The sequence below is a fragment of the Myotis daubentonii genome, chromosome 3 (genome assembly GCF_963259705.1).
Source record: "Myotis daubentonii chromosome 3, mMyoDau2.1, whole genome shotgun sequence".
NCBI lineage: Eukaryota > Metazoa > Chordata > Mammalia > Chiroptera > Vespertilionidae > Myotis > Myotis daubentonii.
In genome coordinates, this window is record NC_081842.1 from 217,714,473 (window position 1) to 217,854,718 (window position 140,246).

At 60.3% G+C, this 140,246-nt stretch overlaps 1 protein-coding gene across 1 annotated transcript; it reads left to right on the forward strand.

The window, feature by feature from the left end:
- Positions 1-20,075: 20,075 nt before the first annotated feature.
- On the forward strand, positions 20,076-98,489 carry AJAP1 (adherens junctions associated protein 1). The gene is made up of 6 exons (XM_059691492.1): positions 20,076-20,408; positions 60,317-61,119; positions 89,413-89,500; positions 92,080-92,322; positions 94,125-94,255; positions 97,438-98,489. Exons 1-5 carry the CDS (start codon positions 20,380-20,382, stop codon positions 94,195-94,197), a joined length of 1,236 nt encoding a protein of 411 aa, XP_059547475.1. The 5' UTR covers positions 20,076-20,379; the 3' UTR covers positions 94,198-94,255; positions 97,438-98,489.
- The last annotated feature ends 41,757 nt before the right edge of the window (positions 98,490-140,246 follow it).

Genomic DNA, 140,246 nt, shown 5'->3' on the forward strand with positions numbered 1-140,246 from the left:
TAGGGCAGAAAGGGCGGGGCGTTGCTGGGGGTAGACATGGGTTAGGCTGCCCTGGGAGGGGGAGGCTGAGTGCCCTGCAGGGGTGGGGACCCTCCCAGTGGGCTGGCCTCCGGGGTCCACTTGGACTTGGGTTGTCCCCCAGATGATGGTCCAAACTCCCTGTGCCTCCCTCTGGGCCACCAGGGCGTTGCGGGACAGGGCTGCTGCCAAGGGGCTCTGGGTCTAGGAACAGAGCAACCCCAACCCTGCCCCCCCAGGTCCAGGGTCAGAAACCAGAGCAAGGGCAGCCCGGGCGGGGCTCCCGTGCCTCAGTGAGGCCCCCCGCCCCCCGCCCCGCACACCTGCTATGCAGGGAGCCGAGGGGGGCGGTTTTGATTGGCTCGTTTTAGTGCACTCATTGCTCATTATTTTTACAGGGAACAATTTCTATCCATTTTCCTTGTCACTCAGGGTGCTAGCTACTCGCTGAGCCTCTCAGGCCGTTATAAATACATTAGCCGCCACGTTCAGGCGCGCTTTCGGGTAAAAATAATCTCTCCCATTTGCATTGTGGGGCACAGATGCGAGCTGCCTCGGGGAGCTGGTCAGGCTCAGCATCTCTCTCCTGCAGGGTTGGGGGTGGGGGGGGCAGGGGCTGCGTGGTCCTGAGGGTCAGGAGGCAGGGCCTCAGGAAGCCAGGAGGTGCGAGCCCCGCTCTCAGTCCCCTCTGTGGTCACGGGGTTCACAAAGGCATCAGCGGTTCGTGGTGTCGAGCCCCTGAGATGGGATGGGGTTCTGGCGCAGCCGACAGCACGGGGCCCACAGGCCGGCGGCACCTGCGTTAGACGCTCCTGGGACTTCCCGACAGGCCACCCTCTCGGGCCGCCGCGCCGAGTGGGGGCTCCTGGGGGTGGGGCCGGGGTTCCAGCATCTTCTGGTGGGGTCACCCAAGGTCTTTGCCTTTCACTGTGGGTTGTTTGTGTGTTTATGTTTTTGTCTTTTGAGAGAGAGAGGAAGAGGGAGAGAGAAACATTGATGTGAGAGAGAAACATGGACCGGTCAACTCCCACCCTCTCCCTGATCCGGGATGGAACCCGTGACCCCTCAATACATGAATGACTCGCCAACCAATGGAGCCCCTGGCCAGGGCCGCCTTTCGCCGCGTTTAAAGTCGCGCCTGGGTTAGAGAGAACAGCAGGCAGGCCTCGGGTGCCCGTATCAGAGCGACACAGCTGCCGGCATGTTCTGAGGTTCGGAAACCTGTGTGCGCGACGCTTGGATGGCGGACAGGCACCCAAACTGGGACACGTCGCGGCGAAATGGGGACACGGAAACTCAAGCTATCATTTCCCAAGTATTTTTTGAGTGAAAAGTGGGTTTTAACATATTGGTAGACTCACTGGAATTTTTCTGAAGAATAAGAATTCAATAGAATCATAGCATTTAAAAATTTCCACCCAGCCAGTATGGCTTGGTGGCTGAGCATCGACCTGTGAGCCAGGAGCTCACGGTTCGATTCCCGGTCAGGGCACATGCCCGGGTTGCGGGCTCAATGCCCAGTGCGGGGTGTGCAGGAGGCAGCCGATCTATGATTCTCTCTCATCATTGAAGTCTCTATCTCTTCCTCCCTCTCCCTCCCTCGCTGAAATCAATAAAACTATATATTTTTAAGTTTTCCCATACAATTGCTTGCACCTTCCTCAAAGTTGCACTTTTTTGTTAATGCATTTGAAATTGTTCACACCTTACACTGACTTCTCAGACCGTAACATTTTTAAAGTGATTCTTTTTATTTATTTATTGCTTTCAGAGACGAAGGAAGAGGGAGAGAGAGATAAAAACATCAGTGATGAGAGAGAACCACTGATCAGCTGCCTCCTGCACGACCCCCACTGGGGATTGAGCCTTCAACCCGGGCATGTGCCCTGACCGGGAATCGAACCTGGGACCCTTCAGTAGACAGGCTGACGCTCTATTCACTGAGCCAAACTGGCTAGGACGACCTTACCATTTTTAATTGAGACAATTCTCTCGGCAGGTGCAGGGGAGCCTGGCACGCTCAGCGCAAACCCTGCTCGACAGGGGACGCGCCCCCCGTTCCTCCCCACAGCGGAATGGGGGCCTCTTCCGCCCCCCAAGTGCATTTGCAGAGGCTGAGCGGCCGCCTCCATTCTGAGATGCTTTCTTGGACAAAGGCTCCTACACGACAAAATTCATCAAATAAGCTGTCTGCTTTGAAGTCATTTCTATATGTGATTTTCTTGAATGTCACTCCAAATTTAGCTGCAGCGACGTTGTAGATCTCTTAATTCTATTCCATGCCCCTTTAGGATATAAATGTGTTTAATTGAAAGCAGGGCTTCGTGAAAAGATGCGTTGCCTCGTGGCGGTATTCCAGAGCGCGGCGATGCAACTGCTAAGTCGGACCCCGTGCCCTCGGGGCGCCCACTGCTCTGCTGGTTCCCTCCCTCCCTGGCTTGTCCCGGGACAGTGTCACGCCTGTCCTCTGTTCGCAAGCTTTGTGGTCAATAGTGAGCATTTTCTAACAGCCCCAGAGCGGACGTGTTTGGGCATTGTGGCTCTCGTCACAGAGTCATTCCGTGCACTAACGACATCAGAGGGTGTGTTTACGGAGCCTCGGAGCCTTTGTGGGACGCGCAGGCGGACTGACAAAGATGCTTCCGGAAGGCGCACACATTCCAGAACCTCCCTCCTGGTGAGCAGCCGGGAGAGCCCGTGTTCCCACACGGAAAGGGTTTTCTCAGTTCAGCACCCGCCCGTGGCGGAATGAACGTCGCGACTGCGCTGCGTGCATGTCAGTGTTCGTACACGTTGACAACAGTTTGCATATTTGATTGTTGGGTCGTCTCAGTTGTTGGATGCAACTTTGAATGTGCGTCCCCACAACCCGTGTCTGATTCACGTCGGCTCCGCTGGTGGCCTCCCGCAGGAACGCCGGTCCAATGTGTGTGCGCACCACCACGGCGGGAAGGCGGGTGCTGTTATCTTCTTCGGCGTTGAGCTTTGAACTGGATTCTCACAGGACTCGCAACAGTCCCGGATGCTTTATTTTTAGCACGTACATTGCAGTCACACACGTCCGGCCGTTCTTGCAACTCCCGGCTTCCTCCCTGCTGTGTCCACGGGAAGCTGCCCTCCTCCTCCTCCTGCTCAGGGCCCGACTGGGTAACGGCTCGCTGCGTGCTTCTCACACGCGCACAGGAGCCCCTGGGATCCGAGGGGCTTGCGCCGAGCTCGGAAGCGTGGCCTTGACTCTAAGCGAAGAATCCTGCCTTTCGGAGGGACGGACGGGCAGGGCCTGAGCCGCTCCGGCAAGCCCTGGCCTGTGGGCACAGCCTCCTGCCAACGACAACTGACGGTGGACAGCGTTGCTGGCCAGGGTCCCCCAGGGCCCCTGGGCGATGCCCGTGAACAGGCCTGTGGGGGAGCTACCGCGGCCACGGAATCTCGGTGGCCAGGGCGCGCGGCACTTGCTTCTGTATTGAGTGCACTTGTGTTATTGTAGCTCATTGCTCCAGGGGCCTCATTACAACATTCAAAGAAGCAGGAGGGAGCAGCGAGGCCAGCACTGGGCTGCATATTTTCTGCTCAATAAGGAGGGTCTTTCGGAGCCGAGCCCGGCCGCTCCCCCTGACGCTCCCGCAGGGCTGCCCACCAGGGGCCAGCGGAAGTGGGACAGTTCCGGCTGGGCTCCCTCCGGCCCTGCCACCGGCTGAGCACAGAGGGCGGCAGAGGCCGGGCAGAGGGCGGACCAGCTGGAGCTGGACTGGGATTGGAAAGCCGAGTCCCCTCCCCGGGCGCCGCCCACGGGGGTTGCCCTCACCCACCCGACAGGGATCAATGCCCCCCTGAGCCACGCACCCAGACGTGCGTTGAGAACATTCAGGGCAATTTGTCCACATGATGAACAGGAAGCCTTTCCAGACAGATCCATGGCGATTAGTGACGGCGCTTTAACTCCAGGCGCCGGCGGCAGGAAGCGGCCCTCCGGCTGAGCCGCGGCCCCCACGCTCCGTGGCTGTGGGTCTGTGAGGGGGCTGACACCCCCGGGGCGTCTCCTGGGAGCCTGTGCTCGCTCACTGAGGATGCTGTGATCAGCACCTGGGATGCTGGACACGTGTGTCTGGGCCTGCTCCGGGGCCGGAGGAGCCTCAGGCCGGCCTGACCCCTGGGTTTGTGGTCAAGCTGCTTCCGGCTTTTCCTACAACGGGCTCCCGCTTCCCAGAGCCATGTCTGTAGCCGGGCAGTGGCCAGCCTTTCCCTGGGTGAAGGTTTACGCAAAGGCACGTTCCCGGGCACCGGGCACCCGTCACCAGGCAACCAGGTGTGTATTCAGAGGTGTGATAAGCCCTCAGCTGTGGCCACAGGGGCAGAAGAGACCTGAGAGATAACGATCAATCAGAGAGCAGAGATCTCGCCAGAGTCAGGGGTTCTTAATTCGGCCAATCTGCCAGATTCCCGAATGAGACCCACCTGTGCCAGATGGGAGTGGGCGGAGGGAGCCAGGCCAGGGGAGGAACCGAGACACCGTGGCGAGCAGCTGGCAAACACCGGCTCTCTGAGCCAAGGCTGAGCTGGGCAGTGGCAGAGGCAAGGGCAGGGGTTGGTGGGGGGCAGGCCCAGCGGGCTTCACCAACACGGAGAGGCTGGCACTGTGGGTGCCAAGGACGCGGAGGAGATGTGGGACCTACCCCCTGAAGGCAGAGACTGACAGACACACCCAGCAATTCCGCTCTGCCCCGGAACCTTCCAGGCAGCTGAGCAGCTCGCCCGCCTGGTGAGTCTGGGGTGGTGGGCGAGGGGAGGCGGCCTGGGCAGGGCACCTTCACCCCCACCTTTCCTGCGGGGCAGGCGGGCGGCAGCCATTTCCTCCAGGTGAGAGGACCCACCTGAGCGCCCTGCCCTCTGTGGGGATGGGAGGTGAGCAAGCCCCAGAGGTGCTGGGGGACAGGCCGGCCCTGCTCATCGCCCACGTGGGCATGGAAAGAACTCCCCCAAAGCAGCTCTGAACCCCCAAGCAGGTGGTCCAGTGCAGGAAGCAGCTGGGGTGCGGGGTGTGGGGTGCAGGCTGTGGGGTGCAGGCTGTGGGGAGGGGGAGACTGGCCTAGGGACACGCCGGGTCCCGGATGCACCTGCACCCGACGCTGAGCGGGGAGCCTCCCGGTCTACGCAGCAGCCAGCTCCTCTGCGTTCTGAAGCCGGGAAGGGCTTCGTATTGCACCACTTTAGCTTACAATCGCGTCGCTGTGGAGCTGTGGGCGCGGGAGGAAAGCCAGCAGTTCACGCTTCCTGGGGTACAGGACATTGACGCTGACGGTGACTCGCAGAGTGAAGGGCCTGGCTTTCAGGGGAGCTGGAGCCTGGCAACGAGCCCCCCCATAACCTCCGTTTGGGGGTGTGGCGGATCAGGCTGCCACATTGGTAAATGCCTGGGGCAGAGACAGGGCGGGCGGAGGTGGGGCTCCCAGGAGGGTGCGGGCATCTCACAGGGAGCCGGGGGGGGGGGGGGGGGGGGGGCTGTGGGTCTTGGTCGTCTCGCACCATAACTGCTGCAGGCGGAGCTCAAGCAGCAGACACTCACTGCTCACTGCTCTGCAGGCGGGACCGGCAGACCAAGGTGCGCGCTTGGTGCCTGGTGAGGCCTCGTCCTGCCTGCAGGCCTGGGGGACGCTTCTCCTCCCTGGTGCCCACCCTCGGAGCGCAGAGCCACGCCCCCTTCCAGGATGCAGCTCTCACCGGGAATCTGTACCCGAGATGGGGTACCTGGGACCCTAGGAGGGCTCAGGCCTTGGGGTGCCTCCCTTCTTACAGCCTCCTAGCAGGAAGAGAGCAAAGCAATAGGGGCTCCCCAGCATCCAGCCAGTATCGGAGGGCTTGGGGGTGCCCCCTCTCGTCCCATCAGCCTCCTCTCAGGTCCCAGGAAGTACTCGTTGTTGCTCAGTCACCGTGCGGCTGAGCGGGAGGGGAGCGGGGACGGGGGTGCATGAGTGTCAGTTCCGGGGGAGCAACTGTTCCCGCCACTTCCTGAGGCCGAGTCCGCAGGCCGTCCCCCCGGCCGAGCCCCGGCTCTGCAGCCGCTCACCCCGCTCCGGAAGGGCCTGCTTTGCCTCCGAGTGAGTCAGACATTCGGGTCATCCAGCTCCGCTTTTCATTTGTTGTTAAAAGTCTCCAAAGCCCCCGATGGCGTCACCTCCCCCGGGCACGGGCAGGCCGCTTGTGAGCATGCGCCTGAGTCTTCGTGTGGATGAGGGAGGCAGGGCTCCCGAGACCCGCCTGCAAGCAGCCCTGCCCCCTCCCTCCCCCACCCCCTACCTTTCCTCCTGCCTGAGCTGACTTCCGGTCCTCAGCAACTGGCACCCGCACGCCGGCATGAGCTGGCACCAAGCAGCATCCTCGAATACACTGTGCTCCAGAGCAAACTCCTCACCGTGTTGAACCTCAATCAGAGAAACCGTCTGCTCACCGGGGCCGCCCTGGCAATGCTGTCCTTTAACTTGTCAGGGGGCCGTAGGGTGACATAGGCAACACGGGGGGCCTTTCCCCCGGACAAAGAGGGTCTAAGGAGCCTGCCCAGCCTTCGTTGGAGTGACCAGCTGTCCACCTGCCCACCCGCCCGGTACACAGCTGTCAGAGCCCTGGGCGGCCAGGCCGGGCGTGGCTTCTCTGTGCTGTTGTCTCTGGGTGACCCCAGAATCGCCCAACAAAAGGGGAAAAGCTTCCCCACGAAGTGTGGGTGTCGCTTTTGCTCATCAACACCAAGGACACGCTGAGGCTGGTGGGGCTGGCAGAGCCAGGGAAGGCTTCCCAGGTGGTCGGTACCTGGGGCTGCAGGGACCAGGTCCTGGGCTGGTCCATCAGTTCTTCCCTGGAGGCCGTGGTGGTCCAGTGCGGGGAGCAGAAGATGCTGAGGATGAAGATGCGGACGAGGATGAAGGAAGAAGACAGAAGATTGGTCCTTGCTGACCCTCGCTCGGACCCTGATCCACGGCTTCCTCGGGGCCGGAGCCACACCTGGCGGAGGGAGCGGCCCTCCTGGAAATCGGGCTCTGGGAGGCCTGCCCCTCCCCGAGTGAGTCAGACATTCGGGTTATCCCAGAGGACGGTGTAAACTCTGAGCCCGGCCCGGTCGCCACCCCCTCCACCATAGAAGCTCGGCTACGGAGGAGGAGAGGAGGACTGGGGCAGAGGTCTCCCGTGCGTAACTGCAGCCACGTTCCCCAGAGGATGGAACACAGCGAGCCCTTCAGAGGCTCTCACAGCTGCAGAGGTGAGATGCAGGGCCAGCGTGGAGTGTGCGGGACGGGCTGACCTGTGCGGGGTGGTCATGATCCGGACGGCACCTGGAAGCTCGGATATCGCTGCCCTGAACACGTGTCGCCTACCAGGGCTTCCGTGTTTAACACACTCGGGAGCGGGGAGTGCCGTGGGGCGAGGCGTGGCCTCTCTGGGGTCCTCCCCGCATTATAGTGAAGGAAGCTTTGTGCGTCGGACAGGCCTGGGCTGATCCCCGAGACACCCCTTCCCTGCCGAGTGGTCTTGGACAATCTCCTTGAACTCTGCATACGTGTGTGTGCTCAGGCCTGGCATCAGCAGCCATGCTGGGCATCACAGTCTTGAAATAGCTCCGCACCAGCCAGGGACAGCCCCGCGCCTCCCCGGCTGCTTCAGGTCCAAGCCCAGAGCCCTGCCCCGCCTGGCCCGGCCCACCCTGGTGATGTCTCACACACTGGGTCTGGGGTGGGGGTCAGGGGAGATGCCAGCTGCCGCTCTGCACTGCTGCAGGCTGAAGTGAGATCTCGGGTGTGGAATTCGTCAGGCGGCCGATGCTTACGGACCAGGGCGAATTCCAGGCCACGCTGGAGGAAGCAGCTGGCCTCCGCCCAGCATCCGGGCGCGCAGTCAGTGCCACGTCTTCCCCCCTCCGTGGTGTGTTCCGGAAGCCTCTTCACGCCCGAGGATAACAGCTTGAAGAAGACGTTGTTGGAGGAAGTGGCTTTTCTGCTCAATTACTCTCTAGATTGGCTGTGAGCAGTCAAGATGCCACCTAAGCTGCTGCTCGAGGAAGATGGGGTGTGACAGCTCCTGGCTGGAAAAGGCCATCGAGTGATCAGCTGCGTCTCGGTGTGTTCGGAATGGATTTCCTGAGCCCCAACAGAACCCTTAAAAATGGTAATGATGATGGTGATGATGACGATGATGTGATGGTGATGGTGATGATGATGGTGGCGATAATAATGATTCAGATGGTGATGATGGTGGTGCTGGTGATGGTGGTGATAATGTGATGATGTTAATTGGGATAATGATGGCGATGATGGTGGTGATAATAATGATGGTGATGGTGATGATGGTGGTGATAAAAATTGTGATAATGATGGTGATGATGGTGATAATGATGGTGATGACGATGATGATGTGATGGTGATGGTGATGGTGATGATGATGGTGGTGATAATAATGATGCAGATGGTGATGGTGGTGGTGGTGATGGTAATGGTGGTGATAATGGTGATGATGTTAATTGGGATAATGATGGCAATGATGGTGGTGGTAATAATGATGGTGATGGTGATGATGGTGGTGATAAAAATTGTGATAATGATGGTGATGATGGTGATAATAATGATGGTGATGATGATGGTGGTGATAATAATGATGCAGATGATGATGGTGATGGTGGTGATGATAATGGTAATGATGTTAATTGGGATAATGATGGCGATGATGATGGTGGTGATAATGACAGAGATGGTGATGATTGTGGTGATAATAATGATAGTGATGATGATGGTGATAATAATGATAGTGATGATGATGGTGGTGATGGTGGTGATGATGGTGTTGATGGTAATGGCGATACTGATGATGGTGTTGATATGATGGCGATGCAGTGGCAATAACTTCTTTTGCCTCTGGCTCACCACAGCTCACTCCTCTAGAGAGAAGCATAACCCCCAAAGGCACAGTATCTGACCAACTTCCTAGTTGGGGTGAGCCAGTTACCCCCCTAGTTCTTGCTGACAAGTGGTGAAGTCATCCCGACCTTGGGAGTCAAGGACCTATCAGGAGGTCAGAGGTAGAACACGCATGTAAACTCCACGTGCTTGGCAGAAACATGCTCCCTTCCTTCGAACACATTGGTATTGAACAGATATACAGTATCTTCTTGAATTGCTAATACCGACGGGTAAGTGTAGGAGAGTATGTGAGTGTCTGCAGGGTCGCCTGCCCCTCCCTGTGTGAGGCTTATACCTTTCACCCCACTGACGTCCGTCTGGCTGGGTCTTGTGCTCTGGCCAGTGAAATGTACATGAGAGTGACATGCATTCCTTCCCGCAGATTCCTGAGGGCCAGGTGAGGTCCTGCCAGGGCTCCCTGCCCCGCTATGGGACGGAGATGTCCAGGTAGCAGCAGCGCCTGCAGGTCAGGGCCGATGGCAGCTACCAGTGGCTTTGAGCAGGACGGAGCGAGCCCTCACGCTGTGTGGGATTCAGCCCTGAGCCCTGGGGCTTGTCTGTTGATACAGCACCACCCAGCCCCACTGCCCCATGCGGTCTATACATTGACTAGAGGCCTGTTGCACAAAGAGACTCGTGCAATAGGCTTTCCCTTCCTCTGGCTGCCAGCACCGGTTTTCCACCTGGGACCCAGGCCTTCGCTCTGGCTGGAGCCTTCAGTCTTCCTCCACTGCTTCTGCGCCTATGTATGCAAATTAGCCACCATCTTTGTTGGCAGTTAATTTGCATATCGTGCTGATTAGCCAATGGGAGGCGTAGCAAAGGTACGGTCAAGTACCATGTTTGTCTATTATTAGATAGGATTTGAAAGAGACACCAATAGAGATTGCCCTGGCTGGTTGGGCTCAGTGGATAGAGCATCAGCCTGGAGACCACAGGGTCCTGGGCTTGATTCCGGTCAAGGGCACGTACCTCGGTCACAGGGTCCTCCTGGCCCAGGCCCTGGTGGGGGCTCCTGCCAGAGGCAACCAATCGATGTGTTCCTCTCACATCAATGTTTCTCTCTCTGTCTTTCCCTCTCTCTTCCACTCTCTCTAAAAATCAATGGGAAAATGTCCTCTGATGAGGATTAAACACACACACACACAAAACAATAGAAACAGCTTGTCCTCCTGCCTGGAGCCCAGGGCCTCTGGACCCCCCTGAGTGCCTCCTGCAAGGGGTGCCTGTCCCAGCAGCCTCATCCCCTGGCACACCTGCTCCCCTGTCCTACTGGCCAAAGGCAGACCTTCAGAAGCCTTGTCCCTCGTACCCCCCACCCCCCGTGCGTTATTCGTACGTGTCCAAGGGTCCGACTCCTTCCTGTCCTGTTCGCCCTCCTCCTCCTCAATCCCCCACTAATCCGCCCGGAGCCCCGTCCTGAGACCCTGTGCAGACTGGCGCCCCTTCCCCTGCCTGCCCTCCCCAGGCGGGGCCTCTGCTGGCAGAGGAGGAGGGACTTTTCCCAAGTTGGTCACCTTGTCCCAGTTCTTTGTCCTGGTTCCGCACCCCCCCCCCCACGCACACAGGTGTCCCCCTCACCCTGCCTGCCCCACAGCCAAGACCAGCCCATCCATCGCTCCCCAACTCACTGTTAGCCGAGCCCCAGTGCCCTGGAGCGGAGCCACAACCCAGGACCAAAGGTCCAACTGGTCCCAGCATCATTATGTGCCGGGAGCCGGTCCATCCTTGCTGTTTCAAGGGACCTGGCATTTATGGCATACTGTTCTTAATATGTTTGCTCACCTTCTTGGCACTATGTGTTTTAACCAAGGTCACCTCTCTGAGAAAGGTTGTTTCTCCAGGTAGGGATTTTCCCCTGAAGTTGGGGGAGGGGGGAATAAAACCCCTTAACTAAGTGCCAGGCGGGTAGTTAATCACTTTAACTACGAACAATCATGCTTAAGCTACATAATCTTTACTCCCTGGAATGGAGATAAGAAACGCCCTAACCTTTGGAATAGAGATTGATAGGATTGGCATCAACTGGTATAAATACAGATGTAACAACAGCTCTACAGAACCTAGACAGAACCTAGACACAGAACCTAGACACAGAACCTAGAGACAGAAGAACTTCGCTGGAGAGAGCATGGCAAAAGATCCTGGACAGAAACTGGCCACAGAACCTAGAGACAGAACCTAGCCAGAGAACCTGGCTGAAGAACCTAGAGACAGAACCTGGCTACAGAACCTGGCAAGAGAACCTGACAGCCCTCCCGACCCCGGGATGCCAAGGGACCGTGTTCAGATGAGGTCGCGCTACAGTGCAAACGAACCCACTTTTCAGTCTAAATGGAGGGAGGACCCGTCAGCACAGAGAACCCTGAAAAGTCCTGAAATGAGCAAAACGAGCGGTTTTCTGCATCCCGGGCCGGGTCACCTCCTCAGGCCGCCTTCCCACCGGCCCGAGAGGACATGGCTGCCCAGAGCGAGCCCAGGACCGCCGCTCCCTCTTCCCAGTACACACGTGTATTTGGGCGGCCAGGGGGCACCTGGCACTCTGCCTGGCCAGCCTGGGCTGAGGGCATTGTCCCGGTCACTGGGCCCGCAGCCTGGCCCTGGCACTCGGCAGGGCTTGCAGGCCTGAGCAGCCTGGTGGGAGCAGCTCAGGTGCAGGGCCTCTCACCTGGGAGGAGCCCCACCCCCATCACCAATGCTAGTTTTACTCGGGGAGGGGGCGGTAAGGCGGGGGCCAGGGGAGGTCTTAGTGGAGCTGATTTAAAGAGACATGTACTAATTTTAAGCAGCATGTTCCCTTTCATGAACCATCACAAACTTAGCCCCTTGGTCAAATGTCATGCTTAGGACGCATTTGCGTCCCAGGGGAATGGACGATGACAGGTCAGCTTGGCTCTGGATGGGACTGAAAGAGTCCGGCCGGGTCTCTGAGGCCATCAGGGCCATGCCGGGCTGGCTTCCGCGGAAGGGCCTCCAGCGGGCAGACAGCAGGGCGAGGGGAGGGCCAGAGCGGCTGGGCTCCTGGGTCCCAGGGCAGATCCCTCCCAGTGGGGTAATAGGCTGGGCAGAGGGGCAGGGGGCCCGGGTGTCTCACAGTAGGGACATCTGAAGTGTGTGTGTGTGTGTGTGCGAGAGAGAGAGAGAGAGAGAGAGAGAGAGAGAGAGAGAGAGAGAGAGAGAGAGACTGAGACTCTGTGTGTGTGTGTGTGAGGGAGAGAGACTGTGTGTGTGTGTGTGTGTGTGTGTATGTGTGAGAGAGAGAGAGAGAGAGAGAGAGAGAGACTGTGTGTGTATGAGAGAGAGATAGAGAGAGAGAGACTGTGTGTGTGTGTGAGAGAGACTCTGTGTGTATGAGAGAGATAGAGAGAGACTGTGTGTGTGTGTGTGTGTGTGTGTGTGAGAGAGAGAGAGAGAGACTGTGTGTGTGTGTGTGTGTGTGTGTGCGCGCACGCGTGCGTGTGACAGCGTGTGTTGGGTCCCGGCTGACATGCTCACCTCCCAGTCCCAGGAGAGGAGAAAATGAACTGGCCCACATTCCAGATGCTGTGGAGGTTCAGGGAAGCCGCTCTGTTCCGAGGGAAGCATAGCCGAGGTTCCGGGATTCCGCAGCGTGAGGCAATGGCAGTGTTTTCATCAAGACAGAGGAGCACAAAGTGAAGGGGGTGTCTGTGCAGGATGGACTGGAGCTGCCGGGCTCGAGGGCAGAGAAAGGAGGGACCTTGCCCTCAGGCCAGGCTTCTGAGCCGGGGTATAGGGTACGGGGTACAGGGTACGGGGTACGGGGTACAGGAGAGGCTCCCCCACAACGTTAGGAGGCTGCGCACCCTTGGGGAGCACCTGCGGGTTCTTTCCTCTCTGCGGTCCCCTTGGGCGTCACAGCTGAAGCCAGCTTATCTCAGAAGCCTCCTCTTGACCCCTGGCTAGCCCTGCCTTCGTCACTGGGGTCTGGGGACACCTGAGTATGTGGATAGATTTCAGAGTCCTTACACTTGGATGGGGGAAATCACATCTTTATTTTTGTGAACTCTAACCCTAACCCCACCCCTACCCCTACCCCTACCCCTCCACTCACCCCTACCCTGCCGGGGTCCAGCCCCAGCAGGTCCAGGGGTTCCCCAAAGGTGTGGACGGAGTCGGCGAAGAAGGACATGGAGACAGTGTTCAGTTGATCAGCAGCCTAGCCAGGATCTCTAGCCAAGTTCTGGTTTCGATCTCCAGAGAGGTTCTGCTTAGGCTCTCCACAGAGAGGTTCTGTCCAGGTACTCCAGTCAGGTTCAGTCACCAGGTTCTAGTCAGGTTCTCTTGCCAATTTCTGTAGTCAGGTTCAGATGCTGGGGTCCATCTTCTGTCTCTAGGCTCCGTGTAGGTTCTGTCTTCTTGATTCTGTTCTAAGTTCTGAGTGTTTCTGTCTTGTTACAACTGTATTTATACCAGTTGATTCAATCCTATCAATCTCTATTACAAAGGTTAGGGCGTTTCTTATCTCCATTCCAGGGAGAAAAGATTATGTAGTTTAAGCATGATTGTTCGTAGTTAAAGGGATTAATTACCCGCCTGGCACTTAGTTGAGGGGTTTTATTCCCTCCCTAACTTCAGGGGAAAATCCCTACCTGGGGATTCAACCTTTCTCGGAGAGGTGACTTTGGTTAAAACACAGCGCCAAGAAGGTGAGCAAACATATTAAGAACCGTATGCCATATATGCCAGGTCCCTTGAAACAGCAAGGATGGACCGGCTCCCGGCAAATTCCCCCTTTTTTATTTTTTAAAAGCAAGCATTAAAAAGAAAAACCTGAAACGCTCTCTTGTATCCATTTTAAGAGTAGGATTGGCGCTTTCTGCTATTACCTGAGTCCTGATCTATCACCCCAGGGAGAGCTTGCCAATCCTGCACTTTCCCGGGGTGGAAAGGCTGCAGTGGGGTTAAGGATAAGGCTCCTTGGGCCTACCTTCTCCCATGCCTCTACATTTACCTTTCCGGCACCTTTCCTTCCTCAGAAAAGCATGGACGTATTTCTTGTATAAAATGTTCCATCTGACTGGGAGTAACCTTAACTCCTCTGCTAGCAAGCATATGTGTTAAAAGATCAATACGGAGTCTTTTTTCTTTAGACTCAGTATGGCACATCTTCTTAATCTAAAGATCAATACAGAGTCTTCTTTCTTTAGACTCAATATGGCACATCTTCTCAATCTAAGAATCAATACAGAGTCTTCTTTCTTTGGACTCAGTATGGCACATCTTCTCAATCTAAGTTCTGTACTATCCACCTTCTTACCCTACTTATCCTCTATAGGGGGGTCTGTAGCACCCTGGTGGAGTCCTATCCGTCCCGAGTGTGGGGTTCTCAATGGGGGGGGGGGCTTACCTAAGGGAATCCTGTTCCAGGGGTTCCCAAAGGTGTGGACAGAGTCGGCGAAGACTATCCACCCTCTTCCTACGGTGGAGTCCTATCCGTCCCGATAATGGGGCTTACCTAGGGGTCCCTGTTCGGGCGCCAGATGCCGGGGTCCAGCCCCAGCAGGTCCAGGGGTTCCCCAAAGGTGTGGACGGAGTCGGCGAAGAAGGAAGGGCACGGAGACAGCGTTCAGTTGATCAGCAGCCTAGCCAGGATCTCCAGCCAAGTTCTGGTCTTGATCTCCAGAGAGGCTCTGCTTCGGATCTCCAGCGAGGTTCTGTAGCCATGTTCCCTCGCTAGGTTCTCCAGCCAGGTTCTGTCCAGGCTCTCCAGTCAGGTTCAGTGTCCAGGTTCCAGTCAGGTTCTCCTGCCAATCTCTGTAGTCAGGTTCAGTCCAGGATCCCTTGCCATGTTCTCCCGCTAGGCTCTGTCTCTAGGCTCTGAGGCCAGTTTCTGTCCAGGATCTTTTGCCATGCTCTCTCCAGCGAAGCTCCCCCGTCTCTAGGCGCTGTCTTCTGAATTCTGTCTCATGAGTTCTGTCTCTTGCTGTCTTATGAGTTCTGTGTTCTGAGTTCTGAGTGTTTCTGTCTTGTTACAACTGTATTTATACCAGTTGATTCAATCCTATCAATCTCTATTACAAAGGTTAGGGCGTTTCTTATCTCCATTCCAGGGAGAAAAGATTATGTAGTTTAAGCATGATTGTTCGTAGTTAAAGGGATTAATTACCCGCCTGGCACTTAGTTGAGGGGTTTTATTCCCTCCCTAACTTCAGGGGAAAATCCCTACCTTCGGATTCAACCTTTCTCGGAGAGGTGACCTTGGTTAAAACACAGCGCCAAGAAGGTGAGCAAACATATTAAGAACCGAATACCATATATGCCAGGTCCCTTGAAACAGCAAGGATGGACCGGCTCCCGGCAAGAAGGGAGCGTGCAGGAGGCAGCCGGGCCCCTGAGCTGATGTGCCGGGAGCCGGTCCATCCTTGCTGTTTCAAGGGACCTGGCATATATGGTATTCGGTTCTTAATATGTTTGCTCACCTTCTTGGCGCTGTGTTTTAACCAAGGTCACCTCTCCGAGAAAGGTTGAATCCGAAGGTAGGGATTTTCCCCTGAAGTTAGGGAGGGAATAAAACCCCTCAACTAAGTGCCAGGCGGGTAATTAATCCCTTTAACTACGAACAATCATGCTTAAACTACATAATCTTTTCTCCCTGGAATGGAGATAAGAAACGCCCTAACCTTTGTAATAGAGATTGATAGGATTGAATCAACTGGTATAAATACAGTTGTAACAAGACAGAAACACTCAGAACTCAGAACACAGAACTCATAAGACAGCAAGAGACAGAACTCATGAGACAGAATTCAGAAGACAGCGCCTAGAGACGGGGGAGCTTCGCTGGAGAGAGCATGGCAAAAGATCCTGGACAGAAACTGGCCTCAGAGCCTAGAGACAGAGCCTAGCGGGAGAACATGGCAAGGGATCCTGGACTGAACCTGACTACAGAGATTGGCAGGAGAACCTGACTGGAACCTGGACACTGAACCTGACTGGAGAGCCTGGACAGAACCTGGCTGGAGAACCTAGCGAGGGAACATGGCTACAGAACCTCGCTGGAGATCCGAAGCAGAGCCTCTCTGGAGATCAAGACCAGAACTTGGCTGGAGATCCTGGCTAGGCTGCTGATCAACTGAACGCTGTCTCCGTGCCCTTCCTTCTTCGCCGACTCCGTCCACACCTTTGGGGAACCCCTGGACCTGCTGGGGCTGGACCCCGGCATCTGGCGCCCGAACAGGGACCCCTAGGTAAGCCCCATTATCGGGACGGATAGGACTCCACCGTAGGAAGAGGGTGGATAGTCTTCGCCGACTCTGTCCACACCTTTGGGAACCCCTGGAACAGGATTCCCTTAGGTAAGCCCCCCCCCCCCATTGAGAACCCCACACTCGGGACGGATAGGACTCCACCAGGGTGCTACAGACCCCCCTATAGAGGATAAGTAGGGTAAGAAGGTGGATAGTACAGAACTTAGATTGAGAAGATGTGCCATACTGAGTCCAAAGAAAGAAGACTCTGTATTGATTCTTAGATTGAGAAGATGTGCCATATTGAGTCTAAAGAAAGAAGACTCTGTATTGATCTTTAGATTAAGAAGATGTGCCATACTGAGTCTAAAGAAAAAAGACTCCGTATTGATCTTTTAACACATATGCTTGCTAGCAGAGGAGTTAAGGTTACTCCCAGTCAGATGGAACATTTTATACAAGAAATACGTCCATGCTTTTCTGAGGAAGGAAAGGTGCCGGAAAGGTAAATGTAGAGGCATGGGAGAAGGTAGGCCCAAGGAGCCTTATCCTTAACCCCACTGCAGCCTTTCCACCCCGGGAAAGTGCAGGATTGGCAAGCTCTCCCTGGGGTGATAGATCAGGACTCAGGTAATAGCAGAAAGCGCCAATCCTACTCTTAAAATGGATACAAGAGAGCGTTTCAGGTTTTTCTTTTTAATGCTTGCTTTTAAAAAATAAAAAAGGGGGAATTTGCCGGGAGCCGGTCCATCCTTGCTGTTTCAAGGGACCTGGCATATATGGCATACGGTTCTTAATATGTTTGCTCACCTTCTTGGCGCTGTGTTTTAACCAAAGTCACCTCTCCGAGAAAGGTTGAATCCCCAGGTAGGGATTTTCCCCTGAAGTTAGGGAGGGAATAAAACCCCTCAACTAAGTGCCAGGCGGGTAATTAATCCCTTTAACTACGAACAATCATGCTTAAACTACATAATCTTTTCTCCCTGGAATGGAGATAAGAAACGCCCTAACCTTTGTAATAGAGATTGATAGGATTGAATCAACTGGTATAAATACAGTTGTAACAAGACAGAAACACTCAGAACTTAGAACAGAATCAAGAAGACAGAACCTACACGGAGCCTAGAGACAGAAGATGGACCCCAGCATCTGAACCTGACTACAGAAATTGGCAAGAGAACCTGACTAGAACCTGGTGACTGAACCTGACTGGAGTACCTGGACAGAACCTCTCTGTGGAGAGCCTAAGCAGAACCTCTCTGGAGATCGAAACCAGAACTTGGCTAGAGATCCTGGCTAGGCTGCTGATCAACTGAACACTGTCTCCATGTCCTTCTTCGCCGACTCCGTCCACACCTTTGGGGACCCCTGGACCCGCTGGGGTTGGACTCCGGCACTACCCCAACCCCTAACCCTACCCCTAACTCTAAACCTACCCCTAACCCTAACTCTACCCCTGCCCCTACCCTCTCCCTACCCCTAACCCTGCCCCTGCCCCTACCCCTAGCCCTTCCATTATAAATGTAGGCAACAGACAGCAGCGGTGACCATACCTGGGACTGCCAGCCGCCCTCTTGTCACACTGTCAGGGTACAACTGGTGTGGCTGAGTGATTGCTTAGTGTAGTAATGAAGAGAGCATACGTTGCTATATCACAATTTTTAATGAGAATTTTCATAATGCCTTTCAGTATCCGGGCTCCCTACTCCCGTGGCTGTTATGAATGCACTGAAGTGAGGAGGGGTCTGCGGGTCGCAGGGCTGACACAGGGCCATGGAGCAGAGGGGTCAGCAGCCCCAGCCCACCAGCCCTGCAGCAGCCTCTAGGGTCATCCAGGCCTGGGAGGGCCTCCCTGGAGCTGCACTCCCACGTGGTCCCGCTAGGTGGCGGCCGAGCGGGCTCCCTCTCTCCTGGGCCCAGTTGTGCCCTGACCTCCTGTCTTCCTTCCTGGGATCCGGCCCCCACCCTCAGGGAGGCTCAGCCTGGGCTTCTGGGAGCCACAAGCCTGACACTATGTGAGGCCGTCTCACCGCGGCCCCACGGGATGTCTGTGTGGAAGGGAATAGAGAACAGGTTCTCTCCAAGAGGAAACTGAGGTCAGAGGTGAGAACAGCACACAGGGGCGCCTGGCCTGCCCGCCTGGAGACCTGGGCTCTGGCCACCACGCTCCCGGCCTCCTGCCCTCCTCGGGCTAGGAGAGGACACTCCTTCGGCCTCAGAGTCCTGCAGGCCGGGGGGTAGGGGTGGTGGTGGTGGGGGGGGTGAAGGGCCTGCCAGGGCATCCCTGGGCCCAGCCTGGGCACCAGCTGCTCCTCCCAGGCGGCGCAGGCTGGGTGATTCCAGGCACCTGCTGGGGTCAGGCCCCGTTAGTTAACCTCCCCTTCCCCTTCGTGACCCCATCTGCTGCATAAGAATGGCCCTGGCAGGGTTTCCAGCCCCGGCTGGCACGGCTGGGGCGCGGGGCTCTGGGGTGGAAGCAGGGCTCTGTCTGTCTGAGGTTGCCCAGGGCGTCAGCAGGTCGGCCCTCATGGTGAATCTGTCACTTCTCCCAGAAAAGGGGTCTCCCATCAGCGGTCTCCAAATGCAGCCGAACCAGGGGGCGCAGGGAGGTTGGGAATAGGGGAAGGGCCAGGCCAGGGAGCGGACCTGCCAGCGGAGGGTGGCAGAGTCCTGGAGGCCAAGTCCTGGACTCTCGGAGTCAGGGCCTGGCCCAGAGGCCGCCAGGGCGCAGGGGTTGCCCACACTGGGCCTGGACTGCTGATGCTTCCGGATTTGGGCTGGTCTGGGGCGAGGTGCTCGCTCAGCTCTGAGCAGGAACACCATGACTTCCCCTTAGAGCCCGATGCAGGGGCCCAGGCAGACGTGGGGGTGGGGGGTGGGGGTGGGGGTCCGGGTGGCCCCGGCAGCGGGAAGAGAAGGAATCCCAGTAGCGGACCCTCCCGCCCCCCACGGGCAACCGCGTGGCCCCTGCGCGCTCTCCATCGGAGGAAACTTTTCGCGCAGCCCCCTCCGCCCCAAATTGGCTCTCCGGGTCCGCTGGGCTCACTCTTAACCGGGTCGGAACCGCGAACTGTTTCGCATGCCATCCAGTTACCGTGGCAACACCATCCGGCGGCGCCCGGCGGCGGTCCAATCGGAGCCCACGGCCTCTCCGGGCCTTTCCCAAGGTGAGACCCGGACGGACGCGCCGAGGACGGGGAAGGGGCAGCCGGGGCCCCGCTCGGTGACGCCCCGGCCGGCACAGCCCTGCGCGGCGAGCCGGGCCCCCGCGAGGCGGGACGGAGAGCGACAGCCTGGGCGGACAGGGGACTCGGGCTCCGGTTCCAGGGGCGGGGAAGCGGGTGACGTGAGCCGGGCCAGGCGGGCGGAGTTGGGACCCGCTCCGGGAGGCGGGGGCGAGCGCGCGGAGAGGCGGACGCGCGGAGGGAGGCGGCTCTGCGGCGGGCGCGGTGGGCACGGGCGGCGGGGCCCGGGATCCCCGCCCGCCTCCTCGGCGCCGCGCCGCCGCTGCGCGCCCCCACGCCCCGCGCTCCACCGCGCCCTCGCCCCACGCGCCTCGGTGCCCGCCTCCTGCCCGCCTCCCGCGCCGCGGCCGCCGTCTGCAGAGCGAGTGCTCAGACGGAGCCCCCGCCAACTTGAGCTGTGCCGACCGCCACGCTACCCTGACCCGGCGGGGCGCGGACAGGACCCGCGCGCCTCCGCATCCCGCTTCGCCCCGGTCCCCGGACCGAGCCGACCCCTCGGCGCGGGGCTCCGACTGGAGGCGAGAGACACGCACTGTTCGCGGCGGCGCTGCCCGGCCTCCCTCCTGCCGCCCCGGAGGGCGAAGCCGCGGCTCCTCCGACCACCGACCACCGCCGCGCGGCCGGAGAGCCCGAGTGCGCCCCTCCCCGGCCGGTCGCCCCGTCCCCGCGGGCCTCGCCGCCGTCTTCCCGGGGCTTCCCCAGAGGGGGTCCGGTCCGCGCCCCGGTCGAGGATGTGCGCCCCCGCGGGCCGCCCAGCCTGAGCCATGCGCCCCCGCGGCGGCGGCGCGCCGGCCGGCATGGAGCCCCGCGCGGCCGCGCTCTGACTCGCTGCGCCCCGCGGCCGGCGGGCGGCGGGAGGCGGCGGACCGAGAGCAGATACCGGCGCCGCGGGACGGAAGCGAGCGGGATCGGAGCCGCGCGGATGGCCGGGGCGAGCGAGGTCTGAGCTCCGCTCGCTGAGACGTGACCATGTGGATTCAACAGCTTTTAGGACTCAGGTGAGCGACCGGCCGGCGCAGGTGCCGGGCCGCCGGGCCGGGCGGAAGGGCGCTTTCTCAGGCTGCAAATAAAGGGGCCCTCCCCCGCCCCCCGCGAGTGGCCTCGGGGTGGCCGGGAGCCGGGTCGGGGCCCCAGTCCGGAGCTCGGAGCCCAGCGCTCCGCAGGGAGCGGCCCGCTCTCCCGGGCTCCGAGCGTCCGTGTCCGGGCAGGGGCGCGGGCGGCTGGCGGCGTCAGCCACGCAGTGTCCTGGCCGCCCCTGCGCTGCCTCCCCCGGGGCCCGGAGCGAGGCGCCGACCGCTGGGCGCGGCGAGCCGAGGACCCGGGCCGGGGCCCGGGGCGGCCGGGAAAGGCAGAGCCGCTCGCCCTGGGCGAGAGCTCGGCAGGCGGAGTTTGAGGAAAGCAAAACAAAACCGCCTCTCAGCCAGTCCTCCCCCTCCTCGGGCTCCTGGGCTGAGCGGGGCCTCCGGGGCTTCCAGCTGCCTCTCCAGCTGTTTGCCGGTGACCTCGGGCGCGACGGGTGCGCACAGCTGGCGGGCAGCTGGGGCAGGCAACGCGGGGGACCTGGGGGAGCGCGGGCGAGCGGTCCTCCCCGCCCCCATCCACAGACTGAGACGCCCCGGGGCGCGCCCTGGGGCTGCTCTGTGTCTGGGACTCCGGGGTGAGCTGGGAGGGACTTGAAGCCTGGAGCCCGTGGTAGGGGCGGGGGTGCCCAGAAAGACCCCTTTCCGCAAACTTTGCCCGCCTGCGTGGGCGCTCGGGCTCCAGCCTCTGCCTCTGGCGGCGTAGGCCCCCGCTGGGCACAGTGGTTCCCTGGCGGGGAAGGGACCCCCCAGCCGTCACCCTCTGGCTGGGGGCTCGGTGGAGCTGGTGCGTTTGGGTCCCAGGTCGCCGCCGAGACCTCGGAGGACAGAGGTGGAGGCGGAGGGCGCCGGCGTGCGGTTCCCAGTCCGTCCACTGGGATGCACTGCGCTCCCGCGCTGGGGAGGGAGGCGCGCTGAGCCCAGCCGGCTGCCAGCCGCCCCCACCACCACCGGTCACAGCGGGGGGAGTGAGCCCCAGGGAGGACCGAGTGGCGTCCTGGTTTTGAGAAATGAGAAGAGAACGAAGCTCGCCAAGCGCCTTCTAGCTGCCCCTGGTAGAGGAGACGCCGCTGCATCCCGGGGTCGCGGCTGTTGACAGCTGCGAATGAAAACTGTCAAAGGTGGTCATTGGCCTTTTTCTGGAAAGCAGCGTCCCTCCTCCAGGAGCCCGGCTGGTCTCGTTTGCCGCCTGGGCGTCAAGAGGTTAATGGTGAGGCGCCCGCGTTGGTATTGGCTCGGCCTGAACCTCTGTGTGTGCTCGGACTAGATAAGGCTCTGGACGCAGACGAAATGGACCAGGAGGCTTTGTCGGTGACCCATCCAGGCACCTCGCCCTCTGCCTCTGGGTCTCAGCCAGCACCAGGGCCTGGGGAAGGATCTGGGGGTCCCCGTGGGGCCCCTGAGGACTGTGCTGGCCAGTTATTTGCACAGACATGTTTTCATCTGTGACAAGTTGCCAGGTTGAGAGCTGCGTGCATTCTGATGAGGGAGAGGAGCGTCGCTGTCCTGAAGGGAGCTGTGTGGGCTCAGGCTCTGCCGGCCGGGCCCCTCCGGCACCCCGAGCGGGCGCTTCTCCGGGAGGGGAGGGGGGTGGTTTGCTTTAGGAAACGGTTCTGTGGGTGACGTTGAAGTTTGACCTTTTGTTTTCTCCCTGCGCGGTGAGCACGGGATTTTCTGGAAGTGGGTCTGGAAGGACGAGCTGTCACCTGTTTGGGAGGCTGACAGGCGAGAGCGCTGTCATGTGGGAGCTGTCCCCTCCCCCCAGGGTCTGCGGGCTCTGCCTCCATCAGGCACGGGACGGCCTCCTGCTGGCCTCGGGGCCTGGCCTGCTGTGACCGGCCCAAGGAGCCTGAGCCCGAGCCTGGAGGCAGAGCCCACGTGGTGGCCCCTGAGCGAGGGGCCCTGGGGGCTCAGGTTCTGCGGGTTTTGAGCGGAGTCCTGCGGGGAGCCATCCTTCCAGGAGGGAGACGTTCGGGGTCTTTTCAAGCCGGTTTTGTGCCTTTTGGGGGCGGTGGTAGCAAAGCCCGCAAGGCCCTCCCATGCACAGGGACGCAGGCATCTCCTGGGGGCTGCCCCAGTGCGGCTGCCCTGGATGGAGCCCCTCCGTGAGCACCAGGGGCATGGGGGGTGAGGGGTGCTTACTCAGCAAGCAGCACCGCGAGTTAGGCTGCGGGGGCGGGGGGCGTTCTGAGCTGCAGACCTCCACACGCTGCTTTGTCAGGGGCTCCTGCACCCAAGGCTTTTGGCGGTCGTCCTCGGGAGTTCAATGGCGAGCCAAAGTCACGGCTCCTTCCCAGCCCTGCCCCTCGGAGCAGCTGTCTGTCCTCCTATGGGAGGTCCTGGCCCCTTCTCTCTGGGAGGCCCTGGGGTGTGGCCGTGATGGGGGTGGGTGCGTGACAACATGCTCTCTTGCACTCTTCCTTTGCGGGGCACTTTGCAGCTCCCTGAACACGCGGGGCCCCCGTGCGCTGGCTGTCAGCAGCCCCCCCTGGAAAGGCCCCCGACGGCTGGGGCTGTGCCTGGGCCTTGGAGGACTGACGGGCGGACGCCCCGTCAGCAGGCAGCCCTCCCGGTGACTCCTGCCTCCGGCCCCGTCCAGCTGCTGTTTCCAAGCGGGTTGCAGGGCGAGGAGGGGAGCGTCACTGCTGTGGCTCCGATTGGGACAGTGATGCTGGGATGAGTCGCCATTTTAGGAGGCAGCTCCATTCCTCCCACCACGTGGGCGCACCCCTCCCGCACACCCAGCCCCACCCAGGGGATCCACGTCCGGGCGGAGGAGGGGTGGAGGCTCCTGCCGTCTGTCCCTCCTGCTGATTTATTTGAATCACCTGCCTCCTGCCTCCTGTGCTTCGAGGACGCCATCGGTAGGGAGCAGGGCCAACAGTCCAGGACCCGGCAGCTCCAGGCCTCCCTGCCCGTCCTCTGGTCCCTGGACAGTGAGGGACTTGCTCTCCCGACGCTTCCTGCCTCCTCCTGGCCGGGGACACTTGGATGATGGTGGGAATGGCAGCGCCCAGCCCTGGCCTCAGTGCCCCCACCCACGGGCCTGGGCAAGGTGTTGGCAGAAGTGGGCTGGGTGCGTGTCCGAGTCCCGCATCTCCTCGGGCTCTTTGCGGGCAGACCACAGGGTGCCCGGAGCCTGTGGGCACAGTGCGCCCTGGGTCACCCTGAAGTGGGCAAAGGCCGGACCCCGGCCGACCCATGGGCACTGCGGGGCCCCCGGGGCCGGGCTGCTGTCTGGGGTTACGTAAGAGTCGCCTGCCTTCTGCGTACGTGCCCAGCGGCCTGCAAAGGGTGACAAGTCAGTAGAGACGAAGCTGATGTAAAGATGAGCTGGAAAAGCCAAATATATCCTTGATCTAGATTCTTCCGTTTCAAGTCTGGCTCGCGAGGGTTTCTCCTGCCGCTGCCAGTCAGACACGGGGGAGACGGGCAGGGCCTGCGGAGCCCACGGGCTGTGCAGCCGCTGGACTCGCCTCTCTGAGACCCTTCCAGGAATCCAGAGCCGGCGCGTCAGGGGCCGCCCGGCTGCGGTTACATAACTCAGACGGGCTCTCCGTTCATAGAAAGTCAGAGGCTGCGGCCGCCCATCAGAGCCCCGGGGCCCTCGGGTGGGGCCCTGGCTCCCCCAGGGTCCATCCACATCGGGGCAGGGTCACACCTGCCACCTGGGGGAGGCCTGACTGCTGGCTCTCTGCACCCCAAAAATCAGCCAGGGGCCAGGCTGCTTCAGTGCCAGCCAGAGCTGCTTCCAGAGTGCGAGGAAGGCTGAGCCCCTGCCCCACTGGGGGTGTGGGTGTGGGTGGGGGCAGAGGGCCAGGGGGGCAGGGCAGCTGTGCTGGGCTCAGGCTCTCTCTTTGGAAAGCGCCTCAAGATCTCGCCAGTGTGGCTCAGTGGATAGAGCATCGGCTTGCAGACTGAAGGGTCCCGGGTTTGATTCCGATCAAGGGCACATACCTTGGTTGCGGGCTCCACCCCGGCCAGGGCCCTGGTCAGGGTGGGTGCAGAGGCAACCAATGGATGTGTCTCTCTCACATGGATGTTTCTCTCTGTCTCTCTCTCTCTCCCTTCTACTCTGTCTAAAATCAATGGGAAAATATCCTCAGGGGAGGATTCATTTAAAAAAAGAAAAGAAAAGAAAAGAAAGGAAAGCACTTTCCTGGGGTTGTCATTGTCTCCGCTGTGGCCCTGAGCCGACCGGGGCTGCGGCTGGGCCCACGGGGGCGGGGGAGGGGCTCAGGCTGGCGGTTGCATTTCTGCTGAATGTGGGCACTGGGCAAGGTGTCCCCTCCTTCCTGCCACCCTCCCACCGGGGAAAGGCTGGTGGCAGCCACGCCGGGCCCATCCGTGCCACGGCCTCCCCGGCCCGCCGTCCCTCTGTCCGCCTGTCCTGTCCCCTCACTAGGACCTCTGCCAGTTGTCGCTCTGTCTCGGGGGCCGGCCACGGAGGGCCGTCCTGCCAGGCCGCGGCCACTCTGCCCGCCCACCGTCCCAGCCCCGATGGGCAGCCGCCTGGCGGTGTGGCTGCTGAGGGAAGCCAGGCTGGGCCTGGCGCGACCTCAGCGGCTGCTGGGCGGCGTGGTGGCAGCTCCCGGACCTCGCACCTGGCAGTGTGTCCACTGGGGGCCTGGGGACCCGCAGGGGGGCTCCTGGGTGGAGGGGAGCCCTGGTCCCTGGGCGGGACTGTGTCTCATTCTTCATCGCCTCCTGTGGGGAGTGGCAGGTGCAGAGTGGCCACGCGGGAGCTGTCTATGGGTGAGGACATGTGTCCACGTGGCCCGGGGCCGGCTCTATCCAGCCTGTCCTTGTGGTCACTCATCCCTAACTTCCCTCTGCGGCCTGGGGGAGGCAGGCCAGCCAGGGCCAGGCGGAGTGCAGGCCCTGCTCCGACTCAAGCAGATATTTCACTTCCTCGCCCCGGCTTCCCGGTGCTCTCACTTCCACCGTTAGAGACTCGTTCCTTTGGCGTGAGGATGGGGCTGTAACTGGAAGGCAGACATGTTCGGGGAAATGATGCCTTTCAACTCTTTCCGTCGTGATCGGCTCAGTAGGAGCTGGAGCACCCAAGGTTCTGGTCGGTCCATGAACCCGTGGGTGGGCAGGTGGGGGGATGGGCGGAGGTGAGCGGCAGGGAAGAGGGAAACTGCCCTGATCGCTGCTGTGCTCACTGCACTCCCGCTGTCCATTCATGTCCGTCCTTGTGCCTGAGGACGCCCCACCCTGAGCCCACGCCTCCCACTGTCCGTTCATGTCAATCCTTGTTCCTGAGGGCGCCCCACCCTGAGCCGAGGCCATGCGGACCCAGGAACGGGTGGCTTTCTGTCCCGCGTGGAGGGGAAGTGTGTGGGGGATGAAAATGCTTGTATCGGGTGGAGACCGCACTGTCCAGGAGAAATAGGACACAGGCCACATTTGCATTTAGAAAAGCTTCAGCAGGCACAGGAAAAGAAATAATAGCAACTGAAATCAACTCTAACGAGATACTTCCTTTAACCCAAATGGTAGTAATGAGGATTAAATTTATGCCCTGAGCCTGGGCTGGAGTGTGATTTATTCTCACGATAACCCGACAATGGGATGCACCCCGGGGACTCCAGCCCGTGGGCTCCCGGCCGTGTGGGACACTCCCCGTGGGCTCCTGGCCGTGCGGGACACCCCCCGTGGGCACTCGGGTGGGAGAGCGGCTGCTGGTGGAGCCCCAGCCCCACCCCGTCTGCTGCGGCTGCGCTGCTCCGTCGGCTCGGGCTCCGAGGGGCCAGCCTGGCCACAGCCCCCCTAATTCAACAGTGGGGTGCACCCAGAGCCGGGGTGTGGCCTGGGACAGAACAGTGAGTGGGTGGGGCGGCTGCTGCCTTCTTGGGCCCACGAACTTGAGAGGGAGGACGGTCCCTGCAGGGCACCTCCCACACGGGGATGTAGGAAGTGATTGGGAACCTGAGGCCGAGCGGCCGAGCCCTCTCCCCTGGAACCCAGGCGTCAGAGGCCGCAGGTGACGGAGCGGCCAGACCCGCAGGACAGGCAGGGCCACGCGGGAGGGAGAGCTGGTCCTGCGGGGAATGTCCAGGGTGGTCCTCAGCGCCCTCTGGAGCCCCCTGGGTGCAGACGTCCCGTGGCCCCCTTGAGCACACGTGCTCTCACGGACGTGAGGGCGGGGCCTTCCTCGCTCCCTTGCAGCCCCGCACCTGTCCCCCACGCTGACCGTCCAGCCACCTTGGGCCCCATGGGGGCAGGAGGGACCGTGACTCACCAGGGCCAGGTTTGAATGAAACTTTTTAGGAACATTGTTCCAGAGATAGGCGTGTGTGTGTGTGTGTGTGTGTGTGCGTGTGCGTGTGTGTGTGTGTGTGTGTGTGTTGTGGGGAGTGTGCAAAGGGGTGTGTGCAGGTGTGGGGAAGTGGGTGTGTCTGCTGGGCAGTGTGTATGTGTGTGTGATATGGGTGTGTGATGTGGTGTGTGTGGGTATGGTGGGTGTGAGTGTGGTGGGTGTGAGTGTGGTGGGTGCGGGTGTGGTGTGTGCGGGTGTGGGTGTGGGTGTGGTGGGTGTGAGTGCGGGTGTGCAGGTGTGGTGGGTGCGGGTGTGGTGGGTGCGGGTGTGGTGTGTGCGGGTGTGGGTGTGGTGGGTGTGGGTGTGGGTGCGGGTGTGGTGTGTGCGGGTGTGGGTGTGGTGGGTGTGAGTGTGGGTGCGGGTGTGGTGGGTGTGGGTGTGGGTGTGGTGTGTGCGGGTGTGGGTGTGGGTGTGCAGGTATGATGGGTGCAGGTGTGGGTGTGGGTGCGGGTGTGTGCAGGTGTGTGCAGGTGTGATGGGTGCAGGTGTGGGTGTGGTGGGTGTGGGTGTGGGTGTGCAGGTGTGATGGGTGCGGGTGTGGGTGTGGTGGGTGTGGGTGTGGTGTGTGCAGGTGTGATGGGTGCGGGTGTGGGTGTGGTGGGTGTGGGTGTGCGGATGACTGTGTGTGTCAGGGAGTTTGGGGTCAGTGGGTGTCGGGAGCTGCACCTCCAGGTGAAGAGACCAGGTATCAGAGCAAACTTCTCCTGCGGAGGAAGCCGGCTGTGCTCACGGGAGCAGGAAGCGTGCAACACGCCACAGCAGCACCCGGCGGGCAGTGCGCAGGGGGCACCTGGCCTGATGGGCTGAGGGGGGGGCGAGGTGAGGGGATTTGAGGATGAGCCCTCCCATCAACACCCCCCCTCCCAGCCTGTGCAAACGCCCGGGGGAGCTGCTGAGTGCCAGGCCCGGGGCAGGCCTCCAGGAGGGGGGCGGGATCTGCAGAGGGCCCTGGGCGGCCCCGGGGCCCCTTTCATCCTGCGGATCGGAGTGAAGAGTGTGGACGGCAGGGTAAGCCCGAGGCGTGGGAGCTCCGCCTCCGGGAGGTGGAGGACTCGGAGCTGGGAGAGCTCCCAGGGCGACCGCGGCGGAATTCGTTCAAGTGCAGACACTTCTCGAAGCAGGTTCAGCCTTCGCCTCCAACAGTCAAACTCAGGGAACGTGAGGGGGGCTGGAGGGCGGGTCACGCGGCTGCTTTTGGCCGAATCCACGGTGCAGCCTCCTCAGATGGACACACATGAGCTCTGGGGAAGGCTCTGGTGAAAGGCGGGCCAGTCACACACCAGTGGCTTCAGGGGCGGCTCTGAGGGGGGGCCCAGCGTCCCAGGCCCCTGCAGGGCATTTCCGTGCTACTTCGTGGAGCCCCTGGTTCAGGTTGGAGGCGGGGGTTCCCCGTGGGGAAGTTCTGTGGCAAGAACTAACACGCTCAAGTCGTTTATGAAGCTGATATCACCCTGACAGCAAAGCCAAACAGACAGCCCAGAAAAAGGAAACTGGAAACCAATATTGTTTGTGAAAATGGACACCCCCCCCCAAAAAAATCTACAATAATAAAAGCGTAATATGCTAATTAGATCCGACAGCCGAAACAACCTTCCGGAAGAAGCCGGGGCTTCGAGGGTGAGGCAACTGCCAGGGTTGGGAGGGCTGAGCCCCTTGCATGAATTTCGTGCATCGGGCCTCTAGTCCTTAATAAAATGTTAGCAAGTACAATTCGGCTGTAAAAATAAGTATATGCCAATGGGGTGTGGTCCATGGATGCAAGGATGGTTCAATATTTGAAAATCCATCAATGCCCTCTAGCCTATGGAAAGGCTAAAAGAAGGAAAATCATAGGATTGTATGCACTTGATAAATGCAACGCCCGTCTAGGATACGAACTCTCCGGAATATCAGAACAGAAGGGCTCTTACTCAGCTTGAGGAAGGACATCTTCAAAGGCCTTCGACTAACGTCCTACTCCATGTGGAGAAATTGGAGGCTCTCCCCTGAGGTCCGGGGTGAATCGAGGGTGTCCACTCCCCCTATTATTCAAAATAGTGCTGGAATTCTAGCCAGTGTGATACAGGAAGAAAAGAGGTAAAAGACACCAGAAAGGAAGAAATAAAACTGTCTGTATCTCAGTATTTGCTGATACAGACAGGTGATATGATTTTCTACACAGAAAATCTCATGTAATCTATACAACCCTCCCCCCCCCCCCCAAGAACTGCCTGGCTGGTGTGGCTCAGTGGTTGAGCGTCGACCTATGAACCAGGAGGATATGGTTGGGTTTGCGGTCAGGACACATGCCTGGGTTGCGGGCTTGATCCCCTGTAGGGGGTGTGCAGGAGGCAGCCGGTCCATGATTCTCTCCCTCTCTCTCTTCCTCTCTGAATCAATACAAATATATTAAAAACAAAACAAACGAACAAAAACGAATGCCCTGGCTGGTTTGGCTTAGAGGTTGGCGCATCAGCCCACCGACTGAAGGGTTTGATTCCGGTCAAGGGCATGTACCTTGGTGGCAGGCTCGATCCCCAGCCCTGGTCGGGGCGCATGCAGGAGGCACCCAATCGATGTGTCTCTCTCACATCGATGTTTCTCTCTCTCTGTCTCTCCCCCTCCCTTCCACTCGCTCTAAAAATCCTCAGGCACGGATTCACCAAAAACTCCAGCTAATGCTTTCCAGTTCTGTCAGAGATTAGCACGGGTTTTCTCTTTGGTGTGTGTGTGTGTGTGTGTGTGTGTGTGTGTGTGCGTGACCTCTTTGGGGACCTGGGGTTGGATGCAGTAGCAGTTATGGGGGATGTGAAACGGGGGAGGGTAAAACGATGACGTTCCGGAATGTGCCGGTGGCGACTCTGCCCCAGTTTTCAGGATGCAGAACACAGCGCGCGCCCGCGGAGCCGCCGATGCCGTGAGCTCCGCCAGCCGTGACAGTAACGAAGGACCGGGGCCGAGTTCCTGTCCGGGTCCGCACCCAGGTCAGCCCGGAAACAGCAGCCTTTCTGGGCCCGCCCGCCCCAGGCTCCGGTTCCAGCTCGGCAGGCGGGCTCGGGTGTGTGAAACTGAACGTTAGTGTGTGGCTTTGCTGTTCTCCTTTCGGTCTTTATGATGAAAGTGTGTGTGCGTCTCTGTGTGTGCATGTGTGTCTGCGTGTGCAGCCATATGTGCATCTCTGTGTGCATCCATGTGTGCATGTATGTGTGTCCTTGTGTGCCTGTGTGTGCATCCGTGTGTGTGTGTTGTGTGGGAGCGCCCACGTGCACACACGCTCCATAAGTGCTGTTGAATGGGGCTGGGCAGTGCGCTGGGAAGCTGTGTGTTGGATAGTCTCTGGGCGTCAGAGCCAATGAACTAGACCCGTCACTTCTCTTTCTCCTTCCTCCCCGTCCAGCTGGGAGGCCCCGGGGCCACCAGGCCCTCCCATGGCCCAGGCTCAGTGCTCAGTGACCCAGCACGTCTACTCATCCCCGTCCGTCCTCCGGAGCCTCCTGGCAGCCCTGAAGGCGGGCGTTGCTCATTTTACAAAGGAGGACATTGAGGCTCAGAGAGGTTCAGTGACTTGCCCAAGGCCACACAGCGAGCTAGTGGGAGAGCTGGGGTTTGAACCACTTTCATGGACGGCAAGGCCCATGCACACGGTTCTCACCGTCCTGTAGGGCTCCCTTCTTTTATGTAAAATTTGCTGCTCACTCCCGTAAGTTACACATTGCCCTTTTGGGGGAAAAAAAACCCCAAATAAAATAAATCAAAAACTCAAAGGCCCCAGCTGCCGTGACGTCAGAGCACCCTGTGTGTCCAGCGGCCCCGAGGTCGAAGGCCCCCCAGGCACCTGCGGTTCTAAGTCGGGGGAGGGGGGGCGTCCAAAAGGAGATTATTTTGCAGCCGAGAATGAACGCGGTGTCACACAGGGAGGAGACCATCTGTGACACAGATACTGTTATTCAATCTCGTTAATAATTAAAAATAAACACGCCGCTAATTCCGGGAGGCCCTCCCGGGAGCGCTCGCGAAATTAAACTGTGGGAGTGAATGAATGGTCACATTGAGAAAGTCGGGGCTAGGTGTCAGAATTCTGGGTAAGAGGACGGCCCACCGTGTGAGCGTGTGTGCGTGCGTGTGCGTGCGTGTGTGTCTATCGAGGTATAATGTATCTACTGTAACATTCACCTGTTCTCAGTGTCCCATTCAGTGATTTTCAGAGAATCTACCGTGTGTGTAGCCATCACTGGTCCAGATTTAGGACATCCCCCCCCCCCCCCCATCCCTCGTGTGACTAACAGTCAGTCCCATCTCTGCCTCTGCCTCCGCCTCCAGCGGCCACGCCTCTGGGGTTTGTCTCAGACTCGCGTCTTCCGGTTCCTGTAGATGGAGCCGGTGCCACCTTTGCGGTCTGGTTGGCCTCACTGTGCGGCTGCCCTTGAGGGTTCCTTCCCCCCAGGTGCCCCCTTTCTGGATCTAGCACAGCCAGCCTCCCCGCCTGCCCAGGGCCGGGGCTGGTTCTCCTTCAAGGTGTGGACGGCGATGATGCTGTGAGCATCGCGGGCGAGTCTTTGCGGGCCCGGGGCTCACGATCCCCCTGCCGCCTGGTGCCTGACCGCCACAGCCCCGGACGCCGCGGGGTTCTGAGAGCCCCGGGGTGTGGTTAGCCTGGTGGGAATGGTGGTGTGTGGGGGGGGGACCTCACAGCACCGCCAGGGGGTGGGCCCCTAGCTGCCTCCCTTTTCCAGAGGAGGCACAGAGAGGCTGAGTGACTTGCCCAAGGCCACACAGCAAACCGGCTCCAGTGTCTGTCCTCCCATCCGTTTGTCCTGCTCTTCCTGGTCTGGAAACACACGGCACTAGATGTAAAGGTTGGGACACACCTAAGGTCCCGGGAAGCCCTTCTTCCCTGCCCCCCCCCCTGCCGCCGGCCCCCCCCCCCCCCCCGTGTGTTCAGCTGGGAAGACAGGGGAGTGAGGTGGGGAGGGGAGGGGCCTCAGAGCCAGGGAGCCAGCAGACCTTGAGTGGCCGCCCTGGGCAGGCCTGGGACCTGGCTGGTCAGGCGGTCATTGCTGGGCCCCGTGGAGGGTGACCAGAGACACCGAGGCCGGAGCTCTGGGCCAGGCCCTGAGGAAACCCCGTGGGGAAGAGCCGGGAGCCTGCAGCCAGCGGCCCCGCGGCTGCCTGTCTGGTGTCACTCACAGCCACTGGGGAGAAGCTGGCCCAGGACCACAGGGGACAGCGCACCCCTTTCCTTCTGTCCCCTCCTGCACTCGCCCTCCCTCAGACCCCCTCCCCCAGGCCCAAGCCCCCTGCCTCCCCCTTAGAGAAACGCGCCCCCTCCGGCGATGCTGGTCACCTGCCCATGTGACACGGTTACACTGGGAAGAGCCCCGAGATGCAGGGATGAGTCTGCAGCCCCGAGTCCTCGTGGAACTTTCCAGGAGGAGAGGGGAGACTGCGGGGACTTTGTTCTCTCTCCGGGAATGCCAGGAGGGCCCCGCATGCCTCGTCCACGTGTGGTCCAAGCGTGTGCCATACAGCTAAAGCCTCTTACAGGGGCTGGGAGGACTGCCACTCTGTGTGCGTCTGTGTGTGTGTGAGTGTCTATGTGTCTGGGTCTGTGCAGTGTGTGTCTGTGTGTGTGGAGGTGCAGGTAGATGTTGTATATGCCTGTGTATGTGTGTCAGTGTGTGTGTGTGTATGGAGTGTGTACATGTGGGTATGTATTGGACGTGTGTGTGTCTGTGTGTGCACGTGTCATGGGGAGTGGGTGTATGTGTATGTGCGTGTGTGTGGAGGTGCATGTAGGTGTGTATTGGAGGTGTGTGTGTGTGTGTTCATCTGTGCAGGTTGTGTGTCTGTATGTGTATGGAGGTGCATGTAGGTGTGTGTGTGTGGAGGTGCATGTAGGTGTGTATGTGTGTGGAGGTGCATGTAAGTGTGTGTGTGTATGGAGGTGCATGTAGGTGTGTATGTGTGTGGAGGTGCATGTAGGTGTGTGTGTGTGTGGAGGTGCATGTAGGTGCGTATGTGTGTGGAGGTGCATGTAGGTGTGTGTGTGTATGGAGGTGCATGTAGGTGTGTGTGTGTGTGTGTGTGCGCGCGCGCACGCACATGCACGTGTCGTGGGGAGTGGGTGTTCGGCATCAGTGCCCTTGAAAATCACCAATTAATAAGTTTGTGTCCCTTCATCCATCATCTGTCAAGCAGTTCAAAAACTTTAATTAACAAACTCTCCCACAGCCCTCCAAGGTCAGGAAATGTCATTAGCCTTATTTCACAGACGGGTAAACTGAGGCAGAGCAGGGTGAAGCAATTAGTCTAAGGTAATGCCGCGTCAGCACAGGGCGCGGGGCCTCCCAGAGGAGCGTGCGCAGCCGCGGCAGCTCCGCCGTCGGCCCCTGTCCTGGGGGGGCACCCAGACAGCGCGGCGCCCTGTCCTCTGCTGTGTGGGTCCCGGGCCAGGGCCCCGCCGGCACCGTGGCCAGGCCTCTCCGGGCCCTGCCTGCCCTTCACTACCCCTCCCTCCTTTCCCGTGACAGACGGGGTCCCTGGCAGCTCCGAGAGACTCTGGGAAGGGTGGGCCTCACCCCTACCCTCCCCCCCCACCCCCCCTCCACCCCCCCGCCCCTCGGCCTTCACAGACTGTCTTGTACGGGAGTTCCCGACCCTGCTGAGCCACGAGCCGGGAGAACGTGTGTTAGGGGCCACGGCACGTTTGGGTTTTATAGGGGGGACCGGACTCAGCCCGGGGTACAGCGCAGGTTACAGAACATGGCCCTTCGGAAGGGGGACCGTTCCCGGCATTGAGCGCACGCGGCTTGTGCCGCTGACACCACGAGCCGGTCCGGAGGAAACCTGGTGTTGGTTCGAGGTCACTCCCATGCCCCGCCCCCAGCCCCTGGCGGCCACCAGCCACGTTCGTCTCCATGGACTCACCTGCTCTCCACAGCCCATGGGAATGACACCCGACAATGGTGACCCTGGGCCTGGCTTCTCTCACTCAGCGCCGGTGCTGGGGTCCAACCCCAGCAGGTCCAGGGGTCCCCAAAGGTGTGGACAGAGTCGGCGAAGAAGGAATGACACGGAGACAGCGTTCAGTTGATCAGCAGCCTAGCCAGGATCTCTAGCCAAGTTCTGGTCAGGATCTCCAGCGAAGTTCTGGTTAGGATCTCCAGCCAGGTTCTGTGTCCATGTTCTCTTGCTAGGTTCTCCAGGTTCTCCAGCCAGGTTCTGTACAGGTTCTCCAGCCAGGTTCTGTCCAGGTTCTCCAGCCAGGTTCAGTCGCCAGATTCTATAGCCTGGTTCTGTCTAGGTTCTATCCAGGTTCTTTTGCCATGTTCTCTTGCTAGGTTCTGTCTCTAGGTTCTGTGGCCAGTTTCTGTCCAGGATCTTTTGCCATGTTCTCTCCAGCGAAGTTCTTCTGTCTCTAGGTTCTGTGTAGGTTCTGTCTTCTAAGTTCTGTCTTGTTACATCTGTATTTATACCAGTTGATTCCAATCCTATCAATCTCTATTCCAAAGGTTAGGGCGTTTCTTATCTCCATTCCAGGGAGTAAAGATTATGTAGCTTAAGCATGATTGTTCGTAGTTAAAGTGATTAATTACCCGCCTGGCACTTAGTTGAGGGGTTTCATTCCCTCCCTAACTTCAGGGGAAAATCCCTACCTGGGGAAACAACCTTTCTCAGAGAGGTGACCTTGGTTAAAACACATAGTGCCAAGAAGGTGAGCAAACATATTAAGAGCAGTATGCTATATACGCCGGGTCCCTTGAAACAGCAAGGATGGACTGGCTCCCGGCACGCCGGCGCTCCAGTCCTTCTGCGTGGCTGAGTAATATTCCACCCTTACCATGTGGACACAGGCCGTGCCACCTGCCGGGGCTGGGAACAGTCCCACCGGAGCCTCTTTCGGTTCCTGTTTTGGGGTCTCTGAGGAGCACGCCTTGGTGCCAGTCCTTTCGAGATGTGGGCTTCCTGGGCCGGCATAGCCGTGCCCCTCCCCCCCCGTGTGACCTTGGTCCCCTGAGTCTCGGTTTCTGCACTGGAGGGTGGGTGTCCCCCGCGTCCGGCCAGGAGGAGGGTGGCTGCGTGAGAGGCACAGCTGGGGCCGCGGGCACCAGTGACAGCGCCCCTCCTGTCACACAGGCCTCCATGCCCGGGGCCGAGGACGGGGTGGGGGGGTGTGGGGGGGGGAGGAGGCTGCACCGAGAAGCCGCGGGTCCTGACTGTCCACTGAAGGGGGATCAGGGGCCGGTCGGGGCGGGTTAAACCGGTGCCGCGGGATGAAGCTCATTCTCCGTGGCGTCTGCCTCGGTCTCTCCGACCTCAGACCCGAGCCGCGTGGTCTACACACGCCCAGCTGACGTGGATCTTTGTGGCGGGATCCCAGCCGGGCCCGCGGGGAAACCTGGCACGTGGAGCCCGTCGCTGGTTCACTGAGCAGCATCCGGCTGGCACCGAGGCGTGATGCCCGCCTGGCCACTGGCTCCCAGGAAACCGCTGTCCCCCTGGGCATCACTGAGAGCCAAAGGCGGAGTCTCGCGGCCCCGCTCCTCTGTCTGAGGTTCCCTGTCCCAGCAACCCACTGGGCTACGTGGTCTGGAACACGTGTGCACCGGGAGCCTCGCCCGGTTAGCGCCCCTAAATCCCACTGTGGGACCCCAGTGGCCGGGACCCCTCGGGGAGCACAGACACCTGGTCAGGCAGGCCGGGCCGGGTCTCAGAGACCCTCCCAGCCAAGGGCAAGGCTGGACCTCCCTCACGGGTTAAACCCTTTACTGCCCAGCGTGCTTCACGCCGGGGTCTCCATAACCTCACTGCTGGGAGGGGGTCGCCAAAGCCACCTGCGTGCCCCGAGGCATTCTGGGAAGAAGAGCTGGAAGGTGGGCGGTGGCTTCTCCGTGAATCAGCCGCAGGTCCTGGCGCACAGGGCGGTGGCCGCACGTGCGGGACTTGGGCGCCTGCGCTGGAGGGAAGCCGCCCGTGGGCCCGGCTCCGTGCCCTGCGAGGGGCCGCCAGCCTGTGGTCACCCCTGCGCCGCCGGCTCCGTGGGCCGGGGACTCTCGCACCGCAGATCCGTGCCGAGCTGTTCCCAGGTGCCGGCTCCGTGGGCCGGGCTGCCGCCTCGCCCGGCTCTGGTGCCCGGTACCAGCCACGCCCCTCAGCTCCTCAGCTTCTAGGCTCTGGCTCGTTTCCTTTCTTCCTTTCGTTTCCTCCACCTGTTCCCAAAAAAGACCATTTGTGTGAAGGGAGTGAAAATTGAGTTTATTTACGACAAATCCAAACTTGGCAAAGATTTCCGCAAGCGGCCGCTGGCTTCGGGGAGGGTCTGGCCACACGTCTCCGAGACGGTGCAGTGCCGCTGGCCCGATGGAGGCTGAGCCTGGCCCGGCCGCTGGGCCCGATGTCCACTCTGCACCGCCCCTCCCCTCCCCCCAACCCCCCACCCAGAGACAGGGAGGCCAGCGCTGTCCGAGGGCCTGAGGTCAGCGTTCAGGTAGCCCACATGTCGGAGGATGGGCGGGGCCTCGGAGCTCCAGGCCGGGGAGCACCTGGGCGCTCACTGGGGGCCGTGCCCCTGGGGTCTGGGCCATGGGGCTGAGGGGGGGACATGGGGCTCATTGTCCCTGCTCACTGGTCATTCAGGCCTCGGGCCGATGCAGCACCACAGGGGACGAGCCGCGGAAAGGCAACCTGAGCCCCAGCCTCCAGGTGCCAGGAGGTATTTGGGGCGGAATTTGCCAGGAGCAGGGACAATCCCAACGGTGCCGCCTCCAGGAGTTAAAAACAGTCACGCGGATACGCGGACGCGCTGCTCCCCGATGGATGTGGGTAGAGGCGTGGGTCCCCCAGCCCCGGGGTGGGAGGGGCGAGGCGGAGGAGACTTCTCCAACTGGCACAGTGCAAGCTGGTGTTTGCACCCGTAAGAGTCCTGGCTTCTTGGGACCGGCCTCTGTGCCCCCGCGCCCAGGCCTGGTTCCCGGGGACAGGTCGGGGCCCTGTGGGCGGGCGTCTGCACCCAGCCCGTGCGGAGCTGGCGGAAGTCCCCAGGGTGGGTCGAGGTGGCCGTGGAGATCCTGACCCACGCCCCTGACATTCCTCCTGTCCCCGGCAGAGACCACCAGGAGCCACGCAGAGAACATTCCGGAAGCATGGGGCCCATCGTTTCCGGGGCTCCTGTGCTCTTGTCCCCACAGCCGCTGCTCCGCTGCGTGTCCCTGGCCTCCTGTCTGTGGGGCCTCTCTGAGACCCCGCACACCCCTCCTGGCTGGGAGGCACGGGGACCCTCTCGGGCCTGGAGATCCTCTGGTTGCTGTCACTGAGACGGATGCTCCAGAGAGCGGGGGTCCTCCGTCCCCGCGGGCATGGAGGGCGGGCGGAGCGTGTGGGCACCTGGGAGCGCTTTGTCCACCCAGGAGGGAGGAGGCCTGAGAGTCAGGAGGGGCCAGGGCCCTGGGAGCTGAGCCCACGGTGATGTGCGAGGACCCAGGGCACAGCAGGAAGCCGTGGGCAGGAGGCGCAGGGGGGCTGGGGTCAGTTCAAGGTGAACAGTGGCACTGTCATGGCAGGAGGTATCCGAATGGCCTGAGCCGCCCGTGCTGAGAGCGAGTTTCCCGCCCGAGTTGAGTGACAGGTGGCAGGAGGTTGTGGAGCGGACACCCCAGCAGACAGTAGGTGGGGGGAGCAGGGGTGGGGGCTGTGGTCCGTGCACCTTCCCGCGCGCTGCTGGGATTCCTGGCTTCTGTTTGTCATAAATGAGCTGTTCCCACAGCGGCGGGCCTGACGGGGCCCTGGCCAGAGGCCCTGCTGTCACCCCCCCAGAGCGGGCCCCACCCCGTTGGCCCTCCTGCTGTGCCACGCAGAGGACAGAGAGGGGCTTAGCGGGGAGGGAAGGACTTAAAACAACAACATGCCCGGCCGGCGTGGCTCAGGGGTTGAGCGTCGACCTATGAGCCAGGTCACAGTTCGATTCCCAGTCAGGGCACATGCCTGGGTTTTAGGCTCGATCCCCAGTGGGGGGCGTGCAGGAGGCAGCCGATCAATGATTCCTCTCATCACTGATGTTTCTCACTCTCTTTCCTTCTCTGAAATCAATAAAAATATATATTTTAAAAAAACATATAAAACAACAACAACTAACACCTGAGAGCAGCGCTGGCAGCACGGTGGGCGTGACGTGCGTGGGCGTGACGTGCGTGGGCGTGACACATGGTGGGCGTGAACCTCAGCGTGCAGGGCTCTGAGAGCCGGTCGGTGGATATTCGAGGGCGTGGAGATTCGCCTCGTAAGAAGAGCCCAGCTCACGCTCTGCATGCAAATGGCTTGAAACTCCAAAAAATACACAGGTGTGTGCGTGCGTGTGCGCTCAGGTCACGGGGAGCCGGTAGCTAAATATATCCGGGAAATGAGGAAAACGAGCTGCTTTTCTCTGTCCGCAGCGGGCCGGGCGCGAGCTGCTGGTTCCAATTGGAGTGCTGATTTACCCATTTTTATAAGAAATATAAATAGCGCATGGCGCGGAGAGCTTGTTATTCCCATGAGTAGTGTGTTTTCTCCCCGTCGGAGGTTTGGGCCAGCCCAGTGGTGGGTGGGCGGCCGATCCGGCCGCCGCCAGCGGAGCAGATGGAGACACCTGCTGCTAGTAGGTGCGGCCCTGCCAGCAAGTGCAGCGGCTGTGCCTTCCTCTGGCGCCGGGGGCCACGCGGAGTTACTCCTTCCTCCCCACTCTTCCCTGTGGCCTGAAACTCACTGGATTCTTAGGGGTCCTGGTGAGGGAGAAGGTGTATTTGTGAGTCGTTTATAACAGTGTCTTGTACAGAAAGTGCATCAGGTGCTGATTAATCTGGCCCAGGCCCGTGTGCCCTGGGGCCTGGCCTGTTTCAATAGATGAACGGTGTTTGGATCAGTTAGCTGTGGCTGTGTAACAAGTTGCCACGAACTCAGCGGCTTAAAACAACAGACGTTCGTTGCCTCGCACTGTCTGTGGGTTGGGAGCCCGGGCCCAGCTCAGCTGGGTACAGTACAAGCTACAATCAGAGTGTCGGCGAGGCTGCGGTCTCATCTGAGGCTAGACTGGGGAAGGGCCCGCTGCCCAGGTCACGGCTGCCCCAGCACGCGGTTCCTGGGAGGCTGCCTGGCCGAGGGCTGGGTTCCTGCTGGCTGTCAGCCCCTCACCCTGTGTCCCTCTCCAAATGGTAGCTCACACCATGGCAACTTGCTTCTCCAAAGCCAGGCACAGAGAGAGTCCCCTAACAAGGTGGATGTTAGAATCTCATGTAACACTAGAGGCCCAGTGCATGATATTCGTGCACTGGGGGGGGGGTCCCCTCAGACAGGCCCATGCCCTTTAGCAGTCCGGGAGCCCTCCTCGGGGGCTGTCCCACCAACAGCTTAGGCCCACTCCCCATGGAGGTGGGAGAGGCTTCTGCCACTGCTGCTGCGCTCACCAGCCGTCATCCTGGCTTGTGACTGAGCAATGCTACTGCATGAAGCGTCTGTCCCCTGGTGGTCAGTGCACATCACAGCGACTGGTTGTTCAGCCGTTCGGTTGATGTGTATATTACCCTTTATTATTGTATTAATTATATAGGATTACCCTGGAAGTGAGTCCCCCCCCTTGGCTGTTTTCTGTTGGTTAGAAGTGAGTCATGGTTCCCCCTGCTCGCAAGAGAGTGGCCTGTAGGAGGCGTGAACACCGGGAGGCAGGGGCCATGGTGACTGCCCACCTCTGTGGTCAGTTGCTCCATCTGGGGGGTTCCAAATCCAGCGGGACCTCGGTTCTCAGGCTTAATTTGTTCCTGAAGGCTGTTTACAACGGATCATTTTTTCCCATAGAAATAATGCCGTCCATCGCTGACACCATAGTCTGTCGTCCTTAACATGCTGTCGGTTGGCAACACGTCTCAGTCTTGGGGATGCTAATTGTGCAAGCAGCGAGCCTCTTAGAATCCATACACACACGCGTGTGCACAGACATCTACAGGGGCCCCCAAAATGTATTCACACTTTGAATAATTATTAATTCCAATGGGCTACACCTGAAAAAAGAAACATCAGTTGAGCTAGGAGCTGTGAAAGTGTGTATGTACTTTTGGGACACCCTGTATATCCATATATGCACATAGATGATGTGTTTATGTGTAAATAAGTAAAAAAAGACGTGCTATAAGGAATTGGCTCATGTGACTATTGAGGTGGCGAGTCCCAGCGTCTGTAGTTGGCAGGCTGAGACCCAGGGTAGCCAATGGCCTACGTTCCAGTCCAGGAGCCAGCGGGTGTGCACCCCAAAGAAGATTCCGGAGGCCTGAGAGACCCACGTCCCCGCCCACAGCTGTCAGGTGGGAAGGCCCCTCGTAGACCCTTTGTTCTGTTCAGACCTCCCACTGATTGGACGAGGCCCGCCCACAGCCGGGAGGGCACTGGCCTCGGTCTCTGGCTCACGTGTCCCTCTCACCCAGACGCTCTCACACACTGTCCCAGCGTCCGGGCGCCCCATGGCCCGGCCAGGTCCCCACATACATTCCCATCCCACCGTCACCAGGACCCAGGTGACCTCACTCATCTTTGTTGTTGTGGTCGATCTTCACGGGAGGGTATTGTTCCCATTGATACCTAGAGAGAGTGGGAGGGGGAGAGAAACATGGATGTGAGAGAGACACATCCATCGGTTGCCTTCCGCGTGTGCCCTGACCGGAGCCGGGGATCAAACTTGCAACCCAGGTACGTGTCCTTGACTGGGAATCAAACCTGGGACCCGTCGGTGCGTGGGCTGGTGCTCTAACCACTGAACACACCAGCCAGGGCCCTCATTCATCCTAATGACACCTTCAAAGACCTATTTCCAAATAGGGTCACATTCTTAGATGTGAATTGGGGGGGCACTATTCACCCCACTGTACCCTCCTGTGGGGGCTGGGGGCTGGGAAGGAGCTGGGTCATGGGTCAGCGGGCTTTGCCCTCCTTAGTCCCTTGAGAACGGACGCCCATCGTACAGAGCGCCCTCCTGCTGGCCCCGTCTCTGGCCACCATCCAGGCCACTGCCGTCCAGCTTGACAGGACGCTGGGCAGGGCCAGCTGCGGGCAGGGGAAGGTCGTTTCCACCCCAGGCGGGAGGACAGGCTCACCGCGGTGTGGCCACGCCGGCGCTCGGACCAGGCGGCATCCTTCCGGAGGCGTTTTATGGGGACTCGGGGCTGACGGGGCGGAGAAGTGGGCCATTTCTCTGCAGGACTACAGCGAAGTGTCTTGTAACCGATACGATATACGAGCTAAATAATAGGTCTTTGACATTAGAATTGGGGCGGATTTGGAAATATCGCACAGATAAACTTCTGAGCAAGTCCTGCTGGAAATGGTGTGTCCCAGCCCCCGCTATCGGCTTAGCCTGAGGGGGAGAGTGAGATAAATCAAAGAGACAGGTGCAGTTTTTTTGATTAAACAGCCCAACTCGTACAGAATCCCTTTGTCTGGGCCGGACAGACACCGAGTGTGGCTCCGGGCGCTTGGCTGAAACGCCCCACTGTTAACCCGTCGCGCTGAATGCCCACACTGTTCGGCGACGCGCTTCGGGGGCCGTGTTTTCAGCCGCGCGGACCGCGAGTAGAATTGCCACAGACTGCCACGGAGGGGGTCACCGGGCCACGCTGTCAGCGGCCCCGTCTGCCAGCCACAACAAGGAGAGGGGGCCAGGCATCTGGAGGGCCGGGCCAGGCGCCGGCCACACTGGCCCAGGGCGGGAGTCGGGGAGGGAGGACCAGAAGGGCCCAGGGCGGGAGTCTGGAAGGGAGGACCAGTGGGACCCAGGGCGGGAGTCGGGGAGGGAGGACCAGGAGGGCCCAGGGCGGGAGTCTGGTAGGGAGGACTCAGGAGGGGCCAGGGGCCGGGACTGGCCGCTGTTTGGGGTCTGGGAGTCTGGCCTGATGCAGGGCTGGGGTCGTCCACCCAGGCCTTTCTGCTCCCTCCCAGACGCCAGCTGGGCAGAGGGACCAGCTTAGGCGGGCCAGCAGGACAGTTCTCGCTCTGGTTCCGACTAAGCCCCCAGCTCCACGGTGGGGGGAGGAGGCCAGGCTCTGTACACGGCGGGTCCTGAACATGCGCCTCCCACAGAGGTCACGCATGCAGCAAGGCCGCGTGCTCGGGCTCGACAGCCCCCGTGGGGACCGACGGTCATGTGTGACCTTGGGCAGGTGAGCCAGTTCTGCCTCAGGGTCCCCACCTGCAGAACGAAGGGATGCAGCAGCTGGGCGACAGCCCCTCAGGCGCTGCTCTGAGTGCGGGGGGCCATCCTCAGCAACCCTGCGACCACCCCATCTCACAGATGAGAAAACTGAGGCCCTGGGAGCCCAGCCGGCCGTGTGCGGCTCCAACTGTCCGGGGGGTGGGGGAGCGTTAAACAGATGGATGCAGTAAGGCGCCTTCCACGGGGCCTGTCTGGGCACCCGCAGGGCGGTCAGCGACGTTCCCGTCCCCAGAGCTGGGAGCCCTGCCCCGGAGGCTTGTGGGACCGGAGTCCTGGGCCCGCTGTCCGTGAGCCAGGGGTGGGCCCTGAGAGTTTGCCTTTCTCTCCAGTTCCAGGCAGGCTGGTGCTGGGACCCCCTGAGAGCCTGTGAGCGGTCCACTCCCTTCCAGGGGGGCGTCTGTGATCTTGACCTGACCTCGCAGACCCGGGAGGGTGGAGAGATGTGGGGCGAGCCTGTCGGGGCTTGGAGGGAACGCGGCTTCCTGCCGGGGAGCCACCTCGGCTCCTCCTGGGGCCTTTGCCCAGAGTTGGCCTCAGAGCCTGGAACACGCCCAGTGGCCTCACCTGGCTGCGATGAAGTCGTCACATGCCTTCTCGTCCATTCTTTCCGGAGCTGTTTGAGGCCACTGCCCGCGTGCCAGCTCCCAGTGGGTCCCTGGAGGGCCCGGGCAGAGCCAGGACAGGTGCAGCGGGGCAAGGATCACCCACAGGGATTGGGGGGGTGGGGTGGGGGGAGGGAGAGCAGGGCCAGAAGGAAGAGGAAGGGGGCAGTGAGGGGCAGGGCGGAGCCAGGGAACAGGCCCTGCCAGGCCAGGAAGCAGGGCCCTGGGGTGTGAGGCCACCCAGTGGGTCCAGCTTCTTGCTGAACATTAGCTGGAGGCTCAGAGGCCGTGGCTGCTGTCCCCCTGTGTGGGCGGAGTGCGTCCCAGCTGTGTGGGGGCCACTGACAATGTCCTCCGGGAGATGGACCCTCGGTCCGTTTATTGTGCGCTCAGTAGGTCTTGCCGGTTAAGAGCTCACAGGGCAGGTGGGAAGGAGCCCGAGCCTCCCTCCTGCCGGGGCGAGGGCGCTACAGGCCGCCGTTAGGTGCTGAGCCCCAGCTTCCCCAGCCCAGGCTTCCTGAGCGAGGGTTCGGGGAGCAGGACCAGGGCGGCCCAGGGGGAGGCCCCGGGTGGGGTGGGGACGATGGACGGGGAGCCCCGGCAACCTTTCAGCTCTCCTGCTTCTCAGACTGCCCCCCCCCCCTCAAATCCGGCCCCTTCCCGGGATCCTGGGCTGGGCAGGTGTTGGCAGGCACCTGGGGCTCATCACCGGCTCCCATAGGGCTGAGTGTGAGCCTCGGAGACGCTGGGCACCTCCCCATTCCACAGATGGGCATGCTGAGGCTCCAGCACGTTGACTTGTCGGAGGGCGGCTGGTACAGGCAGAGCGGGTCCAGCGATGGGGCGGAGATAGGATTGGAGGATCCGGTGAGTTCACCTCCTGGGTCTCCCTGGAGAGCTGCGAGCTCCTCCTTCGCACGGCAGGGCCCGTGGGCACCCTCCCAGCGTGGAGTCAGCCCTGGTCGCAGGCGGTGTCCTCTGCCTTCTGTCATCTTAAGTCCTCCTGGCAGCAAGGAAAAGGGACAGTGGCAAAGCCGACCTCCTGCCGTGGCGTCTCCCCTCTTAGCGGGCGGCTGTGGACGATGTGATAACGGCCTGGAACCGTCCGGTGGCCGGCCGTGTGTGTGTGTGTGTGTGAGTGTGTGTGTGTGTGTGTGTGTGTGAGTGCGTGTGCGTGAGTGTGAGTGTGTGTGTGTGAGTGTGTGTGTGAGTGTGTGTGTATGTGCTAGTGTGTGTGCAAGTGTGTGTGTGCTAGTGTGTATGTGAGTGTGTGTGTGTGCTAGTGTGTGTGAGTGTGTGTGTGTGTGAGAGAGTGTGTGTGTGTGTATGTGTGTGTGAGTGTGTGTGTGCTAGTATGTGTGTATGTGCGTGTGTGTGTGTGTGTGAGTGTGTGTGTGTGTGAGTGAGTGTGTGTGTATGTGAGTGTGTGTGAGTGTGTGTGCTAGTATGTGTGTATGTGAGTGTGTGTGAGTGTGTGTGTGTGTGTGTGTGTGTGTGTGTGTGTGAGAGTGTGAGACAGCCACCCTCCTGGGCACCAGAGGCTCATGTTAGTGTGTGTCCAGAACTAGGAGCTGTGAAATGCCCCCGGCCCACAAGTCATGACCACAGGGCGTGACCTTGGCCCGGCCTGCCCATCAGTACTCGACCTGTCGGGTCGGGAAGTGGAGGGCCAGTGTCATCCATGTGACCGTAGGACACCCGGCAGGCCCTCCAGGCGAAGGCCGCCGGCCCAGCCTCCCCAGGGGGCGGGCGAGGCCTCCCGGGATGAAACCGGGGTCCGGCAGGAAGGGGACCGACAGCCCTCGTGTCACTCCCGCCCCCGGGGACGCTCATTCAGGGGCCGGTAATGCCACGCCGCGATGCTGATGTGCAAATGGTCTGCAAGCTGCTAACGATTTGTGTTTCTCCGCATGTGGGAGCCGGAGGCAGCCACATCCTCACTAATAACAGCGACAGGTCCCCACGCGCAGCCCGTCTGTCTCCAAGCTGCTGCTGGCAGAGCTTCGTCCTGGGGCCCGCAACGGGACCCCACTTCAGGGCAGTGCCCCCCCACCCCACCCCAGGCAGGGGACAGACAGGCTCAGTGCCCAGTGCACACCCCACTGTGGGGCAGGTGCCGTTGGCAGCTGGCGATCAGCCATCTGGTCCACCTGAGACCACAAGGCAGAAGGTCGGTTGGCTTGGGCATCACAGCCTCTGGGGGGCTGGCAAGGCAGGATGTCGGGACAGACAGAGGGACCCAGGGGCCCTGGACACGACACTTGGCAGGACCCCTCCTGGAGGGACCACCTTTTCTCCCTCCGGGATGCGAGGCCTTTCTCCTCAGGGTCAGCTCCAAACAGCAGGTGCCGATGGTGAGGGTTGCTGAGCACATGAAATGATTTCGCTCATCCTTGCTCCTTCCTTAAAGCCAGTGGGGTCTCCTCCACTCGGAGGCCCCTCACCCAAGGGTCACACTGCGCTAGTTTCCTGGGGCTGCCGTGACACGGGGCCACAGGTGGGGGGGCGTGGGGCTCAGTCCACAGAGATCTAGGCATCCCTCGGCTGTGGCCGCATCACCTAGTTTCCGCCGGCGTCTCCCCGCGGCCTCGGCCACTGTGTCCCAAACCTCCCTTCCCTTTTCTCTCGTGAGGATGCTCCTGTGTGAGGCCCCACAGGTAATCAGCATGACTCAGGACCATTAACTTCACCGCATTTGCAAGGACCCCTTTTCCAATGAAGGCCGCTCTCTCAGGTTCAGGGGTTCGGGCCTGGCCATATCTCTGGGGGCCGCCATTCACCCCCATCACGTTGGTGCCCACCATGTGCCAGGGGCGTTGTGCCCAGCATCCCTGCTCCTTCTGACCCCACAGGCAGCCTCTCTCACTCAGTTTGCAGGTGAGGAGCCGAGGCTCCCAGGTGCCTGCGCAGGTGTAGGCAGGGAGCCAGCGGGGGGCGGGGCCTCACCCCAGGACTGTTGGGCTTCAAGGTCCAGATTCCTGATCTTGATCACGTGTCTTCTCCCTCCACGCAGAGCCTTGGGGCTGGGTTCAGGTTTTCTTTTTTCCCTGAGACTGTGGGTAACTCCCTTAATTCCTTTGGCCCCGAGACTATGTCCCCCCTCCCCCAAAAGAGCACCCCACAGAGTTATTTGGCTTCAACGCCTCAAAGAAATGATAAACGCAGTCCCCTGGTCCCTCCCAACTCTGAGGGAGCAGGTGAGCCGCCCCCTTGGAGCCTTTCCTGTCCGTGGCGCACAGTAGGGTTCCCTCCCTCACCGCTCTCCTGCCCGTCCAACACCTGCCAATCATAAAGGGACATCCGTGTAGATGCTCACGTACACAGACCATCATTCCAGAATGTTCTTCCCGCCCTTCCCAGCTGTGGCCAGGACGCCAGCCTGGCCCGCTGCTGGCTCTTGGTCTGTTTGTCCCCTTGGCCTTCCACAAGTCGCCAATTCTTCTGGTCCCTCAGGGGGACTTGCTAACTCCTAGCAGCCCTGCTTTTAGCGTTCCAGCCCCCAAGCTATGGGTGGTCTCTGTACTGCAGAGGGATCAGGACAGCCCAGTTAGCACCCGGAGCTGGACCAGCACACCGAGCTGACCGGGCAGCCGCCTGTCCACTGTGAGCCAACCCCCCACAGAGACCGGGATCCTGGTTCCTTCCGCGGACCCGTCATCTTGGCGTCTTCCTCCTCTAACACTTCCGAGCGCCTAAGTCTGTCTCTCTCTCCAGAATTCATTCAACAAGCATAGGAAAGCACTTAAATTTTAAGACCCTGACCAGAGTGAGAACGTAGGATCGAGGACTTGAAAACCTCATGAAATGCATCGTGGGCTCTTGCGGCATCGTGGGGTTTATTTGGGGAAGCTGTGGCTCATTTTTGCAACTTCCCGTACTTATCTCAGCTGATATTCAGCGGGAGGCGCCCTTAAGCCCAGCCCGGCAAAGCAGGGAAATGCCCGCACGCCTTCCGTTGGCTCAGCTTGTTGATTCAGCCGCAGTACGCCGTGTCCCGCGTGAGCTCTGGTGAGTGGGGCAGCTGGTGGGCAGCCCCTGGACTGGGCCCGAACCCCTGGGGTTCCCATGCTGAACTGTCTTCTGCAAGGTCACCATTTTCTGGTTGATTGTAAATAAAAGGCCTGATGCCTTCTGGGTCCATCACCATCGGGGGGGGGGGGCGAGGGTTAATGGTACCAGGTGAGGCGGGGAACAGACAAAGATCGATGGGATTGTGGTGGGAGCCTCTGCCCCCCATTTCCAGGGCTTCCTTAAGAGAACATTCATGTGTGGGATATACCCACTCGGCCGCAGCTGGTAGATGATGAATAATGTGATGAACATGTCAACGTTCAGAGGCAAGGGTGCCCCGGACCTGGGTGGTCATTGCAGGGGGAGAACTCAAGGGGATGTCCCACCAGAGGGAGAAGCACAAGAGTCATCCATCCATCCACACATCCATCCATCCACCCATCCACATATCCATCCATCCACCCATCCACTCATCCACCCACCCATCCACCCATCCATCTACCATCTATCCACACATCCATCCACCCATCTATCCACACATCCATTCACCCATCCACATAGCCATCCATCCATCCATCCATCCATCCATCCTTCCACACAGCTATCCATCCATCTATCCATCCACCCACCCATCCATCCATCCACACATCCATCCATCCATCCATGCATCCATCCATGCATCCATTCATCCACACAGCTATCCATCCATCCATCTACCCATCCATTCATCTACCCATCCATCCATCCATCCATCCATTCATCCATCCATTCATCCATCCATCCATCCATCCATCCATCCATCCATCCATCCATCCACACAGCTACCCATCCATCCATCTACCCATCCATTCATCTACCCATCCACCCACCCATTCATCCATCCATCCATCCACACAGCTATCCATCCATCCATCTACCCATCCATCTATCCATCTATCCATTCATCCATCATCCATCCATTCATCCTTCCCTCCTTTCTTTTATCCTCCTTCCCTTCTTCCCTCCCTCCCCCCTTCCTTCTTCCCTTCCTCCCTTCCTTCTATTCTTCCTTCCGCCATGTGGGGCACTGGAGATACTTGGGGCTCCCAGTTGAGGAAGTGGTTGTAACTCTAAGTGCCTCATATGAGGGGCTGCACCCAGGAGAGCATTTTTTGGGGGGGCCCACCTTTCTGGGTGACAGGAGGGTGCTCCGAGGGAGACCATACGGAGGCTGGAGGATGTGGGAGCAGACGGTGAGGATGGAAAGTGGGTGGTGGGGCCGGGCTCTGCTGGATGGGACACCCAGTGAGCACACATGAGGAGGTGGCTGGAGTGCAGCCTTGCAAGCCCCATGCAGTTGGATGTGAGGAGATGGGTCAGGGCCGATGGCACACGCCCGTGGTTTTGGCTGAGCCGTGGCTAGTGTGGACGTGCATTCAAAATGACCACACGGGTGTGTGTGGTCGGAGGAGGTGGCCTGGCTGCGGCGGGACTTCCACTTTGCTGCTCACTGCAGTCTGGGCGTAGATGCCGGTCCTCCACTCTCTGGCGAGCCTGCCTGGGGCCTCAGGGGGCATGTGCCCCACACCTACTTTCATCCACCTGCCGTCTTCTCACCTGGAGGCCGGCGATGTTCTTACCCCGAGCCTGGAGGGCTCCAGCATGAAGCCGGCCTCATACATGTTTGTGAACCGGTAGATGGATTCAAGGGAAGGAGAGAAATGGACAGAGAAGGTGGGGGACAGCAGGAGGCAAAGAAAAGGAGACAGAGGGACAGAGACAGAGCGACACAGACAGATGGATGGAAGCCCTGAGGTGAAATGCAACGCCTGGGAGATTGAAATATAACAGGCGACGTTCAAGCAGGTTAGATTTAGTGGAGACGCTCACGGTGTAGCTTCTCACTTAAAAACAAGCGATTGACGTGAACAGAGAATTCGGCAAAAACAAAGGCCCCAGTTAGCTGTTTCCTTTGCTGTGCAGTTATCCAGGTACAGGGCTCACGTCGTCCACTCGCGGAATTCAGGGGATGTCCCTAGGAACGTCATTTCCCTTCCACAGACGAGGAAACTGAGGCGCGAAGGCCGTGGTGGGCTGGGGGTGCCGGGGCTGTGAGAAGACCCGCTCAGTGTGGGCACCCAGTGAGTACACACAGATCGGGGGCGGGGGGGTGCCAGACTTGCCTGGTGCTCAGGCCTGGGGCTCTGAGGGGCTGTCCTGGAGGCTGGGGGGCAGGCCAGGGCCTCTCTCCATCGCTCTGTCTGTGGGGCTCCTGGCTGACCAGGCACAGGGCTCTGGTGTGGGACCGGCTCCTTCTCCGTGGACTGTATTTGAGACCACAGAGCGGGGACGGGGCGTCCACAGTAGAGGGAAACACAGGGCACCCCCTTCCTACGGGAGGTTTCAGAGACAATTACCCATAAATCAGCACAGCGCGCCCGGGGTGAATTCAGCTGATTAAGGCGGTCGCAGCGTTTTCCTGGCCGGCGGGTGGCCCGATTAACCACGAAACAAGCAATTTACACGTAAAACACCTGCTTTCTGAGCTAATGGCGGGGACAGTGCGCTCCGTGGCCGGACCCCGAGGCCCCACCCCGAGGCCCCGGCTCTTATCCCGGTGCAAGGTGAGATGCTCCTGACGGGGTTTTGCCCACAGCAGGGTGAGTACCAGGCCCTCCTGTGCCCATGGCCCCAGGGGCAGCTCAGGGGATGGCACCATGCACCCCCTCCCACAGACCCCGCAGGAAGTGGTCACCAGGATTGCATGCACGTCGCTTCCCCAAGTCCTCCTGCAGGAGGTGCCCGCCAAGCGCCCCCCTCACCTGGCACATCGATAAGCCAAAGAGCAGGGCAGCGGTGCACCGGGGGCTTTGGGGCCCGAGAGCTGGGTCTGAACCCGGCTCCCCTTTCACTGCGTGCACCTCTCCCCAGTCTACAGGTGAGGAAACGGAGGCACGGGGAGTCGGGGGGACCCTCCAGCATCGGGTGGTCCTGGGGACTGAGGAAGCGCCTAAAAGTAAGAGCCGGCCCCGTGAGAGGCAGTGCTCAGTGACTATTGGGGTTCCTAACACCCCCAGAGGATCTGCGTGCCAGGGGCTCCCACCGCCTGCCTTCCTCGGCAGCACCCCGAATGCTGTTGGGTCTCCTGGAGTGGCCCCACCAATAAAGCCACAGCATTCCTTCTGCTCTTCCCAGCTCCTCTCCTGCTAAACTTCTCCTCGGCATTCAATTCCCATCACCTCCTCCCAGCAGCCCTCCAGGCTCTCTCAGGCAGAGCCGAATCCACCCCAGCCCGTGACTGCCCCGCCCCTGGGTCTGGGTCAGCGGAGGAGCCCGTTTCCCCAGTGTCCTGGGAGCCCCTGATCATTCTTTCTCTCCACGAATGATGGCCGAGCGCACCCTGAGCCAGGCCCCAGGCCATGTGCTGGGCTGGAGCGGGCGGGCGTTGCCTCCTCATTCCTAGATCCAAACCCATCATCGTAGTCGCTAATGGTTGTGGAGTAATTGGATACAAATAAAAATTAAGGGGCGCAGTTAACATTAGTGTTAAAGCGTAATTAATATTAAATTACGGTTAAGCGGAGTAAGTGCCCACCTCAGGCTGCAATTCCGTTGGCACCACCCCTCCCCCGCCACAGCCCTGGAGGTCCATGGGCCTGTTCCTCTGCCAGTGTGTGCGGAGCAGCCTTCCCGGGCAGTGCCAGGATGCAACACTCACTGGCCGAGGGGAGGGATGCCAGGCAGGGTCATGATGTCACGGCGGAGCTGGCGGCGTGGACTCTGAGCTTCAGAGGAAACCCTGTGGGGCCTGGGGGAGAGGACGGTGGGGGACGGGTAGTCATGGGGGGCTCCCAGGAGGTGGTGTGGGAGGGGCTGGAGGACAGCCGAGGAGGGACAGGAGGGCTTCCTGGGGGTGTGACGGTGCGGACAGGAGCCCTTGCTCCCGGGGCTGCAGTGGCCTTTCCTCCCCAAGGAGAATGCCCGCACAGGCGCTGGCACCCGGGGATCAGAGGGGGCGGGAGCTGCCAGTCCCGTCAGCAGTGATTCTTGCTGGAGGAGAGTGAGCCTCGTTCAGATGTGGGGGGAGGGGAATAGGTAGAGGAGAGGGGACAGTCGTGGGGAGGGGCCCACCACGTGGCTGCCGGGCGCCCCTCTCTGAGCTGCTCCTCTGTCTCCTAGTGACCCTCTGGCTCTAAGTCTGGGGACAGGGTGAGGTCCCTGCAAGTGTGTGTGTGTGCATGTGCTGGGTATGTGGGCCTGTAGGTGCCCATGTGTGCCCATGCGTGTCTGTGTCTGTGTCCTTGTGCAAGTGTGTGGATGTGTGAGTGTGTGTGTGTATGTGTGCCTGTAGGTGCCCATGTGTGCACTCATGTGTGCTCATGCGTGCCTCTGTGTCTGTGTCCTTGTGCAAGTGTGTGGATGTGTGAGTGTGTGTGGGCCTGTAGGTGCCCATGTGTGCATGCATGTGTGCTCATGTGTGTCTCTGTGTCCTTGTCCTAGCGGCCACCATGTGCAAGTGTGTGCATGCATGTGTGTGTGTATGTGGGTATATGTCCCTGTGTGTCCATGTTCTTGTACATGCGTGCAAGTATGTGTGCCCATGTGTGCATGCGTGTGTGCCTGTGTCTGTGCCCCTGTACAAATGTGTGCATGTGTGCATATATTGTCGGTATGTGTGCCTGTATGTGCCCCTGTGTGCCCACACGCATCTGTGCCTGTGTCCTTGTGCCCACGTATGTCTGTGCGTGTCCGTGTGAGCCTGTGGGTATGATGTGGGGTGGTAGAGCCGCTCAGGAGCTAGTCAGTCCTGACCCCGCGCCGGCCGAGGCTGCAGGAAGCCACGTGTTCACACGGAGGCTTTCCTGGCCGACCGCTCACGGCGCTGTGTTCGCTCGGTGCGCGTTCGAGGCGGTGAGTCCCCGCCACCTCGTGCTCAGAGGCTGGGAACCCTGACGGCGGTGAGGGCAGGAGCGTCGCATGAGGCGGAATCCCCAGCCCCTCTGACCCCACGGGCGAGCTGGGCCCCCACCTCCCTGCACCCAGGCCCCAGGGAGGCGCCAGGCCCCGCAGCACCGCCCACCAGCTGTGACTGCGCAAGTGCACGGCCACCTGTGTACGGCAGCGCTTGTAGGTCGCGTGGGGAGTGGGATGGCCTCTCTCGGAGGCCGTGGATGGGGTGCAAGCGCCACACGAGGGCCCCGAGGGAGCTGCCCGGGGAGTGCTCAGTGCCTGACTGTCCTGGCGGCCAGTGTGCGGCTCCGGTGAGCCGGTCACTCCCTGGCCCTTCCCCAGGGCAGCGTCCCCGTGGCCTCCCCCCGGAGAGGCCATGAGTCTGGGTCTCTTTCCCCGGAGACCAGGGTGGGTGTCGGCTCTGGAGGGCAGACCTGGCACCACCTCCTCTCCTGGTGGGAACACTGAGCGTCCTGTCGCTGGAGGTGAGATGGGACTTGACCTTCGCGGCAGGGTTTGCAGGATGGGTTCATGGTCGCCTGGCAATTCCAGCTTGTTTCCCAGTCACCGCCCTCTCTCCCACCCGTGGATGTGGGGATGTCGGTGGGGCCCCGGAGGAGCCCCCGAGCCCCTGCGCTCTGCCCGCTGTGCTGATTCTCAGTGCTGTCGCGCCCTGAGGGCCGCGGGGGGAGTCCTGGGTCCCCTGCGGGCCCCTCTCCATCCGGCCTCAGCGATGCTCAGGTGTAAAGGACCTGGGGCAGGGGCGTGTGTCCGGCAGGGAGTGGAGGGGCTGTTTGAGGACCCGCTGCTCCCCAAGGCCCCTTGGGAGGGCTGGGTCCTCACTGAGCTAGGCCAGGCCCTCCCCTCCCTCCTTACGCTACCGCTACCGGGGGCCTGTGCATCACAGACTCAGAAGGACCCTCAAGGTCCCCTCCCTCCTCATTCCCGGCTGGCTGCTGCCGGGACCCCTCCCCCTGTGGCCGGATGTCCTTGTCTGTGTGAGGCCCACAGTCCTCCCTCCCAGCCCTCCCCCAGGGCCTCCCCCAGGCTCCGAACCTCTCCAGGTCCGGCTGCAAGTTCTCCTCCTTCGTCACGCCCACTCTCGGCTCTTAAACTACTGATGTGCCCTGCCTCCGTTTACCTTCTGATGCATGAGGGCCCACCATGCTGTAGCCACACTGAGCCCCTCCGAGCAGTCACCCCCCCAGAAGGAACCCGGCACCCAGCTTTTCCTGAGGGATGGTCCGGGGTTCTGGAGGCCAGAGACAGCGGCTCCAGCAGGGCGGGCGGGAGCCCTTAGCCGGCGCCCTGAGGGTCCTGTGGCTGAGCCCCCCTCTCGGTGGCTGGACGCACAGCGGCTCTGTGGTCATCCCCAGGGGAGTCCAGGCCTCCTCTGCACCCTAACAGCTGGTTGGGCCCTCCGTGCGCTCCGCCGGCATCGCCTGTCCATCTCCTGCACAAGGTGGGCACGTGACCGCCGCAGGAGCCAGTGCCCAGGGGACGCGGGACCGGCCAGGCCATCCCTCCCGAGGGTGAGCTAGCGATCTGACCCAGAGCCCCCTCGGCCACCTCCCCTTCCTCCCGCCTGCCTCCCCCGCCGACGCATCCCCGTCTCTGCCCTCGGAGCCCGTGCAGCTGCTTGTCATTCTGCGAGGCAGCCCGGCCGCGCTCTCTCCTCCACCCCCTCGCCTGGCACGCGCCCGCGTTTCATAAATACCAACATCACAACAGCAACAAACCAAAATAGACGTTTCCGCGAACACACAGGGACGTCAGCGGGCGCTCGGGACGGCGACAGGCACGCTCCGAGCCCACTCTTCAGGGACCAGGCCATCCGCCAGGAGCCGCGTCTCCCCGGGCGGGGCGGGCGAGTCCGAGGTGCCCAGAATGTTCTGGAGGAGGAGCGCACGTTTCTCACGTGGGGACAGCGTGCACCCAGGCCTGGGGGGGTGGCCCTCTGGCTCCAGCTTCTCCTGTGGCGGGTGTCTGCTCCACCAGCACAGGGCTGCTCTGAGGCCTCTTTCCAAAAAGGAGTGCAGCCGCTATTCTTGTGCTTTTCTTTCTCTGTGAGATGCGGGTACCAGCCGCCCCTCTCGGAGGGTGACCGTGCGGACAGCGTGAGAGCGTGGAGTGCTGAGCCACGCCTGCTGGGAGCATCGCTCCATCGCGTGGGTGCCGTGTCCGGGGCTCCATCCGCGTGGGTGCTGTGTCCGGGGCTCCATCCGCGTGGGTGCCATGTCCGAGGCTCCATCCGTGTGGGTGCCGTGTCCGGGGCTCCATCCGCGTGGGTGCTGTGTCCGGGGCTCCAGCCGCGTGGGCGCCGTGTCCGGGGTTCCAGCCGCGTGGGTGCCGTGTCCGGGGTTCCAGCCGCGTGGGTGCCGTGTCCAGGGCTCCATCCATGTGGGTGCTGTGTCCGGGGTTCCAGCCGCGTGGGTGCCGTGTCCGAGGCTCCATCCATGTGGGTGCTGTGTCCGGGGTTCCATCCCCGTGGGTGCCGTGTCCGGGCCTCCATCTGGGTGGGCAGTGTGCGCATGCCCACTCAGTGCTTCCTCACCAAGCTCGTTCCTGTCATGTGCGTGTCTGCAGCAGCTCCTGCCTTTCCACGTGGTTGCTAAGAACTTCCCCGTGGGCATCTTCCCGCCTGGCAACCGTGGCCGGTGCAGCCGAGGCTGGAAGGAGCTGGGACCGTGGCACCTGGGCTAGTGTGTGCTGTGCTCTGCCCAGGACCCCTGCTCTGAAGGGTCACCCCCCCCCCCCCGCACCAGGCCTGCCTGCGCCCCCATTCTTTATCTCTGCTTAAAAATGAATGTAAAAGCCCAGCCGGCGTGGCTCAGTGGTTGAGCTTTGACCTATGAACCAAGAGGTCACGGTTTGATTTCTGGTCAGGACACATACCCCGGTTGTGGGCTCGATCCCCAGTGTGGGGCGTGTAGGAGGCAGCCGATCCATGATTCTCTCTCATCAATGATGCTTCTCTCTCTCTCTCCCTCTCTGAAATCAGTAAAAACATTAAAAAAAAAAATGAACGTAAAGTGGGATTCAGCCAGGTCTGAGAGAGGAACAGGTCCTGCACCCGACTGTCCACCCTGGACGCCGGGAGCTCCGCTGTCATTGCTGGTGCGGGCGGGTCCCAGAGGTGCACGTAGTGGGTCTGCGGAGGGGCCTGCATCTCAGCGCTGTCACCACCCTCTCCGCCGGCCGGTTCTCACTGAGGACGGTGAGAAGCTCTGCGGGGGGTGCAGGGTGCCTTGTCCCTCCCAGGCCCTCCCAGGCCCCCCCCCCCAGGCCCTCCTAGGTCCCCCAAGGCCCTCCCAGGCCCTCCCAGGCCCCCCCAGGCCCTCCCGGGCGTCCTGTCCTCGCTCTGGGTGACGCTGGTGGTGGAGGTCACCGATGCAAGAGCCTCGCCCAGACCCATGAGCGCCCGGCTCTGCCAGCCGGCTCCTTGGCCTAGAGCCGGGTGGGGAACCCTTTTTCTGCCGTGGGCCATTTGGATATTTAGAACATCATTCAAGAGCCACACAACTTACCAATTTAAAAAGTAGCCGGCTGTATTTGGTCAAACAATTAACTCACCCCCGTGCCTTGGCAGGGCCAGACCAAATGACTTCTCGGTCCCTATACAGCCCGTGGGCCAGACGTTCCCCACCCCTGGCCTGGAGGGTCGTGGAGAAAGACAGGCTGGACCCCGATGGGCCAGCTTGGGCCGGGGGCCCGTCTCAGACTTCCGTCCCCACCTGCAGAGGAAGCAGAGTCCCTGGCAGGGCAGTGGGTTGACCCGGGGAGGCCGCCCAGCTGTGGGGCAGCTGCTGCTCACGTCTTGGGCACTGCCCAGGAGGGCACAGACATGATGAAAGGAGGGGCAGTCGCTGGCCGAGGGCACCTCGCGGGTCCCGGATGGCCTGCAGGCGGCACGGAGACCCGGGCGCAGCAGGTGCTCAGTGCCAGACACACAGAAGCTGGGCCGACGCCCCACTCCCAGGGAGAGAACATTCCTGCCCACAGGGCTACCCACCCTCCACTCCTCGCCGCCTCGCTCCTCCGGAATGCTCAGGCACGTTGCCCGGGCAACCAGACGCCAGCGAGCCGTTGCCATCCTTCAGCCGCCGCCGCCCAGCCCTGAGAAGCCTGCAAGCATCCGCGTGCCTCGAGCTCTGCAGACCTGGCTCCGAGCTCCCGGGGAGAGGAGATGGGCCCTGAGGGTGAGAGGGATCACAGGGCTCCTGCTGGCCTTGGGGACCACACCCCTCCCCCAGGACGGTCCTCCCCCAGGGCAGTCCTCCCCAGGACGGTAGTGCCAGAGAACCCGGAGCAGCGTGGAACCCCGAGGATCTAGGGGTGTCGGGGCCTTTACTGCATCAGGAACCCCAACGTCCCTCCCCCCCGCGTGATCAGTGTCCCCCTAATGGAGTGCATGCTGGATCCGGAGGAGGACAGGATGGGGGGAAGCCCCCTGGAGTTTTTTTAATATATTTTTATTGATTTCATAGAGGAAGGGAGAGGGAGAGAGAGAGAAAGGCATCAATGATGAGAGAGAATCATTAATTGGCTGCCTCCTACTGGGGAGTGAGCCCACAACCTGCACATGTGCCCTTGACCGGAACCGAACCCAGGACCCTTCAGTCCGCAGGTCGACACTCTATCCACTGAGTCACACCGGCCAGGAGTCCCCCTCCTGGAGTTTCACCCCACCCAGAGGTCCGGGCTGACAAAGCCATCACTGCCCTCAGCACAGCCTGGGGCCCGGGGTCTGTTCTCAGAAAGCCCTGGGTCTCCTGTCTGCAAAGAGCAGAAGCCATTGGTTCTAGAAGGAGCTCTGAGCGTGAGCGGGGTCCACGCCGCTTCCCTCCCGGCTCCCCCAGGTCCCTGCGGAGACCCCCGGGGCCTGGGGCGCTCAGGCCCTCCTGCCAGCAGCGCCCGGGAAGCACGGGGTCCCCAGGTTTAAAGGGAAGAGGAACAGTGCTCCCGGCCCCGCAGATGGTTCCCAGGGCAACTGCCCCCCAGCCCCCCGGCCCCCCCCCAGTCCCCCAGCCCGGGGGCAAGTGCCACCTGAGGGGGAAGCGCCTTTCTTTTGTGGAGAAGAGAGACAGAAGGGATCAAACTGAATCACAGCCACCGAATCTCATTAAACTCTTCTTGGGGGAAAAGAGTTCAGTAACAATTCCAAGGAGGAGAAGCAAGAAAGCTGCAGCCCCGAGCGAGCGAGGGGGCGGAGCAGTGCGCTCCCCCGGGAGGCAGGCAGGTGGGGGAGGCAGGCAGGTGGGGGAGGCAGGCAGGTGGGGGAGGCAGGCAGGTGGGGGAGGCAGGCAGGTGGGGGAGGCAGGCAGGTGGGGGAGGCAGTCAGGTGGGGGAGGCAGGCAGGTGGGGGAGGCAGGCAGGTGGGGGAGGCAGGCAGGTGGGGGAGGCAGGCAGGTGGGGGCGGCAGGCAGGTGGGGGAGGCAGGCAGGTGGGGGAGGCAGGCAGGTGGGGGAGGCAGTCAGGTGGGGGAGGCAGGCAGGTGGGGGAGGCAGTCAGGTGGGGGAGGCAGGCAGGTGGGGGAGGCAGGCAGGTGGGGGAGGCAGTCAGGTGGGGGAGGCAGGCAGGTGGGGGAGGCAGGCAGGTGGGGGAGGCAGGCAGGTGGGGGAGGCAGGCAGGTGGGGGCGGCAGCAGCAGCGGGGGCTTCCAGAGTGTCTGGGCTGGGACCCTGTGGAGCCGAGGGGGGAGGGTGTTGGGGGGGGTTGGGGGGGCCCACGCAGGCCCTTCCTCTCAGGGCGCGGGGAGCTCGGCAGCCGCAGGGCCCGCGAGGGCCGCGGGGACAGATCTGAGGCTCGGGGCGTGCTCCTGCCGGTGCCTGCAGCTCCGAGGCCCGGCCCCGGCTCCAGCTCCGGCTCCGGCTCCGGCCTGGGCGCCTTCCCAGAGCCCCAGGCCGGTCTCCCCACGACTCCTGCACAGCCCGCTTCCTGAGCCATCGCTGGCTCGCCCTAAACTTCGCCTTCTAAGCGTGTGCCGGTCGCGGGTTTAGCGTGCTCACAAGGTGGTGCAGCCGTCCCCCTGGTAATTCCAGGACAAGGTATCGCCCTGAAGACCCCCCTGAAGGCACTCCGCCCTGCTCGCCCGGCCGCCTCGCGTCCCAGGTGAGCGAACCCCCCTTTAGGGAGGATGGACCTGGACTCGGAGGAGACACACCAGCTCCCCGCCCTGGCAATGGGTTGGCTTTTCTGTGTAGCAGCCGGTGGCCTGGAAATGAGGGGTTTCCATGGTAACCAATTACAGCTCATGATTGGCGAAAAGCGACAGGAACACCCCCTGTGTGAAGGTATGCGGGGCAGGCAGGCCCAGGCCAGGGGCTGCTGTTCAATTTCCTGGCGATATCTCTCCGTGCACTTAGTCAGCCGGTGGGGCCTGGTGGGGCCTGGCGAGGCCAGACGGTGCCTGGAGGGACCTGGTGAGGCTGGCTGGTACCCAGTGTGGCTGGTGGTTCTGGGGAGGACTGAGGAGGTCTGCCAGGCCCGGGGGCGCCTGACGGTTGCCAGTGGTGCCCGCTGGGCCGAGGCACCCACTGCTTGAAGCAGCATCTGGTCCCTCTGAGGCCGGACTTGGGTCCGAGTGAGCAGCTCCCGGGAGAACCAGAGGCCTCGGCCATTCAGCTTCACGGTCACCTGCGGCCACAGGAGCCGCCCGGGTGTGATGGGGAGTTGCACACTGACCTGAATTCCCGTGTGCAGGGTGGGGCACCCCTGCGCTGAGCTGGGCGGGCTGTGGGGGCGCTGCACACGGCGGAGCTGGGTGGGGAGCCATTAGCATAACGAGCAGCTCCTAATGGCAGCGGCAGATGGAGACACGGGATCAGCCCTCTTGGCAGTGGGCGCTCCTGAGCGCCGTTCCTTCCTCGGCCCGTCCTGGACCGCCGGAGCCGCACCTGCCCAGGCATCGGGGAGACGAGGAGGGGCAGCCCCGCGGGGGGCAGTGTGGCAGGAGGAGGGGAAACACACCTGGCCACGCTCACACAGGGATACACGGCAACACACACAGTCGCACAAACACTCACCACACCCACACACACACACACACACACACACACACACTCACTGATACATGTACTGACTCACAGGTGCACACACACACCAACTCACACACAGATGCACACACACAGGTGCACACACACCAACTCACACACAGGTGCACACACACACAGGTGCACACACACCAACTCACACACAGGTGCACACACACAGGTGCATACACAGGTGCACGTGCACACACATAAACTCACACACAGATACACACACACTGACACACGTACCGACACACACAGCCACACTCACCAACACATCTCACAAACACACATACATTCACACATTGATACACTCACAGCAACACACCCACACATGAACTCACCCTCACTCACCAACATGCCTCATGGACACACACACTGTATACATTCACACACGGACACACACACAGGTACACCCTCACCCATTTTTACACTCAGTCTCATGCTGACAGTCACACACACACACACACACACACATCCACCCGCCCCACACACTCACACCCATGCAGTCGGAGACACCCCTGTGCGCACGCTCACACGGTGACGCACACTCACTCCCTGGTTTATTTCCTGTGAAAGCCACGCTGCCCTCAGAACGGCCAGCTGTTTCCGCGCTGGTTCTGAGCAGCTTTCGGCCGACTCCTCGCACGGAGCCCCCCCCCCCCCCCCCCCCGCTGTCCTGGCCGCCCCCACCGCCCCGCCCGCAGCCGTCACAGACTGGGATCCTGTCAAGCTCTGATGTGACGAGCGCTCACTTTCAATGGTGCCTGTTACCTAAGCTGGTGGGAGAGGGCGTGTGGGCCGGACCCCACACCTTTCCGCGTGGCTGTCCCCAGCTCTGGGTTCCACGTGACACCCCGTGAGCGCACCTGGGAGCTCACGTCACCCTGGGAGGGGCCCCCACCCGCCAGGCTGTGCCCTGCCTCCCACCTCCAGGGGCTGGGGGGCGGATAGGTTTCCAGGGCACCTGCCCAGAGGGGAGTGGGAAGCGCTGATGCCCACAGGGGGCGCTGGGCAGAGCTGGCGTCCGCACACTGTCCGTGGGGCCCCGGCAGGTGGCGTGTGCCCGAGCGAACCCCAGAGGGGCCCGATCAGAAGGGTTCCCAGCGAGACGCGGAGGCCACGGCGGCTGTAACACGTGCACATTCCACGGAAACACGAGGCGGGCGGTGGTGGGCGAGGAGGGAGCACGGGGCGGGGTTGGGCTCGGGACACGCCTGGCCTTCAGCCCCCATGACGTCCGCCGGGTCCGCAGCTCTGAGTGGACCCCAGCCCCTCCGGACCTCGACGGAGGTGGCTGCTCGCTGAGGGCCGCCGCCTGGGGGGTGACCTCTGTGACCCAGAGACCGTGTTGCCCGCAGGCCCTGCCACGCCCCCGCCTCACGTCCTCGCTCCCTGTCTGCTCTGTTCTGGGCGTTGTTGGCAAAGCGGGTTTTCAAGGTCTGCTTGTCGGCGGACAGCCAGGGGCTCGGGGCTCGGGGCTCGGTTTCCCCCGGGCAGCGGGCGGTGGCTGTCGCCCTGCTCTGTACCACGTGGCTACTTGGAGAGATGTGAGGGTCCTGCAGGCCGGGAAGCAGCTCTTAGGAACCCGGGGGGGGGGGGGCTCTGACATGACCGGTGCAGGCTCTGCTTCCCCTGTGAAGTGAGGATGAGCGTCCGTGGTGGGGGGAGGAGAGGGCTTGCAGAGCCGCCGCACTGACCTTCCCTCTCTCTCCCACGCAGTTCCATGTCCCTCCGCTGGCCGGGCTGCGCGCTGGGAAGCCATGCCTGGATCCTGATCGCCATGTTTCAGCTCGCCATGGACCTGCCCGCCTGCGAGGCGCTGGGCCCCGGCCCCGAGTTCCGGCTGCTGCCCCGGCCCTCGCCCCGGCCGCCCCGCCTGTGGAGTTTTAAGAGTGGACAGCCGGCCCGGACCCCCACGCCCGTGTGGAGCCCCCGCCCTGCCCGCGTGGAGCGCAGTCACGGGCAGATGCCAAGTCCCCGTGCCAAACGGGCGCACAGACCCCGGGACCAGGTGGCCGCCCTGGGGCCCAAAGGGGGGCTCGCCAAGACCCCGGCCGCTGCCAAACCCAGCCCGTCCCTGGGCCCCGCGCCCTCCTCGGCGTCGCCCCCCGTGGGCAGCGGGGCCCCCACGGACCAGCAGGCCCTGCTGAGGAGGGGCCGGAGGCAGCTGCCCGCCGCCTTCAACAGCTTTGACCTGCACCTCCGCGGCAGCAGGCCCACCACGGAGGCCGAGTTCATCGCGTGGGGGCCCACGGGGGAGGAGGAGGCCCTGGCGGCCAACACGATTCCCGACGGCCCCACCACCGTCTCCTACTTCCAGACGCGGAAGACCACCGTGGCCACCACCGCCGCCACGGCCACCACGGCCACCGCCCTGACGCTGCAGACCAGGGGGGTCACCGCGCCCCTGGACCCCAGGAACAGGGTCCCGGCTGGGCTCAGCACCACGGAGCCTTCCACCAGTCCCAGCAGAGACAGCGGCAGAGACACCAAGCCCCCGCGGATTCTGGGGGAGACCTCAGGTACGCCCCCGCTTTTCTGGTTGGGGTTCGCACGGGGTGAGGGATTTCCTGGGGGCATGGCTGGGGGGTGGGGTGCTGAGCTGGCCCGGGCGATGCTTCTGGGTGGGACTGTGTGTGGCAGAACCTTAAGCGAAGGCACGGGGCCAGGAGCAGTGCGGGGCGCCTGGGAGAGAGCGCTGTGCCGGTGAACGCGCAGCCAGTGGCCTTGAGTGGGTGCTGGGCCACCGGCTCCCCCTCCCCCGGACCGGAGCGGCGCGGTCCAGCATGGTGGCGCGTCCCCTCGGGGGGCCACTCGGGAGCAGGGAGAGGGCACGTCCGGTGCAGCAAGGGGCCAGGGGCGCCTCCAGATATCTCCAGGGCGTGGCTCTGCGGGTGGCTGCTGCCTGACGGGCCCGGATGAGGGCTCAGTTTAGACGAAGGGGAGACCCAGCGGGAAGGAAGGGCCCCCGGTGGGCGGGGGCAGCTGGGGCTGCTCAGGTGGGTGCGGCTGGAGGGTCAGGTCCTCGGCCCCTGGTGCTGGGTGCCGGGCTGGGAGTGCCTCCTGCAGCGAGGTTTCTTCCTCCTGCTCCGCCTGCACCGCGTCCTCTGATGGCTTCCGAGGAGGAGGGCTAGAGGTCTTGCGCGCCCAGGCCCGTCCCTCCCACTGTGGCCACCCACGTGTCCCCACCGCATGGCTGCAAGGACAGCAGAGTAGGGGACCTCCGACCCAGCTGCCTCCAGCTTCCCTTGCCCAGGCCCCTCCATGACTCTCATGCATAGGTGGGACCTGTGTGTGCGACAAGCAGCCGCGCTTGCTGACTTAGGAAAAGGGGGGTGCCGTGTCCAGGGCATGAGCTCAGAGCGGGGGGCGGGGGGGTGCCAGCAGCCTCCTCCACACCCGGCTTGCTCTGCACGTCCTAAGGTTTGGGGGTCCTGGCACTTGACCCCTGCCGTCGTCACTGCGTCCCGGCTGGCAGGCCGGCCGTGGCTAGCAGCTGGACGGGCTGTGTGGGGTGCGTGGCTTTTGTCCATGGCCTACTTTCGTCCTGCCCCGGACAAGGGAGCTGTGGTTTCCCGCTTCACTCTCTTCCCTAGAGAGCGACACGATGAACGTGGAACCTGCTCCCTCTGGGGCGAGGGCAGGGCCGGGAGCTTGGGTGCCTCATGGGAACACGCCTGCAGGGCCGGATGCAGCTGACCCCCACCCCCGCCCCTGTCCGTCCACCTACTGGCCATGGCCAGCCGGGATGCAGACACGAGGACAGGAGTCAAGTGCAGGGCCCAGGGCCTGCAGTCCATCCTCTCTGAGCCAGGCGCCTCCGTTTTCATCTCAATGAGCTCACACGCCGTCATGGTGATGAAGTGAGGGCTGCTGCCTCGGTTCCTGTCACTCCGCGGCCCAAGGCCCTGACTGTGTAGACGCGGATGGAAACCCCAGTCCCCCTTTACCCCCCATTAGTCTGTGGTGACTAAAGGAAGCGCGAATCAGTTCCCAGGACATGGTATGTCGCTGCTCCAACTCGGCAGATGTGATCTTGGAAAAGATGTGCGGTTCCTCCTCATGGAATCTGGTGCGGAATTAATTTGTTTAGCAAAACAGATTGAGGGGGGTAAATATGCGTGTGCGATGCAGAGCGACGGTAATTCTGGGGAGGGACGCGGAGGCTGGGCGGGGACAGCCAGCGGCCCTCGCTTCCAGGCCGAGGCGAGGAGAGGCGGGAAGCGCGGAGACGGAGCCTCTAACCGGGGGACCGCCCAGGCCAGCTGGTCCTACATGAGTGACACAGTCCCCGGGGACACTGAGACCCCAAGCAGGCGTCCCCGGAACCCCGGTTGTCTCAGCCACCGTCACATGTAGACCCGGCTCCTCACTCTTTCCCGAGCGTGACTGCGGCTCCCGCATCTCGGGCGGAATTGAAAGTGGCTGGGGGGACTCGGGGTCGGTGCGCGTGGGGGTCAGCGGCCCCGTGTGAATCTGGGCTCTGCTGCGTGTGGCCGTGTGACCCGAAGGTGCCCGTCTCTCCTGGTTTCCTGGTCTTCGTCAGCACAGTTCAGTCACCGCCTCTCCTGGTGGCTGCCGCGAGGATTCGGTGAATGAGCAAATACAAGACATTGCGCCTGGCACCTGAGGACCTCCGTACACGCCAGCTGTTTTTATACCCAGCGCGAGTGGCTCCTAGAGGAGAGGTGCAGGTGCCACGGGCAACAGGCTGCCGGGATGTGGGAGTGTTGTCATCCCAGCACACCCATCTGTGCTCGCTCACTGCCAGGGGCACCCTGAAGGCTGGAGTGCAGGTTTCAGGAAACGATAGAACTCGTGAGGGCAGTTCTTCTGTCCAAGGAGGGCTGCGTGGAATCAGAGCTGGGGAGCTATACATTTTATTTTGGCTTCTGTAGAGAAATGTTGAGAAGGAGCATGTAACGTTTTCCTGTCTGTCCGTACCACAGGCGTTGGTGGGCGTAGCAAGGGCAGGGGCTGTGGATTTGGGGCGCTCTGCCATTTCTCAGGAGCTAACATTACATGGGGTACTGATTGGGATCGTCAGAGCCAACCCCCTCTCCCCCGCCCCCCCCCCCCCCACATAAACACGATCTCCCCGTAGGTGAAATGCTTGGGAATTTCTCCTAGTTTTGGTGGAGTGGTTACAAGTGTCACTGCCTGCCTTCACATTCCTGACGTCATCCCGTATGAGCTGTGTGAACCTGGGCAGCTCGCTTGTCCTCTCTGTGCCTCCGTGGAGGTTACAGAATTAGGCATCTCATAATGTTGTAAAGATTAAGTGAGATAGTACATACCAGGTGCTCAGTGTGTGGCACATAATAGCTGCTGGGTACATGTTTGCTGCTGTTACTATGATGATGATGATGGTGATGGTGGTGGTGGTGGTGCAAGTGATGATGGTGATGGTGATGGTAGCATGATGATGATGGATATGATTATGGTGATGATGGTGATGATAGTAATTATGATCATGGTGATGGTGATGGTGGTGATGATGGTGATGAAGGCAATGATAATTATGATTGTGATGGTGGTGGTGATTATGATGATGGAGGTGGTGATGATGGTGATGGAGATGGTGATGATGATGGAGATGATGATGGTGATGAAGGCAATGATAATAATTATCATTGTGGTGATGGTGGTGGTGATGATGATGGAGGTGGTGATGATGGTGCTAATGATTATGATTGTGATGATGGTGGTGATTATGATGATGGAGGTGGTGATGATGGTGAGATGGTGATGATGGTGATGATGGTGATGGAGATGGTGATGATAATGGAGATGGTGATGGTGATAGTGATGATGATGGTGATGAAGGCAATGATAATAATTATCATTGTGGTGATGGTGGTGGTGATGATGATGGAGGTGGTGATGATGGTGAGATGGTGATGATGATGGTGATGATGGTGATGGAGATGGTGATGGTGATAGTGATGATAACGGTGATGAAGGCAATGATAATAATTATGATTGTGATGATGGTGGTGATTATGATGATGGAGGTGGTCATGATGGTGAGATGGTGATGATGATGGTGATGATTTCACCTATATGGAGATGATGATGGTGATGGTGATGAAGGCAATGATAATAATTATGGTTGTGATGATGGTGGTGATGATGATGATGGAGGTGGTGATGACAGTGATGATCATGACATTTATTGTCCTTGTGAGGATTTGCGGCTTTGTGTGGAGTCATCCGAGGAGGTCATTTGATGAGGTTCCATGTCCTCGCCCCTGACCTTGTGCTCATGCAGAGGCACCGATGCTCCAGAAGGAGCCGCTGGGATGGAAAATCACCCCGCGCAGCCCTCTGGGCGCTGAGCCCCAGCCTCCCCTGGTGCCGGCGGAGGGTGAGTGCCAGGTGGGTTAGTTCACTGGAGGTGGAGAGAGGAGGACTCCCAGAGCGCAGCGCCCTCCTCCTGTGACTGCTCTCTTGCTGGCCATGTTCTGAGTCTGTAATCACCGAGTCTCCTGGGAGGAAAATAGAAAGTCATTTCCTGGGCTTTAATCTCACAGCTCGTAAAGGGCGCTGCGGGGAAGGGCAGCCAGCTGACTGCCATTACTGCCGTCGCCCACCGCGGGGTCTCCAGGCCTGGTGCTCGGCGACGGCCCGTGCTCAGGACGCCTGCCGGGCCCTGGCGTCTGAGGCTCTGCCTGCCGGTGCCTGGGCTGCAGACTCTCCTACCTGCTCAGACCCACCTGGCACGTTCCTCAGCTGCCCCTGCTCTCAGCTGGGGCGGAGGGTGCCACCCAGGAGGGACGGCGGAGCTCCGAGGTCTCCATTGTCACGCAGGGATGGCTCCATTCAGGATCAAGCTCCTATTGGTGACGCCAGCAGCTCGAGGGGGCTGGGCTCAGCTGTGACCTCAGTCCTGCCTGGTGCTTCTGGCACCGGGACTCATGAGCTCCCAAGGATGATGTCCGAGTTGCTTTGTCCTTGTCACCAGGGGGCCTCTGTGTCCTTGGGTTGCGTCCCTCCGTCAGCATGAGGGACAGCTGGTGCCCTCTTCTCTCGCCCCAGTGGTCACCTGACCTGGACAGCAGAACAACCTGGGGAGCAGGTCTCGTGATGATGATGCATGTTTCGAGGGACAGGATTGGGCTGGGAGGGAGAGAGGGGCGGTGGAAACGCTGAGCCCCTTCCAATTAATGTGCTGGTGTTTGCTGCCAGGGCAGTGAATCCGTCCTTGATTTAAAGATACAGCATTTGAAGCAAATGACTCATGAACTTCAGCAGTTGTGCGTGGCTTCGTTGGGACAAGAGCGTCCACGTGCATAGGCGTGCGGAGCTCCGAGACACATCCTGAGCCCTGTCCGTGGCCAGGCCGGCCCTGGGGTCTTACCCGGGACTTTCGAATGGAGGCCGCGTGGCTCCTGCTGCCGGCTGTGGTTTTGGTGGGGAACTGTATGGTCACAGGCCAGATCGTTGTGTCTGCCCCCCCCTTACACCCCGCCCTCTGGCCCCGTCCAGCCTCCCCGGGCGCCCGTTTGCTTCTGCTGAGCAAAGCTGTGCGCAGCAAATGGATAAGTGAGCGACTCATTAGAGCAGCCGCGGGTTCTCTGCTGATGACTCGATCCTGCCTCCTCTCATTTCCCGTCACAAGCTGCCTGCTCCGACTTATTGCATTTGGTGCTCCTTGCTGTCTCCGTTCCCCCAGGGCCTCATTTGTTCTCCTCCTGAGAGCAGGGAGGGGCCTGCGGGCCTTTCATTCCTGCACATCCCCTGCCCGTCCTGAGGCGCTTTTGACCTGGGAGCTGCCTCTCTCACTCTCCCGGTCCCTTCCCTCTGCCAGGCCCCCTCCCTCTGCCAGGCCTCCCAGAGCCGCAGGAGGAGGCCTGGGCTGGCACCCCTCTACCTGGAAACCGGGGCGGTGGGCGGGGTGCAGGGGACACACCCTGCAGAGCGGGTCGGCCTCACCCCCGCCCCTCACTAAGCAGTGGATGGTGGCAGATCCAGCGGACGGTGATCGAATTGATGGTTTTCAGCCCCTCACGGGGCAGTGGTCTAAGCCTTGAGGTCAAACATCGGACAGAGCATCCTTGGGGCCTGTGTGTGTGTGTGTTTTTTAAAATATATTTAATTGATTTTTTACAGAGAGGAGGGGAGAGGGATAGAGAGTTAGAAACATCGATGAGAGAGAAACATCCATCAGCTGCCTCCTGCACACCTCCCACTGGGGATGTGCCCGCAACCCAGGTACATGCCCTTGACCGGAATCGAACCCGGGACCCTTCAGTCCGCAGGCCGACGCTCTATCCACTGAGCCAAACCGGTCAGGGCTTGGGGCCTGTGTTTGACTCTGTTAGGAGGATGGGGTTGGAATTCCTGGCGCTGGGACCGGTGTGCAGCGGCCTTTCGCACTGCGCTCAGCTGGCGTGAAGAACCCCCCCGGGGGGGGGGGGCGGGGGGAATGGAACACCGGCCGCCCCTCCTCACGGAGGTGAGACCTGTTTGGGGAAGTGAGACAGGCAGGGGCACCGGCGGACACGGAGAAACGGCAGGTGGCCCGGAGAGAAGTCTCGCAGCCATGCTCAGCTGGTCGGTCCCCTGGTCGTTATTCTGGAAACGCGGACAGTGGGGGCGGGGCCGGGCCGGCAGGGAGGGTGGCCAGGTTTCCTGAAGACGGAGGCGGCCAAGTCCCGAGGGCAGGGAGGCTGGGTAGGCACAGAGGCCTGTGAGCAGGACGTGGGGGAGGGAGATGCGGTGGGTGCGGAGGCCAGAGCCTGGCCGGCCGGGCCGCCTGGGGGCACGGGGAGCTGGGGGGGGGGGCTCCTAGGAACAGCGAACCCCAAGGCCCCTCCTCCAGCTCGGGCACTTGGAGAACACACAGGCCCTGAGCTCCTCCTGCTGACAGCGAGCAAATGGCCTTGGCCGCCTCCCTTCCCGTCCGTCAGCAGCCAGCGGACCGGAACGCGGGAGACCTGGGCCCTCCCCTCCCAGCTCCGGGCTGTCGTCCTGGGCTGAGTGGGGGGCGAGCTGCCCTGGGTGGGTGTGGGGGAGACGTGGCCCTTTCCCTGAGCTGAGAGTCCCCCCCGCGCCCCCTCCCCCCTCCCCAGCCCCCTGCCCAGGAGTCCAAGGTGCTAGGGTCCCAGGGAGGGTGGAAGCCTCGGCCTTGGCCTCGCCTCTGAGGCTGGTGGTCGCGAGCGGAGCTGCTGCGCCCCCTGCGTCCCACCTGGCCCCCCGGAGACGCCGCCGAGATCGCTGCGGACACGTGACTCGGGAGCCATATGGTCAGACGGCCGCGGGCTTTGCTTTCAAAGTGGTTCAGCGAGTCTCCGCCTCGAAGTCTGTTCCCAGGTGCTGATGATCAGCAATAACTGAGTACGGCTCCCGTTCCGGAAGCTTCTTTCAGCAGCAGGGCTGGACCCTGCCCCCGGGGTGACATGGGGGTGGGCCCTGCGGGCCTCAGGCCGAGTGAGGAGGGCACCTGGTGACCCGGCCCTGGCCCTGGCCCCGGCGGCCTTGGCTCTGCCACGTGACCCGGGCCGGCTGCTTGGCCTGCAGACCTGGGTAGTGTGGCTGCCGGGCAAGGTTGTTCCGAGACGAGGCTCTGCTCACCCGAGGGCAGCTGGGCTCCCAGGGAGCTGGGGCCGCGGAGCGCCCAGAGGCCGGAACGTGCCTCACCCGCCGCTGTGTTGCTGGGGGGGGGGGGGGGGGCTCGTGCTGGGAACCGTTCTGTCCGCCGCAGCCTCCTCCCCTGGGGACTGGGCCCGGACTGGGACGGGGGTAGGGGCAGGCATTCTGGCCGCGGGGACCCAGACCCTGCATCCGAACCTCAGGCAGCGGTCCCTGGCCTGTCTCAGCAGGACCGGACCTCAGGCAGTGGCGGCTGATGGGGGAGATGAGGCCAGGGCTGTTTCCGAAGGCCGAGGAGGCCCAGAGCCACGGGCAGCCAGGCCAGCAGCCCCGCTGCCTCTGATGTCACTGTGGGCGGGGGGGGGGGGGGGAGGGGGGGCCGCGATGGAGGACCTGCCAGGGCCCAGGCTGTTGTCCGGGAGTTGGTGCTTCCAGCTCGGCCAGCTCATGGGCTGATGCTCAAGGGAAGGCAGCCCCCTCACCTGCCCGGCCCTGACCCCAAACTCCCACAGGCAGGCGCAGGGGCAGAGCCAGGCCTGGGTGACGGGTACAGGGGTTTATTCCTCAGGGTGCCCTGAGCTCTCAGTCACCCATGTGGCCACATCCCCGCCTGTTGTTTTCGCCCCTTTCATCCTCAGGCCCTCAGTCACTGTCACCCCGAGTGTCCCTCACACCCTGATAGAGGGCCCTGTCGGCTCCGGAACTGGGAACCTGGCAGCCTGGAGGGAGGAAGGGACAGAGGGGACCCCAGGAGCACGTCCCGGCCAGGCTCAGGCTCCCCCCTCCCTCCTCTGAGTGGTGGCCCCTCCTCTGCTCCGTCCTGCCCTCCCCCAGGGAGTGAATAGGGGTCAGGATAGGCCCTTAGCTGGACTGAGAACAGAGGCTGCTCCCACTCACGCCTGGATGCTAGGCCACGCGCCCCCCTCCTCCGCCCTGGCCTTGGGCCCTTGGGCCAGTGTGGGAGGGAGCCCGGGGTCCAGGTGAGCAAAGCAGCCGAGTCTAGGAGGAGAGAATGGAGCCGCGCACCTGCCTGCCCGCGGGCTCCAGGTAGCAGGAGTGTGGGGTGCAGACAGCAGCCTGGAGGGGGTCCCCGTCCGGGTGTTGAAAAGTCTTTGTCAGGAGGGCATCCCAGTCCAGCAGGCAGGCGGAGCGCGGGCTGGTGCGTGTGGGGTGAGGAGTGGGGGGCCTCTCTCAGAGGCTGGGTGGAGCCTCCCGCCCCTTCCCTGCCTGAAGGCCCAGTACACACCCTCCCCTGGTCCCCGGGGACACTCCTGCCTGGAGAGGGTGAGCTACACTCACATCCTGTCCCCGGGTCCCCTGTGCCTGGCTCAGGGCCGGGCAACGTGACCACCGTCCAGGGAGGGCACGTGCCGTGAGCAGGAAGCTGGACACCTGACTCCCTGGCGACGGGTGTCAGTGGCTGACCCAGGACTCATGTCCCAGACACCTGAGCCGCCTGTGGCCTGGAATGTCACCCTCAGGCAGCACCCCCAGTGACCCGGCCCAGGAGCTGTTGCCATGGGGACGGGCACCCTGGTGAGCTAGGGTTCATTGCTGCCCACAGGGGCCATGCATGGCCTTGAGGGGGAGGGAGCCAGCCAACAGTGTTTCTCAAACTCATGTGACCGCAGAACCCCGAGTGTGGAGAATGGACCAGGATGGTGTTCCGCGGATCCCTCTTTAGGAAATGCCTCCCCAGTGTCTGTGGGCCCGGCTTTAACCTGACGACCCTGTAAAGACTCTCTGAAAGGTCACCCTCACAGGAGCGGGGTGGGGTGAGGACCTCTGCGTCCTTTGGGGGGACAGAGTTCACCCCACCACCCATCAGATGCAGCTCTTCTCTCTCTTCTGGGGGACACACGTCAGCAGGAGGCCTGTGGGGCCCACAAGAGCAAGGCCTTCAGGGGGGAAGGGGCTCTTCACCCACGAGAACAGGCGTTTCTGGAACTTTCCCTGGACCACACGTGGATTTTTCCTCGTCCTGGTAGAGGAGGAGGCAGGAGGAGCGAAGGGGCCAGCTGCCGGGTCCGGAAGTGGAGTGACCGACACCGGGGTGCATCCAGGCAGCGCTGGGCCCGGCCGCCTCCTGTGCTCGCTCTGAGGGGGCATCGCCCGCCCGGCGTCCCATGGTCGCTCGCTGCCCCGCGCAGCTGTGCTGAGCAGTGGGCAGAGCCGCGGAGCACAGGCCGGGCTGGCGTGCGGGAGACTCGGTGTGCGCGCCCGTGAGCGGGTCGCCCTCCGCCAGGCGGCCCTCAGACACCCTGTGCGTGTCGGCACGCGGCTCCCTCCTTCCCCCTGAGCGCGGAGACCCAGCCCTCCTCCCGCGGGGATGTCGCAGCCTGGGGGCCGAGGTGGGCACAGGTGGGCATGTCGCCCGTGGCCTCTCCGAGCCCCGAGCCCCTGCAGACGGGCTTAGCGGGTTCTGGGCTCTCCTGCCCTGTGGGTCTCAGAAACGTGAGCACAGAGCACGGAGGACGACGAGCACCTGTCAACACCGGTTTCCACGTGGAGTCTTTACAGATGTCTTGTCTCCCAGGCTGTGGCGCCTCCCCCCATCCCGGCTTTTCCTGCTGCTCCTGCAGCGCTTACCCGGGAAGGGCGGGCCCCTCGGGCTGGCTCGGGCTTCCCCTGACTTATTTTTATGGACGTGCGTGGTCCTTTCAGGAAGCCTGTCCCTCCTGAGCCTCGAGGGACATGTGCTCTCTGTGCCCCCCGAGGCCCCAGCGGCCGCAGGATCGTCTCCAAGTCCTGTGTCCAGAGCAGGGCACGCAGTAGGGACGCAGCCTAACGGGATGTCGTTTGCTCATTCATCCATCCATCCATTCATCCATTCACCCAGCCATGTCTGTGAATGGATGAATTCCACGGAACACCACCCAGTGCCCGTGTCTGTGGGGAGCTGGGACCTTCACAGCCAGCAGATGGCTCGGCCCGTCCTCAGGAAGCCGGTGGGAACCAGGTGCGCTGCGGGGGCAGCTGCCTTCCCATCCTGGCGCTGCTGTCATTGATCTGGAGGGAGGGGCATGGGGAAGGGATCCTGCTCCCCCTCGGGGAACCCCAAGGGACACGATGGGGGGAGGTGCAGTGTGCCCTGACCCTCTGTGGGAGAGCCGGGAGGGGTCCCCCGCGGCGGGTCAGGGGCAGGAGAAGGCCATGGTGCCTTGTGCTATCTCCCAGGGAACAGAGAACCTTCTGGAGTTCTGATCTGCCCACCCGCGTCGTCTGTGTCAGAGCCAGAAATAGAACGCGGAAGATTCTCGCTCTGATTTCTGTGCTCATAATTCTAGGGCAAGATGCCCTCATGAAATGTGGATCAAAGGATCCTCGGGGAGGGGGAGCCAGCGAGCGAGCAGGCGGGTCACGTGAGGTCTGCACGGCCCAGCCGGCCTCGCCCGCGCTCCGAGCAGCCGCCTGTGTAAGCCAGCACGCCCCAGGTATTGACTGGCTCAGCCAGGATGAAGCAGGAGCGATTCGCAAAAGGCCTCTTCGATCATGACAGCTAAATCCCGATGCCGACCGCACGTCTGACCCGAGCACCTGCTCTGGGGCAGGACCACGGGCACCGGCTCAGATGCTGCCTCGTGGGAGGAGGCCTCACATTGGCGGCCCCGGGAAACGTGTGGGAGGGGGCGTCCGGTCCGGAACTCCGGCCTGGAACTCGGCCTTCATGTGAACAATGACATGTACTGGGTTCTCACCACGAGCCAGGCTCGGTGGAATTAAATCCTACGAGGCGCACGTCTCTGATCATTCAGCAGAGGCAGAAACAGAAGCACAGAGAGGTTAAGGGACTTGCCCAAGGTCACACAGCGTATAAGGGGTGGCGCTGGGATTGGACCTGGTTTCAGGGATGACACGGGAATGCACCGCGCAACCCAGGGCCTTACCTCCTTCAGTCCTCTCAGCCGCCCTCGGGGTTTATGGTATTTTCAAAAAGTTACTTACAGTTTCGGCTAAAAGGTGTTAGGGGGTCTGCGTGGTTGCAGAACTGTGGCCGGAGAGAGCCAGAGACCTGGGCCCTTGAGCGCCCACAGGCCCTGGGGACACCGTGGTGGACACAGCGGGTCCTGAGCTCACTGGCCAGGGACAAGGAGGGTGACAGGCAGGGGGAAGCAGGTGAGGCCACCTGGGTGTGTGGATGGGGAGGTGGGACGTGGGGGGCGGGGGAAGGATTTGCATCATCTCTGGGGTGAAGCTCTGGGGCCCACCAGCCGCTGCACATCTGGGGAGCGAGCGGGGCCTCATTCCTTGGCCGTGGGTGGGGTGCCCGCTAAGAGAGCTGGTCCATCCCAGGGCAGGCTGGACCCTCTGTCCACCCCGATGCCCAGGTAGGGGCCCTGGAAGCCGGCGGGAACCGCATCCCCAGCGCCCGGGTCTCCCCGCTGGGAGTGTGAGCCCGAGGTCTCACTGCTGCCTTCCCGGCTTTTGGGGGAAATAAGTCACAAAGTTAATTTGATTTTGAACAGATTCTGAAGTCAGTTCCCAGGAGGCAGGGCTCAGTTTGCATTTCTCTCCTCCCGAGTCGCGTTGGCTGGTGTTCACGCGAGTGAGCGGCTGGGGTTCTCCGTGCCCCTCCCTGCACAGGGCGGCCCTCGGAGCGGATGTCTGAAGCGCCCTCGGAGGAGGGGCGGCAGGCTCTGGCTGCTGGCGCTTGCCCCTTTGCGCTCGGGTTTCTGGCCCTCGGGGCTCGGCGAGGCGGTGGCGTGCGCACCCCTGACCTCGCGGTGTGTGTGAGCTCACCACACTTATTTCTGCCTCCCTCCTGGAGTCCTGCTGTGTCCCTGGCACCTGGGTGTCTGCTGGGGGTGGGGACCCCATGCACACACCTCCCAGGACTCACCCACTGTTGCCTAAGAGATCAGCGCCACCCCGCCCGCCCCCGCTGGGCGTCCTCATGGCGCTCCGGGACCCTCTCAGCTCAGAAGATGAAAGGGGTGTGACCGGCCTGATCCCCGAGAGAACTGAAGCTGGGATGCAGGCGCTTGCACACCCCGCTCACGCAGAGTTACTCACACCCACAGCCGCCACAAGGGCAAGCAGCCAAGTGCCCGTCGGTAGCTGACGGGAAGCTGTGGCCCAACCCTCCGATGGAAGGTTACTCGGCCTTAAAAAAGGAAGGGAGCGTGTCACAGGCTACCGCACGGATGGACATGAAGGCACGCTCAGCGAGGCCAGCACAGAGGACGATCCTGCCCGTTTCCACCGACAGGGGCGCCTGGAGCCCTCCGGCTCCTAGACAGAGAGCCGGCGGAAGGCGGCAGGCTCTGGGGGTGCTGAGGGGACAGGGAGTCGCTGTTTAATGGGGACAGCCCCAGGTTTGCAAGATGGAGTTCCGGAGACATTTGTGCAGCCATGGACGGACCTAACGCTGCTAGCCCGTACGCTTAACATGAGGACATTCTGTGTGATGCGCATGTTTAAGTAAAGTCTTTCAAAATTAAAAAGCCAGCCCTAGACGGTTTGGCTCTGCGGATAGAGCATCGGCCTGCGGACCAAAGGGTCCCGGGTTCGATTCCGGTCAAGGGCACGTACCTTGGTTGCAGGCTCCTCCCCAGCCTGGGCCCTGGCCGGGGCTTGTGCAGGAGGCAACCAGTTGATGTGTTTTTCTCACATCCATGTTTCTCTCTGTCTTTCCCTCTTTCTTCTACTCTCCCTAAAAATCAATGGAAAATATCCTCGGGTGAGGATTGACCAAAACAAAGCAAAACAACAAACCAAGGATCTGGCGGCTTCGGACGGTAGGGGACCAGCGGTCTCCTCGGGCCCCGGCCTCCATCCTCAGCAGCATCGAAGGCAGAGACACTTTCTGGAGGCCCTGACCCCGGGCAGCTGTCAGACCCGCACCTGCAAAGACAGGGTCTTCTCGGCTGAAAGCAGGGCGCCCGGTGGCCATCCGGGGGCGACACGGGAGCAGGGCAGCGGCTGGCGGGGTTGTGAGCTCAGCCTTGCCCAGGGGCTGAGCGAGCAGATAAGCAGACACATATGAGAGCTGGTTCCTCGGGGGAGGAGGAGGCCCAGGGCGGAGGGGGCGCTAGAATGATCCGATGGGATGGGTTGGGTTTGGGGGTTCGGTTGGTTTCCAGGGCGTGATTGGTTAAAATGTGTCACAGACTGAGTGACCAAAACAACAGAAATCTGTTCTCTCAGTTTGGGCCAGACGTCCCAGATCAAGGTGTGGGCAGAGTCGAGCGCCCACTGGAGGTCCTTGGGGTGGGGTGGGGGGGCGGGGGAGGTCCTTCCGGCCTCTCCCAGCCTCTGGTGGCTGCCGGGATTCCTTGGCTTGTGGCCGCATCACTCCAGTCTCTGCCTCCGTCTTCACTTCTCCCGTGTGTGTCTGCGTGGCCTCTCCTCTTTGCGTGAGGACCCAGTCATTGGGTGTAGGGCCCACCTCGTCCAGTGTAACCTCATCTTAGTCACAACTTTTCCAAGTACGGTCACACTCTGGGCTTTCGGGTAGATATGGACTGTAGGGCAGACACGGTTCAACCCGCTTCAGAGGTACGGGCACAAAGTCACGGTTTTCCATGTGAGGGCCAGAGAGACACTTCCCCGGCTCTCCAGCTAAGAGGCCCGGGAGCCCCAGCACCGGGACGGAGGAGCGGGCCGGGCACGCGGGCCTGGCGTCCAGCTGTCTCCACTGAAGGACCAGGGCTCCTTGAAGAAGGGGCCGGTGCCAGGGCTGAGCCCGGGACGGAACACGTTGGCCCTGGAACATCTTGTTTTCCCAGGAAGCGAGGAAGTGGTGGGAGAACTCCGGGACTCGGGCAGCCCCGGCCAGGGAGGCTCCCGCTGCCAAGTCTGAGCAGTTCTAGATGCAAAAGAAGAAGCCACGGCAGAACCCAGCGGGTTTCAGCCCTTCCCGCCCCGGCACACACAGCCGAGTGGCTCACATTCTGCCGCCAGAGAATACGCTTCTCTCGCCTCTGACCTAAACACTAGGTGGGATTTGGATTCACCCACAGTGTTCGCTGTTGTCATTTTTTATGTGACCGTCTCAGGCAGTGGTTCTCAACCTTCCTCACGCCTCAATCCTTCAATACAGTCCCTCATGTCGTGGTGACCCCCAACCATAGAATTATTTTCGTGGCTGCTTCATAACTGTCATGTTGCTACTGTTATGAATCGTCATGTAAATACAGTGGGGCCTTGACTTACGAGTGTCCTGACAAACGAGTTTTTTGAGATACCAGCTGTCTCTCAGCCGATTGTTTGCATTGAGTTGATAGAGTCATTTGAGTTAACGAGCTCCTTAGCGAGCTCGGTCTCGGAACGAATTAAGAGTCTCATGCTCTACCGACTGAGCTAGCCGGGCACCCATTCGGAACGAATTAAACTCGTAAGTCAAGGCCCCACTGTATCTGATGTGCAGGATGTGTTTTCATGGTGACAAATTGAACCTAATGAAAGCATAGTGACTAATCACAAAAACAATATGTAATGATAGATGTGTTTTCCGACGGCCTTAGGCGACCCCTGCGAAAGGGTCGTTCGACCCCCAAAGGGGTCGCGACCCACAGGTTGGCGACCCGCCGGTTCAGAACCGCTGGAAAAGAGGCCGGGCCCCTGACTGCACAGTCGGCTGCAGCGTGTTTTAGAGGCTCTCGCAGCTCTGCCATGGAAACCTCCGGAATAGCCGCCGGCTGAAGGAGGGGCCGAGGGAATAAAGAGGCAAATGGACGAGGCTCTTGGTGGTGGAAAGGCGCTAACAAGTGCAGGAAAACGGTGGCACCAGCGCAGCGGCCACCGCCGCAGTGATACTCGGGCCAGAAACCCCAGCAGATGGTAAAGGGGGTGAAAGCCGTGAGGAACAAGACTTCACACCCCAGATTCCCTCCCAGAACGAGACCTTCCGGAAGATACTTGTTCCCCCAGGAAATGCTGGTTCCCACAAAGCGGGGGAAGTGACTGCAGCGAGGACACTTGGTAGAGACCCCCTGGGCCCAGGGGTCCGAGCTGCCCCCCCCCCCCCCGGAGGGGATAGGCCAACCTCACCCCCCCCCCCCAGGAGTCCCTAAGAGCACAGCACCCGTTCCCGCCTTTCCTCCCCCACACGGAGGGGCATTCTGCAGACTGACTGGGACTTCCATGACCTTCGACACAAGGTCATGCCAGCCAAAGGGAGCCTGGAAAATGAATCCAAACTCCAGGAAGTCAGGGAGGAGCCAAAACGGAAGGTGCCACGTGGTCAGAAATCAGAACATGCCGGGGCCACGGCTGGCTCCTGGGCGGGGGCTCAGGGACGGGTCCAAGGCGACTTTGTCCTGTCCCTCTACGTTTGAAGTTGTTTTAAGATACAAAGTAAAATAAATTAAATAATGGAATCTGAAATCTTACCACCCTTTTCAGTGTCTCCCTGAGCCTCTCCCTGTGGGTGCGGGAAAAAGCTGCTGCCTTCGTGAATCATCAACATAGGTCGTAACAAGGACATTGTGTCTGGCCGGCGGGGCTCAGTGGTTGAGCGCCAACCTATGAACCAGGAGGTCACAGTTCGATTCCCAGTCAGGGCACAGGCCTGGACGGCAAGCTCGATCCCCAGTGGGGGGGTGCAGGAGGCAGCCGATCCATGATTCTCTCATCACTGATGTTTCTCTCTCTCCCCCCCCCTCCCTCTCTGAAGTCAATAAAAATATGTATTAAAAGAGCATTGTCACCCAACTCCCAGGTAGGACAATAGTGCAGACAGTACTGTTACTCCCCCACCCCTGGCATTCGGAGGTCGGTGCTGCCATGAATGGGCTCTCGGTCTTCCTTCGGTAACTGTGTCCCGTAGGGAAACCAGTGAGGCAGTGGCGGACCCGCCACCCGCTGCCCAGTGTCCAGGCGCCTGGAAAGGTGGGTCCAGCTGGCCGGCTTGCTCCAGGCGGCGCCCTTAGGTGCCCGCAGGCCCTGTGCTGGTGCCAGGCCTGCCTCCAGGATGGGCCTGGGGATCTGACGCTGGGCCTGTGTCCCCACCTTTGCCCCGTGATGGCAGCAGTGCCACCTCCACCCATGGCCACCTTTGGGGGAGGGGGAGGCTCTTGGTAAGTGTGTTCTTCTGAGGGGGCCCCCCTGAGGTCGTTTTGGCTCCTGGTCATGTGATCAGAACTCACCAGAGTCCCCAGGGAGCAGGACACAGGGCAGAAGTCGTGAAAGCAAAGACGTGAGCACTGGCCACTGCTCAGCTGGGACTCCTGCGTGGTGACGGGGCCTGAGGCAGGGCTGGGACGGTGGGCGGGCAGGGGCCACGCCACGTGGTTGTAGGGCGTCTAAGGGGAAAGGGCTCCCCTGGGCCAAGAAACAGGGAAAACAAACTTGATGGCACCCGTAGACTACATCTGTGCCTGCTCTCCCAGACCCATTCGTCCAGGGACCTATGCATTCCCTCATTCATTCATTCCCTCACTCATTCCCTCATTCCCTCACTCATTCCCTCATTCCCTCACTCATTCATTCATCACTCACTCATTCACTTATTTATTCACGCATTCCCTCATTCATCTACTCATTCATTCATTCATTCACTTATTCATGCATTCCCTCATTCATTTACTCATTCATTCATTCACTCATTTATTCATTCACTCTTATTTATTCATTTATTCACTCATTCATTCACTCATTTATTCATTTACTCATTCATTCACTCTTATTTATTCATTTATTCACTCATTCATTCATTCACTCATTCATTAATTCACACATTCACTCACTCATTCATTCACTCATTCATTCAGCAGTCAGCTAGCAAATAAATGCTGAGGCTCACCAGGAGCTTGCAACCACTTGGGCCTGAATGGTTTTCTAATTTCTCCCTCTCCCTCCCCCAACCGGCTTGTCTTTTACATTTTGACCTGAACCCGTAAGTGCTCTGAGCTGCTGGGGCGGATTTGCAAAGTGAAGGTCAGTCTGGCTCGACCCGTCTGCAGGAGGCCTTGCCAAGAACAGATCCTGACTTGCCGACTCGCACTGGCTGGGAATGACCGGCCTCTGACTCCAGCCAGGCCCGCGCGCTCATCGGCCGATGATACAATCGTGGGAGAGGCTGTCCCAGTGGGCCCCGCAGAGCCAGGGCTCCCAGGACGCGGCGATGGCCGTCCGGACGGTGGGGGTCACGCGATGGGGGCGCAGGGGGGTTTGTGTGGACAGGCGGGGGGCAGGTAGCAGGGTTTATAGGAGGAGAGGAGCGTGGAGAGAGGACACGCAGAGGCACACAGACTTCTGGTCAATGTCACTGTGACCTCCAGGGACGTGAGCATGGGGACCAAATTGGCCTTTGAGGGCCTGAGTCATTCCGTCCGGGGCCGCGAGGCCAGCCTTCCCAGCACGGGCTGCGGCTCTGCCTGCGGGTTCAGAGCCAGGAGCCCTGGCTCCCAGGTGCTGGCGGAGCCCTGCCTCCCGTCCCCGGCCTCAGCTTAATCCTCACATTTGTTCAATGCTTCGTGATTTGCAAAGGACTCTCGTGTACTTTTCCTCTGGCAGATGAGCAGGCAGAGTGAAGTGATTGGCCCAAGGTCAATGAATCAATCAGCAGAGCAATTATTGAGCTCTGTCGCCGCGCGTGGCTCTGAGCGCCACCGGGAGGCCCCGGGAGGAAGAGAAGGGCCGGCCCAGCTGGGCCAGAGACGGGCCGGACTGCACACAGACACAGGCACGTGTGTGCACACGCATACACGCACACTGCACCTACAGCCCCATGCACACATAGAAACTGCACACATGTGCACGCCTATGCACACACACCAGCACTCCCAGCTGTATGTCTGCAGCACACACCGGTGCACACGCATGCACACACGCGCACACACACCCTGCTCACACAAAGACAGATTCTACTTCCAGGCCCGGCAGAGTGGTTGGCCCACGGACAGTGGCGCCACCATGAAGTGGGACAGGAAGTGGAGCCCCGTGGACACAGGGACACAGGGCAGGGCAGGGTGACGGGGGCCTGGATGCTGGGCTCTGCAGCTCTTGAGGGGCCCCGGGTCCAGACCCCTCCTGCAGCTCCCCCCGGGGCCAAGGTCATTGCGCCAACCCCTAGGAGGAGGTCCCTGGAGGAAGGAAGGAGGAGGCCAGTGCAGCTCGCTGCTGCGTTCCCATCCCGGCGAGAACTGAGGTAAAATCCAAACCATCACACGCAATCACGCTAAGTCACGGCGTCTCACGTCACACACGGTCGTCGGAGACGCCCCCCAGGACGGAGTTGGCCGGAGAGGCTGGGAGGCCGTTTTCTGCGTTAACTGTTCGGCGCCTCCGCTCCCCGAGCAGCAGCCTTGGCGGCTGCGGGCGCTGGTCCCGGCCCTTCTCCCGCGGGCAGGTGTTCGGCTCCCCTGTTCGCTTCTCCACTCCCAGCCTTGGCTTCTCTCCAGCCTTTGGGAGGGGCGCCGCCCACAGCCTCAGCCTGGACCCAGGGCAGGTCGGCGCTTTGATTAGAAACTAATGAAGCTCAGCGCGGCCTTGAGAGGGGTCCGAGGGGATGCTCCGGCTCCCCCCCTTCGGCCGGACCACCCTCCGGCAGCCAGAGCTCTGCCTGGAGGCGGGCGAGCGGGGATGAGTGATGGCCGGGCTGGGAGCCCCCTCAGCCCCCAGGAGCGGAGCGCAGAGGGTGGGGGGTGAAAGGCCGCCTCCTGAGCTGGGAGGCACTGCGTTTGCATTTGGCTTCTAGTCCAGAGTTAGGCGGGCGATTTGGGGATCTTGGTGGCATCTGGCCAGCCAAGGCCGCGGGTCCTGGCAACGCGTTCTCTAGGAGACGTCCCCGTCCCGGGCCCCTCCGTGCTGGGCCCTGTGGACGCGAGCAGAGGGTGCGGCAGGAGTGAGCGGAGCTGAGTGTGGACATGGGCCCTGCCGCCCCGCAGACCCAGGCATCTGCACCAGCCCTCCCGCCCCTCTCACTTCCTGCTGGAAACGGTGACCTCTACTGGAAGAGCTTCCTGGGGCCGCACTGACAAGTCACCACAAACGGGCCCTTAGCGCCACAGAGACGTGGTCCCTCCCAGTTCCGGAGGCCAGGAGTCCCAAACCCAGGGGTCCCAGGGCCGTCTCCCCCGCTGTCTGCAGGGCAGGCTCCTTCTTGCCTTCCCCAGGCCTGGTGCGCCAGCTGTTCTTGGCTCATGGCCGCATCGCTCCAACCTCTGCCTCTGTTACCACATGAATTTCTTTAAGAATAATATTTTTATTGATTTCAGAGAGGAAGGGAGTGGGAGAGAGATAGAAACATCAATGATGAGAGAGATTCATGGATCAGCTGCCTCCTGCACGCCCCCTACTGGGGATCAAGATGGCAACCCGGGTGTGTGCCCTGACCAGGAATGGAACCTTGACTTCCTGGTTCATAGATGGATGCTCACCCACTGAGCCACACCGGCCAGGCTGGCACATGGATTTCTGCCCCTGTCTCTGTGCGCACCACATCGCCCCCGCTGTTCTCCTGTAAGAACAGCTGTCATTGGATGTAGGACCGGCCTGGAGTCCGGGATGACGGCGATCCTTAACCATTTGTATCTGCAAAGGCTGTTTCTAAATAAGGACCCACTCAGGGGTCTGGACACATCTTTGGCACGCACTCATCCATCCGCCCCACCTCCCTGGTCAGAGCACCATGCGCACATAAAGCTTGCACATGCGTGTGCACACTGATGCATACACACATGCACACTGATGCACACACTTGCACACATGCATACCGATGCATACACTTGCACACGGGTGCACACATGCACACTGATGCACACACTTGCACACGGGTGCACACACATGCATAAAGATGCACACTGAGGCACACACATGCACACTGATACACACTTGCACACAGGTGCATACATATGCATACTGATGCATACACTTGCACACGGGTGCACACACGTGCACACTGATGCACACACACCAGGAACAAGGAATGCAGCTGGAGCCTGAGATTCTCCTTTTACAGAATCTTCCGTCGTCACGGCTGCAAAGGGCCTCACGTGACCATCAGCCCAAAGGCGTTCCGAGTTCTTAGAGGAATGTGGGCTGCAGTGCGGACACAGGTTGAGGGGGGCCACACTGTGAGGAGAGCAGAGCCCCCTCCCCGGTTCCTCGCCAGCCCCCGGAAGCGGTGACGATAAGCCTCAGGGGAACGGTTTGGGGACCCCCAGGTCCCCATTGTGCGCTGGGGAAACCACGGCCCCAAAGGAGCAGGAGCTGCCCAAGGCCGGTGGCGTGGGATTAGCAGGAATAGAGCGTTTTCTTCCCCAAACAGCCCGTGTGCTGTTCATATGTCAGTCTGTGCATTGTTCACAGGCATGACGTCGATGTAAGAGGTTCGCATTCACAGACGGCCCCTGCTCGCTCTGGAAAGACTTCGTGTTGAAGTCCGCGCTTTCCTGAGCCGCTGGCCGGTATTTTCAAGTCCCTGCCGGGTGCTGCCTCGGGCCCTGGGGGCGCCTCAAGCCTCTTCTTCTTCTGCTTTGCCCCTCGGTGTTTCTACATCGGCCCTGGCCCCTGCCGTGCCCGGGAAGCTCGTGTTCGGTGCTGGACGCTGTGCAGGAGAAGCTGTCGGGAGGATTCCACGGGCAAACGGTGGCCCGTGGCCCCGATCCCGTCTGTGTCTTGTTTTCGTACATCCGGGAGCTAATGGTGGCTTTTTTACACTTTTCAGAAGGGAAAAAATCAGAAGGGTGGTGTGTCATAACCGTGAAGGTCATCGGAAATGTGGACGCCCGAGGCCGCGGGCAAAGCCTTGCTGCGATGCAGCCCCACCCATGTGTTGGCCACAACTGGTTGCCATGGAGACAGTGGGGCCGGAAGCCTAAACTTTTAACTGCCGGCCCTGGGCGGGAGGTGGCTCTGCAGCCGCCAGTGGGTCCTGCAGACGGGGAGCCGGCTCCGTGCTCCTGGGCCGTCCTCCTCCGACGTGGCAGCCCCGGCTCCGCCCCCGCGGCCCACGCGCCTCCACCCGGGGAGAGCTGGCATTTCGGGGGCGGCAGCACAATGCCTTTCTGTTCCCGAGCCCTCGGCGACCTGTCCTGATTCCCACGCTGCACTGCACACCTCCCACCCGCGCTTCTGCCTGCTCCCCTGGCGAGAGGCCGTCCCCCAAGCAGGACTCGGGGTTTCAGGGCCCCCAGCAAAGCAAAGGGACGCTGTCTTCCCGCCGGCTTGCCTCTGCCACCTGGAGCCGCCCACCCCTGGCCCCACCCCTGGGCCCTCCTCCCTGCTCTCCTGGTGGCACAGGGACAGTGCCCAAGGCCACACTGCCCCGCCTTTCCCCCCCCCGACCGCCCACCCCGGGGGCAAGCTGCAGGGAGAGGCCCAGTCCTACCTGAGCAAGGCCCTCCCCCAGGTGGCCCGGCAGGGGCTCCCTCGGAGCTGGGGTGGGCGGGGGCAGAGGGGAACCTCATCACCACCCATCCTGGGGTGCGGGGGATCCCCTAGGGCAGCAGGAGGGACACACACACCATTGGCTGGGCTGGGGGTAGTGGGCCTTTTAATGCACCTACTTGTCTGTTGTTTTTAATACAACGGCAGTTGGCGGCATAAAGACCGAGGTGGCTGTGAGATTTAACGGTTCTCCCCACCAGGAAGCCTTTAAGGTGCTGAGAGCCCCGATGGGAAGGGTGCACCCCCTCTCCCTCACCCTCAGCGCGGCACTGCCACCCCCGCCTCCAGCTGCCTGGCCATGTCAGGGCAGAGTCTGCTCCGGGCCCTGTGTGGAGCCCACACGCCCAGCCGGCCGTCCCGTCCAGGAAGGGCCAGAGCCTCTGGTAACCAGGCTGAGGGCCACCCCTCTGCACACCTACTGTGCGCCAGCTGGTCCCAGGCTGCGCAGGCTCCTCGGCTGCAGACAGGCGTGTCCGGGCTGAGGAGGGGAGGCCAGCGGGCTCTGTGGGTTTGCTTAGGCCTTTGATCCATTCACCGTTTTCAGGGCTAAATATAGAGTCCGCCTCGATGGTGAGTAATGCGGTCACGGGCTCAGCTGGCACCTGGGCCCGAGCCCCGGCTGCCAGGCCCGGCCGGTGCCGCTTCCACAGCAGCCTGTTCCCTGGAGGCTGGCTGACGGTGAGGGTCGGCCTGGCCCGTGGCACCCGCCCCGGCACCTCCTTTCGGCCTCTGACCTTTGTGCGATGTCCCGCGCTGCTGGGAGCCGAGGGAAGGAAATGGGCCGTGTCCACATCGAACACAGCAGCCTGGGGCCGGCTCCCGCTGTTCTTAAATGAGATGAGCAATAAACTCAGTGCGCGCACGAGTGTGTGTGCATATGTGCGCATGTGTGTGCCTTGTGGGCGTGCGTGTACACATGTGGGTGTGCACACGTGCATGTGTGCGTGAATATGTGTGTCCTCTGGAAGGTGGGGCTGGCCTCCTGCTAGTCCCGCTGTGGACACCGCGAGCCCCACCGTGTCCCCCGCGAGTCCCACCGTGTCCCCCACGAGCCCCGCCGTGTCCCCCGCGAGCCCCGCCGTGTCCCCCGCGAGCCGCACCGTGTCCCCGAGGCTGTCCCTCCAGCCCGTGCTGTGGTCATCTCAGCCCCTGTGGAAGGGAGTGGCTGCTGTGCAGGGTGGCACTTTGTTACACTCAGTGTCACCTCCCAACCTGAAACCGGGAAGCCACCCTGGACCCTTCGGTCCCTGGGTCCCTGTCCCTGCACCACGGGCTCACGGCGTCCTGCACCGGGGCGTGAGCTCCCGGACACAGAGATGCCGTCCCTTTGCCCCGGCCGGTGGTAGGGCCATCGTCCTGCCCCCCAAGTCCACCCGCCAGAAGTCCCCCCCCCCCGGTGCTGGACACGGAGGCGCTGGGTGGGTTTGCCTTTGCAGTGACCGTGGTCCACGTTTGCTCCCCTTCATGGCATAGGACGCTGTCCGGACCCCGAGATGGATGGCGAATCCCCCGATCCTTGGGGCCCGATCTATGACAAAGCTCCTCCAACACAGCATCAAAGCCCTGCTGACGGCTGCGCAGCGGGGAGCCGTCTGTCCCCACCCGTTATCCCAGGTCTAATGTTTATGACCCGCTGGCAGCTGGTCCCAGCACATTGGGGCACAGCGGCGATTACCGGGAGCAGAGAGAGCCCCTAAATGAGCAGGAACGGGAACACCTGCTAATCGGAGGGGGAGCGGGAGCCCCGCCTGGCATGCGGCGTGCCCGGGGACCACGTCTGAATTGCACACACTTTGAAGACGGATTCGATACTGACCTTGAAAGGGGAGAGGACGGAGTTGTATTTTTCCTTTCTTGGGGTGTAGAGTTGACACACTCTCAAGGTGACATCATTGTCACCCACACACAGCCCTCCTGGCAGTGGGCACGGATCCGCTCCAGGGTCGCCCTGCCCAGGGTCAGAGGCTTTAAGGGACAGATGTCCCCGCTGCATTATTGGATGGTCCCCAGAGACCTGACCGGAGGGCACGTGCTTTAAGGTGGAGAGAGATGGGCGAGGGAGGAGGGAAGCTGGGAGTGGTGTGGGGCGGGGCATCCCTATCCATAGGCCCGTGGGTGAGGTCCCTCCGGACAGTGGTCTTGTGATCTGAACGTTCTCAGCTCAAAAGATGCCGTTTCTCCCACCTCGGTGGAGGGGAGCTGAGCGGCGTGCGGCTGGAGTACCTCGGAGGCCGTGGACGGACCGCATTGGGAAGACGGCCCCTGAGTTTAGGTGCGAAAATCGAGACTCCTGTCTCATCCGTTATCCTGGGGAACTGTCACACAGAGTGACAGCTCTGTCCACAGCTGGCTTCCGGGGACCAGCCCAGGTGGGCAAGCTGCCCAGCGCTGGCTGTTTGGCTCAGCTTGATAGATAGAGGGTGTGCCGGGCCGTGGTGGCTCAGTGGGTGAGCGTCGACCTATGAACCTAGAGGTCCCGGTTTGATTCCCGGTCAGGGCACAGGCCCAGGCTGTGGCCTCAATCCCTGGTGTGGGGCGTGCAGGAGGCAGCCTATCAGTGATTCTCTCTCATCATTGAAGTTTCCATCCCTCTCCCTCTCCCTTCCTCTTTGAAATCAATAAAAAATATTTTAAAAAAATAAGATAGAGGCTGCAGCTGTCTTTGAAATCACCTTGACAGTGGAAACCTCAAAAGACAGCCAACCTGTGATGATGGGGAGCGAAGAGCCTCAGGCAAGAGATGGACTTTGGTTCTTCGTCATGAGTTGGGGGCGGGACTTCCCTTGAGCCAACAATCCCCCCTGGACCTCAGTTTCCTGCATCCACCAGAGCAGAGGAGGCTGCCTTCCCGTCCTCGCCCACAGGGGTATGGCAGGGACTCAACAGCTGCGACAGCTGCTCCTGGGACCCGTCCCCTCCCCCCCCCCCCCCAGGACTCTGCTGTTACAGATACTCAGCCCAGCAGAACAATCCCCTCGGTGACACGTTGAGGGGTCAAAATCTGGCAGCGCCTGGGTCTCCTCAGGAACGGACGCCATTGGGAATGGACGCCAGGGCGCTCTGATCCTGTCAGGGGACCCTCAGTGCCTCCGGCTGGACTGCCTCGTACCTGAGCCGATCCCCACAGCTCCTGTCGGCGCGCCTCCCCTCACCGTGTCTTTATGTCTCCCACCTCCATCGGCGTCCAGGAGGGCGGGGTCAGCCCCAGAAACACAGACCCGGTTCTTGCCATGGGCCTGGGGTGTGACCTGCCAAGAAATGGCTGAGGGGCTGTTGGGCTGGGCCTGGAGCACTCCCGAGCGATCTGCTGGTGGCGGAAGTGGCGAGGCTGAAATACTTGTCTTCATGATCTAGAAGCTTGTCCGCCCCCAGGAATGTAGGGGAGGGAGTGCCAGTTTTGGTGAAAGCCAAAACTGAGATTATAAAGTGTGCGCTCAGAATCATATATATCGCACTGCTTTGCACGGACTTTGGAGCCGGCAGACCCTAAGGCGTCCAGGGAATTCACACAACTTGCCCAGATATTTTCCCCTTCCATTGACGACAGTATTTGCCTTTGAGAGTTGCTGCCAAGATTAAATGGTATAATACACACCTAATGGTTGCTGTCCCATGCTGAGCAGGCCTGTGACCATTGTTATCACCATCATCATCACCACCAATTGGTTACCACTTTCATCATCATCAATACTACCACCATCACCACCATCACCATCATCACATTCACCATCATCACCACCATCACTATCGTTATCACTATCATGATTACCACCACCACCACCATCACCATCACCACCTTCATCACGTCATTCCCACCATTATGATCATCATCATCACAGTCATAATCACCATCATCATCACCATCACAACCATCACCATCATCCATTGTCATCATCATCACCATCATCATCACCACTATCATCATCATCATCCCCACCCCACCAATGTTAGCATGACCATCACCATCATTACCACCATCACCATCATCACCATTGCCATTACTATCATCATCACCATCACCATCACCACCATCATCACCATCATCCATTGTCATCATCATCACCATTACCATCACCATCACCATTACCATCATCATCACCATTGCCATTACCATCATCATCACCATCACCATTACCATCATCATCACCATCACCATCACCATCACCATTACCATCACCATCACCATTATCATCACCATTATCATCACCATTACCATCATCATCACCATCACCATCACCATTATCATCACCATCATCATCACCATCACCATCATCATCACCATCACCATTATCACCATCATCATCATCACCATCACCATCACCATTACCATCATCATCACCACCATCACCATCACCACCATCACCATCACCATTATCATCACCATCACCATCATCATCACCATCACCATCACCATCACCATCACCATCACCACCATCATCACCATCACCATCACCATTATCATCACCATCATCATCACCATCACCATCACCATTACCATCATCATCACCATCATCACCATCACCATCATCACCATCACCATCATCATCATCACCATCACCATCACCATTACCATCATCATCACCACCATCACCATCACCACCATCACCATCACCATTATCACCACCATCACCATCATCATCACCATCACCATCACCATCACCATCACCATCACCATCATCATCACCATCACCATCACCATTATCATCACCATCATCATCACCATCACCATCACCATTACCATCATCATCACCATCATCACCATCACCATCATCACCATCACCATCATCACCATCACCATCACTATCACCATCATCATCATCATCACCATCACGAGCTTATGTCCCATCACGGGAAGTATAGACACAGGATGAGCTCCTAGTTTTCAGGACAGCGTGGTGGTCTCTCAGTGTGACTGGGCCGGAGGGAGCGTGTGGACGGGGGATGAGGGGGACTCGGCCGGAGGGAGCGTGTGGACGGAGGGTGAGGGGGACTGGGCCAGAGGGAGCGTGTGGATGGAGGGTGAGGGGGACTGGGCCGGAGGGAGCGTGTGGACGGAGGGTGAGGGGGACTGGGCCGGAGGGAGCGTGTGGACGGAGGGTGAGGGGGACTGGGCCGGAGGGAGTGTGTGGACGGAGGATGAGGGGGACTGAGTGGCCATCCTCCCTGCTTGTCCATTAAACTGGGCATCCTTTCCCGTCCCCTCTGCCAACATGTCTCACTTGAGTCTCAGAGAGGCTGGTGAGCAGACAGGATTCCTGAGGCCGGTGGGCACCCCATTGCTGCGGAGGTTGAGGGTGGTCCATATGGCACAAAGCTTAGCCCAATTGGCAGGCGGATTTGGCAGGCCTGGGGCAGAGCCGAGCTGTCTCACAGATGTGACTAAGTGGGCACCAGTCTATGGGAACCGTGGGCCAGAACCAGCAGTGAATGCTGCCACTGTAAATAATGGGCCCCAGAGCGGCTGCTCCGGAGGGCGGCACCGCAGCTGAGGGGGTGAGTCCTGGCACTGCCTGCGCCACAGGTGCTGGATACCTGGCTCTCGAGTCCGACAAAAGAATGAATCAGGGAGCCCATGACACTGTCTCCTCCAGCGCTCCCCTCCTGCCAGTGCCGGGCATCTCCCCCGACTAACGGAAGAGGGGCTGCAGGACGAGAGAGCTGGCGTCTGGTGATGCCAACTCGGAGTCATTTGCTAGCAATTTCCCCCCGCCCCCCGCCCCGAGGATCATATCCAGCGGAGAAGGAACATCTGTGTGCGAGACCGTGTCCTCGCGAGGCCTCCAGAGAAACCTTGTGCTCCGAAGCCCTCCGCCGGGACCCGCACACGCGTGCTTCTCCCCGCGGGGCCTGCTGGGTCGGGGTCCTGGGGGTGCGGTGGGCGGGCTCTGCTAAGGGACTTCAGGCCTGGGCGCCAGGCGTGGGGAGAGACAGGTGCTCAAAGGTCTCAGGTGGAAGAACGCGGGGCATGAGCACTTCCGTGGGGGAGGGGTGTGCCGACACCTGCCGGCTCCCTGCCGGCCCCTCGCAGCCTCTATCACCTGACGCCCAGGTGAGTAAGGATCTTGCTGCGGAGGGGGAGAGGTGGGCAGGGGGGCGGAGGGAGAGGACAGGAGAGCTCCCTTCCTCTGGCATCTGCGTGTGGGTTAGTGGACAGCCCTTGGCCGGGGCTCTGGCTGCCCTGGTTCTGGAGCCCTTTCGTCCCCATCCTGCTCCCCCTTCCCCCTGCACACACAGCAGGGCGACCACAGAGCCCCCCCGAGACCTCTCGTTCCCTGACACTCACCAGGCCGTGCACGTGTTGGAGTAACATGGGAGCCGCGTCCCAAGGATCCAGCTGGCCCCGAGCTGCACGCTGGCTCCCACCTTCCCACTCGGTCCTGCGCCTTCCCGGGCCTCCTGGGTCAGGCGAGTCCGCCCCACGTGCAGGCAGCCGCCTGCTGCTCCGTGTCCAGGAGCAGGACGTCCCCAGGGTGGGAGGGGAGAGGAGGGTGACAGGTCCTGGGCGAAGCTCCGGCCAGGACTCCCCTGCTCCAGGTGAGGGCCCTGCAGGTGCCGGGGACCAGCTGCCCACGGGCCAGGTCACCACCTGGGGACTGAAAGGGCTCCGGGGAGGAGAGAGGCCGGGGTTGGGGCTCCCCTCCCTGGACGCCGGGTGAGGGCAGCCCTGGCGCCCACAGCACCTGCCGGCACCTGGTGTGTGAAGGAGGGGCCCGCGGGCCTGTGCGGCTCCCTCGCAGCATCCCCTGCGGCCCCTCGCGGCGCGTACAGGCTGCTCACCGACAGGACCGGCGCTGGTAGCCAGGCTGACAGGACAGGCTCAGGTGCCCCTGTCTGGACGCCTTCATCACATGACCCCGTCTCACATCTCCCTCCCCCTCTGTTTCCAGGTCTGGCCGTCCATCAGATCGTCACCATCACCGTCTCCCTCATCATGGTCATAGCTGCTCTGATCACAACTCTTGTCTTAAAAAACTGGTAAGGGTCCTGGCCCTTCTCGTCTGGAAATGGAGGCTGCGGGGGTCCCCAGGGGGGCGGGCGTGCACACAAAAGGGTCCTACTTCTCAACCTGGCGGCAGGCACAGCCCGGGGGACTGTTTCTCTGTGCCAGGCCCGGGCCCCCCAGAGCACAGCCCCTGGTTCCGCAGCCCCCATCCTGCAGGCTGGCCGAGAGCCGGCGTCCTGACTCAGGCAGCAGGCGTACCCCTCTGCACCCCTTTCTCCCGGAGCAAGTGCCTTTGGGTTGCCCGCTGGGGCGCATCCCTTTTTCTTTTTCTATTTTTTAAAATATATGTTTGTATTGATTTTTAGAGAGAGGATTTTTAGAGAGAGAGGGAAGGAGAGGGATAGAAAGATAGAAACATTGATAAGAGCGAAGCATCAATACGAGAGGAATGTCATCGATCAGCTGCCTCCTGCACGCCACCTGCTGGGGATCGAGCCTGCAACCCAGGCACGTGCCCTGACTGGGAATCGGACCCGTGACGTCGTGGTTTATGGGTTGATGCTCAGCCACTGCGTCACACCGACTGGGCCCCAAGCCTTTTTCTTCACTTCCCAGTGTCAGCCTGGCAGCGGCTGCGCTGGCCCTCGCTGGCCCCCGGCCTCGCTGGCACGGGCTGCCCCGGGCGCCCGGTGCCGGCCCAGCCTCCTCCCCCGCTTCCTGCCTCCGCGAGCCGCCCGCATCTGTGAGTCAGGTGACTGCTGTGCTCCTGGCGCCTGTCTCTGCCTATTTCCTCCTGGAAATTGGCCTATTTTGAGGTTGGCCTCGCGGTGTACACACACCTGCTACCCCCTGGGAAAAGCGGGAGCTGCCGGGTGACCCCTGTCTGCCTGCAGCCACTCCCGCAGCAAACGTGGCTCCTTCTGGCATCAAAGCTCAGACTCCCTCGCAGAGTAATTCGCCCAAATGCTCCCCCGCTGCCCGCAGAGCTGGCCGGGCATCCACACGCGGAAGTAGCTAGAAAGCTGGTTTTCAGGTCAGTAAAGGCGGACAGGGGGGCACAGGGGGTCAGCAAAGGCAGATAGAGGGGCACGGGGGGGGTCAGCAAAGGCAGATGGAGGGGCACGGGGGGGTCAGCGAAGGCGGACAGGGGGGCACAGGGCTGGAAAGGACCTCCCACAGGCCAGCGAGGCCTGGGGACCGCCCCCCCACCCCACCCCGCCTATGGCCAGTTTCCCGGGGCAGAGGACGAGGCCAGCACTCAGCTTCCAGCGGTGCCCTGGGCAGGGGCGGGCCACACGGTGCCTGGCCCCCAGTCCCGCCGACCGTCCTGATGAAGGCTGACCCTCCCCCCGAGGGGACAGCGGGTGACAGGCCGCCAGCTTCCTCTTGGTTTCCCCACACGCTTGGGTTTGCAGCGAACCCTCAAAAAGCCCTCAGGGGAGACGACCCAGAGGGGTGAGTGGGTTCCGTGACCTTGGGGACGGGGGAGGGGGGGTTTCCAGGCCAGCAGGCAGGAGGCCTCTCCCAGGGGAGCCGGGCAGGGGGACACCTGACTCAGGGGCCTGGGCACACGACCCCCTTGCAGCCCCTCATTGGGCATCAGCGCTGAGCATAGAGGGGAGGAGAGGGCAAGGGCACTGGGGCCCCACTGAGGTCCCCCAAAGTGGGGCTCCCCAAATTCCCTCCTCGCCACCCTCCTCCGTGGGGACGGAAGTTCCACCCGTCCTGCTGGTGAGCCCGCCAGCGGGACATCCAGGGACGGGGACGGGTCTGACTGTCACTTCCCCAGATCCCTCAGCCCACAGGGTTGGGTCCCTGTGTTCGTTTCGGGCGGCATCTGGAAGCTTCCGTGGTCCGGAGGAATGGGAACTGCGGCGGGCCTCCTGGGCGGGCAGGACAGTTCCCGCCACAGATCCGGTCACGGTGAAGGAATGAGGGATGGTCCAGTCTTATTCCCACCTCGTGGGCGTGGCAGGGGGCCGACGCCCCACTTGTCCCCAAAGAGAAGGACGTAGTCCCTTCCGAAACACGTGACCAGGCCCGGATGAGCACCAAGGTTTCCCCGTGAGGACCCGCCGTTTCCATCTCGTCGCGGCGTTCCTGGGGAAACTGAGTCAGCACGCCGGTCGGGATGACCTTCTTTGGCCAAACAAGGACTCCGCTCTGGGATAAGAAAGCCCAGCCCTCCCCCCCTGGCCCTCCCTGCAAAGGCGGACACATTTTTAAAAAAATATGTTTTTATTGATGTCAGAGAGGAAGGGAGAGGGAGAGAGAAACATCAATGGCGAGAGAGAACCATGGATCGGCTGCCTCCTGCACGCCCCCCACAGGGGATGGAGCCCACAACCCAGGCAGATGCCCTTGACCAGAATCGAACCGGGGACCCTTCAGTCCGTAGGCAGCTGCTCTATCCACTGAGCCAGACCAGCTAGAGCGATATTGGACACATTCAAAACTCAACTTTTATTGTTAAAAAGTGCTGATGGCGGGATTGCGGTTGATCTCCCGGAGGCTGGGAGTCCCCGTTGAGCAGTGATGGAGTCCAAGGTGGGTGGCTGGGGGCTGGAGCGGCTCTGTGTCCGCCCGGCCCACACCCCACGTCTGCCCCCAGCTGCGCGCAGAGCGGGCACCCCCGCAGGAACGGCCGCCCGCGGAAGATGGACCAGCAGGAGGAGAGCTGCCAGAACCTGACGGACTTCCCGCCGGCGCGCGTGCCCAGCAGCCTGGACATCTTCACGGCCTACAGCGAGGGCCTGCAGTGCTCCCACGAGTGCGTGCGCGCCTCCGTGCCCGCCTACGCCGACGAGACACTGCGCTCCGTGGGCGAGTACAAGTCCACGTTCAACGGGAACCGGTGAGCTCGGCGTGGGCCGCCTGCCGCTGCAGGCCCCTGGCGCCCAGGATGGTCGCGGGGCTGTGGACCCGGGTGGGGGGTACCCTTCACCTGGGTCTGAGGGTCCGAGCAAACGCAAGGGCCTTCCCCCACCCAGAGAGAGGCCGCCGCCGCTGCCAGAAGCCGCCCGACCTGCGCTGGGCAGTGGCGAATGTCTTGCCCCCTCGGTGCCCCTTCTCCCCTCTGTGTCCTGGAGCGGGCGTCGCTGCCCCCCACCCCCAGCTCCAAGCCAGCTTTGCAGCCCCCAGTGCCAGCCTTCCCGATGGGCGCCCCCCCCCCCCCCCCCCCGTCAGTGTCTCTGACCCGCATCCAGAAAGTGTTCGCAGCGAATCGAGCAAAACCATGGGATCCCAGCCGGACTCCAGCCATGTTCTTATTAACCAGGAGCGATCCCTGAGCGCGCACGGCCCTGACGCGCGCTGGGCGCCCTCCAGCACCTGAGTCAGCGGCCAGTGCGTCCGGAATTACATTAAAACATCAATAAGCTCCTTTCTAAAAGCGGCCGCACACTCAGGCCTCATTTTATAAATTAAAACAAACCCTGCACCAGCTTAATTTGAGGAGGTAATGGGTAGGAAGGCAGGTGGATTTGGGGGTCCCTGTCAGTGCAGGACGGCAGCTGGCGACCCTGCCCAAGGCACCCCAGAACCAGCTGGGGAGATGGGGTGACGTCAGCTGGAGGGCCGTGGCTGACGCAGCCTGTCCCCCGAGGAACCAGCGGCTGCTCCCCGTTGCGCGCCCACATTGTGTGTGAGGTACCCCATTCCCGGAGGGGGGCCTCAGGACCGGCCTTCCCATCACCGCCTGTTACCCTCGAGGACACTGGGGAGCTCGGGGGCCACCCCCAGCCTGCGGAGGGCCGGCTCCCAGGACTTGGCGGAAGGATTTCACGCCGTTTCACTGACTGTGCCCCCACTTCGGACAGGAACCCTGCCAGCCAGCGCCCCAGCCTCGGGGGCGGGCGGGGGACGGTGATGGGGCCTGTTTCACTTTGTTCCCCCGCTCTGCCCCTGTGTCGGGCAGGGTGTCCACGGGCAGGGTGTACACGGGCAGGGTGTCCACGGGCAGGGTGTCCACAGAGAGGGTGGCACGGGCAGGGTGTCCATGGGCAGGGTGGCACGGGCAGGGTGTCCACGGGCAGGGTGGCACGAGCAGGGTGTCCACAGAGAGGGTGGCACGGGCAGGGTGTCCACGGGCAGGGTGGCACGAGCAGGGTGTCCACAGAGAGGGTGGCACGGGCAGGGTGTCCACGGGCAGAGTGGCACGGGCAGAGTGGCACGGGCAGGGTGTCCACGGGCAGGGTGTCCACAGGCAGGGTGGCACGGGCAGGGTGGCACGGTGGGCATGCTCGCGACCTGGCGAGGGACCGTGGGTGGAAAGGAGCTTGCTTTTCGGTGGAAGGTGAAGCTCCACCGGCCCTCGCTGACCTGGGAGGTGGCAGCTTTGTCCGGAAGGTGACAGATAGGGGTGCCATTTCAGGAGCCAGGCCTGCCCGCCCTGCGGTGTGTGGTAAACCTGTCCCATCCTGTCCTCGTGGGCAGCGACCCACGCTCTGTGCCTGTCCTGGGACCCAAGCGCTGAATTCTGGAGGTGGCCCCGGGGCCCCAGCCCCCCGCCTCCCCACTACCATGCTCCCAGGACAGTCCCCAGGCCCTGGGCCCTCCAAGGCCGTCCAGGGTGGAAGGGGCGTCAGCCACAGGAGGCGGCCCGCCGGGCCTGTGGGCCTGGACCAGCCGTGCCAGCGTGCCTTTCTGTCGCCGCAGGCCCTCCTCTTCGGATCGGCACCTCATTCCCGTGGCCTTCGTGTCTGAGAAGTGGTTCGAGATCTCCTGCTGACTGGCGAAGCCTTTTTTACCTCCTGGGGGCAGGGCGGACGCCGTGTGTCTGTGTCACGGTAGGTCCCTCTGGTGCGGACGTGAGCCTTTTCTCCCTCTGCCTCTCCCTCCCCACCCGTCCTCGCTCTGGGGGCCCCTCCCACCGGGGTCACCCTGGGCGGAGCTGCGGTGTGTGACCTTTCTGAGCCGCCCGCAGGCCTGGGCTGTGGGCTCCCCGCCGCCCGGGTGAGAAATGCCCCACATCCCAGTGTGTGTGTGTGTGGGGGGGGGGCGGGGGGAGGGGTGGTCACTCAGGCACCCTGACCCCGCACCGGAGCTGTTTCTGTCCATGTCCGTCCCGCCCCACGGAGGCCATCGCGGCCTGGCCTGCAGGGGCGGGGACAGCAGCGCTGGCGCCCGATCCCTGGATGGGCGGCCCTGAGGGCAGCGGCCAAGCGGGCGGGCACCGCCATCCATCGTATGTCCCTACCTGGGGGGCGCGCAGAGCACAATTACAACCCAACTTCGAGACACAGAAACGGGACCAGGAGGAGGAGGGCAGAGAGAGACAGGGAAGCGTTGAGGCGGCTGCTGATTGGAGCCGGGCCCTGGCAGCCGGGGAATTCCGGCGCCAGGCGGCGGGAGCGTTCGCTTCGCTCTCGGTGAGATTAACGCTAATGCGGGTGGGAAGTGGGTTCCTTCCGGGCTGGGCCTCGCCCCAGGGCTGCGGGTCCCGTCAGCGCAGTCACAGCGCAGCCCTGGGCGCGGGCTTTTTAAGTCTGTTTCCCTTTGGGGCCGGGTGTCCTGAGGGTCCCCGCTTTGCTCATCCTCAGGGAGCCGCCTTCCCTCCCAAGGCCAGGCAGGTCCTCCCGCGGGCAGGGCCCCCGCTGCCCTGGGCGGTGGAGGAGATTTGAGGGTGTTTTCCTTTCTCTGCTCACCTTCTGGTGTGGGCACTGCCGGGGCAGAGCCATGGTCAGGGGGTGCAGGCCCCAGGCAGAGAGGTGCTCCCCAGGCCCTCAGGGACCCTGGGGGACCCTCGGGGGGACGGGGCTGGCGGCCTTCAGCTGGGGCCCGGGGAGCCAGCAGCTCTCAGCAGCCTGGCAGGATCGCTCTGTCCCGAGGCCCGTCCTAATGAATAGTGTGTTTGCTCCAAATTAAATCCCAGCCCTCGCTCCCTGTCCCGACGCCAGCATGACCTGCTCAGCGAGATGCTCAGCCAACGGGCAGGGAAGTGTAATGAGATTAGCACGGAGAGCGAGCCCCCCCTCAAAGCCTTGGCTGAGCCCGGCACACGTGGGCAGGATGTGTTCTGTCCCCGGGTTCAAGGCCGGATGGGCACGTCATGGCCCAGCCCCCGGATGCCTGCACCTTTGTCTGCCTCTGGGGACACCTCCTTGGGGCCCCGGGAGCTCCCGTGGCTGCAGCCAGACCCGCTGCGGGGCCTCGCTCAGGAACAGGGGGTCCCGCCTGTCCCGGGACCGCCTCCGCGGGCCGCCCGCCAGGGCCAGCAGCTCTGCAGGGATTTTTAAAGGTTTTCAAAGGCAACCAGAGCACAAGACTCTGAGCCGGGAGGCTGGCCCCCCACACACAGGATCCGGCCCGCAGCCACCCACCGGGGCACCCACACCTTTGGCTGCAGGTAGCGCCCCCATGGGGACAGTTCCCTAACACGGGCGTTTGAATGGCAGTTCACGGGAGCGCCCTTTCCGTCTGCGAACTCACTCCGTCCTCCCAGGGTCCCCTTCCAGACGGGGAAAGAGAGGCACGAGGTTAGGTGACTCGCCGAGGTCAGTCAGGCGGTAGGGGGAGGGGCAGATCACCCCAGGCCCCCAGGCGGCAAGGTGTCTGGACCCCACTCTCCGACGGTGCCCGAGGAGCTATTTCGGGAGCACCCGTTTACAGGAGGGGACCCCCTGTCCGGAGACCTCCCCTCGCTCACTGTGGACGCAGGTAGGTGAGGTGAGAAGTGCTCCCAGGACTTGCAGGGCGCCAGCCAGCGGCAGGAAGCAGCGCTCTGTCCGGCCACCTCCCGTCCCTGCGGACGAGGCCCTGATGGACGCTTAGGATTCCGGGCCGGGTGTCGGGAGCCGTTTCTCACCCGCCGGGAGCAGCACATTTGGGTGCGAGCATCCCGATTCTCGTAATGAATGCCTGGACACGAGCCTCCGGTGGGGGCCACTGGGAAGACGGCTCAGATTTACTGGGGTGCCGGTTACCCCTTAAATAAATACCAATTAATGTGAAAGCGTTTAACTAGGGCCTGAGAGCCAGCGGAGGTGTTTGTCTACGGCCTCGCAGCGGAGCTTCTGCAAATGCATTTTTTATGACGACAGACAGCTTGTCACCACCCCTCTGTCTGCTCCCGCGAACCCACTGGTACTGGTACGTCGGGGACCCAGGCGTGGCTAAGTGCGCCTCCTGCTGGCGGGTGGTCGGCGATGCGCCAGAGGTGGACACGGCCCCCAGCCCGGGCAGCGTCGCCGTGTCCCCGGGTTCGGCCTCGGAAATGAGCCCACAGACCCTGGCCCAGACCGGCTCCCCGACGCCCCAGCTCATCCGTGTGCCGGGCAGGACGCAAGGACGCCGCGGCCTTCCCTGCTCCCAGGACAGCGGCCTCAGACACACGCCCAGGTGGCTCTTGGGCTCTCGTTTCCTGTCACTTTTCATACAAGTCAACTTCAGCGCCCAGACCTTTCCATTCTCCGAGGCCGCTACCTCCCAGATGGAGCCCGAGACGTGATGGAGGCCCCCGGCCGGAGCCCAGGGGACATCCATCTTGGGGTTATTACTTTCAAAACCACTGGAGCCCGAACTAATCAGAAACAGGAGAGCACCTGAGCCTGGCCGCTCTGTTCCCAACACGGGCAGGCCAGCAGCCTCTGTCCGTCGGAGGAACAACATTCTCTACGCGAGAGCCCAGGACCAGGGGCCAGCGCCCAGCAGAGCTCGGCGGGAAGCAGCCCAGCCCGGGGTGGGGGCGGGCGCCCTGTGACCCCTCTGAGGAGCCCTGCCCCTCCTGGCTGGGAGCTGAACCGGCTTGTCCGCCGCTTCCCGTGAACGTGGGCCCGGGCCCGCTTCCTGCCTGGGGTTCCCCGGTGTGCCCGGGGCCACGGGGCACCGTCCTGTCCTGAGGCCACGGGGCGGCCGTCAGCCGGGCAGCACAGGGACGGGGCTGGGTCGCCGTGGCCCAGGGCGTCTGCGAGGACCCCCCCTGCCCTCCGCCTGCTGCCATGTAATCGCCTCTTGTTTTCTTTCCACACAGGATCCCGTGGGTGAACCTGTAAAAAACTCAACTACACTTACAAACCTAAAACTACACTATGTGAGGGAGGCTCGCCGCACTCCCACAGCTGTGTGCCGGCGGGGACTCGGAGCAGGACGCTAGAGGCCAAATATATTTTTATAGAGAAGCTCGCGCCTACGGGGCTGCCCTCCCCCAGCACCAGAGGACGAGGGGAGAACGCCAGACGGACCGGAGGCCGAGGCAGCAGGCCCAGCGCAGAAGTGGACGCCCCCGGGGAGGCGGGCGCTGTCCACGCTTCTGACTGTGCCAACAATACCGTTATGTGCCATGCAGGACCCGAGGGACCTGGTGAACCGCCGAGCCGCGCCCGCGTGGGAATCTCACGGGAAGCAGGGCTGGGCATCCCTTCCGCAGAGTCACTGTTTCTGGGGAATATCGATGTATATAAATATATAAACACACACACACACACTTTTTTGTACTGTAGCAATTTTTGAATATCTTCGATGTTCCTTTTTAAAAAAAAATAAGTGTTATCGGTCACCAAACCCGACTGATGTGACATGCTTAGTACGGACGGAATACACTGGTGTTTTCTACCTTGCAGACGCACACGCGCACACACCACACGCCGGCTCGCACACACGCACACACCCCCACACACAAACGTATACGCGCACATATATATATATGCATATACTGGACACGCAGTCCGAGTGGGCATATTTCTTCGGGGGGGTCCTGGTCCCTCATTGCCACCCGTCCTAGGGGACCGCCTCCTCGACCCACAGACCCTCCAATGGCGTGTCCCCCGTTTGCAAGTGTTGGGTGAGAGGCGCCAGGCGTGCGGCCGGATGAAGAAGGCGTGGTTTTATATACATACCCCTATATATACATATATGTACGCACACACGTCATGTTACCGTTTTTTACCTGACTGTTGGAAGAAGCCACTAAGCCATGTGGGTATTTATGTAGCAGCTGCTCGCCCTGGGCCCGGGCGCCACCGGGCGGGGGCGGGGTCTTGGCCATCTTCGTGTTATCCAAGCGTAGATCGAATTAAAGACATTTTCCAGTTCCAACAAGTAGAGGACTGAATCCTTATCACGTGTGTGTGTACGTACGTCGGAGCAGAGCTGGGAAAGTGAGGCGGCCCGATTTGTTGGAAAACGAGATGCATTCCCTGTGGGTGGGGCCCGGCTGCTCCCACGCGAGCCTCGCCCTGGCGTGCTCTGTCCCCGCACACTCGTGGGCAGAGGTTGCCGGCTCTTGCTTGAGCCCCAGGGTGACCTTGAATCTTGCGGGGAGGCCGGAGCAAACACAGTGTCTGTGGGTTCCCGCTGGCCAACGTGTGTGTGTTGCCGTCAACGATTCCCCCGTGTGGCTTCCCCGTGGAAATGGGACCCCACGCCGGAGCCTCGTCACGATCCCAACCCACAGTCTATGCAGACTCCCTGGCCCCGGCAGGGGCACCCCCCAAGCCCCACCGATGAAGGTGCCCGTACCCCGCTTGCTGCCGTAGGGGGCGCTGTGGGAGATGGCCGCCATCGGAGGACCTCCTCCATGAGAGAACTTGCCCTTCCAGGGGGCCCAGATCCTGAGTGTGTGTGTGTGTGTGTGTGTGTGTGTGTGCGCGCGTGCGTGCGTGTGAGTATGTGTGCACGCGGGTGTGTGTGTGTCTGTGTCTGTGTGTGGGTGGGTGTGTCTGTGTGTGCGTGTGTGTCTGTGTGTGGGTGGGTGTGTCTGTGCGTGTGTGTGCGTGTGCGTGCGTGCGTGCGTGTGTGTATGTGCACGCGGGGGTGTGTGTGTGTTTGAGTGTGTGTGAGTGTGTGTGTGTGTCTCTGTGTGTGGGTGTGTGCGTGCGTGCGTGTGTCTGTGTGTGTGTGTCTGTGTGTGTGAGTGTGTGTGTGTGTGTGTGTGTGTGTGTGTCTGTGTGAGTGTGTGTGTGGCTTGTCTCCTATAAATGGCCCCCGTGCAAATGGATTTCACCAGGAGGGCGCGCACCAATCTGGGTAAAAGGATGGAGACCAGGCTGACCGTGACCTCGCGCCCACTCCCTAGCTGGGCTGGTGGCACCCTGATCCCTCCGGGGCCCAGCCTCCCTCTGACACACCTCGGTAAGTACCGACCATGGTCCCTTGCCCACCGGAGCCCCTAACGCTAGCAGAACAGCTGGCCTGGCTCCAGGGAGCCCTCGGCCGTGTGGTCACGTCCACGTCGAGGCTTAGCTCCTTCTAAACTCACGCACCTGCTGTCCTTTTTACCTGATTGGAATACGGTGCAAACCCTTTTGTTTACAAGCTCCGAGTGCTAAGGGGGAGGCGCTTGACCACGGCCAGGACGGCTTCCTGACCCTGTGCCACGGGCTCAGACCCCAGAGCGGGTCGTCCGGACGGTGGTTCTGCTGTTTGGTCTAATTAACATATTAGCTCTTTATTATGTAGGACTAGAGGCCCGGTGTATGAAATTCATGCACGGAGGGGGGGAGTGGTCTCCTCAGCCCAGCCTGCACCCTCTCCAATCCAGGACCCCTTGGGGGATGTTTGACTGCCTGTTTAGGCCCAATCTGACCTAAACAGGCAGTTGGACATCCCTCTCACAATCCTGGACCGCTGGCTCCTAATCGCTCACCTGCCTGCCTGCCTGGTCACCCCTAACTGCCCCCCCTCACTGGCCTGGTCGCCCCTAATTGCCCCCCCTCGCTGGCCTGATCGCCCCCACTGCCCCCCCCCCCCGCTGGCCAGGTCTCCCCCAACTGCCCCGTCCCTGCCGTACTGGTTTCCCCCAACTACCCCCCTGCTGGCCTGGTCGCCCCCAACTACCCCCCTGCTGGCCTGGTCGCCCCCAAATGCCCCCCGTGCTGGCCTGGTTGCCCCTCACGGCACCCCCGCCGGCCTGGTCAACCCATGCAGCCTGCTGTTCAGTCTTTTGGTCGTCCCTCACTAACCCTCCTGCCGGCCTGGTCGTAGGCAGCCATCTTGTGAGGGCATGAGGGTTAATTTGCATATTACCTCTTTATTATATGGGATATGTATATATATTTTTATTGATTTCAGAGAGGAAGGCAGAGGGGGAGAGAGATAGAAACGTTAATGATGAGAGAGAATCATCGATCGGCTGCCTCCTGCATGCCCCCTCCCCTACTGGGAACGGAGCCCACAATCCGGGCATGTGCCCTGACGGAGAATTGAACCGTGACCTCCTGGTTCCTAGGTCGATGCTCACCACTGAGAAGACCAGCCGGGCAGTCCACCTCTTGTGCTGCTCCCCCGTTTGGTCTGTTATCTGCCGCCCAGGAAGCCCGGCCGGCCCAGGCTCTGGCAGGGGAACCAGGGCTGAGCTGGGTCGGGACGGGCAGCCGGGCACAGCTGGGCAGGACCCTTCGAGGCTTTTGTTTCTCGGTGGCATCAGCACATAGCTTTGTGGGGCCTGTGCCCTGACACCCTCATCCTCTCCTGTAAGTGAACCTCGGCACCCACAGGCCATCGTTCCCCATCTCCCACCGCCAGCCCGCGGGTCACAGGGGGGAGAGACCCTGAGCCCCCGGCTCTGTGGCCGTCGGGCCGTTCTTGCTCTGCCTGTGAGTGTTAACGAGGGCGTCGCTCATATGTGCCAGGAGGAGAGAAACACCTCTTTGCAGCTCGCCAGCACGAGCTGGGCCTCCACCCACCCGATGGCGTGCTCCTCCAGCCGCGCCTGCCTCGGCGTCGCCGTCACCCCGGCCGCGCTGTGACTCATGCGTTTGCAGCGGCTGCTCTGCGGCGCGGGTCTGCTAAGCCATATTGTTTGTGGATTGTTTGTTTGTCTTCCATCGTCAACAGCACAGCCCACGTGAACGAGCCAGACTCTCCATCTGAGGCGCTTGGTTGTTTTCCGCCAGCGCTTCCTGCGCTGAAAACGAGCTGCTTCTCCCCACACGGAGCCGAGGTGCGTGTCTGGGACACGCGGCGTTCTTCCTGGGGTTCCCGGCGAGCTCTTACCTGACCGGCCCTGTGAGCTCTGCAGCGGCCCTTCTCTCCCAGCAGGCAGGGCCTGGCGGCGGGGCCTGGCGGCGGGCTTTGCACTCTGGGTCAGGGCTTGCCCTGGGTGCAGGGTTAGGTAAACAGTGGTAGAGACAGTCCTGTCTCAGGCCACCCCCATCGTCCACCAAAGAGAAATGTTGACCTCAAATGACTAGGAAGGTCGCAGGCGGCAAGCACACCCAGCCCGTCTCCGGGGCGCCAGCGGGTCCCCATGAGAAGAGCCGGTCCCGGGTGGGGAGTGCAGCTCTGAGCCGAGTCTCCCTGTGTGCCGTGGGCTGGTGGGGAATAGCTGTAGCCCCTTCGCAGCGGAGCGGCCGCCCCAGAATGGGCCCCTCCAGCTCCGACGTGCTCCCGCACATCCCGCGTCCGCGTTCGATGCCTCTTCAGTTTGGGGAGGTTAAGCACGTGGGCGGCCGCGGGTGGCTGAGCTGTGCCCAGTGGCACCGGATCACGCAGTGACACAGGAGCAGGAGGTGAGGTGGGGTTGCGGGTCCCTAAGGGGCCACACACTCCGTGAACTGACCGGCCGTGGCCCACAGACATTCCATCTGTTTTCGCTCGCATGTGGGTGGGTTTTCTTCGGGAGCCCGAGGGGGAAGGAACCTTAGCAAAGCTGGGTCTCGGGAGGCGGCCGTTCCGTTCCATCCAAAGACGATTCCCGGCCAGGACGGCAGGGAGTGGCCTGGCTCGGCCGTGTGCCCGGCCCCCCACGCGCTGTGCTGCCCGGGGCAGACGGAACACGGGGTGCCCCCAGTCCTGGGGGCGGAGATGCGGGCACTTGGAATGGAACTGTGACTGGGGGAAACGTGGCCAGTGGGGGCCCAAGGAAAAGTGTTTCCTTAAAAAGTAGGGTGTCTTTTTCTTTCTTCTTCTGGTAACTCGGTGGGAACCATCCCGTCTTACCTTCCCTGGAGCCCAGGCGGCAGGTGCCGGAGCCAGACAGGCTGCCCTTCCGTTAACATTGTTACATGGAAAGCGGGTCACAGCTAAGGCTCGGGTGACCTCCATGTCCTGGTGGCCCTGTGGGCTGCACTTTGGGTGGATGGACAGACGGACCTGGTCTCCTGGGACACGAGTGAGGCCGCAGAGTGGGGGCGGGGCTGGGGGAGGGGCAGGCGTCGGTTCACTTCTCCACTGACACTTTGAAAGGAGCCTGCGTTCCCTGCGAACATTTGGAAACACAACGGGAGCATCCGGAAGCCTCCATTTCGTTTGATCCGCGGAAAAGGCCCATGAAAGGCTGACCTCGCGAGGATGAGCCGTGGGCCCCCCCCCCCCCCCCGCCGTGGTAGCGCCGCCGAGAAACCTGCTGCGATGTAGGTTTTATTTTTAAAAAGTCCATTAGCTCGCGATGCGTCTTTGCTGGTTGAACTCGTCATCGACCAAACTCACCGCGGAGCAGCACGTGGCTCCGATGAAGCGGGAGAGCCAGCCTTTCCCGCCGCTCCCACCCAGCCACCCAGCGCGGCTGCCAGCCTGTGGGCGCCGGGGGCGGGTGTGGGGGGGCCGGGGGGCGCCGGGGGTGGGTGTGGGGGGGGCGGGGGGGCGCCAGGGGGGAGCGGGTGTGGGGGGGGCAGGGGGCGCTGGGGGGGCGGGTGTGGGGGGGCGGGTGTGGGGGGGGCCGGGGGGCGCCGGGGTGGGTGTGGGCGCAGGGGGGGGGCGGGGAGAGTGTGGGCGCCGGGGGCGGGTGTGGGGGGGCCGAGTGGCACCGGGGGTGGGTGTGGGCGCAGGGGGGGCGGGGAGAGTGTGGGCGCCGGGGGTGGGTGTGGGGGGCGGGGGGGGCGCGGGGGGGGGGCGGGTGTGGGGGGGCAGGGGGCCGCGGGGGGGGCGGGTGTGGGGGGACGGGGGTGTTGGGGGAGCAGGTGTAGGCGCAGGGTGGGGGGGGCGCAGCAGGTGTGGGCACCGGGGGGCGGGTGTGGGGGGGGTGTTGGCGCGGTGGGGGGGGCAGGTGTAGGCGCGGGGCAGGGGGGAGCAGCAGGTGTGGGCACCGGGGGGCGGGTGAACGGGACAGTGGGACAAGCATCGGGGTCCCTGGCCGGGCTTTCCCAGGGGTCTCTCTCCCGGAGCCACAGACCAGAAACCGGAGGATTCACTCCCCTCTCCACATCCCAGGGAACTGGAGTAGCACTGAATTCCCCAGGGCTCCTCACGTGCATTTAGTTTTTATTTTTTTATTTTTAAAAAATACATTTTTATTGATTTCAGAGAGGAAGGGAAAGGGAGAGAGAGAGAGAGAGGAACGTCAATGATGAGAGAGAATGACGGATCGGCCGCCTCCCGCACGCCTCTTCCTGGGGGTGGAGCCCACAGCCCGGGCCTGAGCCCTGACCGGGAATCGAGCCGTCACCTCCTGGTTCACAGGTCGACACTCAACCACTGAGCCACACCAGCTGGGCACGTCACATGAATTTAGAGAGAGAGCCACATCTCCCTCTGTGCTACCCCCTTCCCCCCATCCCCCGCTAACCCTGGAAAACTCAGAGACCAGGAACCTGAGCCTCAGGACAAGAAAGCAGTCGACACATCCTGCTGACGGTTTTAAGCCCCCCGCCCCCCCCCCCCCCCAACAAGAGCTTGGGGAAATCTACCAGCTAGTGAGTTTCTGTTTCAAACCTTTGTTGAAAGTATTACAGATGCCCTCTCCCCCTCTTTAACCCCTCCAGCCCCCCCCCCCACCGCCCTCACCACCCCACTGTCTGTGGCCATGGGGCAGGAACGTGCGCAGGAAGGTCTTTGGTTGATCACCTCCCACCACCCTCCCCACGCCCGCCTTCCCTCCGAGGTCCCGCCCTCTGCCCCAGGCCCCCATGTCTCTGGATCCACCCGTTCATCCGTTTACTTGGTTCATTAGATGCCACATAGGGGTGGGGTCAGGTGACACTTGTCTTTCTCTGACTGGCTTAGTTCGCTCAGCATAATACTCTCCGGGTGGTGAGTTTTCATAATGACACTGACCGAGCTGTGGCCAGGCCAGCTTCCCAGGCCCCCAGGCACCGGGGCAGGGCTCACTGACGCCCGCAGACGGGGTGGCACTGGCATCACCCAGCAGCTGAGAGTGGGGAGCACAAGGGTTTGAAAACGAGCCCCTTTTACTCTGTTCCAGTCCCGCCTGGAGGTGACTCATTCTGTGACCTCCATGAGGGACCCCCCACTATGCCGGTCACCTGGGGTCACGGGGTTGGGGGTGGGGGGGTAATAATGAAGCCTTCGTTCTCTGGCCCAGCTTCGTCTTCCCGCGAGAAAGGGGATCACGCCCCAGTGGCCCCAGGAACCAGGTGGATGCCCGGCGATGCCGCCCCGCCTGGCTGGGCTCCCCTCGCAGGCCCCGCGGTGAGTAATGGCCGGTCCCCCCGCCGGCCCTTCTCTGGATAACATTATGCAGGAAAGTAATGAGCATTGAATCATGCTGCTCGCTCGGGGCTGGAATTAGCACCTAAATCACAGGCCAGTGGGCAGGGGCTGGGGATGCGGCGCGGACGGGGCTGAATTTCGACGGGAGCCCTGGGCCCTGCGGGCGGAGGCGGGCGGCGTGTGGGCTCGTCCTCTGAGCGTGAGCAGAGCAGCCTTAGACTTGTCTCCAGGGTCGGCTGTGGGGCCATGTGCGGGGAGACATGGCACAGCCCAGCCTTGCCAGTCGGGTCCCCCCGGCCTGGGCACTGTAGTGGTGGACACAGGCTGCCCTCCTGCCCCGCCTGTCCCTTGGGGTGGAGGCCTCCCTCACAAGTCATAACCTTTCACCTCCTCTCGCCAAAGATGGTGGTGCTTCCGTCCTCCTCTCGGCTCATGTGGACTGTACCTCCGGCTTCTGCCCCCAAGGGTGCGGCTTCCGGGTGGGCGCCCTCCCTACGTCACGTTATTACCACAAGCAGGAGGCCTGGGGACGCCAACCCCGTGGCCCAGCCGGCCGTGAGCATCCCAGCGGGTGTCTGAGACTTTCCTCTAGACCTGTGGTTCTCAGCCGTGGCTGCACATTAGAATCACCTGGGAATCTTGTTAAAATCCTGATTTCTGGGCCGCATCCTCCGGGAATTCTTTCTTTGTTATGGGGTGGGGCCACAACGTTAGTCACAAAGAAATAGAAGTTTGGGAGGATGAGGACCAGAAATCAGGATTTTAAAAAGATTCCCAGGTGATTCTAATGTGCAGCCAAGGTTGAGAACCACTGCTCTAGACCGTGGCCTGGGCTCAGCTGGGCAGTTGTCCCTCGAGGCCGCTCACCTGGCTGCTTCCGGTGGCGGTGGGAGCTGGAGTCCCCCAAGGGCTCCATCACCCGTGCCTGGAGCCTGAGCCCCACAGTCAACACCTGTGGCTCCTCTCTCTCTCTCTCTCTCTCTCTCTCTCTCTCTCTCTCTCTCTCTCTCTCCTTGGTCCCCCTCCAGCTTCAGTTTCCTCATTATTGTTGTCCCATCCAAAGGAGCAGGTAAACACTTGGCCAATATCAGCTGCTGGAGTGACGATCGTTGTCAAGGAGACGTGGGAGCTGCGGGAAGCCTTTGGCTCCTCCTCGGCTCCCGGTGGAATGCAGGCAGCACTCACCTGTGCAGACTCCCGGGGAGACCAAGGCCAGCGGGTGGAAGTCCTGTTGATGAAGATTCAGCTGCAACTTCCATCAGTAAGAGTTCAGAGGAAAAGGAAGCTTTTCCTAAAGAGAGTATGTCGTGGGAGAACTGAGGGGTGAGCGGAAGTTTGGGACCAAGGATGGCGGTGTTGGAGGCGGGAGGTGGGAGGAAGAGCGGGCCAAGAAAAGGCAGTACATGTGGGGAGATCCGAGGTGAGGAAAGCATCATGGGAGATTAATGTCGCTCTCTAAGCGCCCAGGGGGCGGCATGTGGAGTGCACCGGGCATGTTTATCACCGAGAGGCATTCTTGTGTCTATGGCATCACCAGCCTTCTCCTAGGTCTCTCATTTACTTTTTATTATTTTAATATAACTTTTTATTGTTTTCAGAGAGAAAGGGAGAGAGAGAAACATCAGTGATGAGAGAGAATCACTGATGGGCTGCCTCCTGCACACCCCCTTTTGGGGATCGAGCCTGCAACCCGGGCATGTGCCCTTGACAGTAGTCAAACCCAGGACCCTTTGGTGTGCAGGCGGACGCTCTATCCACTGAGCCAAATCGGCCAGGGCTCCTCGGCCTCTCAGTTAGAAAGACAGTACTGAACTGATGAGGGCCTGTCCCCGTAAGGTTGCAAGCAAAATGGAGAGAAGGGAGTAGATTGAAAAAAAATCTTTGAGGACTCACTGGCAAGTCTTGAAATTGGAATTGATTTTTAAAAGGAGACGGATGATTACGTTAATGTTTAAAGATGACCACGATTGGGAGCTGTGCAGACACAGGGGGAAAGGGAGGAGCAGCTGACGGGAGGGAGAGATAAGGAGTCCACTCTGGAGCGTGATGACTCAGAGATAGCGGCGGGCAGAGACTGGCCTCCGGGTAATTAGCCATGCGAGGCCACATCCTGAGCGAAAGCCTGCGCTGGGTTCACTGGCTCCAAAGTCAACATGAAGATAAATATCTGCTCCCGCCAATCCAAAGCAAATAGCAGCAGATCTATACGCCCGTCACAGGCAACCGGAAAGCTGGGTAAAATACATGAAACGGTGGAGAACTGGGACTGTAGGACCGTGATCTGTGAGAGAAGGAACAATTGGGGCAATTGCTTTCTTCTGAGAGGTGCTTTCTGGACTGGGGCAGCGGGAGGGGGACCAGAGAGGCTGCAGCAGCTCATGGGGGCGAAGGGAGAGGTGGAGTTTGGGAATACTGAGGTTGCATGGGTAGAGGTCCTTTACTACAGAGAAGAAAGTCATGTAGGGAAAAAGAGCTCCAGAAATCGGCTGGAGGGCCTCGGACGGCTGTTGCTAAATACTAGGCAGCATAAGGCGAAGCCCCATAGGGTTGGGTAAAGAACCGGCAAGGAGCTGAAGGCAAACAACTCCTGAAATCCACGCGGGAGTCCTGGGATTCTGAGTTCTGATCAGCCAGCGTGGAGAGAGATTGCTTAACGTCTGTGACACTCGGGACAGACCCCCGAAGGGTTATGCCTTATGAGTAGGGCTAAATTGCTATAGACTCAAGGCTATTCTAGACTAGTCCTGTACAATTTTTTTTTAAGTTTCAAAAGGATCAAATTGATTCACAAGTAACTGCAGCCAGAACAAAACTCAATGTATTCCAAAGGATAACAAAATGCAGACACTCAACAATGTAACATGCAAAATGTCTAGCATCCAATCAACAATTACTGGACATGAGAAGACGCAGGGTAATATGACCAGTTACAAGGAGAACATGAATTTAATAGAAACAGACCCAGAAATCACAGAGAGGATGACCTTAACAGCCAAGACCCTTAATTATAAGTATGCTCTAGGGCAGTGGTCGGCAAACTGCGGCTCGTGAGCCACATGCGGCTCTTTGGCCCCTTGAGTGTGGCTCTTCTACAAAATACCGACTTCTGCGCATGGGCCACGAAGTTTCAATCGCACTGTACGTGTGTGCCCGCACGTGGTATTTTGTGGAAGAGCCACACTCAAGGGGCCAAAGAGCCGCATGTGGCTCACAAGCTGCAGTTTGCCAACCACTGCTCTAGGGTATGAAAGGGAAATCCAAAAATAAAGAGAAAACTAAAAGATAGAAAAATACCGAATGGAACTTCTAAAGTTGATAAACAAAATGTCTGGAATGAAAAATTCCCTGGGTCAGCTTAACATTGGATTAAACACTTAAGAAGAAAGGATAAGTGAACTTGAAGATATACAATAGAAGTTATCCAATTCAAATATTAACCTTTTAAAAAGGCTGAACAAAATAATAAACAGTTTTAGTGACCCACAGGACAAAAACCAAGCAGGATAACACATGTATAATTGGAGAAGAAGAAGAAGAAGAAGAAGAAGAAGAAGAAGAAGAAGAAGAAGAAGAAGAAGAAGAAGAAGAAGAAGAGGAAAGGGGTCAGAAAAATATTTGACAAAATAGTGACTTTGTGTGGTGCATGTCAAACAGTGCTTAGATGGAACTTATGTCTTCGCATGCTAATATGAGAAAAAAATCAAGTTGTAAGACCAGTGATCTAATTATTCCACATTAAGAATCTAGGAAAAAAAAAGAAAGAAAACTAAACCACAAGTAAGAGTGAGGAAATAAAAATGAGGGTGGAAATCAAGGAACTTGAATATTAGCAAACACTAGGGGAAAAAAACCAATGAAATGAAAACTTGATTTTTTAAAAAAACATTCTTAAAATCATAAACTCCAGCTGGATGAGTTAAAAAGCACACAGATAAGCACCACATCAGAATGCAAACGAAAGTGGAGCCAGATCCTCCGGGTGACAAAAGGGCAGTCAGGGGACAGAAGGAACAACTTTATAGGAATAAGTCCAACTTAGATACAGTGAACAAGACGCCAATTACTAAAGCTGATGCAAGAAGAAGGAGAAATCTGGAGAGCTCTGTACCTGGTCAAGTGATGGAATTCACGCTGAAACACTTCACAGTGGGTTTAGTACCAGGTGGTTTCACACTGGAGGACACCAGACCTGAGGAAATCCTGCCAGTCCCACACACCCTCGTTCACAAACTAGAAGAGGAAGTACCTCCAGCTCATTGGTGAGTTGAGAACCAAAAAAAAAAAAAAAAAAAGAAGATATTACAACAAATAAAAACACAGCAAACTGAAAGGTGGTGCGGGAGGTAGAAGAGGGCATGCGGGGATGAATGGTGATGGAAGGAGACTGGACTCTGGGTGGTGAACCACAGTACAATAGACAGATGTTGTATTATCGAACTGGACACCTGAAATCTATAGGACGCTATTAACCAATGTCACTCCAATAAATTCAATAGAAATTTTTTAAATAAAAAAATGCAGCCAGCCAATATTCCTCATTAACATATATAAAAGGTCTTTAATACAATTTCACCAAATAAAATCCAGTTATATATGTAAAAAGGGATAATACCAGCTGGAATGTGATGTAGTTTAATATTAAAGGGAGAAATACGATCATTTCAATGGATGAAGAGGGAGCATTTGACAAAATTCAATACCGACCATGTTAAAAACTCTCAGCGAAGAGGAAATAGAAGGAAAGAGCCTCATTGATGAAGAGCATCCAGAAATCAAAACCCACAAAACCAAAACCAAATTCATTGCTTAAAATCACACAACGATGAAAGTCCAAATACTTACAGCCATACAGCAAGAGTGCCCACTCAGCATTTCTATTTTCTACTTAGCGGTGGTCCTAGCCAGGGAGGGATACACGGAAGTGAAATAAAAAGCATGCTAACTGGCCAGAAAGCAGTAACTCTGTCTGTATTCACCGATGACATGATTCTGTCTGTAAAACATCCAAAAGAACCTCCCAGAGCATTGCTAAATTTATCCACTTCTCTGAATTCGAAGTCAATATACAAAAATCAATGTTATCACTATATATAGCAATAAACAGATGAAAGCTTAAAATTAGAAATAACATCACCTACCATAGCATCAAAAGAGTAAAATATTTAAGGATATATATATATTAACTCAGTATAGTTATATACACCTAACATTATATATGCTATATGAAATTTGTGCATATTTGGGGATATATGTGTACCTATATATGTGTACTCATTACAGGAAAGAAGGGCACACTAAAAAGCTACCAACAATTGCTGAAAGAAATTAAAAACCTTCCTTCACAAATGGAGAGAAACATCTTCTTCGAAGGCTGAAGGACTCACTATAGACATATCACTTCTCCCCAAATTGATCTACAGATTTAATGTGATCCCAATCAAAATCGAAGCAGACTGCTTTTTTTTTGGGGGGGGGGGGGAACAGAGGAAATTGACAACTGATCCTAAACTTTATCTGAATAGAGAAAAACACACCCTAGAACTAGTATCTTAGTCCATTTGGGCTGTTTAAACAACAGAAATGTATCGATTGATTATGATTACAGTTTTGGGGGCTGGAAGGTGCAAGTGCACGTGTGTGGGTATTGGGGAGTGGGAGGGAGAGAGATTGAGAAGGCGGGCGAGAGAGGGAGAGAGAGAGGGCCTCTCTCATAAGAACCTCATCTAAACATCACTCCAAAGCCCACCCCTGCAATTGGGTTAGGGTTTCAGCATATGAATTGTGGAGGGGTGGGGGCTTGTCTGCAAAAGTGGATGCATAACAAGCAGCAACATGGGAGACTCACCCGCCCTTGCTCTCAGCACTTCCTGTAAAACCGGGTGATCAGGCCAGCGTGGCGGAGCCATAGGGCACACATAGAGGCCAGAGGAACAGGACAGAGACTCCGGAAACGGGCTCGCACTCGTATGGTCAATTAGCTCTCATTAAAGGTGTCCAGGTTATTTAATGGGGACATGGCAGCCTGCAATGGTGTGCAAGCCACTGAGCATCCCTGTGCAAAGCAGGTAGCTTGGATTTTTACTCGCGTCCTCCTCAAAAAGGAACCTCTGGGAGCACCGCCTGAACGGTAAAGGCGGAAAGTACCAGCGTTTGGAATAAAATAGGAGGAAAACCGCCATGGTCTTGAGATCAGCAAAGATGCCACAGGACACAGCGAGGACAAAGCCGAAAAGGAAATCACCAATTGCACGTCAACATGAAAAACTTCCGCTTCTCTCTCTCACACACACACGCGCACACACACACACACACACAGCACTATTGAGAAAACAAAGTTAAACCACAGAGTGGGAGAAAAATCTACAATGTATATTCCTGACAAAGAACTTGTATCCAGAATATGAAAAAAGAAAGAAAAGAAAGAAAGAAAGAAAGAAGAAAGAAAAGTAAAAGAAAGAGAAAGAAAGAAAGAGAAAGAAAGGAAGGAAGAAAGGAAGAAAGAAAGAAAGAAAGAGAGAAAGAGAGAGAGAGAGAGAGAGAGAGAGAGAGAGAGAGAGAGAGAGAAAGAAAGAAAGAAAGAAAGAAAGAAAGAAAGAAAGAAAGAAAGAAAGAAAGAAAGAAAGAAAGGAAAGCCACTTGATTTTTAAATAACGGGCAAAATCCTTGAACAGATGTGTCACGGAAGAAGCTATAATGGCCCATAAGCTCCTGGAGAAGCACTCAGCATCCTCGTCATCAGAAAATGCAAATTGAAATGTGTAACGGGAGACACGCCTCATGCCTGTGGGATGGCTCCAGTCAAAGTGAGATCCCCAGTGCACAGTCCTCAGACCAGCGGGAGCACGGCTGTGTAACCGAGCGCTTGGGAAATGGCCGGCCAGGTGCTGGCAGCTAACCCTGCAAACCCCCCCCCCCCCCCGCCCCCACACACCCCCGGAGCCGCAGGCCACGCCTCCGCATTCGCCCGGCAGGAAGGAGAACACAGCCGCACTGGACTCCCTCACGGACGATCCGAGCAGCTTTGTCACAGCAGCCCACACGGGAAAAGACAGGCGGCCATCCTGGTGGCTGGGAGAGGGCACGGGGGGGGGGGGCTGCCCCTGGGGGAGGAGTCATCACCCCAAAGGATGGAGGACTGACAGGCCCAGGTGCGGGCAGGCCTCCTGACGGTGCGGGTTATTTGGGCTCGAGGCCATCCACCCTGTGGGCTGAAGAGAAACGCTTCCTCCTTGAAGGAGGTGACAGTGGGGCCGTGCCGCAATGAGTGTTATCACCTGAAGGAAGTGGTGGGGACCCATCGCAGGGCAGCAGGACCTTCTAGTTCCTGGGCCCTCTCGTGGCCCCGCCATGACCTCCCTGCCCTCGGGAGCCCCGGAAGCCTGACCTCACGCTGAGCTCAGAAGGTCAGAGGTCCCTCGCCTCCCCTTCCTGCCTCTGACCCTCTCCTGGAGCTGGGGCTCCCGTATGCATGGTGCGTGGCATGACATGGAGCTGTTTTCTCCCGTTCATCTGTCCCGTGTGGGTTTAACGGTGGGACCCCTGGAAGGAAGAACCTGGACGGGGAGAGGACAACGTGCTCCTCCCAACCACACAGAAATGTGGAGGAGGCAAATCAGCACACGAGAGAAACAGCACACGCTCTGTGATCCCGTGCGTAGGAAATTCTAGAAGATTCCGGAGTGAGTCGGGACAGGAGCGTGGGCACCTGGTCTGAAGGCTCAGCTGTGTCCGTGTGAGAAAAGGTCAGACCCGTAGAGAACGTTCGTGAGTTTATTTGAGCCAAACAGACGGCGAGTTGCCGGGAAGCAAACCCTCCGCAGGTGGACAGCATGCCCCGGAGAGCGGCGGTCCTGCCCTGGGCTTATACGCGGCATCACAGGAGGAGATGAGGCAGGCGGGTCACGTGAAATCCACTGGCGGTGGACCAGGGAGGCGGGAGAAAGCAGAGCCGGAAACCTCCGGGATCGGGTGAAGAGAGAAATGACAGACACCTGCTTCTTTCACACAGGTGGGCACGGGTGGCTAGCAGTCAACAATCAGCACTTGGTGACAATCACCGTGAGGGGGTTGCGGTCTCCGCTCCGGTGCGGTGGCTGTGTTTTGAGGGGTCCGGATGCAAAAGCCAACAGACAGGCTCAGGTGAGATGAAGGTGGGCCTTGGTCAGGGAACAGTCTAGCCTAGGCCCTGGCCACCTGCCACCAAGCGCTTCTAGTTAAAACGTTTTCATTTCAGACCACGCTACCCAGTGATTTATTCCCCGAGTGTGCAAGGCCGGCACAGGCCACGCCCCGCCCCCCGAGCCTGTCGGGCTAGCAGCACCCCTTTTGCCCACAGTGGCCAGGACAGACCAAGATGGAGGCAGAGGCAGGTGGCCAACCCGGACAGCACAGAGGAGGACGAGGAACCCCACAGATCACCTCCCCAGAAACCACCGTCCTGCGGGGGTAGTGGGGGGACCTCGCTGGGCCCCACAGCTGCCCAGGGCTCTGCCTCCCTGTTCATCCACCGGAGTCCAGATGGGGCGCAGCACAGGCCCCGAAGCAGCAGGAATCCAGCCGCAGGTGCCCAGAGCCCGGGCCCCGCTGGGGAGAAAGTGAAGGAGTTACTCTGAGAGGCTGTGGAGGGTGGAGGGGGGTGTAAAAGCGAGGTGACCACAGCCTTTCCTGCAAACAGGGACTCGAGTCCCATGCAGGTTGGGGTCCCTCGGTGTCAGCCCTCGGGGGCCGGGGGTGGGAAGTGACCTCCCCAGTCACAGGAGGGAGTGGAGGGGGACTAAGAGGACACCCCCAAGTCAGGCTGCTCCCCAGAGGAGGGAGGCCTGCTGAGCTGTGCCCTAATTGGGTGGATTAACCAGTGGTAAGGACCCCTGATGGGGGCAGCTGGATTCCGTCAGACATTTGCATGATAATAGAACCCCCTGATTTAATGGGAGACGCTCAGGCCCAGGAGGACCAGGGGGGGTGGACTTCCTGTGAGTGTGAGAGCAGGGACTTCCTCCCAGAGGAGCTGGTGAGCCCAGGATCATGCACAACATTGAGGGGGCATCTCAGACACCCCCACCTCACCCCGCCCCCAGGGAGGCCCCGGCTGACACGCCTGTGAGAGAAGCCAGTTCTCCGGGCTTCCGTCTGTTAAAAACAAGACAACAGGCCCAAGGTGGAGTCACTTATGCTGAGCCCCATGTCACCAAGCCCAGACTTAACGAATGACAGTTGCACCTCCCCAGGAATGGAATCCCAGGCCAGCCACTCGGAATGGAATCCCAGGCCAGCCACTCGGAATGGAATCCCAGGCCAGCCACTCGGAATGGAATCCCAGGCCAGCCACTCGGAATGGAATCCCAGGCCAGCCAATCGGAATGGAATCCCAGGCCAGCCACTCGGAATGGAATCCCAGGCCAGCCAATCGGAATGGAATCCCAGGCCAGCCACTCGGAATGGAATCCCAGGCCAGCCAGTCGGAATGGAATCCCAGGCCAGCCAGTCGGAATGGAATCCCAGCCCAGCCAATCGGAATGGAATCCCAGGCCAGCCAGTCGGAATGGAATCCCAGCCCAGCCAATCGGAATGGAATCCCAGGCCAGCCAATCGGAATGGAATCCCAGGCCAGCCAATCGGAATGGAATCCCAGGCCAGCCAATCGGAATGGAATCCCAGGTCAGCCAGTCGGAATGGAATCCCAGGCCAGCCACTCGGAATGGAATCCCAGGCCAGCCACTCGGAATGGCCTGGTCGGCACCTGTGAGGTCACCCAGGCAAGAAGGTCAGTTTGGGTCGGTGCGTCGCCCTCGTCCGCTCCCTCTGCCTGCTCCCGTCTTCCCTTTGCACGGCCTCCTGAGCACCTTTCCAGCTGCGGGATTGGCTGCTGCCCGATTAGAATAGATTTCCCTCAAATAAACGGTGCAAATGAGCTGGTGACTGTGGGGCAGGAGTGAGAGCAAGTGCCCCATCACTTGGAGGGGGAGGGCGGGGAAGGCATAGAGAGAGGGGGGGGAGGGGAGGAATCGCCTGTAGCTCACGAGAAATAACACCAAGAAGTAACTGCTCACCGTGGGCCAGACACTGCTCCAAGCACATCCCAGGGACGGCTCACTGTCTAACTATTGGGGTGCATGTTAGAAACACCCCAGGCCCCTGTGGCTGCCCAGGGCCATCGGACCCCAGAGCACAGACTGCGCCGTGAGATGCCGAGTCCTGAGGTCAGGAAGGAGCCTCAGCCACAGGGCGTCTCGCCCACCTGGGGAGAGGACACTGGCTTTTCACACGCCGAGCGAAAAAGACACCCTCCAACAGCAACCCAACCCGCCCCCCGTTTCCTCCCCGCCCCCCGCCGCCCCAATGTCCTCCAGGCCCGAGGCCTGTAATTGGGGCAGAGAGGAGCGTCGGCGGTACTTTAAGCTCCGCAGGGATCGTTTGGAAAATGGAAGGCAGGGCCGGGAAGCCACAAGAGGGGCCCGCAGCTGAGGGCTGTTCAGTAAATGGTCGGGCCCCTGCCCAGCCTGCACTTGGACCACCAGCGGCCAGTCCTTTCTGTGTGGGGAGCACGGCGACCAAGGTGCCCGCCCAAGAGGACCACGGGCCTGAGCCCCACCCGCCGGCGGCTGTCGCCTGGAGCTGACATGCCCCACAGTGGACCCACGGTGGGGTGTGCAGTGTCTGCGGGGTGTGTGGTACACTTACCCCCCCTTACGCAGGGACACCCCCAACCCCCAACAGTGTTTGTGCAAACTCACAAGGACGCCCCATCCCCAGGCCCCCCATCACCCTCACTGTGAAAGGTGGTTAAATGTTCCCAAGCCCATGGGGCCCGGCCCCCCAACCTGCCCACAGGGTGTCCCGCAGGCGTTCAGGAGCCCAGAGGAGCCCCGTAGCCCAGGCTCCGCCCCCACCACCTGGGAGCCAGCGCCCTGACATCCCCCTTGTTGCTGCTTTACCCTCCTGAGCTCAGGCCCCTCTCCCTAGGCGCCAGGAGGGAGGGCGCTGCCCCTCAGGAGCAGGTAACCCCTGTCTGACACCTGCTGGGCAGACGTGTCCCTGCAGCCCCCAATCTGGGCGCTGGGCGCTGGGCGATGGGTGCTGGGCGATAGGCGCTGGGTGCTGGGTGCTGGGTGCTGGGCAGGAGGACTCCCTTCCTTCCTTCCTGAGGATCCAGTGCTGTTAGAGGCGTCACTGATGAATGAAACAAAGGGGGTTTGCAGAGGTCTGCACCCCAGGAGCCCCAAGGATGTGCGGAGTGTCTGTGGGGTGTGCAGTGTCTGTGGGGTGTGCAGGGGTGGGGGACGTGCACGCACAGGTGGGGGCATGAGTCCACGTGCACCTGTGTGGGGTTATGCATGTGTAGGAGCGTGTGAGCACACATGTGTGTAGGCGCACGTGTGTGCATGTGTGTGCATGTATGTGTGTAGGAGCGTGTGTGTGTATGTGTAGGAATGTGTGTATATGTGTGTGTAGGAGCATGTGTGTGTGTGTAGGAGCATGTGTGTGTAGGAGAGTGTGTATGTGTGTGTGTAGGAGCGTGTGTGTGTGTAGGAGCGTGTGTATATGCATGTGTGTGTGTATGTAGGAGCGTGTGTATATGCGTGTGTGTGTGTGTGTGTGTGTGTGTGTGTGTGATGGGGCTCTGCTCAGGAGGCTCCCTGCGGGGCCCACGCACACGTGGACTGAGTGTTCAGAAACCTGGGACCCATGGGCTTGAGAAGTCACAGCTTCGGCCCCAGGAGCCACGGGGTGAGCGAGGCTCTGCCTGCCCAGGAGCCCCCGCTAGGCCTGGGACGACGGGAGCCCCCGGGACTGAGAGCCGGTTTGCCGGAGAGAACACAGCTGTTACCGGCAAATGCTTCCGCCGTTGGACCCTAAAGGAAGCCCCATCTCCCCAAAACGTGAGTCCTTGGGGGGACCTGTGGCAAGGCCACTGCGGGTCACGGGAGCCCGTGCGGGAGCGGGGCCTGAGGGGAGAGGACAGCGGCTGCCCCCCAGCAGACTGCGGGCCCCGAGGGCGCGCCCCTCCCTGCAGAGGCTGACCTGAGCCTGCGGGGCATGACACACAGTGTGAGGGCCCTCCTGCGTCTGAAGTCAAGTCTATGTGCGCACTGAGGTGCTGGAGCGCGTGCGGTTTAAAATGAGAAGGAAATCTCCGAGTTTGAATCTTAAAAGGCCGAGCAGGACCTTGCCTGCGGTCTGTGTTTGGCTCCGTAGACCCTCTCCCTCTCGCGCTGTGAATGCCGGGTGTGGCCATGTCCCAGAGAATTTAAACTGAGTCGGAAATCACTGCCGTCTATGACCCTGCGTGTCCGGTCCAGTGGCGGCATCGCTGAACGCGAGTTAGCGGCGACGTGGTGTGAGCGCCCTGAGGAACCTGGGTGCTTCGCCCGGGAACATTTGTTTCGCCGTCTGCGTCCGTGGCTGAGTGCGCGCGGCTCAGCTCAGAGCTGGAGATTCGGGGGGACCAGCGGCGCCGGCTGGACCGAGGCCCGATCGTTCTCGCAATGCGTGGAAGCGGGGTGTCCCCCAGGACTGCTGGCGGCAGCTGTGCCCAGGCCTGTGTCTTACAAACGCAGCTCTAGGAAAGTCTGTTGGACAATTTTCATGAACAAAACTGCACGGTGTGTTGGCAGTGGCGCTCACAGCAGGCTGGCCATGCTTCTGAGAGCTTGCTTCCCCAAGGGCCTGGGCGGGACCACCCGCCCTTCCCGTCTTCACGCTGTTTCCGTAGATCTGCCCCCACTCACCACCACCACTGCCGTGCCTGCGGGCCCATCGGATATCCAAGCAGCTTCCTGTCATGGCGCTTGTGGGTGTGGTGGCAGTGGCTGCTGTTGTTGATTTTGTCGTGGTGGTGATTGCAATGGTTGCTATGGTGATGGTGGTGGTGGTTGTGATGGAGGAGTTTGCAGTGCTTGTGGTGGATGTGGCGGTGGTGTCAATGGTTGCTATGGTGACGGTGGTGGTGGTTGTGATGGGGAGTTTGCAGTGCTAGTGGATGTCGTGGTAGTGGTCGTAGTTGTTGATTTTGTTGCGGTGGTTGCCATGGTGATGATGGCTGTTGATGGTAACGTGGTTTTGGTTGTGATTGTTGGCTGCAGTGCTTGACCTTACTGTTGTTGCAGTTATAATGGTGCGGTTAGGGTTTGGTTGTTCTCATGGTAGTTGCTGATATCACTGTTACTGGAGCGGTGGTGGTCATGACAATTCTTGGTGATCCAGTTGTTGGTGTGGGTGCTGGGAGTTGGCGTGGTGTTGGGTGCTTGTTCTAACGCTGTGGTGGTGATTGTGCTGCTCTGTGGTGGTGGTGGTTCCTGCTGGAGCTGCTGTGATGGTGACAGGGCAGTGCTGGTGGTGGCTGCTGTGGTAGTTGTTGCAGTGGTGGGTGTGGTTCTAGAACCGTTTGCTATGTCAGTTATGGGAGAAGTCCAGCACAACCAGGGCACGGGTCTCCAAACGCTCTCCTTGCCCGCACCCTGCCCTCTGTGCGCAGGCGGGGAGCAGCCTTTCATCTCGGTGACAGGATTCCAGGCCAATTTAAATAATTCCGCCCGTAAAAGTTCCGCAAGATGCTATCAAACATTTTACGAGTTCAAATATATAACCCCAACAAGGTCTAGTCATCTGTTGTTTTTTTAATCCTAGTGGGAGGAAATGAGCAATAAAGAATGTCGAGCATAATTGGTTCTTGTGAGTCCCTCTTAGTGCTGTCCAGGATTCTGGAATGGCCTCACAGTGTGCAGGGCTCAGGCAGAGGAAAAGGTGGACTCCCCGTTTGAGAATGATTAAGACTTTATAATAATAAAAGGGTAATATGCTAATTAGACCAGACGTCTTCCAGATGTCGTTCCCAACGTCCTTCCTGACGAAGCTGGGGCCGGAGGGAAGCCAGCCGAGCCCCAGGTGCCTGTAGGCGGCCAGAAGGAAGGAGCCCGGGTCCCAGGTGCCTGCCGGCAGCTAGAGGAGGAAAGAAGCCCGGGTCCCAGGTCCTGGGTGCCAGAGGGAAGCCAGTGCCGGCAGCCGGGGGAAGGAAGGCCTGCTCTTGCATGAATTTTCATGCATCGGGCCTCTAGTTGTAAAATAATCAACACCCTTCTAAGCGCAGAGCCTTGTGGACTGTGCAGGTGACACGCAGAGGGAGAGGCCACGTGACGAGGAAGCAGAGGTGGAGGGTCGCAGCCGGTGGGACTCCCAGGACCAGGACTGCGAGCCACAGATCATTGTCTCAGCCGCCTAGCCCTGTGGGGCTTTGTCACGCGCCCTCGGGCCAACGTGGAGGTGCGGCTCCTCCGGATACTTCTGGTTCTCCTTCCCGTGTGTGGTCGGACCACGGCTCCCCGGTCCATTCAGGTCAGGGTGGCCTTGGGCTGGCTTTGGCCAGTGCAGGGGGGCAGGGACGTAAGCGTGAACTCGGGTGGACAGACACTCCCGCATCGCTTATGCCTCACCAGGGCCCCGGTCGGCTTCCATGACAGGGGTCTGGGCCGGGGGGCGGGGTCACGTCAGCTTCACTGGAGGAGGATAGTGGAGACCCCCCTGCCCCCCAACCTGCAATGAGTGAGGAGCAGCATTGTGATGTCGAGCCACTGAGATTCCAGGCTACTTGTCACAGCAGCATAACCTAGTCCGTCTGACTGATACAGGGAGAACAGGAAGAAAGAGAGAAGGGAAGGAGGGAGAGAGAGAAGGAGGGAGGGACAAAGGAAGAAGAGAGAGGTCCTAGCTGGTGTGGCTCAGTGGATAGAGCGTCGGCCTGCAGAACAAAGGGTCCAGGGTTTGATTCCAGTCAACAGCATGTACCTCGGTTGCAGGCTCCTCCCCGGCCCGGGCCCTGGTCGGTGTATGTGTAGGAGGCAACCAATTGATGTGTTTCTCTCACACCAATGTTTCTCTCTGTCTTTCCCTCTTTCTTCCACTCTCTCTAAAATCAATGGAAAAATATCCTCGGGTGAGGATTAACCAAAAAAAAAAATGAAAAAGGAAGAAGAGAGAGGAGGAGGCAGGCAGCAGGAGGGGTGTTTGCTGGGGGTCATGGTTTCCCTCCTGGGAAGCCACCATCTGGGCTCCAGGCAGCAGCTGAGGTGCCTGTAACTTCAGGTCCTGAATTGGGTGGTTTGACGGAGAGCGGGAACATGCCTGCAGCCCGTGCACACGTGTATGTGTGGGCCACAGTGCGCGGACGTGGCTCTCTGTGCGCACCCGTGCGGGTGACCGTCGAAGCGGGCCGTTTCCAGCCTCTGTGAAAGCTGACCACCGTCTTGTTCTCGGGGGATGGCGCTGTGTTAGCTCAGCCCAGACCCCCTCCGCTCGGGACCCAGGGCCGCCCGCCTGGCACGGAGTGGGCACCCAGGAAGGAGCTAAGGCGATGGACCCGCTGGTGGCGAGGCTGTCGGTCGGAATGAGCCTTCCCCCTGCGCCCTCCGAGCCGAGGGTCAGGATACGCAGACACTCGGTGCCTAGACCCAGAGCCCAAGAAGCCAGCTGCTTTCCAGCGAGGTCAGCTCCACCAGAACCGACCCGTTCAACAAAGTGAGCCTGGTTCTGTGCGGGGCATTTGCATGGTTTTCAAGTTCTTAACGGAGCCGAGCACTCGGGTGCGGACGGGACCACCCGAAGCTCCGCTCCCGCTGATGGCGGAGAGGCGTCGGTGTAATGAGCCGGGAAAGGCCGCTTTGGTCACAGGCCCAGGCCCTTGCCCTCCCACAAACTGGGAGCCTCGCTTTTCAAGGCTTTTCAAGCTGCAGCAGAGAAAGGAACATGGAGGTCACCGGGGTCAGGGTGGATGGGGCTCATGAGCCTTCCAATCTCCACGGCTGGCCGGCCGGCTCCTGAACTGGCTTGCGTGGGCTGGCAGGGACTGGACGGTGACTCCAGGCGCTGGCATCCCCTGACCTCAGCGGGGTTCCCCAGGACACGGAGGTGCCCTGAGCCAGCTCAAACCAGGCCCTGCCCTTTTATATGTTTTTAAAAATATATTTCTTGATTTCAGAGAGGAAGGGAGAGGGAGAGAGAGATAGAAACATCAATGATGAGAGAGAATTATTGATTGGCTGTCTCCTGCACACCCCCTACTAGGGATGGAGCCCACAACCCGAGCATGTGACCTTGACTGGAATCAAACCCAGGACCCTTCAGTCCACAGGCCAACACTCTATCCACTGAGCCACACCGGCCAGGGCAGGCTCTGCCCTTTTAAATCAGCAGCAGGAGCGCAGGGCAGGAGGTGGCGGGTCCCTGAGCAGGGGTGCTTTGTGAACCTTGCAGAAGGTGCAAACCGTGGGGAGAGGGACTCGGGGTGCTCCGTCCCAGCAGGACTGAACTGAGCTGTCCTCGGCTAGAGAGTGCGGCCCCCGTGCGCCCCTTCGCCCTCTGCCCTCACTGCTGGCTCATTGCCATCCACCCCCGGGGCCTCCAGATGGTCGCTCCTCTGAAAAGTAATAGTCAATTAATTTCAGCGTTCGTGCATGTGGGGAAAGTCCTAAGCAAGGAGGGCGTCAGTCCTGGGGGTGAGCAGGTTATGAGACATGACAAGGCTGCAGGGGCCGTGAAAATGTCATTAAAGTCCAAACCAGCCCCCCTTGAGTCCCCCAAGGAGGTTCCATCGATGGGCCTGACCGAGCAGGTGACTCCTTCAGCTGGAGGGAGAGCAGCGGAGGCCCTGTGGCCTGGGAGGCTGTGGGGCAGGGGCCGCGGGGGCCTCTGGGAGCCGAGGGCCTCAGACCTACAATCGCAAGAGACAGGATTTCACAGCCAGTGAGCGTGGAAGAGAAACTGAGCCCCGGGTGTGACCACAGCCCAGCCAGCACCTTGATTTCAGCCTGGGGGACCCTGGGCAGAGGGCCCAGCTACCTCGTACCCACTAACCTATACACAGTCTCACTCACCGCTCAGCAGGCTGGCTCAGAGTTAAAGACTAAAGTCTATGCTTGTATTATCAATTAATCTCTGTCACCTATCTATCTATCTATCTATCTATCTATCTATCTCATCCCATCTATCCATCCATCCATGTATCCATCTATTCATCCATCTACCCATTACCTATCCATCCATCTAGCATCTGTCTGTCTGTCCATCATCTATCTAATCTATCATCTATCTATCTATCTATCTATCTATCTATCTATCCATCCATCCATCCATATATCCATCTATTCATCCATCTACCCATTACCTATCCATCCATCTAGCATCTGTCTGTCCGTCCATCATCTATCTAATCTATCTATATCTATCTATCTATCTATCTATCTATCTATCTATCTATCTATCTATCTATCATCTATCATGTTTGTCTATCTATCCATCCCTCCATCCATGTATCTATCTACCTACCCATCTACCCATTACTTATCCATCTATCTCTTATCTATCTATCTATCTATCCATCTGGTGTACAGTTAATAATGCAGATTTTTTTCAGTAGATAGAGTTACACATATGTTGATATATATGCGATTTGATATGTATGCTATTTTGTTGTATTGACAACAAGCTTCAAAACTTCATATGTCAAATTTTCTGAAGGTGTTAACATCATAGATATCTTTACACTTAAAAATGTCGAATTTCGTGCCAACAAAAGATCATTTGTGGGAAGTTTTAATTCATTATTTTGAAGAAAAGCACTGCTGAATACTTCGGGAAGCTTATGGTGAACAGGCTCCATCTCAAGATACTTGTGATCCTGGTTTAAATGCTTTAAAAGTGATGATTTCGATGTGAAAGACAAAGAACGTCCAGGTCAATTTGAACCTTGCTTTGATCGTAAAAAGACCATACTGGACCAGAAGACATGGCAAAGTAATTTTGCTTCATGATAATGCACCATCACACACTTCAAAAGCAGTTAGAGACACGTTAAAAGATCTTGCCTGGGAAGTATTAACCCACCCGCTGCATTCACCAGACCTTGTTCCTTCAGATGACCACTTGTTCCGATCAATGGCACACGCGCTTTCTGAGCAGCACTTCAAAACCTACGAAGAAGTGGAAAATTGGGTCTCTGAATGGTTTGCCTCTAAACAAGAAAAGTTCTGTTGGGACAGTACCCACAAGTTACCTGAAAGATGGGGAAATGTGTAGCTAGCGATGGACATTACTTTGAATAAAGCTCTTTTGATGTTTCTCTTGAAATTATTGTGTTTTCTTTGATTACAAAATCTGCATTAGTAACCGGTACAACTGGTATCTATCAACTCTATCTATCTATCTATCTATCTATCTATCTATCTATCTATCTATCATCTATCTATCTATTTATCTATCTATCACCTATCTATAATTTATCTATATTTATCTATCTACCTACCTACCTACCTATATCTATCTATTTTTTTCTGTCCTGTATAACCCAGATCCCCCAGGAGACTTTCCCTTTGATGAACTCAAAGCCAGCAGCTGAGGGCCCTGCACTGCACCTGCAGAGTCCCCTCCCCTTGCACCCTCAGGTGACCTGCTCGCAGGAGCGCTCTTCCATCGCATCCCACAGGGGTGGGCAAACATGGGTTTGCAGTCGTGAGCACAGGACACACAGAGTGTATTCTTGTACCATTACTTGTTTATTGATTATGATACCATTTACTTGTATCATTTTTCTACTTCTTATTCTGTGTCCTTACTTATGGCTTCTCTTTAGGAACTGGCCTGGAATTTAACCTGGGTTTCCCACCCCTGTGGCCTGTTCACAGGTCTTGAGCGTTTGTCTCACACAAGACCTTCCCACGTATACCGGCTCCCAGGGCTCACAGCGCCCCCACACGCGACACCACCAACATGTTTTACAGACGAGGTGGCTGGCACTCGGGTTGAGGGACGTGCCCACAGCACCAGAGCCAGGCCCTGCCTCTGTGGTTGGCCTTGAACGCCAGCCTTGTCCATGGGGAGAGACGCCAGCAGGGCAGGTGTGGGAAAGCAAGTGCAGGTGGAGTCCTGGGGCGGCATCTCCCTGTGCGCCCGCTTCCTCCGCAGTGAGCAGCAGAGACGTGTTGTGAGTTCTGAATGGGACACAATGGGCGAAGCGCCCGACGTGCCGGCCTGCGGAGCAGGCAGGTTCTGGGGACCATTGCTTTCCGTGAGTGTTGCTTTTATTGTCACCACTGCTGAGAGGACCCCGTGCTAAGACCATGTCCCTTCCCGGGCAGGGGCCGCGGACGAGACAAAATGGCCCCATCGCAAACTGACGGTCCTGGGTGGGAGGCAGGGTCTCTCTGGCCCCGTGTCCCTCCCCCTTCCCTCTGCTTCCTCCCCCGAACTCTTCCAAAATCGTAAGCATCATCGCGGTCCTCGAGTGACTTCCTCCAGCAAGTCCAAACCGCGGCAGTTATGCCTAATTGGCTGGTCTTAATTGACATTAAGATAAATAACTTTTCAAATCATTTTTCCCTGTAAAACGGGGACTTGTTGGAGGGCGACCATCTCTAATTTAAATCAATGAGTTAAAACAAATGTGATTTAGTGGAGGCTGAACGGAGATGAAATGTTAACATGCCGACCAACTCATCCGTGCTGATAATTGGGGGGATTCTGAACTCATCCATCAGCTGCGGCTGAAACCATTTGGAGACAGTCGTCAGAAGCAGATACGCAGTGAGGGACTGAGCAACAAGCAGTGCTGGGCATCTGGCCTCTGCAGGTGGGGCTCGCTCCCTGCCTAAGCCCCCTCATTTTTTCTTACAGTTGAAGCGTCTAGTCTTCAAGCCCTATGCTCATGGTCTTAAAGAATACACGTTGATATTTACTTTCGGTGCCTAGTTTTGCTCTTTTCTCGTCCAGGCTCCTGCTGATGTCCAAGTCTGACATTTTAAAATGTATCAAAGTAAATCTTCTCAGAGGTCCGGTTGCACGGAGATGCGGGAGGCGGTAGGTTTTAACGAGGGCAGGGAGCATGTGGAGTAGCAGCCCACCTCCGGCAGATGTTGAGAGTGGGGGTAGGCCAAAGCTGGCATCAGAGGCAGAGGCATAGCTCCAGGCTATGCCCTGAAGGCAGGGCAGCCCATCGGACCGTCGGCAGAAAGGGAGCCGCACGAGGCTGAACATCTTGTTCTGCTTTTCTTTGTTTGCAGCCTCGAACGTGATGAAAAGACAACTTTATCTTTAGGTTTCACATTATATTTAAGTTGTGAAAAAATGAGAGGATATTGAATCAGTTAGGAGGCTCTCTATGGAAAGTGACAAAACTTGATAGAAACTGTCTTAAGCAAAAATAAAATTTATTGGCTCGTGCAGCTGAACATCTTGGAAGCTTTTCAGCTTCAGGGAGAATTCTAACAAGACGCAAACAGAGCTCCTGGCATGCTCCTCTCTTAGCTCTGCTTTTCCTCCGTCAGCTCCAGCCGGGAGCTGCAGGCCTCTTGATGGTGGCAGGATGGGTGAGCCCCCGCCCCCCGCCCCCCCCCCCTGCCCTCCGCCCTCCGCCCCCCTCCGCGCCCCCGCCTCTCACACTGAGATGAACCAGGAGACCCAGCCGTCATCTCTGAAGCCCCGGATCCTGCCAGTTACTGATTCAATGGGCTTTGGGGGATACACACGGGCCAGGGGAGGCGGTGAGCCGGGCCTTGCTAGGGGCCCTCCCGGCGCTGGGTCGCTGGGACGGACACTGTCCCTCCAGAGGGTCTCTCGCTGGGCCTGAGCAGGTGCCAGCCTCCTCCCGAGGGCCTGTCTCCCTGGCACACCGGCCCAGGCTCACCCGGGCGCTGTCAACAGCACCACCCGGCGCTCAGAGCTGCTGGTCACACGCTCAGGCAAGTGTGCCGAGCGCGTCTCAGCTCGAGGTACAGAGCGATTCACGGGGGGAATCGGAGTGAGATGGTTTCTCAGACTTTGGGTGAGCCTGGGTCAGAGCCTGCTGCACAGGCTGGTCTCTGCTGTGTGTTGTGCAAATGTCCCCCCTCCGGCCCCCCCGCCCTCCTCGTTCTCCGCCCCTCTATCTCCCCCCCTCGCCATCCCCCACTCTCTCTCCCCCTCGCTCTCCCCCCTCACTCCAGCCTGGCTGGGCTCCCCGTGTTTTAAAGATGAAATTTAAATATACTGTCTGCAGCTTTCAGCCTCACTTATGGCAGCACAAAGACCAACGATCAATTAGACCTGGCGATGCCTCGTGGAGGCTCTGTATTGTCCCAGCGGCTCAGGGGCTGCTCAGAAGCGTCCCTGGCGGTGGCTTCGCTGCCTCCGTTTTGGGGAAGATGGAAGGTCCCCGTGAGAGGCCACGAGCTCAGGGAAGGTGGCTGCCCGCCTGTGCCCGGCCCAGCCTGCAGGGCCACCTGCACAGGCCCCGGCCCGGTCCTCACGTGGGTGACAGCCTCCCTGGTCCGGCCTGGGTTCCTGCAGGAAGCAGCATCTGTCAGACCTCCCCCCGCATCTCCGCCGGGGTGCCAGGAGCCGCCCTCTGCGGGCCCAGCAGCCAACACCCTCCCCGCCGAGGGCAGCTGGGGCTCCGGATGCCCAGGTTCTAGCTGGGAGCTCAGCCCTTGGTGCCGTCTCCTCAACCCTCCCGGACACTTTCAGGGCGACGTCCTGGAGAGATGGGTGCTTTCCGCTCCCAAACGCAGACCCGCTGGGCGTGTGGACAGGAGCCGCGGGAGAGGGGCCGGGTCTAGGAGCCCGTCCCGCCCAGGGGCCTGTGTGCGGCCCTGTCTGCCTGGGATGGGACGGATGGGACATCAGCACCTCCGTGACCTCATTCAGGTTTTCAGGGCAGGAGCCAGGGAGCGGCTTCAGGAACTGGCCTCAGGGGGCGGAGCCTAAGAGGTGGGGCCGGGCAGCAAACTCCAGTCTCTCTGCGGGTTCTGCACACGCCCACGGGGCCCCAGGCTGAGTCAGGGGGCCTGGTCTCCTTTGAAAACGGGGCCCGGTCGGTCCCTACCTGCCCCGGCCCTCCCTGCCCTGCCCTACCCCAGCCCTCCCCACCTGCCCGTCCCTACCTGCCCTGCCCCAGCCCTACCTGCTCCAGCCCCACCTGCCCCGGCCCTGACTGCTCGGCTGTGCTTCCATCCCACGTGGGCCACGTCCACGTGTCTCCCAGCCTGCACTGCCGGCTTTGCCCGCCCTCATTACATGACTGATGGGTAATTAGGACTGAGCTAAAATTACCTCCCTGTTCCCACAGCCCCGCTTGGCGACGCCCCCAGAGGCCTTGCTCGCTGCTCCTGGGTGGGTGGGGGTGGGCGCGTGCATCAGCCATTGAGGGGGACAGAGAGCATCCTTTGCTCATTTGTTCATTCATTCATTCACTCACTCATTCATTCATTCACTCATTCATTCACTCATTCATTCATCAGGGCCTGTCACTGAGCCCCGGGCAGGTGTAACCTCTATCAGGCCTTGCTCTGCATCCGCCCTTGGCATTGGGTCGATTCGGTAACTAATGGGTCTGAGCACCAACTTCACGCCTGCACTGCCCACTCACCCGCCCGACCCCTGTCAGCTGTCTGTGCCTGAGGAGTCCTGGGAGGCAGCACTGAGGCAGTGATGGGAGGGGGTGAGGTGAGGGGGGCTGAGGTCTGGTGCATTAATGAGCCTCAGAACGAACCGGGACCAGACCTTCCATGGCCGAGGTCGTGTCAGGGAGAATGAGACGGCTGGGTGGCTCCTGGGCGGGACCCGCTCAGGTGGGAGGCCAGGGCCCAGCGCCTCCCAAGGCTCCAGTCCTGTGGCCTGAGGCCGGCTGGTCGCTGCTGCAGGTGAACGGGCTGCTGAGAGCCCATCTCTTTGGTGGATGCTGGGCTATACAAAGCCTCTGAGCTGTGCTCCCCGTCGCTATGCTAGGGAGAGGGATGGGGAGGGGGAGGGAGAGGGAGGGGGAGGGGGATGGAGAAGGGGAGGGGGAGGGGGAAGGAGAAGGGGGCTGATCCCGGGACTCAGTAGCACTCGCGCCCAAGAAGCGCCCAAGAAGAAACACGTAAGAAGGAACAAAAGGCTCATCGGCTTCCTTTCCCCTCAGGGGCCTCGGAGGTAAAATGAGCTGCCCCCTCCCACCCCCTCTGCCCCCGCATCCGGGCATCAGGCATCCCACGTGGGGGCGGGCTGGACGCGGTCAGAGGTGGCACTTCACGCACCCGCAGGGCCCTGAGTCCCATCGGAAACATCGGCGGCTTCCTGTCGGCAGTGGTGGCTCTGCCCGGGTCCTGGCTCCCTTTCCTTCCCCGCCAGGGTTGTCAGGGAGCAGGACTGCTCTCCCCGAACGCAGATCCGCCCGGCCTGGTGTAGCTCCATCCGCAAGAGCAGCTCGGAGCCATCTGGGAGCCTGGCAACCGGATCTGAGAAAATCTGCTCAGGCGTCAGGGGGAAGCATCTTATTGGCAGGAGCCCGACTAAGCAAATCGGGGCGCCTGTGCCCGCTGCCTGCTGCCTCCAGGCCTCCCCGAGGGCCCCCCAACGTGCAGCTCCCTACGCTCTGAGGGGTGACGGTGACCCCCAAGTGGGTCAGGAGAGCCTGCTGGCGGACAAGGCTCCTCCACCCACGCTGGTGCCCAGCTGTGTGTGCCCCGCCCCCAAGCGCAGACCCCGCTGGGCGCGTGGACAGGAGCCGCTGGAGAGGGGCCGGGTCTCCGAGCCTGTTCTGCCAAGGGGACCTGTTCGCGTCCCCGTCTGCCCAGGACTCTCAGCATCTCGGCGACGTCCGTCATTCCCGGTTTTCGGGGCAGGAGCCCAGGAGCTTAGAATCTCGCCGATGGAAGGCTCTCCCTGCCGGGAACTCTGATGACGGGTGAAACGTCCTGGACCCCTTACCAACCAGAGGCCCTGGGACAGGTAGAGGCGGGTCAGTGGTCGGAGCGTCGGCTGCACACTGAAGAGTCTCAGGTTTGATTCCTGGTTGAGGGCACATACCTGGGTTGCTGGTTCAATCCCTGTCCTGGTCTGGGCGGGTGCGGGAGGAACCAATCGATGTGTCTCACATGGGTCTCTCTCTCTCTCCCCCTCCCCCTCCCTCCCTCCCCCTCCCCCTCCCTCCCTCCCTCTCTAAAAATCAACAGAAGAGGATCCAGTTTGGAAAATCTGGGGAGGAAAGGACTGCAGGAGGGGGAGGGGAGGGGGAGGAGGAGGGGCAGGGGGAGGGGAGGGGGAGGGGCAGGGGTGGGGAGGGAGAGGGGGAGGGGGGTGGGAGGGGGAGGGGGAGGGGAGGGGGAGGGGGGACTCCTCGAAGGGTGGCACCAGCTAGAGGCAGAGCCTCCTGTGGGTGAGGAAGCAGGGAATGGGGTCCATTGAGGGGATTCGATGGGTCACCCCAAAATGTGCCACTTTGGCCCAAGAATTATTTTGAGCTGAAGGCATGCGCGTCCCTGACATTCCTTCTCTTCCCCAGAGGCCCCCTCGTAGCTCCTCGCCTCCGAGGGGAGTCGGCACCACAGGCTGAGGTGGCCACAGGATGATCGATGGGCCTCTCCCCCCCCCCCCCCGTCCCTGAGGGCCCGTTCCCCACACGCCGTTGGTGTTCCCATAAGTGCCCTCCTCGCTTCTGCAGAAACACTCGTTCTCCCAGAGTTCCCCTCTACCCGCCGCCCGGGAGACCGTGAGTGACCCTCACCTCCCCTGTCCTCCGGGGGAGGCTCCGCGCCTGGGAAGCTGAGACTTTATAGCACACGTGCCTTTCTCCCGGGAACCTGTCCGTGTCCGTTTTAATCCACAGGCCCCGTCCCGGAGCCTAAGAGGGTAGAGGGTGAGATGCTCCCCGCAAGTCACACGGGTGCTGAGACGTCAGAGGGAAGCGAGGAGCGAGGTTAGACATCGTCAGGCTAAGAAGCAGGGCCCCGAGGGCTTTCTTTTGAGTTGCTTGTAAGTAGTTCTGGGTCCAACCACAATTTCCCTCCCCACCTCTCCTCCCAGCACTGGCCAGGGCCCTCTGCGTCCATTCCCTGTGCTGCTCCAGTGGCTCACCAAGCCCAGCCTGAGATGTATGAGACTGCAGAGGGGAAGGAGGCTGCAGGGCTGAGGGAGGAGGCTGCAGGGCTGAGGGAGGAGGAGGAGGCTGCAGGGCTGAGGGAGGAGGAGGAGGCTGCAGGGCTGAGGGAGGAGGCTGAGGGGAGGGAGGAGGCTGCAGGGGCTGCGGGCTGCCCTGAGCTCTCCCCCCAGCGGGCGGGAGAGACGGCCCCGCTGCCCGCCATCAATATCTGAGCGTTAACGAGCGGGGCCTATTGACGGTGAGGCGCCTCATTATAAGGAAGGATGACCCCGTCTGTTAACAGCAGAAAAATGATCAGAATGGAAACCGCAGAAACGCTAATTGTTTGCTTGTCCTTTTATACGGAGATGGATGGGCTGAGTGGGGCCTGTAGGTTCACAGCGAAGAGGCGGGTTCCCGACAGCTGCCTTCCCCGACGCCTGACGGGGACGCGCTTCACAGAGGCCGTGGTTACCACGTGTCACCGTCCCCACTGAGTGCCTCCGCCTTTGTCCGCGGGAGACAGAGCTGGGGGAGGTGGATGCGTCTCTGAGGTGGGCCCTGACTCAATCAGGGGGTCCAGACGCACACACGGGGATCGAACCTGCAACTGAGCTACGTGCCCTTGACCGGGACTCAAACCTGAGACCCTTTGGTCCGAGGGCCATCACTCTACCCAAGCATGTCAAACTCGTGGCCGGCGACTGCCAGTTTGACATGCTTGCTCTAACCACTGACCCACTGGTCAGGGCGAACAGTCAACTCTTGGGGGTCTGCTTCGGGGGCTGCCTGGGGCGGGGGGTGACGGGACACAGAGGCGCTCGGTTAGATGGTTCCTTCCACGTGTGAAACCCACTCGTTGTCTGCAGTGAGCGCTCCTCTCCGTGTTATTATCGCTCTTGTGTTAGTTTGCACATCCTTCCTGGGGCAGAGTTTGAGATTTTCTCTTTGTGTAGGACGCTCTGCGGATTTTTCGACTTTCTCTCGGTCCACGCGGCTCGATAATTCCACTGTGAAGTGTCCGTGTGCGGGTTTGGTTTATTGGTTTCGCGTGGGACGCTCCTCCGGCTTCTCAGGTCTGAGCGCTCGCCTTTCTTCACTTTGGAAAACCGACGGCCCTTTTCTCCTTCCAATGCCTTCTCTCCTGCCTGTGCGGAGACGCGCAGTGTCCCCGTCTGCCCCTGCGCCAGCAGGTGCTGCCCCCGTCACCGCCGCCTGCTCGCCGGCTCCTCCAACCCGCCCGTCACCGAGCTGGCAGCTGTGTCTGGTCCACCCGTGAGTGACGTCCGCCTGTGACAGTCCGCCCGCTACCAGCTTTGCGTTCCCTCTCGGTCCCTCCCGGCTTCTCACGTCCTCCGGGAATTGAAAGTGTTTGGGAAGCTCTCTCACCTTCATTCTCAGATGGCTATGCACTAACGCTGGCCTGTGTCCCAGACCGTGTGACCGGACCATGTGACCCGGACCATGTGACCCAGACCGTGTGACCCGGACCATGTGACCCAGACCATGTGACCCAGACCGTGTGACCCAGAATGTGTGTCCTGGACCATGTGACCTGCCCAACACGGGATGTCTCTCCTCCACTCTGCAGACCCTCCATGAGCCAGCATGGTGGCCGAACCCCAGCAGCCCATGAACGGGGCTGGTTCCCCCCGCCCCCCCCCCCCGCTGTCACCCCCCCTCCCATTCGGCCTGGAGGTCTTGGCCTAATTCAGTGAAACCAGCGAGAACACCTGGAACCCGCTTCCAGGAGTGAAGTGCGAGTCCTCACGACCGGTCCCCCTGCCTGGGCCACCCGGGGGTGGGGGGTGCCTGCCCCCGGGCGTGTCCTGCAGGAGTCACGCTGGCACCCCCAGGGAGGTGGAAATCCCCTGGGGGGGCTCCTGGGCAGACACCCTCTGGTTGGGGTGCATAGCTCTTTCAGCGTAAGGGTGTGGGGTCCAGCAGGAGCGCCCGGCCAGCCTGGTGCCGGCGTCCAGGCTCCCGCCCACCAGCTCGCCCGGCCTCTTCCCGAGCCTCCGCGGGAGTGTCCGGGCCTCCGGTTGCCCGCGCGCCAAGGTGCCGCTCCTGCCCTCAGGGCACAGGTGGATCCCGGCTGCCGGCCCACAGCCGGGCGTGGCCAGCGGGCAGGTCGGCGGGGCCGCCACGCAGGGCCCTCCGCGGGCGCATCGCCGGTTCTGGGCCTCTCGCCGTCCTGGCGCCGCGTCCGTGTGACGATTTATGCCTCACGGAGGGTTCCGTGTTAATGTCGTCCTGATGGAAGATAAAGCGACAGGGAATTTACGGGCGTCGTAAAGAATCCGACGGCCCTCCCCGTGGCTGGGAAAACAGCGGCCGCAACTGCTCCTCGCCAACCTGAGCCGAGCTTCAGGGCGGAAACCAGCCTGCTCCCGGCGGGAGACTGAGGGAGGAGGCGCCCTGCTGGGCCCCATAACCAGAAGGGGGTGCGGGGGCGCGGGGCTGGGGGAGGCCCCTGCATCTGCTTCCCGCCCGGCCTCCACTTCTGCTGGAACGGCCGTAAATAAGGCCTGGCAGCTCCAATGGCCCGTGTGTTGCGGGCAGGGGTGGGGGTTGCCGAGCAAAGATCCTGAAAGGAGATAAAAGTGATGGATGTGCTCAGTGTTGCCTGCCGGCCGATGAAGAGGTGTGGGCTGGCCGGGCCTGTCCTGGGCGCAGGACGCACTAAGCTGGGGGACCCCCAACACTTCCACCCCCTGCCTGGCCCCAGGGCTTCTGTGTGTTGTAGGATCCTGGCCGGGAAGGTCTCGGAGCTCAAGGACAGCCCTGCCTGATGAAAGTGGTCACGGCCGGCGGTGCCAGGGGCAGGGGCCTGTCCCCTCCCCTCAGGCGGCCACAGCAAATGCCAAGGCTGCCGGCTCAGACCACAGACCCACAGACGTTTCTCTCTCAGGCTCGAGGCTGGAGGTCCCCGACCACGCTGCCGGCAGATGCGGTTCCTGCTGAGGGCCCGCCGCCTGGCTCGCAGACGGACGGCCACCTTCTCCCTGGGTCCTCGCCTGCTGGGACGATGGACGGACGGCACTCTCTGGTGTCTCTTCCTCTGAGGACACTCAGCCTACCGGTCAGGGCCACACCCTGATGGCCTCAGTTTATCTGATGACCTCCTCAGAGGCCCAGCTCCTCACAGGCCCACTGGGACTTTCTCACAGGAATTTCAAGGGACACAACTTAGTGGACAGCACCCGGGGCTTGTGGGCAGGGAAACAGGGAACTCTACCTTAGAAATTCCTTTCTTTTTTAAGTCTATTTTTATTGATTTCAGATAAGAAGTGAGAGAGAGATAGAAACATCAATGATGAGAGAGAATCATTGATTGCCTGCCTCCTGCACACCCCCTACTGGGGATCTAGCTGCAGCCTGGGCATGTGCCCTGGCCACGGACTCAAACTGTGACTTCCTGATTCATAGGTCAACGCTCAACCACTGAGCCACACTGGCCGGGCAGAAATTCTTTTGGATTCCCCCCTATTTTTCCCTTTATATTGGAGGAGAAACCCACTTTGCTCCTCTCAGTACTTCTGACCCCCAGTGTGTGTGTGTGTGTGTGTGTGTGTGTGTGGGAGGGTGTTCCCAGCCAAGCAGCACCCACTTCTCCATGGACACCAGCCCCTGGGGTTCGCACGCACGCACCCTGTGACCCCGTGCACGGGGCCCTGTAGCGGCCGGAGAGCTCGTCTTCCTCCCTGTGTGCCTTCTTCCCACTGTCAGCTCGAAGCCTCTTTCGGACATGATTTAGCCTTTCCGGTTTTCAAAAGTCCGGACGCCCGTCTGCTACAAAACACAGGCGCGTCTTCTAAGGGGTTTTAAGCGCCAGGAACATAAAAGGGAAATTGGCCCGACAGCGGCTCGGCGGTGGATTCGGCCCATAATACACATCACGGCGCATTCTGGAACGTTCGCGCCTCGGCGGGCAAGCCGTCAGTAGGCGCGGCTTTAAATAAGACACTTTGTTATTAAATAAAGCCGCTCGAGGGCAGGCACCAGCGGGCCGGCGGGTCAGCCGCTGGGTTTGAAATCTCCTCTAATATGAATTTCCAGAGGATATTACAAAAGGGCCTGCGTGGGCAATAAAACACATTGTGGTTAGCGACTACATCTGCATTTCTGCAAGGGGCCTCCTTAAATGTCCATAAATACATATGCATGAGGCGCAGATAATGGCTGGCCTGCTTTTCGCTCTCAGAAGCGGGTTCTGGGGAGAGGCTGCTAGAAGCATCTTCTGTGACTGCGGAGCCGGCAGCCTGGCTGAGGGCCGGAGCGTGCTCCAGGGGACCCACAGCCCAGGCCTCACAGGCCGGGGCCCAGGTCCCTGGGGACAGCAGACTGGTCCTTGGGTATGGGAGAAGGAGGGGGCCCAGGACCACCAGTGACCAGGGCTGCCAGCGACCCAGGCCAACCCACCCCTAGTGACGGGGCTTGTTTTTGGGGGTTCTTGTAAAAGCTCTCCAGCCAGGCCCACTCATCCCGTGGACTGTGGCCGCCCCTCCCAGCAGACTGCCCTCTGCGCCCTGGCCAGTCATGGCCCGTGGCCTGGTAAGGGGGGGATGGTGTATGAGGCCTCGTCGCTGCTGTAACAAGTGACCAGAAACTGGGGGTGTAACACAGCAAACACGTTTTCCCTCACAGTTCTGAGGCCAGAAGTTCAAGCTCAGGGTATCGGCATCGTTGGCTCCTTCTGGGAGCTCCGAGGGGCCGTGTCCTGGCTCCTGTGGCTGCCAGGGGGCCACGGCCTGTAGACCGCCACTCCGTCTCTGCCTCGTGGTCGCCTGGCCCTGTCCCCTCCGTGTGTCCGTTTTCTCTTTGATGGGACATCAGCCCACCTAGTGACCTCGTCTTAGCCAGTCCCATCGGCCAGGACCCTACTGTCAGGCACGTCCCATTCTGACGCCCGGGGGGCTGGGGCCGCAATGTGTATTATTATTATTGTTTTGGTGGGGGCGGGGGCGGGAAAACATAAAAGCTTTTACTCTTGGTGGCTATGGTCACTGCAACTGTGATTTCAGAACCAGAAATCCATCCATCCATCCATCCATCCATCCACACATTCATTCATTCATTCATTCATTCATTCATTCATTCATTCATTCATTCAAATCACCAAGAGTATAAAGCAGCAACAGGGCATCGCGCTGAGCTCTGAGGGATACTAGGGTGTGAGCCCAGAGAGCTCACCAGGAGGCAGCTGGATGGCAGGGGAGGGGGGAGCGGCACGGTGGGGGGAGGGGCATAGGGCATGCAGTCAGTGATAATGTAATAACTGTGTAAGCGCCAGGGGATGCGGGGATGATCGGGGAACACTTTGCATGATTGTCTAACTGCTATGCGGTACTCCCGAAACGAATGCAAAGTGACTCTGAATGTGAACTGTCACTGGAAAATAAAATGTAAAAATAAATAAACAAGCATTCAAACCTAAAAAGAATTAATTCCGGTTTAAGAGCTAGCTGGAGGGAGAAGGCTGCCGTGTGATGCTGAATGGAAGGTGCAGAGCCTTAGTTTCCTGTTCCCAGTTCACGGAGAGACTCACAGGATGGCGGGGGGGTGGGGGGGTGGGGGGGGTGAAGGGGGTGACGCGCAGGTCGGCCTCAGGCTCCACCCAGGCGAGCGGCTGGGGTCTCGCTGAGCCGGACTGCCCACGGTAGGCAGGCGTGTACGCATTTAGGACACCGGTGAGACGAAGCGCCCCGCATTGCTAGCAGTGGTCGTGTTCGGCGGGCTGGGGTCGGTCTAAAAGGTCGCCTCCGTTTCTGGGAGTCTGTAACAGGGCCCACAATAAAAACGGGAGAATGTGGAGAAACCCGCGTTAGTGGGGCGCGCTCCACAGCCACAGCTGGCGTGTCCTCTTTCTCACAAGCCGGCGGAGACTGCTGCTTCATTTGTCCTCGGGGAACCGCCCCCCTGATTCCGGATAGAGGCGTCTCCCCAGGGCCGGACACTGGCTGCCGAGGGCGCAGGCCTCCCCCCGGCTCAGCTCCGTGGGGTCACCTTAGGCTTGTGGCACCTGCTCAGGTGAGCGGGCATGAAGGAGCGAAGGAAGGTGACTGAGAGCAAGAACAAAAAGAGAGGGTGTGCATGTGTGTGCGTGTGTGCACGTGTGTGCATGTGTGTACATGCATTTCTATGTTGTGCTTGTGTGTGTGCATATGTGTGTGCATGTATGTGCGTGTGCTTGTTGCTTGTGTGTGTGCATGAGTGTGGGGAAGGGGTGTGAACCAGGCCCGAGTCCAGGCGGATGCATCTGGATGTGAGGAGGGCAGCTCGCACCCCGGGGACCATCAGTCTGGCTGTTTGCGCCGGCACTTAATCCCCCCGGAGCGGGCAGCGGTTCAGCACGCTTCTAAATCTATATTTTAAAGGTCTGGCTTCAGAGCCGAGAAGCCAGGAAATCCTCTGCCCGCTGGTCTGGGACAGCACAAATGGCGTGAGTTATTCCTGCCATCACCTGCAGACGCCCGGCCCGAGTTGGCATAAAACTGCCGTTTCCTGGGGTGATATAGGGGCCTCCCACCCGACACGCGGTCGATAGCAGGAGCTACTATTTCGCGCCTGACACATGGGTCATTTTAATCACTGGCCTCCGCCTGCCGGCCGTGCCCCCTCTCCCTGCCGTATTTCTGACTCTGTCCACCTTTCCCGCCCGCCTGCCTCCTCCGGCCCAGCCCACATTGTCCAGGAAGTGGAGGCCTGGTCCCCCCAGGGCATGGCAGGGGAGGGACCCTGGAAGGCTGCACAACAAATAGGGAGCTAAGGGCCCGGCAGGCGCTGACTCCTGGAGAGAGAGCCAGGAAGTGAACAGCGGCCGCTCCCATCACCTCCCACGTGTGTGAGCGTGTGTGTGCGCACGTGTGTGTGCAAGTGTGCACATGTGTGTGCGCCTGTGCGCACACCCCTCCCCCAGCGCATGCCCAGCCCACTCCCCTCCAGCTGCCCTGGTTCCCACAGGGACTCAGTTCCTGCCCATCCCCCCCCTTCCCCCGGGTGGGGCAAGGACGCAGCCCCGGACAGCCCATCGCACGGTCAGTTCTGCTCTGACTGTTTGCAAATGCAGATGTGTTCCAGGCACCGGATGTGCTAGGAACCACCTGAGCGCCAGGCATTCACGTGCATTCACGTTCAGTCCTGTGCCATTTGGTCTGGAGAACTCGGGAGAAGGCAGAGAGGGCCTCCAGCTGAGCAGAGGAGTCCTCCTCCCCTCCCACCAACCTCCCCCTGCCAGGTGCCAGCCATGCCCTCCACGCCCACCACCGCCACGCCCACTGCACCGCCACGCCCCCCGCACCGCCACGCCCCCCGCACCGCCATGCCCCCCGCACCGCCATGCCCCCCGCACCGCCATGCCCACCACGCCCACCACCGCCACGCCCATTGCACCGTCACGCCCCGCACCGCCATGCCCACCACCGCCACGCCCACCACTGCCACGCCCACCACCGCCACGCCCACCGCACCGCCACGCCCACCGCTGAACTTTGCCTCTGACCTTGGACCAGACTTCCACCCCTCGCAGTAAGCAACGCAGGAGCCGTAGCGGGTCCAGCAGCCACGTCCACGAGCACCTGCGGCGGCCCCGAGGTGAGGAGCTGCGCGGACGCGGCCTGTGCGGCCGGGTGACGGGGCAGCGGGTGCTACTGTGTTAAGTAGGTCACTCCCGAGGTGTTCGACTGGCGTCCTACTAACCTGATTTCCCCGCCAGCCTGGCGGCTCTCCTGAGCGACTTTGTGCAAGGCAATGGCTTTTAGGAGCAAGCGCCGCTGCTGCATTTTAGCAGAACTGACTGTGACCCGGGAGAAATTCCAGGCAAATTCAGAATTCATTGGGGTCATTTTACACCGCCCCCCCCCCTGCACCCCCCGCAGAAGATGTGGGTCTGGGGCCCAGACAGGCGGGGGACCGGAGATGGCAGCCTCTCTGGGGGAGGAGATACACGGATTGTGACAAAGGGGTCCGGGTTGCTTGTGGGCGACCAGCTGATGCCCCCACAGGTCCTGCGTCCTAAGCCCCGCCCCTGTGAGTGTGACCTCAGCGGTGAAGGGGTTTCGTGGGTGTGAGGACCTGCAGCAGTTCTCAACCTGTGGGTCGCGAGCAATGAAAACACATCCTGCATATCAGATGTTTACATGACGATTCATCACAGTCGCAACATTACAGTTATGAAGTAGCAACGACAATACTTTTATGGTTGGGGGTCACCATAATAGGAGGAACTGCATTAAAGGCTCGCGGCGTGAGGAAGGTTGAGAACACTGGTGCTCACGTAAGAAACAGTCAAACTGCAAAGAATGTGGGTGAGTTTGTTTGAGCCAAACTGTCCACAGCTCCCGGGGAGCAGAACCTCAGCGGGGGAGAGCGGCGGTTGTGCACCTGGGTTTATACCTGGCCATCAGAGGCGAGCAGGTGGGTCACATGAAACCCATTGGCGGTGGACCAGGGAGGCGGGAGAAAGCAAAGCAGGCGATGTCTGGGATTGGGTGGAGAGTGAAATGATAGATACCTGCTTCTTTTGCACAGGTGGGTGCAGGGTGCATAGGTGTTAACAGTCAGCAATTCACGTGATGACAATCACAGGGAGGGAATGTGCGGTCTCCCTCCGCCTGATGCAGCCCTGAGGGGTCCGGGAAAAGGGAAGTCACCCTGACATTCCACAGGTGTGTTATCCTAGTGGCAAAAAGACCGTAGGCTCAGTTAAGGTCAAAGCTGATCTGTGTCAGGGAAGATACCGGCCTAGGACATGGCTACCCACCGTAACTGTTTTTAGTTAAAGTTTTCTTAAAATATATTTTATTGATTTTTTACAGAGAGGAAGGGAGAGGGATAGAGAGTTAGAAACATTGATGAGAGAGAAACATCGATCAGCTGCCTCCTGCACACTCCCTAATGGGAATGTGCCCGCAGCCAAGGTCCATGCCCTTGACCGGTATTGAACCCAGGACCCCTCAGTCCGCAGGCCGACGCTCTATCCACTGAGCTTTAATTTCTCTCGGATCCTCCTTGGTGGTGACTTTAGGCCTTTGAGTTTGCAAGGCCTCCACGCGGGCTCCCCTGAGCCTGTCGGGGTACACGCAGCCCCTTTTCGTCCACCCTGGGTTGTCTGGATGGACCCAGTGTAGTCAGAGGGTCTTTGTGGAAGAGAGGGTGTGAGGAAGGAAGCGAGAGGCTTTGTGGGGGAGGAAGACACCGGAGGGAGGCAGCGCCCAGGCTGGGAAGGCAGCGCCCATCCTCCCCTGACGGCTCGGGCACCTGTCTTCGGGCCCAGGGAAACCGAGTTGGCGTTTCTGACCTCAGAACGGCCAGAGAACCAGGATGGGTTGTTTCCAGCCGCCACATTGGGGAATCTGTCAGCGCAGCCACTGGAAGGAACACACAGCTTTTGTTGACGAGGTGCGTCTGGGAGTCGCTGGGGCTGGAGTCGGGGCTCAGCAGGTGGCCAAGGGTCTCCGCTCCTTTTCTCTGCTTCCTGGGTGCCGCGTGGCAGAATGGCTTTGGCTCCGTGATGACCTGGTCTGTCTGGTTTCGGGGAGAATGACGTGGAAAAATGTCAGTGAACGCTTGCTTCTTGTGTTAACCACCAGAAGCCACGGTGTGACTAGAACAGAGGAAATGCTACAGGCTGAGAAGTTGGGTTTAAATGTGGCCCCTGGTTGCAGGGTGACGGGTGGTCAGTCCCTTCCTGGCCATTAGGGCCCGCAGGCTGTTGGACGGGTCCCGGTGGGGGCGGTCTGAGACTCAGAGGGGACATTCCTGGCCCGGGCCCCTGGCAGACGTGGCCCATGGTCACGGCACATCCTCACGTCTGTCTCTGTGGGTGGAACACACCTGGTGTGGAACTGAAACCTACTTGCCAGCCTGGGTTAGATGCCCGCGTGGGATAGATGCCCGCCTGGATTAGATGCCCACCTGGGTTAGGTGCCCGCCTGGGTTAGGTGCCCGCCTGGATTAGATGCCCATCTGGATTAGATGCCCGCCTGGGTTAGGTGCCCACCTGGGTTAGGTGCCCACCTGGGTTAGGTGCCCACCTGGATTAGATGCCCGCCTGGGTTAGGTGCCCTCCTGGGTTAGGAGCCCTCCTGGGTTAGGAACCCTCCTGGGTTAGATGCCCACCTGGATTAGATGCCCACCTGGATTAGATGCCTATCTGGATTAGATGCCCACCTGGGTTAGGAGTCCGCCTGGGTTAGATGCCTGCCTGGGTTAGGTGCCCGTCTGGGTTAGGTGCCTGCCTGGGTTAGGTGCCCGCCTGGGTTAGGTGCCTGCCTGGGTTAGGTGCCTGCCTGGGTTAGGTGCCTGCCTGGGTCAGGTGTCGGCCTGGGTTAGATGCCCGCTTGGGTTAGGTGCCCGTCACGGTCTTCGCGGTTGAGTTTTGGATCCGTGTGTTTTTGCCAGAGCTCAGTGATGGGTAAGAGATGGAGGGCGTAGGCCACGTGGCTCCATCTGAGTCAGTGTGTGATCACTCAGCCCGGAATTCTGCCCGAAAGGCCCGCGGTGCGCCCAGCTCAGGGCTGTGTGCTGCCTCCAGCCGTCACGGGCGGCATCGGCCACGACACAGGCCTGTCCAGAGCCCATTCCACACCAAGGAG

Coding starts and splice junctions, on each gene's coding strand:
- AJAP1 (XM_059691492.1), top strand. CDS start 20,380: ATGTGGATTCAACAGCTTTTAGGACTCAG. Junction 89,501..92,079: donor ACTCTTGTCTTAAAAAACTG/GTAAGGGTCCTG, acceptor GTCTGCCCCCAG/CTGCGCGCAGAGCGGGCACC. Junction 92,323..94,124: donor TCCACGTTCAACGGGAACCG/GTGAGCTCGGCG, acceptor CTGTCGCCGCAG/GCCCTCCTCTTCGGATCGGC.